Source organism: Pygocentrus nattereri, chromosome 26 (genome assembly GCF_015220715.1).
Source record: "Pygocentrus nattereri isolate fPygNat1 chromosome 26, fPygNat1.pri, whole genome shotgun sequence".
Classification (NCBI taxonomy): Eukaryota; Metazoa; Chordata; class Actinopteri; order Characiformes; family Serrasalmidae; genus Pygocentrus; species Pygocentrus nattereri.
The window spans coordinates 9,629,870-9,774,048 of record NC_051236.1 but is presented as its reverse complement, the minus strand read 5'-3'; the positions used below and the strand labels follow the sequence as shown (position 1 = coordinate 9,774,048).

The 144,179-nt window shown below is 39.6% G+C and overlaps 5 protein-coding genes across 6 annotated transcripts; 3 read left to right on the top strand and 2 right to left on the bottom strand.

Annotated features, from left to right (window-relative positions):
• Window positions 1–30,698: 30,698 nt before the first annotated feature.
• On the top strand, window positions 30,699–61,832 carry eya2 (EYA transcriptional coactivator and phosphatase 2). 2 transcript variants are annotated; one of them, XM_017705260.2, is made up of 16 exons: window positions 30,699–31,077; window positions 44,700–44,774; window positions 44,894–44,928; window positions 45,078–45,198; window positions 46,636–46,752; window positions 48,219–48,295; window positions 48,441–48,621; window positions 49,772–49,911; window positions 51,355–51,438; window positions 54,311–54,400; window positions 57,046–57,104; window positions 58,356–58,516; window positions 58,892–59,006; window positions 59,376–59,497; window positions 59,594–59,694; window positions 60,349–61,832. In XM_017705260.2, exons 4-16 carry the CDS (start codon window positions 45,093–45,095, stop codon window positions 60,427–60,429), a joined length of 1,434 nt encoding a protein of 477 aa, XP_017560749.1. In that variant the 5' UTR covers window positions 30,699–31,077; window positions 44,700–44,774; window positions 44,894–44,928; window positions 45,078–45,092; the 3' UTR covers window positions 60,430–61,832. The 2 variants fall into 2 exon arrangements, with proteins under 2 accessions (XP_017560749.1, XP_017560748.1); XM_017705259.2 differs by having other exon boundaries at window positions 45,073–45,198.
• Window positions 61,833–85,629: 23,797 nt separating this feature from the next.
• LOC108431845 (1,25-dihydroxyvitamin D(3) 24-hydroxylase, mitochondrial) lies at window positions 85,630–91,498 on the top strand. Its single transcript, XM_017705261.2, has 12 exons — window positions 85,630–85,948; window positions 86,510–86,700; window positions 86,795–86,888; window positions 86,973–87,066; window positions 87,179–87,270; window positions 88,166–88,277; window positions 88,850–88,995; window positions 89,302–89,468; window positions 90,133–90,211; window positions 90,442–90,639; window positions 90,759–90,870; window positions 90,984–91,498. Exons 1-11 carry the CDS (start codon window positions 85,685–85,687, stop codon window positions 90,867–90,869), a joined length of 1,548 nt encoding a protein of 515 aa, XP_017560750.1. The 5' UTR covers window positions 85,630–85,684; the 3' UTR covers window position 90,870; window positions 90,984–91,498.
• A 5,449-nt stretch (window positions 91,499–96,947) lies between these two features.
• On the top strand, window positions 96,948–101,711 carry LOC108431807 (docking protein 5). The gene is made up of 7 exons (XM_017705176.2): window positions 96,948–97,186; window positions 97,462–97,569; window positions 98,589–98,703; window positions 98,808–98,924; window positions 100,282–100,471; window positions 100,612–100,739; window positions 101,221–101,711. Exons 1-7 carry the CDS (start codon window positions 97,121–97,123, stop codon window positions 101,259–101,261), a joined length of 765 nt encoding a protein of 254 aa, XP_017560665.1. The 5' UTR covers window positions 96,948–97,120; the 3' UTR covers window positions 101,262–101,711.
• A 6,257-nt stretch (window positions 101,712–107,968) lies between these two features.
• On the bottom strand, window positions 107,969–114,521 carry LOC119262490 (probable N-acetyltransferase CML1). Its single transcript, XM_037534754.1, has 4 exons — window positions 114,497–114,521; window positions 114,030–114,191; window positions 109,539–109,630; window positions 107,969–108,528 (listed from the first exon to the last, which is right to left on the bottom strand). The coding sequence occupies exons 1-4, from the start codon at window positions 114,519–114,521 to the stop codon at window positions 107,971–107,973; spliced, it is 837 nt and encodes a 278-aa protein (XP_037390651.1). The 3' UTR covers window positions 107,969–107,970.
• Window positions 114,522–120,427: 5,906 nt separating this feature from the next.
• Window positions 120,428–122,500, bottom strand: LOC119262530 (probable N-acetyltransferase CML1). Its single transcript, XM_037535142.1, has 2 exons — window positions 122,131–122,500; window positions 120,428–121,369 (listed from the first exon to the last, which is right to left on the bottom strand). Coding segments are annotated over exons 1-2 (696 nt in total). The 5' UTR covers window positions 122,132–122,500; the 3' UTR covers window positions 120,428–120,674.
• Between the last annotated feature and the right edge of the window lie 21,679 nt (window positions 122,501–144,179).

The following is a 144,179-nucleotide window of genomic DNA, read 5'->3' as shown; positions in this document are numbered from 1 at the left end:
GTCACAGTAACAACCAAAGAGTTTGATTCTAAGGCATAAAGCAGGGGTGTCAAACCACTAAGAGGGCCATATTTAAAATAAATCTATGGTCCAGACAGCACCTACGTTTTATTTCATTTTGAATTAACATTTTGCTATAAACCAAACTGGCCATTTATTCAAAATACACAAAAACATCAACAGTAAAATGTAGGCACTTGTAGTTGACCTTAAAATACATGAATGTTTGAAATATTCAAAATATATATGTCCCCAGGAGCTCCATATTTTAAACCTGTCTACTTACTTAAACTAGACCCCTGGCATTCTTTCTTTGGAGCAAGCTCATTAATACTTTGGCTCAGTTTCTGAGCTGCTGAGCTGATGTTAAGTGTTTATATTGGCTGGACTGCAGTTAGTGTGTTTGGTGATATGACTGGTGAGGAAATGTGTAAAACTGTGTAGAACTGAGGTATAATTGCTGTACTATAGACTGTTGTTGGAGTAAGAGAGTCAGAGCACACATTATGTTGCAGTGCATGCTGGGGACTATAGAGCAGGACATTCTGAAACAGGCTTAATTTAATTGAAAAAATGAAATACTCCTGCAGGCCTTTTTGACCCATAGGGCATAAAAAGAGGTTGGAAAACGGTTGTGTGAAAATAACTCATGATTCATTTAGTTACACACAATCATACAAATTTTCTCAGGGGTAAAACATGTAAAAACAGAAAAAATGAAGGCTGTAGAACTAAAGGTGGGTTTAACAAAAGGAAGGGTTCTTTGGCAGTGCCAGAGAAGAGCCACTTATGTTTCCCTTTCAGTTTTATCAATCAGATTCGTGTGTGTGCAAAGCACCTTTTGAAGTGTTGAAAGAACATAATGTAAAAGTCCTGGGAAGAATCCTTAAATTGGTATAGAACCTTTAAATCACTCAGTGTTTCATTATAAATTGTAATAGTTGCTTCACACTCATATGTCCCTGTTTTAAACATGGTTCTGATGATCTGTTATGACACCTTATTTAAGAGCATATCAAAAGAAAATTTCAAATTAATTTAAATAAATGCAATGCCAAAAAAAGTAAAGAACAACGATTGAACCAATTATGGAACAACACTACATCCTAAAAGATCAAAAGAATAAGTGCAAATCTGACAACTGAGTTTATTCCACCACATTATTGCAGCACATTGACTAAAAGCTGCCTCACCATGTTTTGTTGTGGTTCTAGATACTGGTAGCTAGTCAGAAAGTGTGTAGCCAGTGGCTAGAGCAGGACATACCTACATCTAATAGGACAAGATCAAAAGGGTTTGCATATAATGCCAGTTAACCCCTTAAAATCCCAGGCTTATTATATACACCAAGGCTCATTATTCAGTATGTGGACTACAATGCAAACAGGTTGAGCTCTGCTTAGGTTTTAGAAGTGCACACTTAAAAATGATGGTTCTTTAAGGGTTCTTCAGTAAAGAAAGTGGTTCTATATAGAAACATGAACAGTCAAATAACTGCATGATTAAAGCGTTCTGCGGATTGATGGAGAATGGTCCTATATAGAACCTATTTGAGAAGGGTCAAGACTCTAACAACAAAAGAACCTTTTTTGGTGCAATACAGAACCCTTCTATACAGAACTATATACAGGACATTCTCAGAAGAAGGCTTTTACTATGCAAAGAATCCTTTAATCATGTAAAGGGTTCTTTGAGTGTTCATGGTTCAATATAGAACCTTTCTCTTTACTGAAGAATCCTTGAAGAACCATAATTTTTAGGAGTTTAATTAAACTTTGGGACATCAGTGGGCCAATGAAAAGGTTAAACATTTAGCACACCTTGACTTTTCTCACTTCTGAGAAAGAAAAATGCCACCAAAGGTTTCTCTTAGCTGTTTATGTTGCATCTTAATGTTCATCAAAGTGTCTTTATCTTGTTCCTGGGGGAATATAATTTCACTCCACTCTGTACTTCTGGTGTTGGTGAAGCTTTTAAAAGTGCCTTGGGCTGCATAGAAAACCAGCAAATGGATTGTTCGCTAAATCAAGCCTAAACTCTCATTTAAAGCCCAGAAAACCAAACTGAAGCTCTCTTATTTTGAACGTATTTTGAGGTGAACCAGCTCATTGGAAAAGACAATTATACTTGGAACAGCTCAAGGTAAAAGAAGAGAACTGCCAGCGACAAGATTACAACCAGAAGAATCATGAAGCAATTAAGAAGCTTGAAGACCCAAATGGAAGACATGGTATTCTGGACACACACCACCCATATGGTCAGAATCGACTTGACGGTCCTTAATAATAGCTTAATAATAATACTGTCACAGATGTATTATGCAGTATGTTATATAAATGTAATTCCAGAGTTATAGTTAATTGCACAGTTATGTAAGAATTACAATGGCATTCAGTTTACATTCTTTATCAACACGTATGAGTCTGCATGTCCACATTTTTGTGTTTATTTCAATGTCAAGCAATGACAAAACATAACATCAACTGAAACACTTTTGACAAAATTCAAACACCACGCTTTTGTAATCACTAGCAATAACCGCTACTTAAAAGGGTAAAAAATACTTGCTTGCCTTATTAAAAACTATTATTAAAACCTTTTGACAGGCAGTGTATCTGTGTATTTGCCTGGATGTATGAAGGAGAATTATTAATAACTAGGAAAAAGAAGCAATAGAGAAAGAGAGAGTAAAATATAGCCCTCAAACATTGAGGGAAAAAAACACTGAGGTGGTTTGGACAGCAGACGTAACCAGGGGCTTTTCCGTGCCATGGCAGAGAAGCCAGTGCCCAGATTGTGAAGTGTTGCACCTCTGCTTCTGATGGCACTGTGCCTGTATCAACATGGCAGAGATACGCACCCAAATCCAAAGCCATGGATTTGAGCTTACAGCAGAACCATACACCATCAAGCCGTCAAAGTGGAAATGACATGGGCTTTCAGGCCCTGCCATGACTGGGCCTCCTCACCAGAGTCTTTATGGAGGGCCCCAGCAGTTATTATTTCTATTAACAGCCATTTTATTCTCTATCCCTGATGCCAGCGTTCATTTTCACACAGCTGGTTCTGCTCAGACGGTGCATGTTTGCTTAACTTAAGAGGTGCTTTGCAAAATGCCGACTGATATTTTCCCTTCAGCACCCCCTCTCCTCTTCACGTCTCTTTCCTTCTTTCCTCTCCTCTCTCACTCCTTGTCACTTCTCTTTTTTAAAGTACTAACTAAAATTACTACTGAATTACCTTTTAATAACGGCATTTTTTGTAGACCTACAACAGGCTGCGTTGAGTCATTGCCTGTTTTAAACACTGGGGTGAGGACAGCAGTGCATGGAAGTAAATAGCATATGACAAATCAAAGACTAAAGGACAGTATTTCAATTGGGAACGTGTTCTACAAGTGGGATTTGAGTAGTAGTGGTGAATTTTACGCTACTGTTCAGAGGTTTGGAAGCCGTCTTTATATAATACAAGCATACAGTACTGTGCAAATACTTAGGAACCTGAGCAAAGTGTTTAAAACCATTCATCCCAGCGGTTATTGTGTGTTTTTGAAAGTAAAAACATGATATAACATTAGAGTAAATGCAAATAAACATAAATATAGAATCTTTCCAAAAAAGGCTGAGATGTTATGAGCTAGTTAGTTAGAAAAATAGAGGTTTGGTTCATGATTTCTCCTCAAACTCCAGCCATCACATGTGTTAAATTCCAACAGCACCACACTTGATTTAATATAATGAAGGATTAATTAGCCAAATTACTGCATGGTATCTGTAATTAATACAGGGCATCTACAAGGAGGGGTTTGGAAATGGTTAAACAAACACATTAACTAACATAAAGTCACTACTTATTGCGTTAATATTGTTTGAATTTGTTCTAATGTTAGCATTTAAATGAGCAGATGAACCGAACAGATAAGTAAATGTTTATGGCTAATTTAATCAAATCTAATGTATGACATAAAATAAAATAAAATGTAAAATACAAAAACAATATAAAATAATATGAAATTATTCTAATATGGTAGCGTATGCAACTTTGTTTTCCTTTTTTCCAATAATAATTTAAAAATAATAATAATAATAGGAAGCTGAAAAAAGAAAAAATTGGTTTTAGATGTATATATAATCATGATCAGAGCTTTAGATGATTCCCTGATGACAGAGAAAGCTGTATGCTGGTGTAGTGAAATTTATATATTGACAATACATATTAATACTGATGTAGTTTTATTGTGCATTGAATATATAAAATAAAATAACACATTTACATGACCAGTAATTGCAAATATTTACATGTTGTTTTTATACATACAGTTGTATGCAAATGTTTTGACACCCTGGGCAAAATAAAGTAAAAATAAAGTAATCATCCTCTAAACATTTAAATGCATTTTATGTTTGTTTTTTTTTCCAATATGTTCAACTTTCCATTTCCATTGAGTCAAATTCAGGAAGTAATTAGTAACTGGGCATTAAAATGTGCCGAAGTGTGATCTTTATAGAGGATGTGTTCACTTAGGAAATCAACAAAACATGTCATTTGACCTGGGGCGCCCAAACTTCTGCATACGACTGTAACTAATTCCAAATGTAGAATGTTATGTTGACACATTGCACACGCTAACTTTATGTACTCCAACACAGCTCACACTTATATGTGCTTACATTAATATATGAGAGGAAATGCAGTTGTGATGATGAGAGACTTGCAGTGGTTTATTTGCTCTCTCCTACCTCCTGTGCAGCACCAGGCAGAGAGAGAGAGAGAGAGAGAGAGAGAGAGAGAGAGAGGGAGAGAGAGAGAGACAGACAGAGAGACAGACAGAGAGAGAGCGAGAGAGAGAGAGAGAGACAGACAGAGAGAGAGAGGGAGAGAGAGAGAGAATCGATGATGGAGCTCATGTTTCTGGGTCTCAGATGAGATTAGTAATGTCTTTAAGGAGCACACAGGGTGAGAGTGAAGAGCAGGATCAGAGGAGGTGAAGACAGATCAAACCTCTCTCTCCCTCCCTCTCTCTGTTCTGTTCTCTCTCTCTCTCTCTCTCTCTCTCTCTGTCTCACATACACACACGCCCACACACACACACACACACACACACACACACACACACCATTCACACAGACTCATTTCCAGCTCACTTTAGCACTGCTGCCTTTTCAGCCTTGTTTTTTTATCACATTCATTACAGAGAAATCAGAATTCCATTTCTGCCTCAGTAAAGAAGTTCGGTATGAATCTCTCAGTAAGGCGTGCAGGCGAACGGAGCCGGAGCTTCACAGCTTTATTTCTCCCTGCAGCCCTATCAGTCCACTCTGAGTCATTCTCCTCCCCCTCCTCCTCATCCTCCTCTCTACTGTTCTCCCCTCATCTGTTCTCCTCTCTTCTCTGCTCTGCTCCTTTGCCTCGGTCCCCACCTCGTCTCCTCTCCTGTCTGCTGTTCTGTCTTCTTCTCTTCTCCTCTAATCGCCTCTCCTGTTCACTGTTTTGCTTCCCTCTCCTCTTTTTTATTCTTCTCTCAACTGTTCTCCCCTCCTCTCCTTTCTTCTCCTGTCCACTGTTCTCCCCCTTCTGTACTCCTCTCTCCATTCTCCTCTCCTGTATTCTCCTTTGTCTTCCTCTCCTCTTCTGTGCTCTCCATCCCTCTCTTCTCCTCTCCTCTTTTCTACACTATTATCCTCTCCTGTGTTTTCCTCTCCTCTCTTCTGTTCTTCTCCCCATCATCTTTTCTCCTCTCCTCTTCTGTTCTCCTCTTTTCTAGTCTATTATCCTCCCCTTGTTCTCCTCTCCTCTATTGTCCTCTACCCTCTCTTCTATTTTCCTATTTTATGGTTTCTTCTGCTCTTTTCTCATCTGTTCTCCTCCCCTCTTCCTGTACTCTGTGCTCTTTTTCTGTGTTCTTCTTTGTTCTGCTCTCCTCTTCTATGTTCTTCTATCCTCTCTTCTGCCCCCCCTTCCCCCTCTTCTGTTCTGGTCTTCTTTCCTCTCTTCTTCCCCCATCTCACCTTCTCATATATTTTCTTCTCTCTTCCGTTCTGTTCTGTTCTCCTCTTCTCCTCTGCTCTTCTCTGTTCTCCTCTTTTCTGTTCTCCACACTAGAAAAGATTATGCATGGAGTTTTAATGTGTGCATAACTTACACAAGAATAAAATACATTACATCAACATGTTTGCCTTTCAGTTTACTTGCTTTTGTCAGTAATGTTATTAATGTTTAGTATGTGAAGTTAATTAATAATAATAATAATCATAAAAAATGTGTTCATGTTTTCAGTGCATAACCTACAAACCTACTAACAAATGTATCAGAGATCCTGGAGCTGTATTTACAGAGCTTTCTTTTTCTTTTTTAATGTCTTAAGTCCAGTGGAGGAGCTTTAGGGGAGACTGCTGAATGTTAACCTTCAAATGTATGAGTGTTTTGCTGACCGCTTATAGCAACCCAGCGCAAACTGATCTTACAAACGGCCACGAAAAAAAAACAGCGCAAAACAGCCAATAACTGACAATAAAACAATAAAATATGTTAGATATTTTTATGTTTTGTTTGTCACGTATCTGAAAGTGAGCAGAGGGGTAATGAGATCACAGGTTAATATTAAAAGCTGACTGATCAAGCACATCAAAAGTGCCCCTAAAAACACAACGACATAACACAGAGTCTGGATGATTCAGTTAGAGGTTTATACGAAATCAGGCCAATTTTGAGAAATGTGATCATTTCACACCTAGTAAAATGCAAAGTAGGTACGGAATGTTCTTTTATCTTCTCTGGTAATAAACCTGTGGTGGTTTCTCAGTAACTGCCTCTTGCTTTAAAGGAACACTACCTACCTAATCGTTTGAAGTTGTTGACTTTTCTAAATGTTTATGATAAAAATTGCAGAGCTCTGAAGTCAAAGGTTTTTGTAAATAAAGCTGTAAATCTGTAATTAATACTCATTTATATTATTTTCCTTGCTTGTCTGATGGGTATGATACTGCAGATAGAGACTCTATACAAGGTACACTCATCATTTTTGCTCGAAAGGTACAAACAATTAAAAGTACCTTAAATTACTTTTACAGCTATTAAATTCACTTCATCAAGAGAAAGCAGTGAATTTGTATCTCCATAAACGTAAATTTTTAAAAAAGTAAAATAAAATAAAGTCCAGACAGGGTGTGTGGAGTCAATGCAACATTAAAAAAATAGAACCACAATTTATTTGTACAGTTTTGTTCCATAACTAAAGGTACTAAAGAAGAAACCGAGTGACAGTTTAATGTGTTTTTTCCTGAGAGTGTAGATATGGTAAGAAATATCTCTGAGATACTGCAAACTGCTAAATATTTAGGGTCTGTACTTTACAGGGTCTATTTTTTAGTCCTCTACACATTAAACACATGCTCAAATTAGTAACAAACTCTCTAGAAATTATTACATTCATCTATGACATTTAAGTTAGTATCTAGTTGATTGCTTATTTTTTAAATAATGCGTTAGAGATTCAGATTGTTACTTATTTGCTGGATGCTACACACACACACACACACACACACACACACACACACACGCACACACACACACACACACACACATCTCCCCCCACAACAGTTAAACTCCAAATAGGCTTATCAATAACTGGATTCTGTTAATTTAAAGATCTGGACCTTAAGACCATTTTACTTGTCTTATAATTGACTTAGCCACTACAGAAATATGGCCCTGATCACAGAAGAGTGAATTATTGATAAGGTATCGGATTCCTTCTGACTTTGGGGAATTATTAATAATGGATAAAGTCCATCTGGTAGTCTGGTGGTAAGGAATGGATGTTAGATTCCCACTCCAACCCCCAACACACACACACACACACACACACACAACACAGTCTTGTAATACTTTATATTATTGATACTTGGAACAGTTTTTCTTCCTGGTGGTGGGTCCACTGTGCTGTTATCAGTACTCAGTGTGCAATATATGTAAAATATCCCTGTAGTGTAAAGATTTGTTTGCTTTTATATTTATAATGTTTGCATTGTGTGTGTCATTTTTGTGAATAGATTTTATGTGAAGGATTTTAGATTTATATATATATATATATATATATATAGTAATAAGTAACTTCTTATTTTAGATTTTAGCCTTAGTCTTAAAGTCTTATTTTAGACACCTTCTTATTTTACAGCTTTAACAAGATTCTTGGGTCCCCCCCTATAGTCTCTCTCCCTTTGTTTGAGTGTGAAAGCTAACAACCAAGTGAAAGCTAATTTAGCAAGCATAACTGAGCTTTCAACACAGTTCATCTGTCTGCCTGCTGCTTGTCTGCTGGTCATTCTTTTGCTTGTCTGTCCATTCAATTGTCCATTGGACCTTTGATTTGTCTGTCCCTGTAGTTACTAAACAATAAGCTTTAGCATGTAATAAGCCTGAGATTTTAAGGGGTTCATTTATTTATTTGTTTAACTGACTAAATGTTTTTAGTGAGCCTTTGGCACAGTAGTGTCTACAACCACCTATGCACTAGCACTGTTGTGTTTAATTCTGCTTCAGTGGTGTAGCTGGGGGAGTGTTGGAGTAAGGGATGTCAATCAAGCAAGCTCATTAGAATATTAGAACCACACGCAGTTCCAGTTAGATCTCAGATTAGTCAGATTTGCATTTTGAAGCTGTGCATTACCATATTTCCAACTTTTTTAATCCTGTAAATGGCCAGTGCCCACTGGTGGGCCCAAAGTTTTATTACACACTTTTATAACCTAAGAATAGCTCAGCCAGGTTGCACTGAAGTCTGTGTAGTCGTAAGTGAATAATAAGCCTTATTATATAATAAGCCTGGGATTTTAAGGGGGTTAATTCAAGTTTTGTTGGATATTCAAAGCTATACTATTAAAATTGAGAGAAATAAACATGCAAAACAACATCATGTAATGCCTGAAAAAATCATTTCAAATTCAGAGGTGAGTCAGATTTCGAGAGTTTTTTGGACTTCTTCATATATTTACGGCACATGCACATGCTCAAAAAGAAGGGCTGACTTGATGATTAGGTCTCAAACATAAAATCAATGCTATACTCACAAAGTTATGATGACCATATGATTGATAATTCACTAAAATACTCGGAAGACAGGTCCTTCACCAAGTTTTGATTGAGTTCTCCTTGAATACGCACACTTGCAATCTTCAGATTCATCTGCTTGGGGAAGGGGTGCGAAGCACAACACTACAAAATCTTCCTCCATTCGTTGTGTTTAATAACATATTTTCACCAGAGAGGTCTCCTAATTCCCGAACACGTGCAGTGTGGCTTTCATATAACCTTCAATATCAATACTCAAACATGTTTAACATTCCACACTATGTTCCCTGGGACTGTGCATCTAACTCTAAAATCTTGACATCCGACAAAGTGGTCAAACACAGATCTCCACAGTTTGAACCCTAAATAGAAAAACAAGCTGTTCTAGATATAAGGTTTCTTCGAAGACCACTCATAAGAATTTTACTAAAAACCAGCGTGGTGAGAGCGATGCCAGCATTTAGGAAACTTACAGTGAACAAAATAATTTACAGTTTTAAAAACCCTCAAAATGACATATGCTAGCATAAATGAACAAAAAAATCACAATAAGTCAAGCAGCCTTGCTTTGGGGTTACACAGGGTAAGGCAGTAGGCCTCACAGCCTTGTTCTGATTATGTGTGGTTTTAGTAGTGTTCCAGTGTCTGCGTCTCTCCCCCACAGACATGACTATAAACACACACACACACACACACACACACACACACACACACACACACACACACACACAGCCAGTAAACTCTCACTCCCTCAGTACTCAGCTTCAGAGACAAATGCACTGTAAAAGCTCAAAGGAGAGATAATGAAAAGACAGAGAACAGAATGGAGGCATAATGAGACTTGCATTTGCTATGCTTGCTATGCATTTGTCATATATGGCATATATGATATGGCAGACCCTCTTGTTGTACATTACTATTATACCCTTGTTGGAGCTGCATTAGTTTTATCTGGTGTGGTAAGTGTTTACCAGCAAGATCTGTGATTTACTCAGTAAGAATTTGTAATTTGAACAGGTAGGAATTTACACTGTCTGTGATTGTTAAATGCCTTTATTAATAACAATTATGTTCAGTAATTATTCAGTAATAGTTGTAATCCTGTTAGTATTGACCTCATTGTAAATCCACATAACAGAAAACAGCACCTCTTTTTGGAGACCAGAAGACATTTGTTTCAAACTTGGATTTCAAATCAACTTTTTCACTGTCATGCTTTTTCTGCTCCATATTGTCACTGAGTGCTACTCCTGTCATGTTACACTGATGTGTATGTCCAGCTTAGTTTCAATCTTTACAACCTGTGGTTATTTGATGAAATGTTACAGATGCTTTATGTAATGCATATTTGCAAGTAAAATCCAACTACATTACATAAGATAAGATAAGATAAGATAAGATAAGATAAGATAAGATAAGATAATCCTTTATGAGTCCCACAGCGGGGAAATTCACAGTATTACAGCAGCAGCAGAGTAACAGGAGTAAGGCACTCAGTAGTAGAAACAGGAAACAGTATAAACCTTATCAACATTATAAATAATAAAAATTAAAGCTACATAACTGCATAACTACTAAACTAACACAAACCAAGAAGGTAGCATGATTTTCCATATCTTATATCCATATCTATGGCTGCTGGAAGCACAGGGGGGGGAGCAGGCCTTTGACCACTTTACTAATTACTTTTTTTATTCACCATGGTTCAGACCATTCACAAAAAACCTCACTAATTGCATGATTCACTAATTCACTAATTCAATAGATAGTCAAACTAAACGGCAGAAACAGTTAAAATCTCAACCGGCAACTCACGACTCTTTTACTGTCTTGTTGCGGCTCCACAACAAAATTTGAATTTTAGGTTAAAAAAAATCCTCTTTTGTAGTAAAATAAATCTCTGCTGATTGTTCCAACACAGTTTTGACAATGGTCTGAAGTGTTGGAGTTAATGCAGAACTGCTAATTCATTGCTAATTAACCCTGAAGACTGGAGAGCAGACTGCTGGTCACCATAGCAACACAGACAACAGTCTCACTTAGCTAGTAGCTAACAAAAAGGCAAAGAGAAAGATTTAAGATGAACATCGATAATTTGAGGTGACTGGACTTCTTTGCGGCGAGATACTGTCAAACACGAAAAAGTCACAAAGCTGAAGTCAGCTCCCTTTTCAAATAGTCTGGTTCCACATTAAATGGTGCGGCAGTTAGATTCTGGCACCCCAGGTACCATTTAAGGTGGAATGGGACAATTTGAACACAAAGCTGGTGAAAGAGAAACTTCGGCCTTGTAAAAATTTGAACAAAGTTTGTTGGGACATGTTACTACATTATACAGTCATAAGCAAGTTTGAGTCAAAGTCAAAATAAGTGAACCCATCCTCTACAGAGAACTCACTTCTGCACATTTTAATGGACAATTATTGTTTGCTGAATTTAATATGTTGGGGAAAATATAAAACATAAAATGTGTCCTTTACAAGAGTCACAGCTAATTTTATCTTGTATGCAGCAAAGAAATTGAAACTGTGCAATAAGATTTTCTAAAAAAAATGCAATATATAAATATGTTCCCTGTTTCATTGTCATGAATGTTGTTTAGTTAATCAGGCAGTGGTCAAGTTCTGTTTTGCCAGTCAGTTGCAAACTTTTAGTCTAGATTCTTTTCTTTGTTGAACCAGAAAATTTGAGTCTTTATACTGGGATCAAGAATAGAATTGCTGTTGGTCTCTATTACTAAGAACCTTTTTAGATTGTGTCTAATTTTTAGCACGCTGACTGTTAATCTCACTGTGAATCATAGTCACTGTACTGTTTCAGCTGTTCCCATTCAGGCCTTAATGGATTTGGATGTTATCAACCACCAAACATAAATCCCCCATTCACAGATATGTGCACAACATATGGCACTAAAGGCAGGAGCATTCACATACAGTAGTCAGTGAATGCTGATAGTACAACTAAAAGCAATATTTACAAGCAACTGCTGCAAATAATTTGTTCTGTTGGGAAGCCATGCATATGACATCCAGCTGCTGCACATAAGTGAGCTCATAAACTGCCACAAATCACAGGACACAATGACGACAAATTCAACGAAGGGAGAAGTGGAGGACAGGGAGGAATTTTTGGTGAGCAGTAAACTGCAGGTGAGCCAGACAGAGAAGGAGAGAAAGCAAGAGAGAGAGGGAGGGTGGGGGGAAAGTACTGGAGAGTGTACAGGTTCTCATGAGTTTAAAACGTCTCTGTGCGATGGGAGGAGTTTTCACATAGCTTTGAGTGACAGCACAATACCTAAGAAAGAGAGAGAGACGGAGAGAGAGAAAGAGATGGAGAGAGAGGTCGGAGAAATGTAAAGCCTGAAGCCAGTTGGCGAGTAGGAAGGGAAGAGAAAAGGAACACACCGAGAGTTTCTTTATTTTTTTTCTCACACCTTCTCCTCCCTCTCTCGTCACCCGAGGCTACAAAAAGCTCAAGCCCCAATTACCTGCCCTGCCCTCCTCTCTGTTTCCAATAAGAAAAGAAAATTGTATTAGGAATCAGAATCTCTCTCTCTCTCTCTCTCTCTCTCTCTGTCTCACTCTCTCTTTCTTTCATTCGTTCCAAAATCACCCGAGGCACACTTCCTGCTTCTCAGTAAACAGGTGTCCTACCTGCTTTGCCTCACTATCCTGTCTAAGGCCAGCCCCACCCCCAACCAGCAGATCAATATCAACACATTAAGCAAATGACCCCAGCATGTTCTCTCTGCTCTCCCTCTGAATCCCACAACCTAAATCTATAGCAGCATATGTACTTCAGCCTGGATATTGATGAGAACTCACTTAAGGACACACCATTGTCTCAATAGACGTCAATAAAGATAATGTAGTCAGTAGGCCTGGAGCACATCACAGTCCTGCATTGTGTTTAAAGCTGCACTATGTAAGATTTTTTTGCTGAAATTGAAATTGCATTACTTAAAAATAATAGAAACAAACTAAAACAATGACTGTGCTTTGCTGCTAGTCACTTTGTAAAACCTCAAAGAATAATTTAAAAGTCATAAGTGTTGGGTCAGGTTTTGTGAGAGTTCTTGAAAATGTCAGCTGCTCTTTGCATCATGGGAATTCTTCTGCAATGAACAAACAGAAACATATGTGGAATACATAACATGGAGAACTACGGCGCCCCAATGGTGCCATTCTGTGTAAATAAAATTAATGCATAGCCACGACTTAGTAAGGTGTCGGAACAAGATAATTAAGTCATGGCCATGACTTAGTAAAGCGTGAGGTCCCATGCCTTACTAAGTGGCGACCGCGACTTAATTATCTCATTCCCATGGCATACTAAGTGGTGGCCACTCATTATTTTTATTTATAATGGATGTTACTTGCAGGGCTCAATAGAAAACCTATTTTTCCTATATATATATATATATATATATATATATATATATATATATATATATATATATATATATATATATATATATATATGTGTGTGTGTGTAAGTCAATGGAACCAGATTTTTTTCCAAGTCATTTTGGGTCCTTTTTCAGTTCATTCATCATGAAATACACACACACAATGTAAAGGAAAACAGGTATTTTCAAATTATGTAAAAAACTGAAATAATGGAGATAATGATGTTTTGTTCTGAGAGAAGGTATATGAGCATATGTAGCCCATCTTAAATCAATTTGTGATAATTGAATTTTGTGATCTTACAAAAGCCAACACATTTACATAGATACAGCTATTTAGCCTACAAGTACTTTAGCTCCGCCCATTTACTTAGAAGTTAGAAGAAGAAGAATGTTTCTGCCTGGTGTGCTTTTTAAATGATGCAAAATACAACGCAGCCAATCTGAACAGAGCTCATTTACATATAACAGTCTTAAAAAAAATGCCAAAAAATGCCAATAATTAAAGGCAGGGTAACTAAAAAGCCTGTTTAATTCCAAGAAAGAGAGGATGGAAATGGTCACGCAATAATGAATTATTCTTACAAAACTATCATTAGTGATAAAAGAAATTACAAAGAAAATGTAAGATATGGACTCTTTTGGAGAAACAAAGTTTTGTTATGACAGCAATGTTATATAGACAGTGAATAAGGAACATCTGGACCTTATAGTTCAAAAGGTCAGTGTTATTATATATAATTGCCAAAAGTACAGTCTAGACATTTATGTATATGTGTCTACAAGCGTCCCTGTCCCTGTCTTTGTGTCTTTGTCTCTTGACCCCACAAAGGGAGTGCCCTCCACCTCTGGCCTCATATAACAGTGTGGACTTCATTTCCTCAATAAAAGCTGCTTATTTTCATTTTTCTACTCCAGACATAACAGCACACTGTAATATTACAGTAAGGATTTAATCAAAAACCCAACCCAGAAAAACAAGCCTTTTAATTGTTTGTAGCACAAAGCGGTCAGGAGACTTCGGCCTGAGTGACCTCCCGACCGCAGCCTAGAGCTAATGAAACCGAGAGGAGGCCATTGTGTTTTCCAGTGCATGTTTTGAGGACTTGGTGGACAGCACAAAGAAAACAGCAGCATTCTCCACACCGAGCTCACAGCAGCGAGCAAAAAAAGCAGTCGATGTTGTTCTAAGAGAAAGAGAGAGAGCGCAGAGAGAGACTTCGTAAAGGGTTGAGAATCTGAACGGGCTTATTGTTACTGTTCTGGTGTGACCAAGATATTTTTGTCACCTCTGACCCTTGTACTGTGTGACCCCTTAGAAAGAACGAGAGGGAATGTCTCCCTATCTGTGTCCAGGTCTCTCTCTCTTTCTCTCTCGCTCTCTCTCTCTCCCTCAGTGTGTCAAATCTGGTTCATATTGTGACACAGCAGGGTGTCAGAGATCTGGACATGGGTCATCTTCATAAAAACAAGACACAAGTCTTTTAACATCCCATCTGAAGAAGCAGTGGTAACTGTCATCTTCAGAACTGTGCAGAAAAAAAAAATTAGGCACAGAAAAAAGCGAGTAATATAGAAATGTTTGGGTGCCTATGGTCAACTGTTTTGATTTAAGTGAAAATAAGTCCACATGTACTTTGCAAAAATTATAGCATATTAAATATTTTATGTTTTATAACATATACAATATGTTAAACTCTCACAAATAAATAGAATTTGCACACTAAAATGTGCATGGAGGATCTGTTAACTGTCATTTGACTGGGGTGTTCAAACTTTTATGACTGTGTCAAGAGTGATTTGTTACCTATAGACTTGCCCAAGGCAAGTTCTTTCCATAAGATCAGTGCCGAATGGACATTTGAATTGGAATTCATGTCTGTAAGTCACATTTCTATCCTCTTTAGTTGCATATACAGTACTACTGTAATAAAAAAATCTGATTATTCCACCTCAGTGACTATATATTTTTTATTTCTTTGATCAAATAACACTGAGATGTGTAATCCCATGAACACAAGGTCAAAAATCTTAATAATCATTTTATTGATCAGTATATTTTCCATGAGATATATATTCACAGTCATATTCTTTGTAATCCTTTTTATAACAAATAATACTGTAAAGTCACACTTAACAAATGCATAAGAGTTCATAGGTTTGAACTACTATAAGCAAACTTTAAAGAGGGTCCATGGCAGTAAGGGAATGATATAGAATATCTGTTTCCTCTATACAGGAAACACCAAACACTTTGTAAACCACCAATATGCCTGGAGCCACATCAAGCCACAGTGTTTCAAACAGACCACCATCGTAATGGGGAATATTTTTTATTTATTTACATGGATCTTTATCACTGACCATCATTTTATATAAACTTCCCCAAAGCCAAGTTGCATCAGTGAAGGGCTGTCAGTGATTAAAGTAGTTAATTGTGATTAATCTCTTTTTCGTAATGAATCATGATAAATCGCATTTGTCTAATTTGCTCAAATTTTACCTTAAAAAAAGTTTTTTTTCTCCATTTAAAAAGAAGCATATTTCGTTACGAGTAAACAAACTAAGCTTCACACACACACACACACACACATTCTTAGCTGCTTCTCCCTCAGGGTGCAAGGAAAACTAAGCTTCATCAGAATTATATATTACAAACCCAATTACAAAAATATGAAATGCATATAAAAGCAGAAAGCAGTGACTTAAAAACCTACGGACCTCTATTCAAATGAAAGCAGTACATACTTCTTGTTTTATCTAATCAACTTAATTTTTTTATAAATATTTGCTCATTCTGAAATTGATCCCTGCAATATGTTCCAAAAGAGTTGGGACAGAGAAAATATGAAAGATATGAAAGGAGGATCCAGGAATGGCTTGATCATTTATGAGCAATGAGGGGTCAAAACCTCTGCCACAAATGCATAAAAAAAATCAGCTTTTTAAGAACAATATTCCTTAATGACGATTTGCAAGGATTTTAGATAAATCACCCTCTATGGTGCATCACATCATCAAATCAGTAAATCACTGCGCATAAAGGGCAAGGCCAAAAACCACAACTGAATGCATATGCAGCAGATTGTTCTATATAGCACCTTTTTAAAAAGGGTTCTATATTGCACCCAAAAACGTTATTCTATTGTTACAAACTCTTTTCAAAAAGGTTCTATATACAACTATCTACAGCACATTTTTTAAGAGTGTGGGTATCTGTGTTTTATGGATTTTGTATTTTAGTTGCAAGGTTAAAACATTTTATAAAAAATTAATGCACCGCCATACACTACTACAACGCAGTCATTAAAAGCTTATAGTATTGTTTCCATTATTCAGTGTTATGGCTCTAAATTAGCTGAAGAATGCAGACTAACTTGTTTAAGACTCAAAGACTAGGGCTATTGACTTGGCAGTCAACTTGAGACTCACCTGTACTGATTCAAAAATCAAGACTCAACAAGATTTGAGACTTGTTACTTGCAACTTAGTGACTTGTTCCCACCTCTGATTAAATGTATTGATTATCATACATTAACCCTCCAATATATAGAGATGAAAGGGCTCTATAAAAGCAAATCTTCCCTTATAATCTTCCTCAACTCATTCCACACTCAACTAGTCTTTTTGAGTAAGCACCCTCAAAGTACCCTCACTTTTTGGCTGCCATTGTGGTGACCTGTGTATGACCTTCATTTCTAGCACAGGCCATTGTCCAGATCTGTTACAGAACTTTCAAAAGCAGTTGAAAATATGGAGCTTTGGGTTGATCTTGCCTGATGTTTACCAGCACTCCACCTCAGGCAGCCATCAGCAGTCCCTAAAGAACACTTGGGGGATTTCCCCCTTTGTTGCACTGTCATAGCACAGAATGGGGCCTTGTTATTCTAAACAGACATTTTCTTTTCTTACTTTCTGAGAGACTTTGTCTTTCTTGTGTGTACGTCAGACCACGCACATATCAGACAGAATAAAAGTCAGACGGCATGCGTAGCCACGTTCATTTGTGATCTTTCAACATTGCCTATAATGTCATACACATTTGTGGCTTCATCTGTTTTGTTCATGTTTTCCATAAAAGCATGTTTTTTTTTCTCTTTTGCCTGGTGGGGAGGTGGAAGAATCTCTTCCAGCCAGTTCTAAAATCTAGCCTCTCTCCGGTTACAGCAGCATGCTTTTGCTTTTGTTGGCCTGCTGACTGTTGTGTTGGTGGCTCTCTCATGGAGATGCACTAATACCAGGAGCTGCTGCATTGTTTGGCTGAACAATGCTTTACCTCCTCAGGTCATTCAGGCTCCATTTTTCTCAGAGCCCCTCCTAGCTGTAACAGTCAGCTTATGGAGGTGAAGCCCGAGCAGAAAGGCAGCACTATTCACAGCTAGCTCTGTTATTCCACTCACAACATCGCCTTTGCCTGAAGCAGGGTTCAGAACGCTCTGTCTCGCACAGGAGCATCCCAAGGGTGATCCTGAGAGGGTCCAGCAGCACACATACACATCATCACACGCACAACACATTGTCCTGAAAACAATGCTTGCTGATACTGAAGCATCTCTCTCACACGCACGCTCGTTTTTATGCCTGATCATGACAATGGTTATATATGTCTCATGTATATTGACAAAATCAGTTGTTTTATGGTCAAATGACTTTTACAACTTTTGCAGTTGTTCAACAGTTTGAAAACACTGGCTGCCCTTGATATTACATGACCATTTCATAACAAATAGATCTAAAAAAAACTAACAAAAATACTTTAAAATGACTGAAAAATACTTTAAAATAAGGAAAACCTTGGTTCATCCACGTAAAAATGTTTTACCCTTCTCTTATGAAACTACTATTTTGGAGATGTTGTTTTGTTAGGACAATAACTTATTTATGTAGTAATATTCTACAGATAGGAATGTGAAAGTGAATGTGTTGAAATTGCATTAATAATGCACTTTAATGCTATAATTGCTGGCATTTGTAGCGGCATGAATACACTTTCCTGGTTTGACCATTTAAATCCTACATAGTAGTTCAGGCTGAAGCCCAGATGCAGTTCACTGTATGTATGAAGGAACTCTTGATTGCAGCCCCCTCATTCCAATACAGCTTTTAAGTGGCTCTTAAAGTGATATATTTAACATCTTTGTCAGAATAGGAGTTGAAAGCATTGGTTGGAACATCTAGCCACAGTTGTTCTCACTGGTGTTAAAAATTGGAAATCAAGTCCATTTGAACTCTGCATTAAAATTATGAAAATAAAGTTGAATTAGTAAATTACACATTGTCATAAAATTATTTTAGTTCACTGCTTTTTAAATGGAAAAAAACATCTTTATTTTGAAGTTTGGGCAGATAAGAGAAATGTGATTAATTAATTATTCAAAATAATACAGTTATTTGTGATTAAATTTTTTAATGTTCTGACAGCCCTTATAACAATCTATATGTAATAAAAAATGACTAGACTTAGCCCTTAACGCGACCTTAAAGCAGTTTGCATATTGAATGTAAACACTCCCTAGTCCATTCTAAAAACTGTTCACAGTGGTGTTAATAGGAACCAGACATCCATATTTAAAAGCTCGCTGACAGAAAGTAATTAAATTCACTTAGAATGGGACATTGTTTCATGACAGTTTTATGGTCTAAATTTGGTCCATTTTTATAAACACATTCAGAGTACAGCTGTACATGCAGGGTGCTATGATGTGTAACAATCCCCAAAGGAAACAAATTTTTTTCAGATTTATTACTTTTTTACAATCCTCAACAGTGGCTCATTTTTGTCTATTTTTATTTCTCTACATCATTTGAAGTCAGTTGTCCTTTACAATGTGTGAAAATTTTATTATTATGAATGGACCAACTATAATACTGTAAAAAGTCACTTGGTATAAAAACACTTAAATCAACTTACATTAAAAAACTTTTTTTGGACAGCTACAGTGTATTTTGAACAGTAAATAAAATGGCTCTGTTTGTGTTGTAGACATTGTGACCCCTGGATCCTATCACCACCACTGTAAAGAAATCTAAGTGTGTAAGTTTCTCTACAATGAAGCATTTCACATCAGACCACTCAAATGACTCTGTTACATCTGAATGAATAATTTAGGAAGACATTGTGAAATACAGGTGGAGTTTCCCTTTGACTTCCGTAATCAAAAAGAAATGTTTTTGCCATTTCAGTGCAGTACAACTCTGTAAAACACTGTGAGCAAACATCTGCAAGCAGTAAACAGAGAACTGTTTCTTCCATGATCTCAGAGATAAAATGTGATGTGGTTGGTATAGTGTAGTGTAGTGGGTAACACCTCTGCCTTCTACGCTATAGACTGGGGTTCAATCCCTGCTTGGGCAAGACTCCTAACACTACCAGTGTAAAATGATCAAACTGTAAGTTGCTCTGGATAAGAGTGTCAGCCAAATGCCATAAATGTAAATGGTGTGGTGGTGTGAGGAAGTGATGGAGAAGGACATGGTGAATGGCAACAGTTTTGAGAGACACACTGAGGCAAGATGCCCCAGTCGTTGCATTTATGTTAGTTTTAACATAGACTTCTAACAAGTGGTAAATATCTTTAGAACTTTAAAATATAGAACTTTCAGTAGGCCATTCATCAACTATTTAGTTTTTGGTCATATAATTAAGCAATAGAACATGAGAGAGAGTATGTTATTGCAAAATAACATCACGGCTGTAATGTTATAGTAATAACACCAACATTAAGTGTTCTATTATTTTCATACAACAGTTAAATAAGAAAAGTAAGAAATTAATAAATTGGGCCATGAATGCAGCATTTAATGTTTTAATGTTAGCAATTCCTTATGCCAAATTATAATTCCTTAACAAGCAGCTTGCTGCTATGTCAGAGTAACAAGCTCCACTCACTTTGCGACAGTTTGTTCTCCAGCTCCTTACACTAAATTCCGAAACTTTCATCACCAACAGCTTTTTGTTGTTTATTGTGGCAGTTTTATGGCTCAGTCTGATTTGGTCAGACTCTGAAGATCAGCCTACACGTTTGACGCATGGTATTCGCTTCATGTCTGGCTAATTCCAGATTGTTAGGTGTTCTTCTGTCTCAGCTGCCGACTGAAAAGCTGCTCAGTGATGATGACAGTTTGGGAATTTAGTGTATTCTCATCTTCAGAGTCTGACCAAATCAGCTGTTGGTCAGATGTGATCTTAAAAGGATCCATTTTCAGTTTGTGGCAAAGTAAGAAGTAAAAACGTTCAGATGGCTTGAGTGTCTCCTATAGCTGTCAAAGTCATTGCTTAGCAACGGTGTCTCAGTGGAGTGATACAGTATTTGTGAAAAACCCGTGATGTTATGGTGAAATAACAGCACGGTTAGAATGCTTCTCAACCAATCAGCTTGCATGGCCAGCACTAACTGTTGTATAATCATGAATATATCATTATGTATATGCAGACAAAGTCTTGTATCACCAAAACCGTAAAATTTCCAAAGTATAACACTAAAAATGAAGACACAAGTTTAGCTGGTAATAATTAAACAATTCTTACACAGGATCTGGTGATGCTTCACTTTGAATGGTCCTTTACTCTCAGTAACATGTCAAAAACATATGAGGGTTATGGGTTGAGGTTGAGGTTAGGGTTAGGGTTAGGATTAGGGCCAGAATTAGAGTTAGGTTTTGGATAAGATTGGGTAAGGCTAGGTTTTGCAAAATAGAAGTAACAAATTGGCAATAATAATGTAAGTAATATATCAACCAGAAAATCTACAAGATACACTAAATTTCCAAAAGTATTCACTCACCCATCCAAACCATTGAATTCAGGTGTTCCAATCACGTCCATGGCCACAGGTGTATAAAACCAAGCACCTAGGCCTGCAGACTGCTTCTACAAACATTAGTGAAAGAATGGGTCACTCTCAGGAGCTCAGTGAATTCCAGAGTGGTACCATGATAGGATACCAACAAGTCCAGTCAGGAGATTTCCTCACTACTAAATATTCCACAGTCAACTGTCAGTGGTACTATAACAAAGTGGAAGCGATTGGGAATGACAGCAAATCAGTCATGAAGTGGTAGGCCACATAAAATGACAGAGCGGGGTCAGCGGATGCTGAGACGCATAGTGTGCAGAGGTCGCCAACTTTCTGCAGAGTCAATCGCTACAGACCTCCAAACTTCATGTGGCCTTCAGATTAGTTCAAGAAGAGTGCATAGAGAGCTTCATGGAATGGGTTTCCATGGCCGAGCAGCTGCAAACAAGCCTTACATCACCAAGTGGAGATGTGTTCTCTAGAGTGACGAATCATGCTTCTGCATCTGGCAATCCAGTAGACGAGTCTGTGGTTGCCAGGAGAATGGTACTTATCTGACTGCATTGTGCCAAATGTAAAGTTTGGTGGAGGGGGGATTATGGTGTGGGATTGTTTTTAAGGAGTTGGGCATGACCCCTTAGTTCCAGTGAAAGGAACTCTTGCTTCAGCACCAAGAGATTTTGCACAATTTCATGATCACAGTTTTGTGGAAACAGTTTGGGCATGGCCTTTTCCTGTTCCAACATGACTGCACACTAGTGTGCAAAGCAAGGCCCATAAAGACATGGTTGAGCAAGTTTGGTGGTGAAGAACTGGCCTCAACCCAATAAAACACCTTTGGGATGAATTAGAGCGGAGACTGTAAGCCAGGCCTTCTAGTCCAACATCAGTGTCTGACCTCACAAATGCGCTTCTGGAAGAACGGTCAAAAATCCCCATAAACCCACTCCTAAACCTTGCGGAAAGCCTTCCCAGAAGAGTTGAAGCTGTTATAGCTGTAAAGGGTGGGTTGACATCATATTAAACCCTATGGATTAAGAATGGGATGTCACTCATGCTTATATGCATGTGAAGGCAGACGAGCGAATACTTTTGGCAATATAGTGTATTTTCTCCAACGCATTCAGATGCTTCACTACTACTACTTCACTGATATGTTATTGATGTGCTGCTGATAATCTGTTAAGAAATTATTAATAAACTACAAAGGACCACTCCAAATAAAGTGGCATCCAGGGTCAGTTTAACCTCTTAAAAGGTTTGCTACATACTAATGCTTATTATTCAGTAACTACAGGGACTATAACGCAAACTAGCTGAGCTATTCTTATGTTATAGAAGCATGTAATAAAACTTGCGAGTGGGCCCAGGCCATTTAAGGGGTCAATACATTTTCAGGTTCTTTACTTTATATACTCACTTATGCCTGGCCACATCTATCACATGTTCCATACAAGCACAACATTTTAAATATTTAGATTCATACAGAATTCAGTTGATATGTGTGCTCATAAGTTTGTGTTCACTGTTAGAAATAAAGGTTCTGTGCAGGTACATTTTCATTCATCAAGGTACAAACAATGTAAATGTTCCCCTAGCGGTACAACAGTGGTATTAAGGTCCAATTTTGTACACTAAGTAAGTTGAGACGAGACAGGGTGTGTGGAGTTAGTACAACTTAGAAAATATAATTTCAGTGGATTATGGTACCTTGAGGGTACCACCCCAGTGACAAGAAGGGTCCTGTCCCAGTGACAGTTTCATACCCTTATGAAACTCTGAAAGTGTATGCCAAGTATTTTACAATGGCTTCAAACACAGCTCACCCTGTCAGCTTATGATTGACATTTTGTTGGCTCACATCCTTGATTTTAGGCTTGTTGGTTAATGATTAACTGTCGACCAATGATAGACAAAAAATTTGCATCCCCAACACAGTTTTATTTGTTCACACATCTTTGCATGGCACTCACAGGCAAATGCATAGATGTCTGAACAAATAAAACTAAAAAATAAAGACTAACATGCCTCCACATGCAGACTTTGAAAAGCACTCAAAGGGTGCTTGGCGAGAGGGGGGTGGCGAGCACATGCCGAGTCTATAATCAAAGCAAACACACTCCACGCTGTTTGAAACTCCACTGAGCCTCACTGGCCCACAGAGACAGCAGAAACACACGATTGACATGGCTGGTTCTTTAAGGATGAAATAAAAAAAGGGCGTCTGTACATGAGCCCTGGGGTCAGGTGCATTTTTCACTGCCGTGGGAACCAAAAAAAACTGAACGTGTGAACTTCTCTCTCTCACCTCTGGGGTTGGACTAATGAAACTGAGTGAAACTCTCTTTCTCTCTCTCTCTCACTCACTCACTCAGTCGCGTATGAACGTACAAAACACAACACCCTCTCTTGGAGTCCCTATCCATCATAAAGTGCTCAGCCTGCTCGTGGCCCTGCTTTATTACAAATCATCTGGGGCCTATTAATCTCAACAGGCCAGAACAAATGTCAATCAAACACTATCACCATAGCAACTCTAGGGGGTATACAAGAGGGCCAAAAGACCTTCTAGGCTGACAATCATGTAAAGATAAAAGATAAAGATTCTCACACAGCGCAAAATATTTTGTCATTCAACCTAAAAAAAGTACTTCATGTGGAAACAAGCAGTTTAACCGGTTTCATTCAATCATATTAACAACAATAACTTCTACAGTGTCATGAAATACTGTGAGCTAGACACTAGAAAAAGATTTTGAAGGGAAATAGTCATATGTCATTTTCACCTGACAGCTTCCCAACTTATCTTTATGTCTAAAACAAGTTGTTTTTGTTACCATGCCTTTAAAATTGACATATATGTAAATGACACATGCTGGTATTGGTTGTCCTGTATTGTGTCTGGACTGAAACTCTCTGTACAATCGCATGTGAGCAGAAGGGGCCAAACTGCTGTAGGCTGAATAGTGGATAAAAGTAAATGTGTTAGTTTCTGTGATGTCTCGAAAAAACAGTAGTTTAAGAGAGAGGTCATGAAATAATCAGTGATGTTTTGTAATTCATTTGGAGTAATTTATTGATACAATATTTGCCACTTTTCATATATGAGGCATTATGGGTTCCATTTTTATTATTATTACACCTTTATTCACCATGTTATACAGGTTTCTCATAATTATGAATGATCTATAGCTCTATTCATCATTCTAGACTCATTTTAATAGATTCACATTAATTATTTTTTACAGCTTCCTACTAAATAGTTAGAACCTCTGATGTTGTAGAGCAGTAGCACCATGACAGAATCATTTTCTACTTGCTTCAACAAATTTCATACTCATGAATACAGTGACTGCTGGCATGTGTAGGTTATGTGGTGATTTCATGGAGAATGAAAGGGAAAGTCCACAAACAAGCCTTTAGGGTTTCAGGGGTTTAATTGTCATTCTTATCAAGTGAACTGTCTGTGTGTAGCTGTAAGTTATGGCTCCTAAACAGCAGCAACCAGTCAGATGGGACACAGTTCACAAGTTGACGAGACAAGATTGAAGCAGAGTCCATGGGAAAATCCAACAGTGCCGTCTCGTATGCCTGCCTGCAGGTCAAACCTGGACACGCCTGCTTCCGACAGTGCATAGTTGGAAATGTTTAACAACTTATGGGTGTTTATTGATATACTGAAGTATGGGAATGAGGACCTGAACCGACCAATGACTGTGAAGATGACAGCGGTAGAGAATATGCTTCTGAAGCAGGTTGATTTTAGATTAACAGGGATGCATTTTAAAGGGCCCATATCATGGAAAACCAAAATTTCCTCCTTTTTAAATAAATGTTTGATGCAGTGTGTAAACACTTAGCACTTCAAAATGTACTGCTCGCTCTTGAAAAATAAGCTGAAAGCAGACCATTTTGCACTGAATTTTGCCAATATGATTATGCCAATATGGTCAATGCTAAAAACTGTGATGTAAATTTGCACTGACTGCATACAAGTATGAAAACTTCACAAGTCACTTTCCATAGCAGAGCTTTTTAAAGGAGTTGAAAGTGAGGTGCGTAGTAAGGGGTGGCCATGCAGGGTCGGCCTCAACTCCCGAGAAGTCGCTTATATCTGAGGTTTATGGTCTGCAACATCTGTTGTAATTTCTGTCAAATTGAACTTTTATTACCTGATCATTAAAGGCTTGGCGATGGAAAAAACAGATGTCCACAGTGTTCTTACAGCCGCTGCGTTTTTTATGGCGTGGGTGAAAATTGAACCAAAGGGAGCCCCCCGCGTTATAAAATTAAAGGGGAAATCATTTCCACATTCCTGGGACAAGGGGAGCAGTATTGGAGTGCCCAGCGAGGGGTGGAGGAATGAGCGTGTGATGGGTTAAAGGGGAAGGACTGCCCACCGAACTACTGACTAAATCACCGGAGAGAAGGAGAGAGAGAGCTAGGGGGAGTTTATTACTGCAGAAGAATGGCCTGCTGTGAGGGGTTTCAGAGTGTTTATTGGCACTGCCCTGCTTCACTGTTGCTCTGAGTTGTACTTTATTAGCCTCTGCTCAGTCGCAGAGCTGGGTTCTAACTGTACTAGTAACAAATCCTTATCGGTTGAAGATTTAGTGATTAATTAACCACTATTAATTTATTAAACAATGCTTACTGGTCAATACAAATGTTGTTCATGTGTACATCATCAAAATGTTTGAAAAATGCAAATATTGGGCCTAAATGCTAGTGATGGACCAAAGCCATATGCCAAATATGAACAAATGTGAAAGGTTTTTTCAGTCACTAAGATGTAAACAAAGCCATTCAAAGAGGTTAGATGTCAAATGATGCACTGAAGAGAAACTTACTTACTTGGACTTCACAATTAGGAGTCTCATTGCATGTCTACAACACAAATACATATCTATTTCCTATGAAACGCAACTTAAATTTTATTTGAATTGTGCAAAATGACCAGTGAATGTGCATATGTGTTCTGAGAGTTTTATATGATGGGAGAATAAAGGTAAATCTGGAGAAATTATGTTTCATTTAGGTCGTATTTTCCTCACATGTGCCTCTCCACCATGAATAGATTTTGTGAAATATAGTTTAGGGCAAAAACATTGTAATTCCTTGTTAATTGTTTATTAAACAATGTCTCAAATCAAATGGCAATGTCTAATGTGAAAGGCATTAGACAGTATATTCATAATCATTCCATGTAATAACTTTCTGTGAGGGGGATTTTAGAAGCATTAAATGCTTCAGATGTCTGGTTCCTTTCACCACCATTGTGAACTCAGATTCAGTAAGTTTCTCTAGAACTATTTCACATCAAACCCCTCTGAATGACTTTGTTAAGACCCCAACAATTTATCTGAGCAGCAGCATAGAAGAATCAGTGGAATTCCCATTTAAATTCTGTATGCAGATCATAACATAGGCTAAAGTACTCTGATGAATTTATAAGACCACAGAGGGAAGGGGCTGAGGACAGGAGAGGAGAGTGAGACGTCAGCAGAGCCGAGGTCAGCAGTACAGGCACGTTGTACAGCTCTCTTTAGCTCAGAGAATAAATATCCTGCCAGGATTATATATTCACACTACACATCCGTCTTAGTAAAGCGCAGTATAACTAGTGTAGCTGAGTCCATTTGCAACAGGGAAGCAACAAACAAAAATATACTCTCAATAACACAACAATAATACAGTTCTTATCTCTAAAGTAACCATTTTGATTCCATACCTGGTGCACATTTTATAGAATTTTGATCATATTTTAGACCTTGATTGTTTATTTCCAGAGTTATTTTACGTTTGAGCACTTGCTCTTGGCTAAAGATTTGCATGACCCAGAATGGAATTTTCAGGGAGTCGATTCAGACTTTGTCTATGGTGTCAGTGTGAAAGGCTGGTGCATGAGGAAGACAAAGACAATGGCTGCTTTTATTTTCCTCGGCCGCAAATTCTTCCGTAGAACTGGAGCTTGCCCACCCTCTTTGCAAAATGAATCACAAGCAGACGAATTCATGTCTGGGTCGTGTTGCTTAACTGCAGGCACAGGTAAGGTTACAATGTTCTTCCTCGTGTCATTCATGAACTTCATTTGACATTCATATTTTATGGGAAGGGAAAGGTAACGTACAGTTGGTTATTGACCTGTGTACGTGCCATGAGTGCAAGTCCATCTTCATCAGTTTCCAAAAAAATTGTGAAATTTAAAATTGAATGGAAAACAGCAAAATAGAAACAAACATAGAGCCATCTATTACTGTGTTCACATCTATTACCATCTTCCTTCCTTTGGATTACATTCTACTTCTATTTATAGTAACCTACTTGAAAGTAAACATTTAAAGGGCCCATATGATGGAAAACTGAATTCCCCTCACTTTGTAATATGACAACACTGTTAGTTTCAAAAGGTACCAATTACTTCCTGGTCCATATATGGAAACTATGTTCCAAAGATAGCCCATTTTAAATTCAAAGTGTGTGTGATGTCAAAAGAACCATGAATGTCCACCAACAATAGAATGAACGATTTCTATTGATGCAATAGAAGAACGATTTTTGGTTCCCTAAGTCAAACAAGTACCGTTCTCCTGGCAACTGTCAAACCCAGACTCATCCATTAACTGCCAGACGGAAAAGAGTGATTTGTCACTCCAGAGAACACACCTCCACTGTTCTAGAGTCCAGTGGCGGTGCTTTACACCACTGCATTCCACGCTTTGCATTGTGCTTGGTGATGTAAGGCTTGGATGCAGCTGCTCAGCCATGGAAACCCATTCCATGAAGCTCTCTACATTGTTCTTGAGCTAATCTGAAGGCCACATGACGTTTGGAGGTCTGTAGCGATTGACTCTGCAGAAAGTTGGCGACCTCTGCGCACTATGCGCCTCAGCATCTGCTGACCCCGAGCTGTCATTTTACGTGGCCTACCACTTCGTGGCTGAGTTGCTGTCATTCCCAATCACTTCTTCTTCTTCTTTCGGCTGCTCCCTTTAGGGTTCGCCACAGCGGATCATCTGCCTCCATCTTGCCCTATCCATTGCCTCCTCTACTTTCACACCAACCATCTCCATGTCCACCTTCACTACATCATTCCCAATCACTTACATTTTGTAATAATACCACTGACAGTTGACTGTGGAATATTTAGAAGCGAGGAAATCTCATGACTGGACTTGTTGCACAGGTGACATCCTATCACAGTACCATGCTAGAATTCACTGAGCTCCTGAGAGTGACCCATTCTTTCACTAATGATTGTAGAAGCAGTCTGCAGGCCTAGGTGCTTGGTTTTATACACCTGTGGCCATGGAAGTGATTGGAATACCTGAATTCAATGATTTGGATGGGTGAGTGAATACTTTTGGCAATATAGTGTACACAGTTTTTCCTACTATGTAACATTGTTAAAGTTTCACAAAGAAGCAAAGGAAACTACGCTGCAAAAACAGCCCATTTGGAATTCCTTAAGTCTGTGATGTCACAAACAATCCATTTACATATTCCTACCTATCAAGCCTACAGTAGCTTAGCCCCCACCCATTCACACTGAAGTTATAAGGGGTGCTTCAGCTCTGACTGATTTTGGAATGAGGTACAATGAGGTACAGGGCAGCCACTCAGAACAGAGCTCTTTTACATGTATCAGTTTTAAAGGAACAGCAATAAAACAGTCCGTTTAGTTCTAAAGAATCACCATTCATGGTCATGCAAAAATTAATAATGACCATTTTTGGTACTTAAAACAGCACAACCATTATAAGTGAACCTTAAGGGAAAAATAAAATATAGGAAAAATGTTGGATATGGGCTCTTTAAATAATTTTCATCCAATTATTACGGATGCACTGATATGGGAAGCATGGGCTGATATCTAATATTTTCATGTAAATAGCAGCCAGTGCCGATAAATATTTATAAACATTCATAAAATGCAAAAAATTAGACTGAATTAAGACTAGATTACAAGCTTTTGTGTAGCTTGTAATTTGTCTGTGATATTTGCTCCCATCTTTGGTTTATTTGTTTGTTTGCCTTTAAAAAAACTTGTCTCTTCTCTCAGTTAACCTATACACACTGATAACTACGGGACTGTGGCATTGCCTTCTTTAGGTAGCCTACCTCTAACTTTCTCACGGTTGGCCTGCGGAGCTGTGCTCTGGGGGAAGTGAAGAATCCACACCATCTACATGACATAATCCATCCACTCCCTACTTATCCGGCCTTACTATCTGCCTTTGGCAAATTGGGTTAAGAAAACACACACTTGCAGAATAGGAAAAACTGAACACACGACAGTTTAATTGCGGTTGTGAAAACAATACACTGTTGACGACACATCCATGCTTTTCATAGGGCTTATTATAGTCACAACATAAAAACGTCTGAACACACTGTATAAAATATTCATGAGCAATTTAGTGAATTGGCAGCATGATTTTAATAATGATGTCTGGAAGCATTAGCATCTTGAACTGCTGCCCAAAAGAGTAATTAAAAGACAACTAAGACACATAAATCATTTCGCTTTCCAGATTTCTGTATAGTTGAATGTTTAAGATGCAAACAAAGATATTCAATATGATTTGATATGAAATTTTCTGTTCTAAAGAAATTTACCAAATCAGAATTGTTCACAGTGATTGTGATAGGAACCAAACGTCTGAAGAGCTCCCTTGCAAAAAGTTATTACATAAAGTAGCTTTCCCACCCGATGCCTGAGAAATTCTATCACAATAGTTTTAAGATAAAGTTTCAGACTATAACTTCTTTTCGCTCCATCATCTGAAATGTTCTTTAGGGAACCACAAATGGTTCTTCTATGACATCATTTTTATAACTTAGCATCTCATAATTATGACTCACGTTCTCATAATTATGACCTACCTTTTCATAATTATGACTTAGCATCACATAATTATGACTTACCTCCTTGAAATCAGCATGACTTACTATGAGAAAATGTTCTAATTATTACGAGATAATAAACCATTCTCATTATTATGAGATAGCAAGCCATAATAATCATATGCTACGTCACAATTTTGAGCTACTAAGTCATAAACAAGGAAAACTTTCGCATTATTATGACTTACTAAATAAAGGGCTATATTTAATTTGGCCCGTTGCTGAAACGGGCTTCTATGCAAATTAGACAAATCAATTTGCATAAAAAGAACAGCAGCCGATCTATCACAGCTAAACTCATTAGCTAGGAACACAAACACGGCTACTTAAACATGCATGAAATAGCCTTTGTTTGGGAGCGAGCTTAACTTAGCGTCACGCTGACTCTTAGACAAAGCTTACAAACACACAGACCTGAGCGTCTCACGGCTCACTCCGCCTCCGGGGAGAGAGAGAGAGAGAGAGAGAGAGAGAGAGAGAGAGAGCAGGCGCTCGCATTGTGTTCTCAGGCTCTCGCAGCGAGGAGGAGGAGGAGGGACCACCGACAGGCTCGTTCATTTATTCAGCGTTTCTGCTCAACAGCTCTCAGAGGCGCGCACACACACACACTCACGCTGGGAGGAGGGACGGACAGACCTCACTCATCCCTCTAATCAGCCTGACCACACACTCGCCTCCACCTCCGACGCGAAGTTCGCGCTCGGCTTTGTTTTGGTAGCGCAGCGTTAACGCTCACGTTAGCTATGTTTCGGCAGCACCGCGAGTCTCCGCAGCACTAACGGTCGCCCACTTTCCTGTCAGCGAGCGGAGGTTTTATTTCAGAACTGACCGACTTGCAGCTGGAATGGAGAGACTATTTTGAAGAGCAGTTTCTTCGCATATTTCACGCCAAATATGGTGAGTCCTGTCGGTCTTGTCCAGTCGTGTTGTTCTCTTGTTTGTTGAAAGGGCGATAGTGAGTTGCTAGGCTAATTCCTGGTGGATGTATTAACGTATCCTTTGCTGTCAGTCTGTCGGTAGTAACGTTGACCGTTAGTGGAGCTGACTCAAACTCAAACCGCTGCTTATTACGGAATATTTCACATTAATGACGTTTAAATTTCATGTAGTGTACACGTTTTTTTTACCGTTTTAATTGTGCGAATTAGCGCTACCGAGCCTCAAAGCACAAAACTACTTGTCTATACTTAGCTAGCGCTAACCGTTTACGACTTTAGCTAGCTTCATTTTAAATTTCGTTCATTCTTTGCCTTTCAACCAACTTATGGATAAATAGCTTTAGGTCCAACTAACGTTCACCTTTAATATGTATTTTTAGTCTAGTTCATTATCTTGAGTTTATCTAAATGGTTAAAAAAATACATTCATCCGTCTCATTTTACGTGATTGACGTCTTAGTGAAATAAATTGAGGATTAAGGATTTAAGATTCGCTGATCAGGATTATCTGTTGCAGTGGCTCATTAAAAACTGATACGATCTGTTTTTGTTGAAATGTAAGGAAGGCATTTATGATGAAGCATGGAAATAAATAAAAAAAAATGTTTAAAATGTTCCAGAAAATCTAACCTATGGTGTTTACCTTCTTTAAAAATATATAATAATTTCAAAAGCATTTAGTTATAAGTGGAATGAGCGTTATTATACATTTTTATATGTATTATCTTATTACTTTAATACACTAATACATAATTAATAGCTGTATTTTCTGTTGTGCTGTTGCGTCTCTTCCGTCTCATTTGGTATTTGTTATTCCTAGAAAAAACATTATTTAAAATTTCAGTTTAAGTACATTCACGTTATTTAATATCACCAGAATATATGTCAAACTTTTTTTTTAATCTATCAAAACAAAGAGGAATGAGGTATTTTTATATTTTACATTGTTATGATTCTTTTTCATAATATTCTCTCTAAAATCAAACTAATGGGAATATGTGAATACATGTGGATACGTGTTTCTTGCCGTCATTCATTCCTTTGCAGTGTTCAGTGTTTATGCTGTTGGAAGTAGTTTTTCTTGAGCTTAAATTCAGGCAGAAGATTACACTGAAATCACTGAGGCGATGTTTGAAGCCAGGAAGCTAATAAGGTAATTTTAGGGTGCCTTGCTAAGCATTTTTCAAAGAGGACCATTCATACTCCTCAAGGTCTTCTCACAACCCCCATTTAAATGCATTTCACCCTCCTCTGGCCGGCACTCAAATCACTTCTGCACAATTACGCAGAGCTCTCCTTCCTCGATCCATATCCAGAACACCACATTTAAACAGACTTGACCGAACAGAGAGCTTCAGAAACTATAAAACAAAGGCCGGCCTTTTTTCCTTTTTTCTTACGAGACATAAAACAGAAAGGTTCTTCTAGGTTTCCTGCTTTCGTTCTTGGTTATATGGCTGCTTTCACCGCTCCAGCTTCACAAGCCTATCATGCATGAAAACGTCATTCCAAGTAGGACGTGTTTCATCAATGACATAATTGTTTATTTTTTGTAGGAACAATCATGATGAGAGTGCAGTATAATAATCTGAAAACTAACATAATACGGCAAGTAATGTTACATTTTTCCAGCATTTAAAAAATAAAACTGCATTTAAATATTATAAGGACCTATTTTTGTCATATATTTGCACCAATACCTCTTGAGTGCCACTTTGTAAAATTTAATGCTACAAAACATGGCGCGAAACTCAAACCCTCCATCACCGTTTTGATTTTAATCACGCATTTGTAGCTTTGGGAAAATGGAGGAAGGACCCGCTCCCCCAATGGCCATGTGCTTGGGTGTTTCTCTCATTTTGCGGCGTTTCGGGCCTCCTCTCGAAACCTTCTTCCCTTCATGGTTTTTATTACTGCCGCTAATAAATTGTGAATAAGCTGCACAAGTTCTGGATGGGGAATCAGCGAGTGTGGAGAATGCTCCATCCTGAGTGGCCCCAGCGCCCCCCTCTTATGAAAACACAAATTAATTCCTAAAGTCCTCTGTAGCCAAAGGTTCCTGGAATGATAAATATTTTCATAGGAAGCACGGCTCTTCCTGACTTTATCGGCGTCCGTTTCATTATTGGGCGGCCCGCTTTAACCCCTCGCTTTCGGGGTGAGGCTGAAGGCCTTGAACTCCAAGCTTTGCTTTGAATAGTCAACCGATCCTCTGCTTCCAGCCCCCAGATGGAAGATAACCTTAGTAGTAATAAGCAAAATATTTAGCCGGTGCCCAGTGAGGTGTACTGGAAGTCTAGTGAGAATTGGTCAAGCGAATTTGATATGTTGCGAAAGCCGTTTTTTCGAGTTATCTCCATGCCACATCGCCAGAAAGTTATAACTGTTACTTTTCTTTTTCGTGCTTCTGAATTCCCACCCCTTTCACAATTAGTAAATGCCGAATGAAGCTAAAACTGTGAAGAAAATCACATAGTTGTACAGTACATACTGAATGCATTGACTGGAGAGAAAGATAAATCAGATCTATAAACTTTTTAGCTCGTAAACCTTTTTATAAACAAATGCAGATGTCTGTTATTTTGTCCAAATTTGTCCACTTAAAAGGGAGCAGCACAGTCGCTTCCTCTCTGCGAAGGAAGGAGAAAGACTGCAGTAAAAACCCAACTACAGCGAGGTGAACTTTATTTAAACCCCTCTCTTTGATCAGAACCCCTCTCTTTGATGTCAGTCTACTGTCCTAAAGCTATACCTGTCTTTGAATCAAATTATACTTCCTATTCTTCTGTTGAGCTGGCACGTGATCAGGTATCATCTGAATTATTTTCTGATAAACCAAAGGGTTTTTGCCCTTGTTCTGTAGGGTCTTGAACACTGATTTCATTGTTTTCGCTTGATAGCAGATCATCGACTTGTTCTTTTAAAGCATAAACCTGCAGAGGATGTGGATTCACGCAATCTAGCCCACCCGTCCTCTTTCTCTGTGCTATTATGTTCCCTCAGAATCTGCTTGGGGGGTCTTATTCAGCAAGTTAGAAACAAGCACAAAGCTAAAGCTTATTCTGTAATTCTAATCTAACCATCTTCCTGTGGTCCTCATTGCAGTACTTCAGTGAAACTGCAGTGTGAAACTGCTACGTACAGTGGATGTGTAAACGTTAAGCTTCTTTATCACAGTGTAATGAGGCATATTCTTTTGTTGAGCTTACTATGTGGCACCAACCCCGGTACCCTTTTTAACATCCTAATTTTTTTCCGCAGTTCCCTTCTGATCTGTAGTTTTGGCAGAAATGGGAACTGCGTTTTCACGTACCTGATAATGAGATTGTGATTTATTTTTTCACTCAGCCTCTTTTTCGCTATTCTTCAGTTCAGTTGCGAAGGTGATGACTGAAAAGCTTGGTTCTTATACAATCTAAACAAATTAGTTTGCCTGAGTAAGCCCCCCCGCCAAACACCCCACTTTCCTGGCTTCTCAGCAAGTGTACACACAGGCATCTCCCTGAGGGCAAAATAAGCAGGCCATTTTTCAACGGCTCTTGTCTGATAAAGTAATAAATCACTCAGTCACTGTCTTTGGCAGATTAGAGTGCAAGCCAAGGTTCACCAGCAAGTGTGTCAGGAAAGTTGCTTGTCTTGTCTTGGGGCCAAGAGTTAAATTTTGCTCACATAAGAAACTGCTTTTGTGATTTACAGCTTTTTCTTGCCTCCAGCATTTTGCATAGCATATATTGCAGAAAAAGGTGCTGCACATTTGACTGCAAAAGCAAAAGCTGTTTCATAGGTTGAGCACTGCAGTCCTTCGGGTCGTGTGTTGTGGTAGTGTAGATTCAGGTCTTAGTTTGGAGTGAAGGATTGCTGGCCAATCCTAACAAGATAATGGCAGCATGTCTTCCAGATAAGTATTGTATACTAAGGTTTTCATTTGTAACAGCATATTTGTTCTTCTCAAAGTAACACAGTGTACGATGCAGGGTGAAATTTGACTTGAAATAAACATTTGAGCTAAGAATGTGAATGTCTTTGGTATTGTGTAAAGATAGACGACATAACAAAACCTCATCATGGTACTTGTTACAATGTAGTTTACACAGTCACTACACAGAGGTTGTTGTTTTAACAAGTCTTTTAAAAATTTTAAAAAGTTTTTCCTCATTTCCTAGAAGTGCTGACAATGCTCACAGTAACTATTTAAAATGTATGAATTTATATACCACCTGTATATTTTTTCATAATGTACATTGTGTGACGTTGACTTTACACACACAAGAAATTTCAGCCCTATGTTGTGATTAATACCACCTTTATTAGAGAAATGTTCTGTTATACATCAGCTGTTGTCCTTTTCTAAAACTTGTTATATACAAAATTGTAAAAAAATAAATGTACAGCTTTTTGAAATGAATCTCTACATTCATAAATAAAACAGTAAAAAAGTAAATAAAATAGTTGATTGGAAAAATATAGGCTTTGAAAAGCATCTTGTGACATATTCTGAAATGCTCATAGCAATAAAATATTGTCACATTGCCTGTCCTCTAGTAGCACACATATCCTTGTGTAATTGATTGTATCTCTGGCTCTCTGGCTCTCTGGCTCTTTGGCTCGGAGTGCACCAGATGTGTTACCTGGGAATAGGACCACCGGCTGACCGAGCAGGTCACCCCCACCCCTCCGCTCACATAAGATGACTTCTGGGAGGTCTTCCAGCTGTCCCCATCTTCTGACCCACGTCTCAGGGCAGTGCTCTGAGGAACAGCGGTCCGCCAGGGGGTGGGTGGGGGGATCCGAGCAGAGGGCCAGAGGCTGATGGGACACTAAGAGGGTTGAATGCGGAGGGGTCGATTACAGGCACAGGCTGAGTTAGGCCTGAGATGTGAGTAGAGGGGGTGCTTGTCCTCCAAAGCTGGCATGAAAGCAGGGCTTTCTGCTTTCGGAAGCCGTCATGTGGAAAAGGGAGCCCACCATGGCAGCCGGCTAGTGTTACACACTCACACGCACACGATGGCCAGGGGAGGTGGCAGCCAAGGCTGTGCGTTTTTTAATAACAGGAGCCAATAAATTTACAGGCTGTTCAGAAGAGGAAAGTGATAGCTTGTTGTGGGTCTGAAATGTGGGATGGGTCTTTTATTTATGTGCACGTGTGTATCAGCGATACTACAGAAAAGAATATATATATATAGTTACAGAAGCAAGTATAAGCATCAGCCCTCTCTCTCTTTCGCTATATATATATATATATATATATATATATATATATATATATATATTCTTTTCGGTAGTATTGCTGATTACTATATTTTACCTATGTTGCTTTTACTTGCTTCTGTGACTGGAAAGACTGAAAAATAGAAGGAATGCAGTAATATAGAGTTTCTTGGCCGATAACAATAACCAATAATTAATACCTCGTTGTGGTTGTTACCATTAATTGTGCTTTTAGCATTAAAAAAAATTACATTATTTTATGTAAATATCAGTGGTAGGCAAATGTAGTGTTAGGAGTCTTGTCCAAGGATTTGTGTTGGTATAGCAACACTGTCCAGTGCCTGGATAAGGAATCAGACTTCCTGTCCTCCATCATATCCACTATGCTGTCCATTTGAGCGAGTTGAAAATAATGGAAATGCCCACTGCTAATGGCTATATGTGCACCTGCTCTTTTAAAAACAGAAGTACCAAAAAGTGTTTTTTATGCTATGTCATAGAACATCCACTTTTGGTTTTCCAAAGAACCTGTCATGGGTGGTTCTCACTCTGTGAGCTTGAGGAACCTGGTTTTTAAAGGTGAAAAACCCCTTAAAAACCCTTACAACGGCATGGAACCTTTCCGTTTGGTCAAGGTTCTTTAAGCCTTACACAAATCTTTTTTTGGCAAGATTTTAAGACAGGTGTTTTTTCTATAGCATCACATAAAGAAACCTTTATAGCGCCATTTTCATAATAATCAGTTGGAATTATTGCCTGTAATTTCGATATCTGATCATAATCATTACCTTTCATTCTTCGCAGAAAAATGCATTGCATGCTTATTTGTTGTGCAACTCTAGAGAACAATAACAGTTTCATCAGTAATCCATCAAAATAAAACCCTTAAACGAGAAAGGAGAAATATCTTCATTGTGGAACTCGTTCTAAGCAGGTCATCCGTGCAGTAGTAAGGTTTGTATGTATGTCTTCATTGTCACAGTGAGCGAGAGTTCCCATGCTCCACTGTGCTCTAGTGTTAATGAAATCCCCCGGCGGTGAGGTAAGCGTGGTGTATAAGTCATCTCAGGAGGCCATTACTGGGCCGTTATCGCCTCCCACATCTGCTCCCATTAGCCGCCTAAAGAGCGGACGTGTGCGGCATGGTCTCTTTATTTATGGGAGTCCGGGTTCAAAGGCTGCAGACGAGCAAAAGCCCAGAGGCGCTGTGCAGCCAGGCAGCCTGTGCATGCATGTGTGTGTGCGTATGTCTTTGCCTGCTCTGTGTATATTAGGTTCCAGAGCATAACAAAGAGGAACTGAAATTTAACTGATATTTATCAGTCACTTATAAACCAAAACCAAATACTTAGACCAGAAAACACAGTGATCTAGCGAGCGACCTAGCTTTTCTCTGAATTGTTTAAAATATTTCACATAAAGAGAACAAGAAGGCCTCACAATTGATGATAAATGACAGTCACATATTGATTACAAAGGCCACATATCCATGTTTAGATAAAAACAATGGGTAAAATAAAGGTGAACTGCCTGTTAGGAAGCATTATTTAGCAGTGAGGATAAGGCGATTCCACAGGTTACTTGCAGCTTAGTTAGACCCTTACAGTACATAGTAATTTGTAAGAAAAGAAAGATAGCATTGAGTAAATTTTGAAATGAAATGCTAAATCATGCAAAGAGGAAACTGTAAGATGGAAGCACATTCACTGTAAAATGTTTCCCCACACAGTTTTGACAAAGCAGTCTGTACTTACCATAAACACAAAGACAGCAAGTCTGGCATATGGAAGGAACACAAATGTGTTTTCATCTTTACATGTTTTGGATGTCCACCTGAACTGTATGCAAACATGAAATGAAATATGAAACATTAATGTAGGAAAATTCTTATTGAATAACAAACACAGATCAGCATACTGACAACTGATGTTTATTGACTACAATGCATTGCAGTGACAGAAGAAAATGTAATAAAATAGGTTGAATTTAATTGCTTTACATTAGAATAAATGTTTTTATCAGTTTTAGAAAAATGTTTTCTTTACCTTTAAGAACAAATGACTAGGCCTGTGACGATTATGAAATTTTATGAATCATTTAATTGCCATATAAAAAGTAACAACAATTTTATTGTCTTTTTCACTGTGTGCCACTAATAGGGTACAATCCTAAAGTGGCTACATTGGCTGATTAGCTGTCCTGCTTTCTAGCTATCAACATGTAGTAGCTTCCAATTGACGACAGACACACCTCGACCTAAAGTAAACAAACATTACTCACTGCTGCCCTCAAAACATGTTATTTCACCACTTGCGATGTAACTCATTAAATGTATTTTCTGCTTTCTTTAATCTACAACTATTTACCTCAACCCATATGTGAAACATGTGATTGTGAAAGCTAGCGGCTGCAAAAAGTAATTGCAGTCAGCTTAAATAATGTTGAGGCCATTATGTAATAGTAGTGACAGGCCTATGAATGACAGTGGCTCTCTGATAAGGGTTAAATGAAAACATATTTCATTATACTGTATGAGCTGTATGGGCTATTAATACCAGATGGCTATTCTGACTCTAGTCCAGTTGTATGGGAGTGGGAGTGGCATTGTTTGCCTAGGGTCACCATGTCCTCGTCTATAACCCTGTAAGAAATGTGACAGACCTCTACTAACCCAGGGCCAGAGGAGAGTGCCATATGTGCTTTTTTTTCGTAAATGTTCAGATTGAGGTTTAAATAGAGAGAGAAATGGTTTTAGACCAGCACATAAGGATGGCTCTATTGAGCACCATATGGAGAAGTCACGGGTGCTGATTCACCTCAGAGCTATCCAGCCTGCCCTTTTAACCTGCCTCATATTTCTCCTGTCAGCACAGCTCTCTTTCAGAGTAATTGTCATAGTGACATCTTGTTTTGCTCAAGTCTTATTTCAGTCCAAGTATCTAAGATGTTGGAAAACCAAGGAAAGCATGCATATTTTTAATGTAAAAAAGTGGATGACTGAATATGAGGAAAACAGGTGTCAACATAGAAAAAAAATCAGACAGCACTGGTATTTATTTCTTTAAATGTGTGTTTAGTGATCTTATGACTGTTATTATGCTAGTTTTGCTATGTAATTAAATTATACTAGTGCTACCTGATTTTTTTACCATGTCTGTCATTGTTTTTTTTTTTTAAATTCTGCTCTTTTTTTCATAAGGTGGGTAGCCTGATCATTATCCACCACATATCCAGGGACAAGACATTTATCTTATTAATATTTAACTGAGGCTAATTCATTTTAAACTGGGGTTCTGAACATGACAGGCCACAGTGATGTATGATGCGAGGCTGTGTGTGGAAGGTGATACCCGTGAAAAAAGGCTGCTCCAGCAGAACAGGGCTAAGGCCAGGTGAAGCTCTTTGGACTGGCCTTGCCCCATACAGGGTTTGTTTTAGCTCATTTTACCAGCGTCCAGAGCGGGTAGCCTGATCTTTCCCATGCCCCGTCACTCTGGGACGGGCGCGTACCAGGAAACATGCTGCGCATGGTGGGAATTCTGAGAGGAAGTAAGGATTCCACTGAGTGTCCCTCACTCCTTTTTCCCATCCACGCTGACTCTCATTCCCTTTTTTAAATGCTTTTGGCTGTCTCGAAGCCTTCCTCTGCTCTCTCTCGTCCTCTCTCTGGTGAGTCAGCAGGTGTTGTATTGTTGTAAAAGGGTCAGAGTGTGAACCCCCTGCATCCTCGACCCGGAGAAGAGCAGATCTTCTGTGTTGATAACCCAGCTGTTTGGAGCAGTATCCTTTTGTGTGGATAACACCAGAGAAAACAGGCTAACTTATAAAGTAGGAAAGAGCAATATGGCAAAAATATTATCTCATAATACTTCAGGACATTTTCATTATGCACAATATACAATACTTAGATTTTTTCTGAAATGTAATAAATTGGAACAGACAAAACAGAACCTATATTGCCACATATATTAAATACCATAATAATAATAATACATCTACTATACTGATTTTTATTCAGTGTTTTAGAAATGCACAAAATCCAATTAAACTTGTGTATTTGTGCTCACTTTGTAATGAAACATGCAGTTGGTCAGTGTTCTTTAATCACTACACGGTATGAAAAGTATTTTGTAATTTAATTTATCACAATAATGATAAAATATCATTGTTTTTCACACCTTTACTATGATGTCAAGACCAGCGAAAAGATTCTGACTTTGTAAAGTGTTTTTTACAAAAGCTCTGAAAAAGTAAAATATTTATTTTTGGTTACTGAGGTAAGGTGTAGATTAGAGGTTTGGCTTAACATACAAATAGTCTTAGGCACCCAAGCCCCTTGTTTAAAAGTATTTTTCTTAGCAGTGTGTTTTTGTGTTATATTGTGTTTTAAAAAATGCAATATAACATTTGAATAAACACAAGTAAACAAATGTCGTCTGAGCTGGTCAGAAAAACACAAGTTAGGTTCCTGACTTCTCCCTGATGACCTTAGCCATCAGATTTTTTCATCAGCAACACACATCATTTAATCTAATGAAAGACTGATTATCCAAACTAGGTATTTGATAATAACTACACTTAATACTGGGCTGCCACAAGAAGAGGTTTGGAATTGGTAAACACTGATCTACATAAAATCACTACTTGCTGTATTAATGTTATTTGTATTTATGCTACTTGTATAATGCTGCTTTTCTGAGCAAATAAACCCCAGAGATGGTCTAAAATGACTAAATAAAGTCTTGTTACATTTCACTTACATTAAAGGTTAAGAATATTTTATATATACATTATACATTTGTATATATAGAATATACATTTATTCTGACAACGTACAAAGACCTTAGACCAACTGTGAAAAATGATGTGTAAAGCTGTTTACAAATAAATAATACATTGTGATTTGATATGTGTTTGTTAGCTTAACCATTTCCAAAGTTCTCCTTGAGGAAGTCCAGTATTTACAGTTCCAGTACCTAGTTTATCTAAATAAGGTTAGGTTCTGCTGGTAATTGAACAAATCCATGCATTGGCTACAATGCCGTGAGAAGTCAGGAACAAAAGCTGTGTTCTTTGAACCAACATGTCAGTGAACGTTTTGAAAATAGGTAAATATTATGTTTGAGTGTATGCATGTTTATTTGTATTTATGCTTATGTTATGTAACGCCTTCATTTGCAAAAACACACTTACTGCCAAGTTCTGAATTTTCTTCAGTAATTCATGTGTAAATATCCTTACTTGTATATCTAAAATGGATGCCCAGCTTTTTTAAAATTTATTTTTATTTTTTAGTTATCATCCAAAATCTGGCTTGGCACCAGTACTTCATGTGGTTGAATCAAAAGAGCTGGTGACAGAATTTGCGTTGATATATATTTGTAATAATTCTAGTGTTAAAAAGTATATCGACAAGCAAAACATATTTATTTCCCAGATAAACGATTCAAATCGCTTGAAACCATTTCTGTGTGTATTACATTCAGTATATTAGGCACTGGAACACACACTGTATCATTTTGCCAGTTTCTGTGAAGACTTATGCGTGTAATCCTTTCTTCACGGATGGCACCACTCAACCCCACTCCCCCCATACTGTGTGGAACATTAATGGTTGTATTATGTCTGCTTTGCCCACAGTCATTGAAGCAGTCACTCTACTGTTTTTTAGAGGTGAAGGTTACTGTACAGTAGTAAATCTGTGATTTACTAAGAAAACAGATCAAATTAAGATGAGTCACACTTGCGTGCTATTAAAATTTGGGTGAAAGGCCTCAGCATCCACTCTTGCCAAAACATATTATTTAGCTCATTTGCAAAATGTCTGTCAGAACAGGCTGCATATTAAGGAAAAAAATAGTATCTGGCATCTCATAACTCATGTCACTTCAGTTATAATGCAGATTTAACTAGTTCACCTGCATGTTCAGTCAAAATAAACAAAGAGTGTGTTCAAGAAAAAGCAAATCAGCAGACCTCCTCTCTTCTAAGACTTCAACCCCTCCACCCCCACCTCTTCCCTTTTTTCATTACCCTTTCAGCTGCTGTGCTTTGGAGAGCAGTCACTCTCTCTGATGCTTTGGCCCTGCTGTTGCTGACATTGCTCATGGCTAGAGCCTCTGTCTGTGGCACTTGGCTGTCAGATCAGGGGCCACAGTGACCTGACCTGGCCAGATTGATTAGCCCTGAGGAAGGGGTGTTTGAGTGGGAGTGAGTGAGAGGAACAGTCTTCTGCTTGTGTTCAAGTCAAAGCTCAAACTCAACTACTTCTGTTGTACGTTCATACTTGATAGTGCTACTGTCCTTTGAGATTTGTCTTTAGTTTGGTGGACCAGGCTTTGGCTACTCTAGCAAGCCTGAAAGAGTTTATATACTTTTTTATATTAGATGTATTTCCATTTTAGAAAGCAAGCTTTTGTTAGTGTTTTAGCTTATGTAAGGTTAAGTCATTTTGCCTAAGGGATTTAATAGTTTGTATTCTTATCTGTTCGTGTAACTGTTTGCTTAAATGGTTTGCTTTGCCAATAAATGTTTGTCATGAAACGTTAACACAATATTAAGGACAAATCAAAGCAGTACGAGTGTTGGAGCCAATAAGATGTACTTTAATAAATCTCAAACAATATCCACTTCTGAAAATGAAGGTTCATAATTGAAACACAACCACCCCCATGTTGTATGCAACTGCAGATGGGAGTTTCAGAGCTTTAGACCTGTAAATGCTTGTGTATACAGTTCTAGGTAAAAACCTTAATTGGTATAGAACCATTACATGAGGTATATTTTTTTCAACTTTAAAAAGGTTCTTCACTCTGCATATCTCAGTTATAGACAACGGTTATTTAGAGAACCATCTGTTGGAAGATTCTTTAAGCAACCGAAATTGGTTCTACAACATCGCTCAAAAGCTTTTAGGCACCAAAATTAAAACTACAGAAATGATTCGAACTTGCAACCGTGACAATGAAAATAGTTTGAAGACTAAAGAAAGGTCATAGGTAAAGGTAGGAGAAGTAGCACGTCTAAAACATGAAAACAGGTCTAATAGCACTAAAACCCCCTCCTGCCCCCACCATATTATTTTCCACTAACAGTTTGCATTGTCACAGGGCGTACAATGCTCCCACTTGCAGTTGCACACAACATGGGGGTAGTTGTGTTTCAGGTATAAGAACAGCAGTGTAGTGACTTGTTCCTGTCCGTCATTATTCATCTAGCTGCTGGCTTGTCACAGTACCTGTGGTTTTCTGCCAAATTATGCCAGGTTAGAAAAGCAGGTCAACACATTGTTCTCTTCCAGGAACATAATCTCACCAAGCAGGTTTATGCAAACAACCATTGTTGTCTGTGTGACAGAATTCTATTTATGTAAACCTCAGGTGCCTTGAGCAATGCTGCCTGTTGCCATTTTTGTTACTGTAATTCCTTATAGCAGGTAAATATGGTCATGAACTTTTTGTTTGCTCTAAACAGGATCTGGGGTTCAGCGCTTTCCAAAGTGAGTGTGTGCAGACATGGATAGAAAAAGTTGAAATGCCCTGATTATCTGAGAATAATGCCATGGCTGTGATAGTTGACTTTAACTGAAGTAGTAATAAAGGAAATATCTATAAATGAAATGAAGTAAGAGTAAATAAGTTGCCTGTTGAAAAGCTGCTCAGTAATTGCTTTGAGTTATTTTAAGTTTCTATTTGTTTTACAGAAAGAAGTTTCCATACTTACGGTTTCACTAGATTTATTGGCTGTCTAAGCTTACCACTGGCATATCTTGAGTGTTTCTGCACGTTAGCTAAATTAACTAGAGGCAATATGACAGTGTTTATCATTTTATTGATACATTATAGCACAATATACTATTCTGAGTATATTGTGGATATTGTCTGTGCTTACGAACACCAACTGCATGTTTAATTACAAATAGAGTATATTTAGTCCTGTTCAGTTTATATCATGCAGTGCAATGTGCAATATGCTGGGTAAAAATCCTTGTACTCATTGTATCTGATAGTTTACTGGTTCTTCTTTCTCATTTCCAAATGATCAAACCTCAGAAAAGTTAAATACCATGATTAATATCTTGTATTGTGAAAATGTCTTGAAGCGTATTTTTTTGCATTATTACCCACCCTGGTTAGCTAGCAGATACTCAAAATGTATAAGTGAAAGCTTTAGGTTTAATGACAAAGTAAAAAGAGCTACTCCTCAGTAGCTAAGATTAGTTGACCTGCCAGTTAATTGAGTTGTGAACAGCACAGAAATGAACTGGAGTAAAAGTGGAATTTACTGTGGTAAAACTACCATGGAAAATGTACTGTAATGTGTGTAGTACTGCATGGGCTGCCTTTTCACTGATGGCCTGTATTGTTTCCTCAGGAAAGCTGATGGCAAGAAGCTGAGAGCAGGAGAGAGGAAGAGAGAAAAAAAACAACAAGCTGTCTTCAGTGCCAGGTTAGATTTATCGTTACACGTGGCGTCTGTCATTTTTTCGTTCCGATACATTTGCTCTTTATTATCAACGAATGTTCCAGAAGTTATTTTTCATCTTTCCTCTCGTACGTTATTCCTAGGGGTGCTACATAACAGATTCAACATATTACAGCATGTGAGTATTTCATACTTTTGCTTTTATGTTTCTGAACGAACAGAATTCATATGTAGGTCAAATTGAAAATGAATTTAGTAGGATCAAAATAGAATTGACATGAGTCTCTAACATTATCCCTCATACATTTTCTATATTTTCTAGTGCAGCTGTGCCAAGTACGAATGATGGCTGCTTACGGACAGACACAGTACAGCCCTGCTATCCAGCCAGCGGGCCCCTATACACCATACACACATCACACCCAGAGCTACAGCATGCCTTCCTACAGTGAGTATTAATTAATTAATTGCCTAATGTCTACTGTTCTTTCTCAGATACAGGGTATTACCTATTAGTTGTTCAGAAACCTTTTTGTGAATGGCAAAGTTTTTCACCTGGATTTGACTTTCAGAGACGTTTGTGGCCTTTCATGGGTTATTTAAAGAATATTTACTAATAGTAATCTAGTTATCCCAAACACTAATTAAATCAATTAATTGAAATTAATCAATTGACTTGAAATCAGTGGCCCCACAAGAAAACAATGTACAGTACACACTAGCTACTATACTGAAATACATTTTAGCAGTGAAGCAGTATAATACATTACAATAGAAATTATTATATTATTATTACTTTTCATTTATTTGTTTTTTAATAAAACACTGTTTCTTACTCTTGGGCTCAGCTCAGTATCAACAAGCTATTGGAAGATCCATTTTTGCCTCTTTACTTTCAAGTATTATGGCACTTTTGTGGACGTTTTTGCTCTGAATCCTTATTAATGTTTGACCCTTTGGCATATTAAATGGGAATTCTACCAATTTTCCAAAATTTCTACATAATACAATAGTTAACACATAAGCAAGTATTTCACGTCATTGTAGCAAAATGTACTGATTCTGATTTCTTTACAGTGATGGTGATAGGAACCAGATATAAATAGTCATAGACAATTAAAGTAATTTTCTTTACTGTATAAAACAACCAACAAACTTTTGAGTTTTTATATGTAATTCTGATGATGGTAAAAAAAAGTTGTCAATCTGAAAAATAAGTTTTTTTGGGGGATTTTGCCTTATAACACATACATGTACCTCTACTAAAGTTTTTTTAGGCCAAAACTATCTAATTTATAAAAACTATTGTGTAACAATGTGTCAGGCATCATATTCATAACCATTCCATGTAGTAGTTTTCTGTGGGACATTAAATGCTTCAGATGTCTGGTCATCAATGCTGTGAATAATTCCGGCTCAGCACAGTTCTTTATAACCGAGCATTTCATATCGAACCACTGTGAATAACCTCATATAGTTTTTACCATCTAATTATCCAAAATTTTTGAATGGTGAAATACCCTTGGCATGTCAGTGGTACGTGTTCTGTACCACGGTGAGGATCAATTTGATAAACTTGTGTTTTGTTTTCAAACATAACTGATTAGGAAGTTTCATTTTATCAATAGGGGCTGTTTAGGAAACTATACGCTCCTTTGGAAGATTGATGATAGCGTGTCCTTGGCTTTACAGGAACGGATCGCCCAAACATGCTAAAATAGCTAATAATGAAAGGAGGGTGGAAGGCATCAACTATGATTGTTGGCAGCCATTCACTTTCATTTCTTGTTAGCTGAGTTAGCTATTTTGACTTAACTGTAGCTTGAGGTACATGATGCCTCTTTGTATGGGAAAGATGAGAGATTTTCCTTCTTTTTTTGTCTAGACATTAAAACAGAAGATGGCTTGAGTCATTCACCTGGACAGAGCAGTCTGCTTGGCTATACGTCCAATTTCAGCAGCACGCCACCCAGCCAGGCCCTTTACAGTTACTCCACACATGGTCAGTCTTACAATCAACATGCTTTCTTTTGCTTGTCTGATCTTTACATGGTGCCCCAGCATACTTAACGAGGCCTTTAGCCACTCTCTCCACATATACACACACTCGTATAAGCAAAAATACAGTCATGTGTGCACACACAGACACACACACACCCACACTGTAGTTCTTGGCAGTAATAAAAGCTGTTTGGTAGGTGGTTTGCGAGGTCCGAGCCCACCCCCCTACCTCCACCACTGCACATACATTTCCAGGTGCTGGCTATGGCCCATCCTGGCTACTCTCTCTCTCTCACTCTCTTACTCTTTTTCTGTCTCTCTCACTCCCCCCTACCACCACACCTGTTCCCCATTAGCTGCGGTCTGGGGCCCTGGCGTCAGCCGTCTCTCTCTCCTCTCTCATGGGGTCAAGCCCTTCTGCAGCTCCCCACACAACATGCGGCCCATTGGTGGAGCATGTTTGTGTGGGTGTGAGTGGCATAGGCTTTAGCATCACCCCAACACCCCAAAAACCTCAATGCCCCCAAACCCTCCGCCCAGCCAGTCCACAGGCGCCCACCGCTAGCCTCAGCCCAGCAAGTTTTATAGCTGCCATTACACCGTGAAATTGACCTCTCTCTGCCAAGGTCAGAGTTGATGGGTTATTAGGGATGTTTCCATTCTTTAAGAGCTGCTCAAAGTGGTCAGTCTGAAGATGAGGACTCAGGGTCCTTTAAATAGTAATTTTTTTTTAATTATTCAGGTACTGAATATGATTTATTACACAAAGCCTTACTGTAATTTCTAGGGAGTCCTCATTTACTGTAATAAACTGTACTCTGATGTAAAAAATGGCTTTCTAATAGGTCTGGGGAAATGTGGTTGTTATGCCTAAAGTTCTATCTCGCTAGTTTTTGCGTGATTTATAGGAAAATTTCAACAGGAGACCTGCTGTAGCGTAAAATAAATAACCCGTCTCTGCATGTCAAAGGTCCTTGCATTTCACTGCTGTGGAGAAAATCAGAAACATGGCCCAAACTCTCCCCTTCCTCTCTTCTTTCCCCTTTTGAAGCCCTTTTGTTTGCTTCCTCTGAGATTTCTCTGAGCTTTGGCACAGTCATTCATCTAGGGCAGGTCTGACAGAAAGAGAGAGCAAGGGGTAGACAAAGGGAAGGACGGAGCCTGGAGCATAGCATTCCCTCTCCATGTCTGATAGCAGGGATTGATTCTCTTTCTTGTCTACACCACACTTTCCCACCTGTATTTTTTTTTTCAGCCATAAATCAGCCACATTTCCTCCAGACAGTCAGTGATATACACATCTTTATTTTGCTAACAGCCATTCTGAAACTGCCTTTGGTTGCACTTCTGGTGCGTCGCCTTGTTTGTGTTGGAGATGTGTCTCGCAGGGAATGTGTAAGAGTGAGCCTTATGCCACAGTCAGCTATGAGTGTTCGTTTAAAGGCTGGCTATGTGCTCCTTTTCCAGGCGGCAGTATTTCGTCTGGAATTTTCCAGGGAACCAATGCCATCACAGGCTCCACACCATTCAGTCCCACACAGCAGGTGAGTGGGTCAAATAAGGAAGCACACAGCATGCAGCGTCATACAGCATCTTACTGTCACCTGTGAATTAGACCATGTAATTCTTATTTGAAAAAAACGTGGCAATATTAGTAAATATTTTATAAATATTCATTGTTCCCATTAGGATTTCTCAGCGTATTCCAGCTACGGCCAAAGCCAGTACTCGCCATACTATAACACAAACTACAACAACCCCTACCTCACAAGCAGTAATATCAGTCCATCAGCCATCACCTCAGCAATACCCTATCAGCATCCTGAACACGCTCCTGTAACAACCAGTCACAGCCCGGAGTCCCACCCAGGTAAATTTTTTTTATCTAAAAATATAAAATTTTTAAGATAAAAATTTTATCTTAATACATAAAAGCTTTAGTTGTACACATTCACTCACACAATAATACAAATTGATAATGCACCAAAATCAAAAGTCTTGGCCAAAACCACAATTTAGGACACGGTTGGCTGAAAACCTGTAATGGATGTTTTTTGGCCATGGTATCCCCTCTTGAACCATGCTTTGATTAATTACAAATCACTTGTCCATTGTAAAACAGATCCCTGCCAACATTTTCACTGTTTATCTGCTGCTGCTCAAACTGTGCTGACTAGTATCAGAAAGCAAGAAAACAAACAACGATTTTAATCACTATTTCTACTGTGAATTAGTATTCAAGTCATTTATTGTTATTGTTGAAAGTGTTAGATTTGGACACTTTGTTGTAGATCTGTTCAGTTATAAAAAGTGCCACTTTCAAACATTTCTGGTGATTGAAATTTTGTTGTATTAAAAGTGCAAGTTCATTTATTCTGTGTATATGAACAAACACAATAAATGCAAAATAATAAAAACATTTAGCTTTTTTTTTTGGAAAATCTAGCCCTTGATGGGTGCCTGATCATAAAAGAAAGCAAATATAAAAAATGTATTCCATTGTAAGACGATGCGATCAGGCTGTACGCTGCTATCAATAAGACACATACTGGTGTGGTTGAGCATTGTTGCTAGCACAGCACATAACCAGCTCTGCGAGTGGTTTTGGTGGAGTTTATACAGACTCTTGAGTTCTAGCCACACCCTTGTTTCAAAAAGCCCCATTTAAAATCCCCTGCGAGAGCATGGCATAACTGGAACTACGGGAGTTTGCTTGTAGTCCTTTCTGAACTACGAACAATGAGTTACCTTGTATTTACAATGAAGCTACAGCAGTTAGGAAGTATGTGGCTAAGTTAAATAATGATAGTCATATTTATATGCAAATGGTGAAAAAGCACAGCTGACAAAATCATACAACTTCAGGAAAGGCACTGTAATTTTGTCAGAAATATTTTGTATGGACCGCAAAGAAATAACACCTAAGATTCAACAACCATGTTGACTGTTAACAATTTAATTATATTGTGTTCAAAAATAGGCCCTGAGGATAATACTGTATGTTTTTGTATGTGAAACAGTGGAGTATCATGCTCCCCCTAGCCCCCCAACCCCAGGAAAGGAGCAGGAAGGAGCTCCAGCCAGAAGGGGGTCGGATGGAAAGCTACGGGGGAGGAAAAGGGCCAATGACCCTGCACCTCCACTGGACTCAGACATTGAGGTACATACTGTTATTGGTCTCTTTTATACCAGTGAGAGCACAGTTGCTGATTAAAACATGCCTAGGCTACAATGCAAAAGTTTGGAATTACTCGTCACATTAATACTTGATATTATTTTATTTAATATTTTATTAAATTTTTATTGAAATACTTTAACCTAGACACCAGAAGATATATTAAGATGTTTTATAATATCTTCATAATGGTAACTTTACAGGAGAAGGAGACAGCATTATTTATTTTAATGTAAATTAACGTGACGAGATTTTATTCTCAGTAATTTTGGAGCATTTCTTTTGTTTTGATCATGACATTTTCACACAATATACTGTCCTCAAATTATGTGGAATTTTTTTTTAAATGTGACGCTCATAGTTAATTCCTTAATAGGTTATATGCACTTTTAAAATACAATTAATTCTGTCCTTTTCAGTTGTCTCAGTCATTTATAGTGCTGTTCATCATTCCTAACACATTTAATATTTAATTTTATTTCAGCTTTCTACACATTATTTGAGTTATAGCATCATAATTATTTTTTATACATGTACCCTGCAAAAAAATTGTTTTATATTCATGAAAGCAGTGATTCCAAACATTTGAATGGTTTTGTGTCTGTTCAACTAACATGCACAAAGCCCTGCTAGTCTAGTTGTGATCCATTATTGATTCTGTTCCGGATGCTAATACACGTGTCACTAGGTCACACACTTGAAAATGGTGACCTGACACAGAGCCTCTACTTGGGTACCAAACCTCAATAATCTTTGTTTTCGGACACCTTTTGATTTCATTGGCCCTCTTTTCTTTCTTTGTTTTATTTATTTCTGCATCCCTACACAGTCAAGGGCTTTTCGTTGATTTATTTAGCTTTTTGTACATTTTAAAGGACTACCCATTGATTTATTTCAGTTATTTAGCATTCTGTTTACATTGACGGGCTGTGTGTTGATTTATTTTTCATGTATTTAGCCTTTTGCACATAATCAAGGCCTATTCATTCATCTATTTTTTACATCTGTGGTGGATTGTCCTGAGTAGTGGATTGTCCTGATTGCTTCTGAGGCCCCACCGAGGCTCTTGGCAGTCAGAAGCCCCTGGGCACTGGCCCTGCTGGCCCAGTCAATAATCCATCCCCAGCCATGTAGTCCAAGACTAAGCATAATTTGTGTCTGGGAAAACGTTCCTAAGGCCACAACTCTAAAGGGCTTTCATCAGTTTGAAAGAAACAGTGGTGAGCTGACTGTGTGGTTCTCAAGGAATAAAACTTGTTTCATGTCTGCCTGTGTGGATTAAATAAAGCCTTGACTCATCATATTTTTGCTATCTACAAAACAAGAAGATGAAATGTGTTGTTTTGGTGTAATCACACATGGGTAGACAGCAGATGATTTTGCTCTCTTGCTAATGTTGTGGGTTTCTGTGTGTGTGTTTGCCCGCAGAGAGTGTTTATTTGGGACCTGGACGAAACCATCATCATTTTCCACTCACTCCTCACTGGATCTTTTTCCACACGCTTCAGCAAGGTACAAACCTGTTCTCTTACTTTAGCTCTGAGTAATGGAATGTCCCCTCCAACCCTCTTTCAGTTATCTGACACTAATTAGTTGTTTTGTTGTACTGCACAGTAGTACGCATTGTACTAAAGATTTAATTATGTGTGAGTAATGCTTCAACAGTTATTCATTTCTGTCATAGCATAATCTCATAACTCCATTTTTTTTTTCTTTTTAACACAATTTAAAAACACTAGCTGGTGGGTGCATTGTGTGAACATGAGATAAAAAGACCTTGTACCATTAACATGCAGTGGGGTTCAAAATTCTGAAAGCACTAGGGAACTTGCTTCTATTCTGCAATTTTTCTGATTTTGTAGTGTTTTTCATTACACATTGAATTATCAGCATAAGAATTTGATTAAAAGTAGAATCTTTGAAATATTTACATGAATTTAGATTTTTTTATTTTAATTTATATTGATAACTGTGCAAAAAAACATGGTCAATGTGACAAATTTGCATAGCGACCTAAAAATAGAGCAGTCTTGAATACTTCTTAATTTTGTCAGAATTTTTCTTTTTTTTAAATTCTTAACACACATTTCACCTGTCATATAAAGTTACCATTTCAGAGATATGAGCTTTTTTTTTTTTTTTTTAACAAAACAACACATTGTAGGTACAATTTTGTGTAACTGTCACGCTTGGCTCCTCCCACTCCCCCATGTGCTTTTTGTTCACCTTTTGACATTCCATGTGTGTTTGTTTTGGTTCAGTCCTCCCCCTTGTTTTCTTGACTCCACCCCTGTTTCATACCACCTGTTTCCCACCTGTCCCTTGTCTTGCCTCTGATATATTTAAGCCCTGTGTTTGATCGTGCTGATTATTTGATGTTTGATGTGTTTGCTTTGCTTGCTCGGTTCAATATTTGGATTTCTGTGTTCTTTGTCATGTCTGTCCCTCCTGCTCTCCGCATTGGCCATTTGAACCCGGACGGTATTGACCATAACCCTGGATTTGCCCTTAATAAAAGTTGCTTATCTCAGCACATGCGTCCACCTCCTCACTCCCCGTTAGATAAAGACCAACCAAAACTAGGGGCAAACACAGGGCTTAAATATATCAGAGGCAAGACGAGGGATAGGTGGGAAACAGGTGGTACGAATCAGGTGGAATCAAGAAAACAAGGGGGCAGGACTGAACCAAAACAAACGCACATGGAATGTTAAAAGGTAAACACAAAGCACATGGGGAGTGGGAGGAGCCAAGCGTGACAGTAACCTTAACTATTAGTGTTATGTGAATGTGATGTTGCATGCTGAGGCCTTACAAACAGAATTTAAGTGTCCACTGTAATAATTGCTGTAGACGAATGGATACTGCACTCCATTTTACAATCTGATTTGACTCATGCCATTTGATTGACAGATCTTAAACTTTTACATATTGCTGAAGCAGCTGAAAAGGGAACTGTAATTTATTTATTTTTTCCCCTTGTGGTCCATTGTGTGTTTTGAGCTCCCATGATCCCTAGAATATTGGACACAAAAGGTTGGTTCATCCATTTTAGGAGCTACCGTGACTAATGTGGCTAATTTCAGCTCCAAGAATCATGCTCCGCAGTTGCACCATCTTTCCAACATATACCTTCACAAAGAATGTACCAAAAATATTGGTCAAAAGAAAATAGCTGTAATTGAAAACCTACAGCCTGAACTATATTTGAACAGGTTTGATACGTCTAATGACAAAGTTGCTTACTGCCAAGTGCAGCTCTGTGTTTGTTTAAGCTCAGATTTTATTTCTGGATCTCATTTTTAATATGCAGTTCATTTCTAGTCTATGATGCCTCTAACTTCGTCCCATGACAATTCAAGGTCCTAAAGGCCATCACCGTAAACAACTGTTTGGCCCGCACTTGGCCTCAGGCAAGGCCAGAGCTGCAGAGCTGAAAACCAATCTGAGTGTTGAAAGACGCTCATTTTTAATGTGTTTTTGAAGCTGAGGTGAACTGTAGAGCACGACAGGATTTTACTCTCTCATTAGAGCCCTTCTGGCATCTCATTCATCATCAAGCACCACGTATAGTCTTTTATCGTGTGAATTTTTGCCGCAGGCCAGCTCTTTTCTTTTTATTCCTGCCTCAAGCTAAAAAAAAGTATACCTTGGTTGTTAACATCAAGCTCAGTTGGGCCTTTTTCTTTTTTTTTTTTCTTTGTTAAAATCCCCTGTGAAATCTTTTTCAGCTATAATTATGAATCAGGGCATCTTTATTCTTTATTAAATAGTAGCTGCTTGTTATGAAGTAAGGCAATTTTGGCGGTAGATTGTGGGTAATTATTCTAATTAAAGAAAGAACTACCTCCTCCACACCCCCAACCCAACCTGAATCCCTCCACCCACACCCACACACTCGAACCTTGCATGGGTGGAGAGGAAGGGATGGATCCTGCCTCTTTAAGCTAATCTGACACTTACCTCTGGCTGACACCTGCAGCTTGATTAACTGCCAAACGTAAAGCTCCAGCTAGCTACCTGCCCTGGCCTGGTACCAAGCTCCATAATTACTCAGCTAGTGTCAGCATGCACCCTGACCCATACTGTGAAATTTATGTTAGCAGCTGTATGTACAGAGGTAGGGGGCCTATGTGAATGTGCGTGATAGAGAGAGGGAGAAAGAACGAAATTAAGGGACTTTAGTGACAAATTGATACTTCTGAATGATTGACGTGAATGCAGTCAGGCTGGTGGAAAGACAAAAAATAGCTCTGCCCTAAACATGTTGCAGCACACGCACAAAACAAAATTATTAACTGTCATTTGTCTTCACAAATAAATTACTTATGACAAGCAAGGCTGTAGTATTACAATATAATATGTCTCCTTCGTCATGTTCCAGGATTCTGCCAAAGCTGTGTCTTTGGGGCTGTGGATGGAGGAGATGATCTTCAACTTGGCAGACTCACGACTCTTCTTCAATGACCTGGAGGTGAGCAAAGCACAAACACTTTATTTTTTCAGTTGTAGCAAAATAGTAGTGTTCTTAAAGGGAAAATCCACCATTTTTTCAGAATTTCTGCATAAATAAATTGTTAATAGTCATTCAGAGTGATTTAATGAGAAATGTGCCATTCTTGCAGACTTACAATTGTTGGTGATAGTTTTACCAGTCTTTAAACTCTCCACAATGCAGCATTTAACATCAAACCACTCTGAATGACTTTTTACATCTCAGTGATTAAATGATGCAGAAATTGTGAACTCAGTGAAATTCATCTTTAATTTTACGCCAGTGTAATAATGTTGTCCAAATTAATTTGTATTGATCATTTTGACATGAACTGTGGATACTGTACAAAAGGACAAATTCTGAAAAGTTGTGTAAAAATGTAAAACTGAAAAAATGTGATGGTATTTTGTAGTAAGAGCAGAAAAAGTGAGATGGAAGATATATTACAATCATGAAATTCTGTTGTCTTGCTACACATTAAGTGATGCAGTACTGACTGTATAAATGTTGTGATTCTATATTTACATATTAAAGTGAAGCTTAAGCATTGTGGGGTTGATCTTGCTTTTTACTCTCTTTTTTATCTTTTTATTCTACTGCCTTGGTCTGACAAAGAGGGGGATTAAATTTGGGAGGGGGTGCAGAACTTTGAAGTGTTAATTACGGGTGTGTGGCCATCTCTGAGAGCTGAAAGGAAAATTTGTCCTGGGGAGGAGCAGCGGCTCAAAGTGGAGTGGGGGTGGGGTAGAGAGCACACAATTATTTCTTCAACAGGTTTTAATGACACCTCTGCCTCCCGGTTTTTCTTTCTTTGTTTTTTTTTTTTTTTTTGGTTTGTTCCTGTAATCGTCCTTGTTTTTTCACTATTCAAACTTCTTGACTGAGTTATCTAATCTCCACTGACCCTTGTCAGCCTGGGAATGGAGAGATGCCACAGGCGAAATTGCTGTTAGATTATTATTTTATTTTGTATCGTATCTGTTGGTTATTTTGATGATTCATGGAGTAATCGGAGTTCTTAAAAGAGGCCAAACCTGTAAAAGTGATTTCTGTCTCGCTTTTTCTGCTCTTACCACAAAATAGCCTTTTATTTTGTTACAAATCATACCTAGCCTTTTAAAAATACTTTACTAAAAAAGATAAACGAAAGAGCCTTTACAAAGCATCAGTAAAGGCACCAAATTATGGAAAACTGACTTGTCCTTGCTTTTCGATGTAGTATGTAAACAGTGATTATATTTCAAAACATTTTGTTCACTCCCCAGTCCATACAGTCCATACATGAAAACCAAGCCACAAAAACAGCTCATTTTGAATAATTTTTTAATTGTCAAAAAAAGCATTTACACCAATTCAACCACCCACTATTCATTTATTTAATTTTCAGTCAAAACAGACCAGGAAGAAAAAGAGAACATACATTTAGCATAAACTTGCAGATAAATTACATAAAAATACACCTCCAAGACCTTAGAACGTAGGTAGGATTTTCTGCCTTTCACAATCCAAGGGATCTCAAACATGTGCAATGATGTTTAAGTCTGGACTCTGCGGTGGCCCGGTCCATTTTTCTTAGCATCATCAACAGTTTTTACTTATTTTCTTATGTAAGTGGATTGTGTTATATCTAACCTCCTCAGAAGTACCTCCTGGAATATGGACATGTGAATAACTTATACTTAATAGCTGTTTTGCCTAGAAATTAAATAAATGAAGAGTGGTCTCTAACATTTGAGTAGTTTGTAAAGTGTATAAAAGCAACTACATTTGAGAAAAGTATAGAAAAGCAAGAAAAATGGAAGATATCGGCCCTTTAAAGGATTATGAAAGTGTATTACAAAAAAGCACAATTCTTCTGTCCACATCTGGCATTATTGTTGTGACTGCATGACCGGTGAGCTTAGCAAATAGGGTCTTATGCTGCAAGTTTGAGGAGTGTGAGAGGTCTGCTGAGATATGAGCACATTATGAGGTAGCGTCGGGCCCTCAGACCCAACTGAAATATGAGAGCAGCTGCAGAGAGAGAAAGAGTTCTGTGTAGAGAGAAAGAAGGATGAAGAGGGGAAAAGATGGGAAAACCAGAAATGAAGTCTAGTTTGAAACGTTGAGAAAAGGTTCTTCTGTTTGCTAAATACTGTAATATTGTAACCTATACTGTCTAAACATGGAGTGACTGGCTCTTGTAAGGCTGTATATTTGTAATATTGTTCACGTGGAAGTTCTGCTATATGATGTCACTAGTATCATTAGTCATTTACACCAAATTTTCTCTTGGAATACAACACAGCAGTTACTGCATGTTGGCAGTGTTGTGCGCAAAGCTGGTCAAAAGTACAGCCAATCTGCTTTCGTTATTAAAACAGGTTTAGGTGGTGTGTTGCCATCCTCTTCAGGAAGTTTTTATTTCTTTCTTTTTTCTCAAGTATTACAGGCGCCTGAATGTCTTGGGTCTTAGCAGCTGATTTCCGCCTTTCAGTTGTCTTTTTTTTTTTTTTTATTCCTCCCTCACTCTATCGTTCCCTGAGGCTCAGTAGAAGGTGAACCTGCCTGTACACAGTACATCACTCTGCCGGGCTGAAACACATCTAGCTCTCTAACATATCTGCTTTCCTTTAATTTCACAGGAATGTGACCAAGTTCATATCGATGATGTGGCCTCAGATGACAATGGGCAGGACTTGAGGTATGGTAGGAGTTCCCCTCATAACGCTGGTATAGTCTCACAGGGAGACTGCTGTGGCGTGTATAAGGGATTCCAATAAAGTGAATTATATGCCTCATAAAATGGCGTTCTCTTTTTACCCCGCTGCATACCATTGCCGTATTTGGAATTAATACCTATTGTTTTAGCAGTCTTGTTTTGCTGATGATTAAGATCTGTATTAACCCTTTGTCAACAAAAAAGCAGCAGTTTCTGCAGCTTAAGCTACACTCCTCCATTAATGTGACGTGCTGCCATGTTTTCTATCACTTAAAGATGCACATAAAACATAAACATAAAAGATGCACAAAGCTTCCTTTAATCTTGGATACTCTGAGCGAGCATGCAAGCGTATTCATTTTCAACTTGATCACATTCTTTACACATCTAATAAATGCAAAGACAGTATTGAGAAGTCTTATCATTAAAGGAGATGAGTAGACAAAAATAGACATTCACGTTTTTTTTTCAAGAGCAAAAAAATGAAATCCGAAACTGACAGACTATGATCCTGCTTAACATTTTTAATCAAATTCTGCACTGCATGGATTGAATTAAAAATCGGGCTGACCAATCAGACCTCTGTTGTAATGGCTGAAGGCCAAGCAATAGTGCATAACGATGGAGCTCATGTTCCTTGTGGCAGAGCACAAATGCCTATACAACAAGCCATACAAGGTATCAGTCTTGGTTTGATGATTCCACTATGTTAAAAATCGCAATTGCATTTTCTTTTGAAAAAAATGGATCTCAGTGTGAACTCAATGAGTACTTTTTGGGCAGAATTTAATGGATTAAAGGAGACAAAGATGTTCCCGAATATACTGGCAGCAAGATATTAGTTTTGATAATCAGATTTCTTTGTACAGTGTTAACAAAAAGTTGTGCATTAAATCCACAATAGTTTTTGAAGCCATTTTGTAGGTTTAAATTCTTTTTAGAGGCATTAAGGCTTTCTAGCAATCACTATATTCTCTATATAATCACTACATCTTAAGCCAGTATGAGGGATTTTTGCAGTTAGATCATGTAACTCTTTCCTCAGACAGATGTTCTCCAAGGAAAATATTATGACTCTTAAGAATTATGCCAGTGTTATGAAACAACTCTTTGCTCGTCTGAACAATAAATCAAGTAGTAGTATCATGACTTTATTGCTGTAAAATAACAGTGCACTTCTGATAAGGCTCTAGCTCACTAGCCTTTCACGTATGCATTCGCTTGTCTGTGCAGCACTTACAACTTCGGAACAGATGGCTTCCAGAGTCCAGCAGGTGGAGGTGCTCTGTGCCTAGGCTCAGGGGTTCATGGTGGTGTTGACTGGATGAGGAAACTTGCCTTTCGCTACAGACGAGTAAAAGAGATTTACAACACTTTCAAGAACAACGTAGGAGGTGTGTGAACTGCATTAAACATTAAATGCAGGAAAATTAATTTAAAAACTAATTATTATTAACAAGTGTTTGCATTCAGGTGGACTATAGAAATTAGTAATTTTTTTATGTGAACACTGACATTGCCCTATGATATTGCTTACTGTGAATAAAATAAACGTTTATTTTTGGTTGCCTGTCTAGTCACTGAAAGTAAGATTAATGTTACAATCATTTACAAACATTATTTACATGGTGCATTGATTAAAGTCCTGTAGTTAGTTGTTTAAGTGCAAGTTACTTCATAAGCTCATGACTCGAAAATACACTAAGACCATCTGAAGGCACAATTAGAGGGGCTTTCTAAACTTGGCTTACATGTGCTTTGATTGGCAGGTTTGTTGGGCAGTCCAAAACGAGAGGAGTGGCTCCAGCTGAGGAGGGAAATGGAGGTGCTAACAGACCTATGGCTCACACATGCTCTAAAGGCTCTAGCTCTCATTAACTCCAGGTGAGAAATACTCATAGTAAACACAGAGGATGTAATGAATGAGCGACTATTTTCAAGAATGTGAAAGGCACCATGAAAGAAACTTCATGCCATTTTAACAAAGCTCTTTATTTGTTAAACATCATTAATTCACTGGCACTTTAAACATGACTAATAAGCTATTAGCCACAATTAGACTACTGGTCATTCATCATATTATTCAGGTCAAATGAAGCCGTTATTATTCTGAATAAAACTGATGTGGAAAAAGGAGTGGTGTGGATTACTGTCATATCCCTGTTCATCAGTCCCTAGTTTCTCACCTAATGCTACAAGTTTGCATTGGTAGAAACTAATAGTTGAACTAATGTAAGCTCTTGCCTTCTTCAGACCAAACTGTGTGAATGTGATGGTCACCACCACTCAGCTTATCCCAGCTCTGTCCAAAGTGCTACTTTATGGTCTTGGAGGAGCATTTCCAATTGAGAACATTTACAGTGCCACCAAAACTGGTACGTACCTCGTAGTTAGACTTGCAGTGAAGACCAGATTTGACCAATTCAGACTCAAATGGTAACCAGAGGGTTTGTTGTGTATGACTGTGGTAGGTAAGGAAAGCTGTTTCGAGCGAGTAGCTCAGAGGTTCGGCAGGCGAGCAGTGTACGTGGTCATTGGAGATGGAGTGGAGGAGGAGACTGTGGCAAAGAAGGTGAGACTGAGGAAGACTGATTTAATGATCGCACTAATGTTTATGAACAGCCATTCAAAAATGTGAAATTACTCACCACATTTCAGTTATTTTACTGTATGTACACAATAATGATAACTTATTCAGCATGTGTTTAAATATTACCAACCATGCACCACAATTTTAGATGTTTAATTCTATGAACAAGACATTAATTGATGAGTTATATACAGCATTTAACTCTTTACATTTTTAGTTATCTGGTTTGAAAAATATGATGACTTATGGATATTAACTTTTATATAACTTAGTTTTGATTATACAGCTTTCTCTGACATTTTAAAATCTTCCACTGCTCTGTTTATCATTCTGGACATGTCTAAAATGTCATTTTTATTTACTGCTGCCAAGTGTCCTGCAAATTATTTTTAATTGAAACCCATGAAGATGCACAGCAGTCCACAGTGTTATTTTGCACAGTACTGTGAACTATTTAGGGAGTTTGTTTTAAGAGCTTAATGTGGAATTTTATTAAATCTGTTTAGTTGTGTCATGTGGTAGACAAAGTGGGAAATGGAGTATTTTAGAATCTTTCATTTAAGTGCACGGAAGTCATTTAGAGTTCATCAATGTTTGTACTATTACATCAACATTAACACCCCTAATTTCTTGCAGAAAAACATGCCTTTCTGGAGGGTAACATGTAGGGCAGACCTGGAGGCGCTGAGTCATGCACTAGAGCTGGACTACCTCTAGAGGGCAGAATCTACCCTACATCACTTCACCTTGTTGCCTATGGCTGTTCATTAGAAGCAGGCGGTCAACAGTAATCACATGGCCAAGCCAGGAACTGCAGGACCAATCAGCAGGGAGCTGCAAACTTACTGGAAATGTGCTTGTTTCAACTCACTCCAAGAAAAGTGTTTTTTTGTTTTTTTTTCTGTTTGTTGTTGTTGTTTTTTTTGTTTGTTTTTTGTTTTCATCTGTGACAAGCCTCAATTTTACACAATGGAGCATTGCACTGAAGAAAGTGGCCCATCAAAGACCAGAGTGCTTTGAAAGACTGAAGAGTTTCAGTTGACAAAAGAGACAAAGTGCATTACAGACAAATTTGTATGCATCATTTGTGATGAGGAAAACATTTAGAATCAGATTTGGGGGTTTATAGTATGCAAATATTTATGCTTGTCTTCTTTTCTTCTACAAATTGACCAAGAGCTGCATTGTTTACTATAGACGAGACCTAGCTCAGAGAGTAGGCTTACCCAAATGTTTGTGAGGAAAAATGGTCTTTTTCTATAAGTTCTGTTAAAAGTAGCGTATCAGACTTTTTAAACTGTGAAATTCAGTGATAGCCTTTAGACAAACAAAGCACAATTGAGGGAATTAGCTTTATGATTAAAAATCAGTTGAGAAATGCATAGATCTAACAATTTTAGTCTCTGTTAGTGTTTTTTAATGGATTGTTTCTGTCAGTTATTGAATTAGTTGATTAATGATCCAAATTTTGATCCATTCTTTCAGCTGAACCTGAAAAGCTTTAAGGTTTATGGAAATGTGTGCTATACCACTTCAAGATGTTCTATTAAATAAGGAACACATGCTGAGTAAAAAGTACTGTAAACTTTTTAATAACACACCAAAGTTCTTACAAGCCAGTGCAAGAGAACTTGTGTTATGACTAACCCTGAAAATAGCCAAAGTATTGAAGCTAAATCCATTGCTAGAGGTGACAATCATCTACGTAACTTATGAATTTTTCTTTCTTGTCTTTTTTCGGTGAGGTGATTTCTTCAGCACTAGAAAATATCTCCTACATTTCTCTCCGATACGTGCCTGGGCCACAATGATCTGTATTATTTGTTACTGGATGTACATTTGATTTCTTGTTTCTTTGTATTAGCTTTACTGAAATTTATATATGTGTATCAATCTTGTATGAAAACTGTATGGTTGTCTTTTGGCTTGCATGTACCTATTACACTGCCTGTCCACCTAGCTATAATTTGTATATAAGGTTTTATTGTTGATCTGTTTCTATGGGCTATTATGTTAGCAAAATAAAGATAAATTAATTGCATCTCATGTAATATTTCTTTCTTTTTCATTGTTGATGTTTTGTGGGTGCATATGATAGAAGAATAAAGATAAAACATGTTCATTTCTTGTAATCTAATCTTGTACTCCAGACAGCGAGTAAATACAACTTTTTGAGATATTTTAAGATTATGTATGGTTCTAGCAGCCTGGCATTAAAGAATTGTTCAAATTTCTCTAATTAACTTTTAAGATATGAAGAAAATCTCGAAAGTTTTTAAATGAAATGGTTCCAAATAAATTTATGTGTCTGTTTGTCTTCCCTGCGATGGACTGGTGACCTGTCCAGTCAGCGACTGCTAGGACTGTCTCCAGCCCTGCCCCATGACCCAGAAGGATAAGCGTCTTAGAAAATGTGTGTGTGGCTCCAGAAACGCTGCCTCATGTCTGAGACTTTTATAATAGTATTGAAATAAAGTTTTGGCCTAAAGATGCCTTATGACGCATTTTTGAATTAAGTTTTGAATCTGCTGTTGTTTTCATTTCCTACCTCTTCATCATAACCCCAAGAATTAGCATGTAGAAGTGCAGAATAATCAGGCTCAGAGCTTTTCATGCATTTTTATTTCAGGGATGACTAATTGCACGGATTACGGCTTTCACCATTCCAGCCATTCAGGCCTTTGACACTGAATTAGAATCTGCCCTCCAGTTTTGGAGAAAGGAATGCAGAGTTCACGTTCAAAAGAAGATGTACAGCTGTGTGTCAAAGTTTTTCTGGCATTTATGATAAAAACAGTCAAACGGAAGCCGTGCTGTGAACAATGAATGTCTGAAATCAGGCCTACTAAACACCATCAGTTAAAAAGTATACAGCAGCATCCCATTCAGTTTCCACAATGAACTCACTTCACTCACACACACACCAGACAAAACAGAAAATATGATTTAATTGTGGGGACAAATTCATTTCAACTGGGAAGAAGCAAGAAGCAAAAAATGGACTCTATAACTGCTAAAAAGAATTGTAGGAGAGTCGTTGAGAAACACTGGCTGGATGGGCTAAAATGTTGAGCGTAGGAGGAATTTCAAGACCTACAGCAATAAAGTGGAAGAGTCATGAATCAGGTGAAAACATGACTGAATGAATGGATGAAGTTTACATATTCTATGATACTAAGGTAGCAGGAATCATAGACGAGGTGTAAATAAAGGGACACTCCAGTCAAAATAAAAAAATAAATAAATTAGCCACTGCTACATCTGTTGTAAACATGCCCACGTTCCTCTTACAGCAAGTGAGATTAGCTGCTGCCTGTTTCAATACTGGTTTTAACAAACCCTCATCCGCTTGGCCTCCTCATTTCCCTTTTTGGGGAATCCCCAACGCTGTTCCAGTACTTTATTAGCTCGAGTGAAGCTTGAGGAGCCCTCAAAGGGGTAAAGAACTGAGGGAACACAAGAGCTGACCAGAAATCACTGCACTCTGATGCCTTTCCCTTTTCAAATGCAAAAAAAATAGCTGTTTATAAGTCGTAGAGATAAAATACTTTTAAATGCTTCGTATTCACATTTCAAAACTATAACATTTGATTTGCTTGACTTTCAATTACAGACTTCTCCAACTTTTACATACGACTGCTGATACAACTTCATCCCTGTAATCATGCTGTTTTGCATGAAAATGGTCACACGGCTAACGTCAAAAAGGCCCTACACTGGCTTCAGCCAGACAAAGCGATTATTTACACATTTAATTTATGTTATGATTAGTGATAGATTGTAGTGACTGTATATGGTTGTATAAGACAATCCTAACCCTGACCTTAACCCTGGCCCTAATCCTTATCCTAACCTTAACCTCAACCCAAAATCTAATCCTAACCATCATATGTTTTTGATATGTTAATGAGAGTCTGTTGAGTGTTTGTTTCATCTAAAAGAACCAGAATAGTGTCGCCTTCATATCCACTCAAACGGCCTGTCACTATACTAATTTGTATTTGTGCAAGTTCTGCCTCCTAGCACCAAACTACTACTTCACACCATCAAAAAAAAACTTGTTAAAACATGTACTTTCATTTTCATATACTTAATAATAAGATTTTGACATGGTGTCCATGTGTTCACTTAAGTACAGTTTCTCTACACTTTTTCCAACCCTATGGACAACTGGTAGGATATTATGGTGAAGACCCTGACGGAGAAGACAATGGATGGATGGATGAATGGATGCTAAGCTAAGTTCATGCTTTTGTGTGGTGATCAGAGCTTTCCAGAGTTCTGTAAATGATCAATGGCTCCCTCTGGTGGATCATTAAAAAGATCATTCAAATATGTCACAAGTATCTCCAAAATTACTTTACAGGAGAGGACAAAATGTTCTTTACTTTCCATGTAAGTTAATTAAAAAGTTTTCATTTGAAGCATTTCTAGTGGTGCAATCACTATGAAATCTTTACATAATGTAAAGGACAGCTGCTGAGCTCAAACAATGCAGAAAAGTAAAAATCTCAAAAGATTGAGATACGTGCTTTTCATTGGACAGCGACGATATATAGTGTAGTGTTCCTTAGTCCCCCTTTCCCAAAACACCTGATGCAACTTTTGAATTAATTAATAAGCCCTTCCTTGTTGTGTTAGGGCTGGAAAAACACTAACACAAGCAGGGCATTGGTACTCCAGGACCAGGACTGAGAACCACTGATATAGCATGTTGGGTTCTGTACATTGATCTCATCTACATTAGTTCAACACAGTTTTTTGAATGTTTCAAATCTGCTGTTTGTGTTCCATGGTGACACAAATTGGTTGGGAGCTCTGTCTAGACATGGTTTTACAATTAAGTCTCCCTTGTAGGTAGATGTTTGTGGGGATAAATGGCAAATCAGACGAACCACCGTTCCACCCACCAAAGATCAGAGTCATCAGGTGTATAATGCTTATTTAATCAGGTTGTGTTGACACATGACACTGGCTCCAAAAGAAAAACTTGGACCTTCTACCAGAACTCAGCGCCCTTCACGACCCACCACAGCGTGGCTTTGATTAACGCGCATACTCCCTTCATGCCCTTGAGTAAATCTGTTCTACAAAGCAAATGTCAATGACTCAAGCTCAAGTTCAGTGAGGTTGTCCCATACACTCAGAACATATAATTACAGAGCATTATCCACAGCTCTTTAACAACAGGAAATCACAGAGGCTTGAAAACAAAACAACAACACAGCTCGCCCCATATTACTTATCATATAAGAATGTATTTCTCTGGAGCTGATTTGATTAGTGCAATTGGACTGTCATTTATGTGACTGACCTAATTTATTGTATAGTCCTCAAATGTGATGACAGTGTAGTCCTTTCTGTGCAGAGATAATGCCATTTACAATCTTTTAAGGGCTTTTCTGCTCTGCTGACTCACTGAAGTTTATGCTTTACAGTAATGATAAGTAACTGAAGAAAAAGTAGGTTTGACAATTAAATCTGTGCTTATTAATTGACATACCAAAAAGTTCTCGATTCAGTTTTGAAATTTAGAAAATTGCAAAAAAATGCAATTTCCACCTGTTTTGGGGATTCCTGTATTATTTATCACGCCGAGCCTAAAAACGTTGTATTTAGTCTGATATCTGAGTTATGGGGGAAAATATTTGATTGTATAAATTCTAATTATCCCTATCGATTTCCATTCTGGCCTGCAGAAAAAAGGCTCCAAATTTGGATGCAACAGGAAAATGTAGCTGCATAAAAAAGTTTGGACAGCCTGCAAATTACATTTTGTTTTTGAAAATAGGTTATCACATCCATCAGGAGCAGATTTAAATATGGCATCTTTCTGCACTAAAATAGTGCACAATTTATATGTATTCACTGTATATGTATTATTCTTATATAATACTTATTTGCTGCTAATCTGCACTGTAAATATTTTGTCATCCAACCTAAAAATATAAATATGGAAACAAGTGTTTTTATTCAAATTGAATACATTTGCTTAGGGGAAGTTTCAGACTTCAAGAAAGTGGATGTTACTGAAGAATATTACAAAATAAAAATATTGAAAATATTTTGGACACAATGGGAAAATATAGCTGTATTACAACATTTGGACACCCTGGTCAAATTAATAGATTTTATTTAAGTGAAAATAACTGAACACATCCACAGGTATCAAATTCTAATTTGTCGTTTTTTTGGCCTAAAAAATTGGTGCACAATTTCTATGTGTTTATTGTATATTTATTATATTTACATAATACTTATTTGCTGGGTTAATGCACAGGGGTAAAATGTGCAATTGAAAACGTGTAATAACTTTTGCACTGACCACATTTTCCAAATGTTGCATTTTAGGTTTGTGTAAAAAATTGATCATTTTATCAAACACAATTTTGTTTATCTATTTATTTCAAATATTTACTGTTCACATTTGCCAGTCTGAGTGTTTGATTTATGGCGTCAGTCTGAGGGTTTGGACATGTGGTGGACGTGTATACCTGTGGAACAGGACCCTCAGTAACTCTCCACCTGTGGGCTTCATGTAGGTGGAGTGCAGTGAGGGCAGTGGAGTGAGTGAACTCCGCACTATTACATGTGGATGGTGAGTTGGTGGCTGATGTGCTGTGTCATTGCTGCTGAACAAGGCCGTGCCCCCTTCCCCTGCTTTCATAGGTGCTGTTTCTGCATTCCATGGTGACCTCTCTGTGAAAAGCCTCCTCAAGGTCTCGACTTAGCTGGACTCTGGAACGCACTAGACTTTGTAGCCATAAACTTGTTATGCCGAATACTGGATGACAAATAGCTGGAGAGTCAACAAGGACAGGATGTGTGCAAGCGCGTGTGTGTGTGTGTGTGCGCGCAAGTGTGTTCCATCTTGTGATTCCGGATCTGGGAGGTTTTTAAAAAGTATATTTAAAAATATGTATGAATTTCTTCAATGTGAATTTTTATCAAGTGGAATTGATGCACTGTGAGTGTATTCCATTGGGATGTGTTCATAGTTTTTGACAGGCCTCTGCATGTTGAGTTGTAAGTAACTATTGTAAAAGCTTCCTGTCTGTTCTAGATTACTCTGCATGCTATGTGGAGTAATGGACATTATTGCTGCTGATCTACACCGTAAATATTTTGTCATCTAACCCAAAGAAATGAACTATGTGGAAACAAGTGTTTTTTATTTAAGTAAAATACATTTTGGGAAGTTTCAGACTTCAAGAAAGTGGATAATATTAAAGAACATTACAAAACACCAATATTGCAATCAATATACATCAAAACTTTGAATAAAGGCTGATACGGTACTGTGTAAAAATCAGAGACCACTTTTAATTTGTTTAATTGACAGTTAAAATGGCCATTAAGTACAGATTATTCATTTTTCCAAAGATTCCACTTTGCATAAGGAAGGAGAAAGCCAAATGGGGAAAAGATGAAAAGATACAGAGAAAATCTGACTCCTAACAACTGTTTAAGACCTGATAGACCACCAAAGCTGGATCAGGCAAAGAGCACTTAAAGCTTTCATCTCTGGGAGAGAGGAGGAAATCAAGTCCCCAGAGTCCAGACCTCAACATCACTGGATGTTTTTGAGATGTCTTGAATTGTGAGAAGCAGAGAATGCAACCAAGTTCTACAACTGAACTTGAGTTGTGGAAGATCATTGCTGTAGATCTCTTTAAAAATCTGACAGCAAGTCCCCTGAAAAACATGGACACTGTAATAAAGGTAAGGACATGCTAAATATATACTAAACACTGAATAATATGATATACTTTCTGTTTAATGTGTTTTCAGATTTTTTCTGATGCTGAAAATTGAATAACTTGCACTTAATGGCTGTTTTGACTGTACACTAAAGAAACGAAGGATGGTCTCTGATTTTTACACACTACTGCACATTTAAATTTGTATGAAAATGACTTCGATACAATTTTACAATTTTAAATGATTATCCTTTTGACACCAGATGAGCGACTGGGTTCATAATTAAATTCACCCTGTCTGATTTTAACTACATACACAAGTTTTATAATATATTTTTAGAAGCAAAACATTCTTGAACTGGAAAAAACAGCATTCAGTTTTATGGAATCAAAAATTATTGCAATCAACCAGGTTTCAAGATGAGCTACAACTAGGGATGCACAGATCAGACATGTACATGATTATTTCCAAATCCAAATTCTTTACAACCAAATGGTCAAATACAATCTCATACCATGTGAGTTAATGGAACAGATCACCTTACTAACATTCCGGGACGCACAAAAGAAAAATCAGGTGTCTAATTATTTATTAGGAAATCAAATAAAGTAGAACATAGAGAATGAGTGTTAACTGTCACGCTTGGCTCCTCCCACTCCTCCATGTGCTCCTGTTGTGTTTATATCCCAGTCGTGTCCATGTGTTTTTGTTTTGGTTTTCAGTCCTGCCCTCTTGTTTCATGACTCCACCCCTGATTGTCTCCACCTGTGTTTCCACCTGTCCCTCGTTTACCCTCATGTATTTAAGCCCTGTGTTAAGCCCTGGTCTTTGTTTAATGTTTGATTTGTTGGATATGTTTGATGTGTTGGATGTTTTGCCTGTTCTGTTCGTTCTGTTCGAAGTGTTTTGTTAAGTATTTGGATTTCTGTGTTCTTTGTCATGTCTGTCCCTCCTGTTTTTCGTATTGGCTACCTGAACCTGGACTGTCTTGACCCTGATTTTGGATTTGCCCATAATAAATCTTGCTTGTTTCCATACACGCGTCCGCCTCAACATTGCTCCACGTTACATTAACTGGCTATTTAGCACGATAAGGCAAAAATAAAGATAATGACCTTACTTAACTCGCTTTGTTTACAGCATTAAATTGGCCACAAATAAAATAATAGATTAGCCAGTAGCCTATTGCTTGTTTGGATCATCCCAGATACAAAAAACTTCCCACAGACTTGTACCTACTTGTGCTTTCCTGTTCTTTTGAACAGGTTTATGGTTTACTAGCATTTAGATAAGGAGTCCAAGAGACACAGCTACCAGTGAGAATGAATGAGGGTTTGTGTTACTGTCACGATACAAATGAAATGCAAAGCTCTTAACCTATAGAGAACCAGAAGGGGAAGGGGCAGTGTTCCTCCACTCTACATCTTGGTGGAGGTCATACAGTGCATGTTTTCAGCCTTTTATGATTCAGTGTGGCAGTACAAGGGTGGGATGCTGGAGTTCAGAGCTCATAACACAGCCACCCTCCTGAACCCTGCTTTTGGCTCTGGCCCAAAAACCTCCCAGTGGTCCCCACTCGTAGCCTCCTAGCACACAGAGAACTGGGCCTCCCTCCTCATAAACACACACGCAGTCACTATCTCTCATCTCCTGCCAGGACAAAAGATGAACTCAGGGATCTCTCAATGGTGCAATGAGTGACCCATCAAGAGAAGTGAACTAAAATAGGCCCAGGACCATCACCACTTATGCTTCCAGTGACCAACGAGCTGCCAAATGTGTTTCTATTTTTTGATATATGATAAATTCACAGGCAAATGACCTGATGTCAACAGGCTCTCTACTCTAGCCTCCCTGCATTGCTCCGCTGTCCGACTGCACCGGTGGCTGTAGCACACTATCATGTCCTAATGTTCAACCACGCTGACCTTTCCCTTCATCTCCTAGCCAAACACAACCTTGGCAGAGCCACTGGTACCAAATCCATTGGCTGAAATGTTGGCTTTTATAGAGCAATGACAGCACGGAGTTACTTCAGCCCACAGAGTCTACAAATGCTTCTCCTTGCAAACCAATGTTGATGGATGCAGTCCAGCAGAAGAAACATTGCCAGGCATTTGTTTGCCGATTGGTACTTTGAGACCAGCTCTGCAGATCACAGAGATCTCGTTACCTGTTTGTACCTGTTTGTAGAGACACTTGTTTTGCCCAGCTCTCTGTGTTTTCTCTGCCAACGTAGGTCTCATGTTGTGCGCGCGTTCAACGTGTGTATTTACGAGCACATTGTGCAACCTCAAATTCTTCCGCTCAATAAAAGCCCACAGGGAAACTGGAGCCTGGGGTGCTGTTTTTTTCCTCTGTGCTCCAGCAACATATACTTTTTACTACTATTGGGTGAAAGGTTTGTTATGGTTTTCCCTCTGCCACATTTCAATGCATTTCCCTGGAATGTTCCTAAGCTGCGTTCTACATTACGAGAAGCCTAATAAACATCAGTGGTAGTTGTCAACACAGATCTCAGGCTTTTGTACACTAATGGGTAACTGTGCAACAGTTGTTCTCAATGGGACAACTGGTTTGTAAGCAGGCACGCAGCTGTCTACTATAAAGTGGTAAACAACCTTCGTGGCTCTCAGCACGCATCGTTCGAGCCCTAAGTTAGGCGCCACTATCTCTTAATAAAGTCATCCTAAAGAAAGAGGAGCAGGTGGGGAAAGAAAGAGAGAAAGAGGGGCCCACTTCTCTCATGTGGGGCCATGTTGGTGTATTATGTGGGGAGGTGTAATCACACTGGTGCTAAGCTCAGTGCATGCAGTCATAAATCATGCGCCCATTCCATAGGGGACTGTAATCCTGAGTATGGGCTCAAATGAACAAATATATACCATATACTAATGACAGTCTTCTTATTTTTAAACACCTTCCGATGCTCACTCTTGACCAATCAGTTTAGGTAGCAGTTTTGCACCTTAGAAGGAAAGTGTGGTTTTCGTCAAATAAACATGTCTTTGAGTCAATCTTTAACAATACATAGTGAAGTACACTGTCATTTCATTACATACAAAGGCAGACATATCTAACATTAGATAACAACAGGATTTTCAGAGCAGTCATATGACGCACCCCATAAAAGTTTATGAACATTTCATAATAATAACACAGAGCCACTTCTGAATAGCTTTGAGGACTAGAGTGGGAGTCCTGCCCAAGCACTTGTAAGCACGCTGGACTGTGTGGCATGGCTTTTCTAAAATTTTAATGACCCTGGTGGACAACATGTAATGGTAATATATTCTTCATCTGACAGGTGCTGAAATGTAACCGCTCTGCGATGTGTGGTTGTGACGGTGTCGATTGCACAATCCCTCTTGGGGAAGCCCAATGGGTTGGTAGTGTTTTCAACACCTGGATATGAGCTAGTTAAATCTAGTAGTGGTCAACACTGCAATTCAGATTCAATACAGATTATGCAATAATTATACATGCCTTGTTTTTTATTTTCTTGACATCAATACTCAGCCCACAATTTTACCATCTGATGTGGGATTTGTTTTTGTTTCGCAGTGTCATCTGTCATTTCCTACTCACCAGTCTGGAAGGATCTGATTAATTATGAATTATGCCATCCCGGGAAAAAGACCTGGCACTTGTATAGGAAGCGAACAATTCACAAATATATGTAGGAGCTCCACTATGTAAAGCCTGGTATGTAAACACGAGAAAATTAAAATCAATTCTAAAGTGACCCTTATGTCTAGTCTTTGTAAGAGGATGAGCAGCTGCATTTGGACAAATTCGAGCTGAGATGTAACTCCTCAACTGAGGCATGTAAATAAGGCATTACAATAGTCCAAACAAGATAATCGAAATGTATATATGATCCTCTCTGTGTCTTCAAAGCTTAACTTCTGGTGTGAGGAGATCAAGAGCTACATGCAAATCCATGGGAATATGATCAGAGAACCTCTGTTTTCTCTTCAGTTAATTTAAGGTAATGTTGCAAGACATCTCCCCCGAATCAGTTGCGGTCATTCACAGAGTGGTGAACTTCCTCCCTATCTTTACTCCTGAAAGACCCAGCCTCTTTGACATGCTCTTTTTACACCCAAAAATATTACTGACCTGTTGCTAATCAACCTCATTAGTTGTGATATGTTCCACTAGGCTTTTTTTTTTTTTTTTTTTTAGCATCGCACAACTTTCCCAGTCTTTTGTTGTCTCTGCCCCAACTTTTTGAAACGTTGCTGGCATCAAATTCATCCATCCATCCATCCATTTTCTAAGCCGCTTCTCCCTCAGGGTCACGGGGGGATGCTGGAGCCTATCCCAGCGGTCATCGGGCCGAAGGCGGGATACACCCTGGACAGGTCACCAGTACATTGCAGGGCGGCATCAAATTCAAAGTAGGCATATATTTTTCAAAAAACAATAATATCTCAAACAATAATAAAAAAGGTTTCAACATGTAATATATCATTTTGTTATATCATCAATTAAACTTTTTGCAAATGGGGTTGTGACTGTTTATACATTTATGCTTGTGTTTAGTGTTTTTGCGCCAATCACATCCTCCCTTAACCTTCGGTACTCAGGGTAACACATAGGTAACTTGATCTGACCAAATGTTTTGCAGCTCTTACCTTTTGCATACCAGAGCACCTAATTGCTCTCCATACTGGTCAGCAATCACAGTCATGGCAGAAAATGGACAAATAGACCGGTGCTACTTTAGATACTTAGAAAGGACTGTCCATTATTACCACACTTGTTCAATCTGTACATTTGAATCTATAATAAGAAAAGCAAAAAAGGAAGAGGATGATCAATCATTCAAGATCAATAGTAGACACATCAATAACTCATAGCGAAAAGTCAGGAATACTTGAAGTTCCCTATGACAAAAGTTAAAGAACATCGGTCTTCAGCTGAAAATGAATATGAACGATATAACAATGCAAAAAAGCTGACCATACCACTAATGGTGAAGATGTAGAAGTGGTGGACAATAAGTAGTAATAAATGTACATATTTCATTTAACTTCTTATTTAAACAACAATGTAATGATGTGTTTTTACAGCCAAAGATCTGAACTGTCCAGACTGTTCTGATGTTCTTTTCTGGTGTGAAATCTTGATAATAAAAGCAGGGCAGGAAAAAATTTGATGCCTTTGAGCCTTAATGTTGGTGAAGAACAACAAAGAGAACTGACAAACTGATCCTTTGTGAATTGAAGCTTCATCTCTCACTCAAAGCCCAGATAACCAAACATATTTTGAATGAATTAGTCTAAACATATAGCACCATAACTTGATACCCTTGATAACAAAAACAAAAATAAAAATAAAACAACAATAATAATCAATGTCAGATTTTCTTTACATAGTATGAAAATTTCATGATGTGTGGGCCAAAAGAAATGTCCCAACATTAATTGAAATAAAATTATATAGCACTGATGAAAATGAAAATGTAATTATGTTTTTTTCCATCACCTGAAAAGCTATAAATATAAAGATGTTTTGTTCTGACAGTGATGACACAATTCTGAATTTTTGCCTATATTTTATAGTCACATGCAAAAGGACACCCTTACAGTGAACACACTTCTGCACAATTTGATACACAATTCTGATTATTTGCTGAATTAAAAATATTGGGGGGAAAAATAAAGCATAAAGTGTGGCATGTGCCAAAGTTATATTATATTATATTCATTATTTTATTTTTCCAGGAGGTTAAATTTAGTAAATAAATAGACATTGCGCAATAAAATCTTAAGAAAAATGTCATATTTAAGTTTGCTCTCAGTAGAGGAAAATCAAAAGAGTAAAATTAAAATATTATTACTGTTCAGGATAATAATAATAATAATAATAATAATAATAATAATAATAATAATAATAATAATAATAATATATAAGTAAATAAGTAAATAAATAAAGAAGTATCTCCATTTTTTTGTTATTTTTCATTTATTGAAGAAAGCCAGCTCCCCTTTAAATTATGTGAAAATGTTCATGATGAATGGACCAATGGAAATCCTCTAAAATTGAAACCAAATCTCTTTGCTTACACTACACTTACACTAAAAGTAAAGGACATTTTTGCCTTTTCCCATAAAATCGGCAGTCGTGAAGGATGGGTTTTTCTTTGGACAGTGACAGTATGTAATTTGACTGGGATCAAACTTTTCCAGACAGTTTTATTATAAAAACTAACTGCACATGTTATCTTTTCCCTTTGAAATGAATTAGCACAGTGAGGCTTGCCTCGATCAGAACATACTGTTTGGGGCCGCTAGCCTGTTGACCACAGGTTGCATGTTTACTTAACAATAACACGATAAGATAAGAATGGGTAAGGGGGTACGTCTGCTTGTTTCCACAAGTAAATAGGGTGTTGTAAATATGGCTTCTGCATTGTGAGCCTTGTGCCATATCTAGGGTCAAGAGCATCAACAAATTTGCCACAAGTAGTAGCCCGCATGGGGTCATGGGGGCCGGTGAGCTCTGCAATCAGACAGCTGAGGTCTTGTTGGAGCTGTTATTTGAGATACGAATATGAAAGGACAGTAACTACAGGTTACCAACCTTCTGAATTTTTGACACATTTATTTATATGCAGAATGGGTCGCTTGGTGGCGAACATAATGATTTCAAATTTCTGGGCTGACGAGAAAGCATTTCCTATGTTGAAACTTGAGATGTGTCTCTGAGCGAGGGCGCAAAGTCAAGAGAAGAAGAAGAGGAGCTGATTTGGCAGGTTATTGATTGCACCCGTTGATCTATTGATTTGTCTCATTTAAACCACTTACCAAACTATGTGGAAAAGGTTTATGGGTTCATCCCCTTTTCCTTCCTCCAAGTGCTTACAATTAACAGGAATACTTTCATAAATTTAACATATGACTACTTTACTCCATTTGAAAATACCAGATACCATTTATACTGTGTTACCATTTCATGACAAATGGACCAACCAGGACCATGTTACACTACAATAATATTTCTTTTCAATACCATTCATTTTTAAAAGCATTGTGCTAGTCTGATCCTTCATATTATCTGTAGTAATGCATGCTGAAGCCCAGCTAGTAGAATTTGTGATCGTAGCCCTTTCATTCAAAACAGCATTTAAATGGCTTTTAAAATGATAGGATGGTCATTCCTGAGTGGTGCAACTGACTAAGCATTGGCCCTATCATCAGGAGATTCCCAGCCAGGAGTCCAAGAGAGCACAACCGGCCTCGCTGTCCTTGGGTGGTTAGGATGGCCCCTCCTTCTCCCCCCATCATTCAATGCGATGCTAGTCAGTGCAGGTGTCTGTTAGCTGATGTAACAGATCTGGAAGTTGGCGCTTTCCTTCGAGCGCAATCAGAAGTTGATAGTATCGTGTGATTGGGGGAGTTGATAGTATCGTGTGAATGGGGGAGTTGATAGTATCGTGTGAATGGGGGAGTTGATAGTATCTTGTGATTGGGGGAGTTGATAGTATTGTGTGATTGGGGGAGTTGATAGTATCGTGTGATTGGGGGAGTCGATAGTATCGTGTGATTGGGGGAGTCGATAGTATCGCGTGATTGGGGGAGTCGATAGTATCGCGTGATTGGGGGAGTCGATAGTATCGTGTGAATGGGGGAGTCGATAGTATCGTGTGAATGGGGGAGTCGATAGTATCGTATGAAAGGGGGAGTTGATAGTATCGTGTGAAAAGGGGAGTTGATAGTATCGAGTGACTTGGGGAGTTGATAGTATTGTGTGACTGGGAGAGTTGATAGTATCGTATGAAAGGGGGAGTTGATAGTATCGTGTGAAAAGGGGAGTTGATAGTATCGTGTGAAAAGGGGAGTTGATAGTATTGTGTGATTGGGGGAGTTGATAGTATCGAGTGACTTGGGGAGTTGATAGTATTGTGTGACTGGGAGAGTTGATAGTATCGTGTGAAAGGGGGAGTTGATAGTATCGTGTGAAAAGGGGAGTTGATAGTATCGTGTGAAAAGGGGAGTTGATAGTATCGAGTGACTGGGGGAGTCCTAATCAGCGGGTAGAATTGGAAACAACTAAATTGGGGAGACAATTTGGTAAAAAAAAAAAAAAAAAAAGATAGGATGAACATTTGTTTAGTGGTAAAGTAGGACTCTTAAACTTGATCCTTCTTTTCATTTATACATATTTCAGTGACAAAAACCTACAATGAATTCATTATTTGAAACTAAAGTGTTAAATTAGTGTAGTTCTGCGTTTGTGATATCATTTCTCTGTTTCCAAGCCAAAAAAGGGCAATAATAATCAATATTTAAAAGAAAAAAACTGTGAAAATTAATATTAAGTGAAATCACATGGCATACCTCATGCCTGGGGTCAAAAGAAGTAGCTTTGCATGGGGTCATGGGGCTGTTGTCGGAAGAAAACCTCATATCTGCATTTTAGCAGTTTTTTAGTGTTTGACATAATTTGAAAATGCCTGTTGCCCTTTAGATTGTGTGTAAATTTAATGAAGAATGGACTGAAGGAAACAGCCCAAAATTGCTTGGAAAAGAGTTCCAGTGACTTAATAAAATACTTTTTTTTTCTTCTTCTGTAAAGTTACCATTTTGCAAGTCATCATGTTTTCTTCCAACAACAGCAATATATTGAAGTAACCCTACACTGAAGAAAATCATTTTATTGTGAGCCATTTTCCACTGTCACACTTTACCAGTAACAACCACTTAGGTCATTTAATGGGGCTTATGGGGGAATACCTTTTTTGTTGTGTTTATTTTTTTTTATATGTCAACAATAGTAATTAAAATTATCAGTAGTAATTACTGTTTACCACATCAGAACCAGATCCAGCAGTGTTTGGATCTTTAGAATTAAATAACTTTCTTGGTTTCTCAAACACAACAAGGACAGGTGAAAAGTTTTGGTTTGAGAATTTCTTCCACAGACGTCCAGATTTCAGTCATAAACATCATTTTTCTGTATATTACAAGCATAATGAATCATTATGATATGTTCATTAAAGTGTCTCTGTCCAGTTCTTTTTAAGGAAAAAAAATAAAATGTGCAATTTTGGTTTTGGTCAGCAGACCTTCTAAAAAGGGTGAGAAGCAAACTAACAAAAGGAACAGTAAAGTGAAAGCATCCACTGCAAGAATTCATGAGCTGGATGAGAACGAGAGGCTGCAATCACAGAGGGGTTGGACCCACTGACTGTATACATGATACATGATATATACATTTATTGGTTGGAACAGGGTTTTTAGGGTCATATTTGAAGGAGCAGTTCATTGAAAAATTAAATCCAAATGTTGTCATCACTGTCAGAACAAAACATCTTTCTATTTATAGCTTTTCAGGCGATGGAAAAAAACATAATTACATTTTCATTTATTTAAATCCAAATTAAGTCCAAAATATTGCTTCTTTAATTTGGAACTGGAGTTGTTGCTACTGTTGCTATCAAACACTAAGACTCAGTAGTTACCCAAATAGTTTCTGTAAATACATCCCTAAAACTTCTTTTAACCAGCATCCAGGCTTTTATTAAGGTCGTATTGACTTGTAGGTGTGATTCAGAGCACAATATGACTTACTGTGAATAATGAAAGCAAACAAAACTTCATCACTATGGGCAGCCACTGCAGACAAAACCTGGGATTTTATTCACAAAACACGACAGATCTTAGATCAGATTCCTCCTTTTATTTGGTGGTTACTGTTGCAAATGTCCACAGCATTCAGCTACATGGTAAAGTTTTGTTGTATTTAATAGTGCACTGTAAGTCATACAGTGTCCTAAACCACATCAACAAGTCAACTGGAAACAGTTTGAGTGGGTTGAAACAAGTGTTGGTGATGTATTTTAGCAGAAATAATTAGTTTTACCATTGGGATTACTAGTGAGTTCTGTTGTTTGTTAGCAATGTTAGCCTTGTAGCTCCAGTTCTAAACAAAAGGAGTAGATTCCAAACATGTAGGTAGGTAGAAAGATGTGTAAATGAGTTTTTTAGGCAACCCAGTAAATAAGGTGAATAATGAACTACACTATTGACCACAGTCCTGATTAACTACACCACGTAATGTGATTTGATATTTTATTCATTTGACAACCCTTTATAGGACACACTGACCTAAGATGCAATAATGTAGGCCAGTAATCTAGGCTGAAGCTAAAAACAACTGTGACAACAGTTGTGACAACTCAGAATGGCTTTAAACTATTGATATCACTTTCACAACCATGAGCAAGCGGAAGCCTATAATTCATTCGTTCATGCTCTAGCAGATAGTGGTTAGATATTTAGACCATGTAGTGAGTAGCTGGTGCTTGTGTGTGATAAGTTAAATAGAGAAAAGGTAGACTCTGACAGTAGGTCTCTTATGCAGGGGGACGTCACCCCCCCCCCCCCCAACCCCTTCTGCCACTGCTTATAAAGGAGGTCAGTAGGTTCACAGAGGTTTCCTGAACTGAGCTGTTTTTCATGTTGTGCAAGAAATACAACCCAAAGAAGAACACATTTCTTTTAAAATTTTTAAAATTGTTGCTCATGCTCACATATCTTCCCTGTCAAAAAAAGTTTTCATTTTTTAACATAATGTGAGAGAATCTGCCTTTTAGATTGTGTGAAAATGTTACGATGAACACACCAATAGAAATGATCTAAAATTGCTCAAAATAAAATCTCTTCACATTAACTTGCATTGAAAGTAAAGAACATTTCTGCCTTCTCCTGTAAAGCTGCCATTTTCGAGATACTTGTTTTCCTTCGGACAGTGGTGATATATGTGTGTGTGTCTTTACGTTGGAGGATGCAAGTTCATTATTTTGTCCATGTCATAGGCAAATGTATGTTGACACCTTGATGCCGTTTGTAATGTGACTCTTAGACAAGTAAACTCAGATAGACACATGACTTCTTACAGTATGTATGTCTGGTCTATAAATGATCGTTTTGGTGTACCATCACCACTCTATGAAAAGCACTTTTTCTAACCGAGTTGCAAAAATGACTCCCTTTCTTTGTTCTTCGCTGGCGGTCCATTTGCTCTTTACGCTGAACATTTCATTTGAAATGGACCATCAATTATTTTGAAAAGCAAAGCCATGTTTCAAGCCACATTAACACCTTAATTAAAGAACTTTCAATGATGTTTTTCTTTCTCCTACAAAGTGCAAAGCGGATATGTTTCCTAAGGACAGCGAAAATGTTAATTCTCTGTCATGATTACAACAAGTTGTTAAAAGATTGCGTTCCTGCAGGCCAATTAATCAATGGTCACAGATAATGCTGGTAAACATCTTTCATCAGGAAACCCTTGTCTGATGTATGTGGAGTGTGTGTGGGTGTGTGTGTCAGAGCGCACATACATGTGTGTCAGCTTGTTACTGAACTCACTGACCTTGTGTCAATCAGGGGCAGCAAGCTGTCAACTGTGGTTCAGTGATCTGGTGCATGCACTCATTCACTTTTGCTCTGTCCCAGGGTAAGGCTCTCTTAAACCTGCCTCCATATTTATTCTTTTAATATTTATTTAATTTATTTGGTCGCTTATGTAACATAGACCAATATAATTATTTCATAAAATAATGAATAATTCATGTAAATTGACACCAATGTAAAAGAATAAAAAGACTGTCTAAATACTGTAAAATATCATCCTCAATACATGTGTTTTGAAAAAGGTTAAATGCATGTTAAAGATCCAAATCTATTGATTAATCTATGATTAATAGACATTTGCATTTATTTGGTTAAATACTGAGAGTCACAATAACTTGTTGAACTAGTTAAAGGCTGAATTACAGAAAATAGCAGTTGAAATGACTAAGTGTACAGATTTTTACCGTCATTGAGAAAACACACTTACCGTTAATTAACAGTTTTGTCTTGCACTCCTGATGCTGGATGTTTTATAGTTTTTTTGGACAGATTTTTTTCCCTACACAGTCACTGGGCAGGTTGATGGTAATATGTCTTAAGTAAATAATGCTTCTCACACAAATAAATAAATACAGTCACTAGTGCTCGATTACACAACACATTAAACTAAACTGGTAAAAGACAAGCAAACGCAACGCACAGAACAAAGTAAGCAACAAGTTTCCAAATGTACAAATGTAATGTTTAAATATTAAGTCAGCAGATGTGAGTATCCAGCTGTTTTGTAAATAGATCAGTGGTTGTCAGACTTCTTCAGTCAGAGGGGTGGTAATTATAAGCATTTGAAAGAAAATGCAAGTTGACCAAAGGCACTTTTCCTTAATGCGATTGTAGAGTCACCTCTTGTAACGGCCCTTGTTGACCTATTTATGACTTTACAAGCAAACAATACAAGTAAGTAGGATGAGAGTTTAGCCACAGGTCTTCTTCCAATTCCTCAACCATCTGAGAGGGTAAGTTACAACAGTGATCTTATGGTGTGGACAAGGGTTGTCTCACGTAACAGAAAAATATTGAAAAAAATCTCTTCTTTCATATCGTAAGTATGAGTATAATATTGCTAAGCAGTCTGTTGTTTTGCAAAAAAACAGCCAACATGAATCCACTGAAGACTGTTTAAAATGCATGTGCAAAAGATTGAATTGCATCATGTTTTGCATTGATTGTGCAAGTGCCTGTCTCCACTGTCATGTTTTTGACTTTGTTTTCTTTTTTCTCTTTGTTTTGAAGAAAGATTTTGTGTTGCACAATTTAAAATCCTCAAATCTTGGTTATAAAACGGCTAAACCAAAGCATAACACATGAAAGGGCCTTGTCCATAACAACCGGAATGTTCCATGTGCTAAGGCTGCCAAATGACCAAATATAGCCAACGAAGTACTTGGGTGGCTTTTGGTTTTGTCTATCGTCCAAACAGCTTGGTTTTTGGCAAAGTGATGTTTTTTTCTGTGCAACTCCTAAAGCTGTTCTAGGATTTTTCTTGATAAAAAAAGTACTTAAACTCCAATGTTTATCTTCACATAGAAATATACTGGACATCTAAAATCGAAATGATTATACGTTAGTTCTCAACAAAACTGTACTGTTATTATAGCTCCAACAATGAATCACCATGCTGTAAGCCACATTATAAAATAATGATTTACACTCATTCCAGTGACTAATGCACCTCTCTAATATATGATCACATTACTCCTGTTACATGTCACTTCTTGTAAGTCACTAAATACTGTAAATGTTGCCATGTATTCAATTTAGGATTAGGTTTTGGGTTGAGGTTAAGGTTAGGGTTAGGATTAGAGCCAGGGTGAGGGTTAGGATTAGGTTTTGGGTTGAGGTTAAGGTTAGGGTTAGGTTTAGAGCCAGGTTAGGTTTTGCATAATAGAAGTACCATATTAACAGTACATCTACTTAATGTATCAACAGAACATCAGAACAAGAACAAGATATTTACTTCAGTGTATTCAGATGCTGTGCTACAGCTGTTACTGATATGCTGTTGATGTGTTACTGATAATCTGTTAAGAGTTTATTAATCATCTACAATGGACCTCTCCAAATAAAATATTAAAATTTCAATAGAATACAGAACGATTATTTTCCCTAGCTAAAAATACTGAGACATAACTTTGAGGGTACTACCCTAGTGCCTAGAGGGGCATCATCCCAGAGACAGTTTAGTACCTTTTTTTGAGAATGTAGTTTGGCAGACACCAACATGAACTCTGCAAAGCAGAATCACTTTACATTCTGTCACCCATTTCATTATGTTAACACTGAGTTATTGGGTAAAGCAACTTCTATTCGCACTTATTCATCCATCCATCTATCCATTTTCTAAGCTGCTTCTCCCTCGGGGTCACGGGAGGTGCTGGAGCCTATCCCAGCGGTTATCAGGCGGAAGGCAGGCATCTTTTAGACAAAGATAATCCAAGTAAACACAAAACACTGTTTTAAATGATGATTTCATTTATTGAAGGAAAAATGCTGTTTAGCCCCTTTAATTCCCCCCTTAGCTACTAAATTAAGCAGCTAACCAAATTTAATTGACTATTGGGTACAATGGTACTAGCCATACCGAGGTATGTTTGCTGTCAGACCTGCTGAATCTAAACATCATTTAAATATAACTGTCTGTATACATGAAGTTGGCTAAAGGATCTCAAAAAGCAGGACATGATGTTATGCTTTAAGGAGATCCAAATACAGATGTGATACAAAGTCATTGAAGGGTTACAAAAACATTGCTGAGGCCGTGGAATGCCAGCAAACCGCAGTGAGAGCCAGTATCCACAAATGGAGAAAACGTGGAACGGTGGTGAATTTTCCCAGCAGTGGCCGGCCTACCAAAATTTCACCAAGAGTGCATAAATGACTCATCCAGGAGGTCAAAAAAGAACCCAGTCAAGCATCTATAGAACTACAGGCCTCACTTGCCTCAGTTAAGGTCTGCGTTCATGATTCCACAATAAAAAAGACACTGGGCAAAAATGGCATCCTTGGGAGGGTTGTAAACCACTGCTGACCAAAAAGAACACAAAGGTCCACAACACTGCCACAAGTTGTTTTAGGCTGAATCTGAAACGGCTCACTTCTCACTGCATAGTGCAATGCGTGGGTCTTAAAAACAGCTACTATATCTAAACAGAACACAGTGTGTCTCACAAACAACATTGGATTCAGCCATCTGTGCATCATTCATACTGGACATAACGTGCAATATTACATAATATCACATAATGCACTATAGAGGGAGCAGCCACTTGAGATTCAGCTTTAGGACTTTCCGAGGTGATCTTATAGATTGCCCATTAATAAGCTGCTTTTGTTACAGTTTTCAGCACTTTACCTGCTTGTTTTATGTTAAAGAATGTTAAACATTGCACTTAAAAAATCTTGTATCCATTACATGGCTTTGGTTAACTCTGAAATGTAACATGAAATGAGTTGTTGGCTTTTGTCAAAAAACTTGAAAAAATGAAGTGACCTGCAGTTTATTGAGTTATTTTTACTTGATCAAACAATCGAACAACAGTTTGATTGATATCACCTAGAATGCATTATAATAAAAGAAAATTTATGTAAATTCTGAAAATGAGTTAGTAACACTACTTTCAATTGCACCAATTTACATAGTGCAGCGTTAGGCATACGGCTGTAGTCAGTTTCTGTCAGCAAATCAGCAAATTCAGAAGGGTTTGCCATTTGTAGCCAATGGTCTTGTCTCTGGCTCCTAGCGGTCACTGGCATACACAATATAGACAAACACCTGAGGCAACAGCTTGCCAGGGACAGCATTTTCAAATGGCATTCTACATACACGCTCCTGAAATCATGCAGTGTGCCTGTGCACCTGCTGTCCTGCTCCATGAAATGGCACTGCTTATTGGCTGTCACAGAGCAATGCAAACCAATAAGATGCACCACATCATTAGGTCATGCACACAGAACTAGGTCCAGTTCTGCAAAAGCATCTTAGTGTTAAAGTCACCTCAGCTGGCAGAGAGAGTGTTCACTTGAGAATCATCTTTAGGCTAAGATGCTTTTGGGAAAGTCATCCCCTTCAAGTGCAGTAGGTGGCTCAATAATGATCACTGGCTAAGTATGTTAAAGAGCAAGCCCTTGAAGGTTGGTCACCCTATTTTGCTTTGGGGGGAGTACATTGTGGATGGAAGAAAATTAGGCAAAGATTACAGAAGAAGCTGTTCACCTGTGAGTGTCATTGCTTTGTGTTCTGTCAGCAAATGACAAAAGCATTCAAGTGTTCAACATTTAGAACCTGCACATAGTACACAAACTGAAATGAACTGCTCAAGGAGGGCATTCACACACTGCCAACTGTTGTGTCCTAAACACCTTCGTCAATTAGATCCTGTAATAGCACATTTTGAGAGACACGTTCATTATTATTTCCCCCAAAAGAATAAAAGCAATACTGTAAATTCCAAAGAAAACAACTGAAAAAACAGGAGTTTCCAAACCTGTTTAGAAGTTTTTAGCATTTTAAAAGGTTTAGAAAATCCTTAAAAGCTACAGAGAAAGTGGGAAGAACTGTACGAGACCTAGTAGACCACCAATTGCCATCGGATCAATAGCTCATCAAGCTTTCATGTTTAAGAGAGAGGAGAAAATCCAGCTGCTTCCAGTCTGAGAAACTCTACAGGTGTTTTTGTCCATCTTTTCACTGGGAGAAGACAACTCAGTGCTACGGGTCTGAAAGGAGGTCTAGCTGTCAAGAAGCCTCACTGAGAAAAGAATGTTTGTAAATCAAGCAGGGAAGATGCTGGTCCTCTCAGAACAATGGACAGACCAATGGACAGGTGCACTTTGCTACAAGCTATCTAAATCAAAAGAAAAAAGAAAAGAAAAGAATATATTATAGCATATTTACAGAGGAATCAATATACAAGCTGCAATGCAGCTGTATGTGTAGGTGGACACGCCTGTGGCATGAGCGTGTTGATGGCTGGAATGCTGCAGTATAAAGTGACGTGCAGTCTGTAAGGAGTGATCATATAGCAATAGTCAGTAGCAGATGCCATCAGTCAGGTAGTCTAGCACTTCACAGTCTATATAATTCTATGCAAAGTGAAATGTGCAAACATATGCTATACCATACCACAGTGTGCAATGCTATACTGTGATATAATGTATACTGTTCTACACTACACCATGTATATTATTCCTCCTATACTATACTGCACGGTCACAATTGTCAGAAGGAAACCTTGTATCTCCATTTTTGATGTTTTTCAGTTTTTTACATATTTTGAAGAATCTATTACCCTTTACATTGTGTGTAAATTTCATGATAAATGGACTAAAAGAACTGATCCAAAAAGGTCTGGTTCCATTGGCTTACATTAAAAGTAAAGCAAGTTTTTGTTTTCCTTCTCCTGTAAAGTTACCATTTTGGAAATATGAAGTTTTCCTCTGACAGCAGCAATATATACTCACCGGCCACTTTATTAGATACACCTGTTCAATTGGTTGTTTACACAAACAGCTAATCAACCAATCACATGGCCACAACTCAATGAATTTAGGCATGTAGAGATGGTCAGGAGAACTTGTTAAAATGCAGACTGAGCATCAGAATAGGGAAGAAAGGGGATTTAAGAGACTTTGAATGTGGCATGGTTGGTGCCAGACGGGCTGGTCTGAGCATCTACTGGGATTTTCACGCACAACCATCTCTAGGATTTACAGAGAATGGTCCAAAAAATAGAAACTATCCAGTGAGCAGCAGTTGTGTGGACAAAAATGGCTTGTTGATGTGAGAGGTCAGAGGAGAATGGGCAGACTGGTTCCAGATGATAGAAAGGCAACAGGAACTCAAATAACCAAACAAAATCTCTGAGGAATGTTTCCAACACCTTGTTGAAAGTCTGCCACGAAGAATTAAGGCAGTTCTGAAGGCAAAGGGGGGTCCAACTTTTTACTAGCAAGGTGTACTATACTATAATATACTATACTTTGATGTGAACAATGCGTGAGCTGGATCAGTCTAACTAATGTTGCCTATCATATAGGGAGTTGAAAGTAAGACGAATGTCAGGTTTATTTGATCTTTGTTGAGGGGGGGGATCTCGTGCGGGGCATGAAACAAAGTTTTTGCGTTCAAGAGTTCAAATGACCCATCTGCAAACAGCGCTCCGAGTTCAGTGTTTTTATGCTTAATACTGTGTTTAGCAACAAGCCTCGGTGCGCTCACATTAAACCTGCACTGCACACTGGCGTGTCACTCGATACAGCTGCTTCTTCAATGAAAGTGAAGCGCGCGTAAAAATTAACCGTCCACCGTAACGCAGTGATCTGATCTCTCATCAGTGAAACTGTCTATATAGAAACACTCTCTGTCTCTCCCTCTCTCTCTCTCTCTCTCTCTCTCTCTCACACACACACACACGCATACACACTCGCACACAAAGACAGGTGACCGCCAGGCGCGGGGCGCGCAGAGAGTATTTGGCAAATATTTGTCCAAAGCGCTGAAGCGTGGCCGCGGTGTTTGCGCCGTGAGGAGTTGAGCTTGTACTAATCGGAGCGCGTCGCTTTCTGAAGAGGGTGGGGGGGTTGGGGGCTCGGGAGAGGAGGGGTTATGAGGGTTGGCGGGGGGTAGCGAGGGCACTTCCTTCGTGCGCTCGGGGTCATACGATCCTTCTAGCATCGCGTAATGGATCTATACGCGCGTGGTGGGCTCGACCCCTACATCCTGTGAGCCCGGCCCTGATTGGCCCCCGCGTGCGGCTGTGATAAACACGGGCGCGCGTATATATATCGTCGCGGGATGTCGACCCAAAAACACAAACCGGCCAGAGTGAGTGGACGCTCAGCTGACCATGAGAGCACACATCCGCGCAGCACCCCGCATCGCCGGCCTGTTGAAGCAGCAGGAGCTCGCAGGAGGGCTGCAGCACAGCAAACCCACGTCTTCAGCCTGCGTGCTCGACGCCAAGGATGCTGCAGCTCCTCCTGCTGCTGCTGCTGCTCGAGGTTGCCCCCACAGCCTCAGCTCCATCCCGGGACCCACCAACTGGCCACTGCTGGGGAGCCTGGTTGATCTCCTGCGCAGAGGAGGCTTGAAGAGGCAGCACGAGGCACTGGTACTGTATCATGAGTACAATTAGTACTGCTACTACTGATAAATAATAATAATAATAATAATAATAATAATAATAGTGCTATGATTATTGTGTTGTTATTATTATTCTCATCATTACAGTAGTTAATAGTATTATTATTATTATTATTATTATCAATAACAATAATACTATTAAACACCATTACCATTGTAACATTGTAATGATGAGAATAATAATAACAACACAATTAATAATCAAAACACTAATAATAATAATAATAATAATAATAATATTATTATACACATTAAAATCTCCAGTGTTGCACCAAGAATGCCAATACAATTGCAGCTTAAAGAGTTCATTCAACACTTTAAGAGTGAACTCGTTAAGCTAGTGAGAGTTATTAAGTTAATAAGAGTTAATGTATCACTACAAGGCTGAATGCAGCTCTATATATTAGTTCCACGGTTCAATTAAAACCGTTAGATTCTAGTGAATTGCGCCCTTAATATTTTGGTGCGTAAAAGCAGAATAAACGCGCTCGCTCTCAGCAGTTTCCCCCGGCCCTGTGTTCTCCTGCAGATTGACTACCATAAGAAGTTCGGTAAGATCTTCCGGATGAAGCTGGGCTCCTTTGAGTCCGTCCACATCGGCGCGCCCTGCTTGCTGGAGGCGCTCTACAGGAAGGAGAGCAGCTATCCTCAAAGGCTGGAGATCAAACCATGGAAAGCCTACAGGGACCTGCGAGACGAGGCTTACGGGCTCCTCCTCCTGTAAATATGCCCCGATCCCTCATTCGCGTTTCATACTGAAAAAACCCCTCTGTTTTGGCGCTTTGTGCTGATGTGCGTGTGACTCGCTCTGCAGGGAGGGGAAGGACTGGCAGCGCGTGCGGAGCGCGTTCCAGCAGAAGCTCATGAAACCGAGCGAGGTGGTGAAACTGGACGGGAAAATTAACGAAGTGGGTGAAGTCTGACTTTCACTCTTTTAGCTGTAACCCTCCTCAGAAACCGCTCTCACGCTGTTTTTGTTTGTCCCTGTGAAGGTTTTGGCCGATTTTATTGACAGAATCGGAAAGGTTAATGTCAACGGGAAGATCGACGACCTGTATTTTGAGCTGAATAAGTGGTCCTTTGAAAGTAAGTTTCTTTCTCCTTTATATTTGGGTGGGTCGTTTAATTTACCCGCATTTTTACCACAATACATTATTAATATTAATTGGCATTAATTGCATTTGAACCTCTCTTACAGCCATCTGTTTTGTGCTCTATGACAAACGATTTGGCCTTTTACAAGAAACCGTGGATGAAGAGGCGATGGACTTCATCACTGCGATAAAAACGGTACGTGCAGGGCAGCCAGTCTGTTCCTTTGGGCCATAAATCTCTGTTCTTCTGTTCATCTGCCGCAGTTCGATTGTCAGTTTTTCATGACGCAACCTGACGGCTCGCAACACCAGGCTTAGCTTTAACAGCGCTTAAAGCTGCTCGGAAACTTTCTCCAACATGTTTGGGAACTGAACCACCCCGCCCCTCTAGATAAAGGGAGCGTCCTAAACATGATCACTGTTCGTAAATGAGCGTGAGTTCATGTTAATTATGTATTTGCATATGTGACGCCCACAACACGCCACATAAGGCAATAGTTTCCCGCCCCTGCTCTGTCATTCATAAAAACCGTGTCCTGTAGTGAAAAGCAGGAACACCAAGTGACTACTGGAATGAACGTTTGAGGTGGTGATAATGAGAGCACCAGGGTCTCCTGCAGGTTTAAAGTAATGTTTATTGCATGAACACATTTTGAATTATAACTTGAAATTTGAAGAAATGTGTTCACATGCAGTTCTAACAGCTTTATAACATTTCACAGACTGCTTGTCTAAAAATACTTTTGTTGCTGTTGAGACAAAACTTTCATTTTTTTGACATACATTGAAAAAGGTGCAACTTTAAAGTCGCAATTTATGTTGTGTGAATATTTCATGATTAACAGACCAACAGAAATGGTCCAAAAGTACTTGTAAAAAATATTCCTCCATTTACTTCCATTAACAATTAAGACGGTTTTTCCTTCTCTTGTAAAGTTACCTTTTTGGAGACGTGAGGTTTTGTTCCGACAGCAGCAAAATGTGTGAAATCCTCAAAAATGATTAGTACGAAACTGGTGCATCAGAGCAAAGTAAAGCCCCATATATCAGTAATACACAAGACCATAATACACAATATTATAACCCTACAGATGATGAGCACGTTTGGCATGATGATGGTGACACCAGTGGAGCTGCACAAGAGTCTGAATACCAGGACATGGCAGGAACACACGGCTGCGTGGGACCGTATTTTTAGCACAGGTATGAAAATGCGCCTTCGTCAGATGACGTGTGACCCACAAATCGCTCCCAGCACATTCCCAGTCAGGTGATGAGAGATGAACCTACTGCCCCCCACAACCCTTTTCCTCCTCCTCCTCCACCTCCTCCTTCACAGTGCATGCTCTGCTTCTCTCTCAGAGGGAGGGAGGGAGGGAGGGGGAGAGAGGGAGAGAGTTGTAGTAAACTGGATGACCTAAGCACACAGAGAATGCAGCCAAATATTTGCTAGTAGCAGGAACAGAGTAAGGGGAGGGGGAGCGGAGGAATGTTGATGCAAGGCTGTGTACCCATAGTTGTTCTCTTGCTGCTGGTGCTGGTTAGCCAGCTGACTGGCAATCACCTGTCATGCACTCTTGCAACACTTTTAAAAGCACTAGCAGCATGTACGGAGCTACACTGTTACACAGCCAAGCACACTAAATGATACACTGACACAGAAACATTACCAGTAAATGTTCTCAGAGTAGGATAATAGATGAGATCTGTGCACACTGGAAGCAAGTTCCTCTGGTCAGTTTGTGAAACAGTCGTCTTTTCTGCTCTTTTCTCAGCCAAACTCTATATTGACAAGAAACTGAAGAGGCACTCAAGCGGACAATCCGAAGATTTCCTCTGCGACATTTACCATAACAGCCCCCTCACCAAGAAGGAGCTTTACGCAGCAACGACCGAGCTCCAGGTTGGGGGTGTGGAGACAGTAAGTATGACCACACATTCAAAAACATGAGCCAACCGTGACCGCGTGGTCACCCTTAGCTTGTTTTGCAGCTCCACAACAATGAACTAAAGACCTCATGCGACCCAACTCTGGTACACTGCTTTAAAGATTAGCTCATTCAAGCAGTTAAGTCGGCAGCATGAGGTACATGGCATACAGCACCCTAAGAACAATGTCGCCTCCCTGTCTAGCCATTTATGAAATGTGACAACCGTTGAGTCATGAAGCCTTTGGTGACCAGTGGTCCAGAATGACAAAGCAAATCCTCTTTCTTTCCTCATTCAGACTGCTAACAGCACACTGTGGGTTATTTTCAACCTCTCCCGGAACCCCCAAGCTCAGGACAAGCTGCTGAAGGAGATCAGAGAAGTGGTGCCCTCTGGAGAGACACCATGTGCCGAGCACATCAAGAGCATGCCCTATCTCAAGGCTTGTCTGAAGGAATCCATGAGGTAGGACGTCAACAGCATTGTCAGTAAAGAGACTCACCAGTAGAGTTGAGATAAACAAGGCTCCTTGGCTGAATCAATTGACAGGAAAATCAATGTGAAGTTGGCCTAGCAAGCCAACTTGATACATAGTGGAAAGACATGAATTTGGAAACTATGTAATCAATCTAGTAGCTTAGTTTACATCCAGCTCAGTTCTACTTAGCTCAGAAGTAGCATTTGGTCAGCTGAACTGAACCATTCTGTGTTTATGTGCCATGGCTATTCATTTTCCCATAGCCTAAACATGTCATAAGTTATTTGCTTATAGCACGCCACCATACAAATGTTTCATACCCAGACACAGAGTTACTCTCTCAGCGATGTATCTTAGAAGATTAGGTCAGCTTCAAGAGGCTAGGTCCCGAGACTCACACTGCTAGCATAAACTCATCATGCTACATTAAAGATTAAACAGTCATGTCATGAGACACAAAGAAATATTCTCAGACATTAAGCAAGGATAATACTGCAGCACAGCCCTGCGAATGTTTACAGTATTTTTGTGGGATTATCATGCCTTGACTAATGCGAACTCATGTACACCGTAACAAATGTGGCTCATACTTCTCGGCTTATGCGCTCACACACAGGAGACTTAGTGTTTTTTCTTCTCTCATGTATATAGAGTCTCACCCTCCGTGCCCTTCACAAGCCGGACTTTGGACAAAGACACTGTGCTGGGAGATTACACCTTGCCTAAAGGAGTGAGTATTTCTTAAACACTGCCCCCTGTAGACAGAGTTCGATAGTTACAAGTACTCAATGTGCAAAATATGACGTACTACTTTTAACAAATCTTCAGCAAATGTTTTAAACACCTTTGAATTTGTAATGTAAAGATTAATTCTGCACAATATACACATTTGTAAATAGCTATAGATAAAAGCTTTAAGGTTTGCAGTTCATCAAATTTCCCTCTGTGTTTATTTTGCAGACGGTGTTGATGATTAACAGCCAGGCACTGGGTTCTAATGAGGAGTACTTTGACAATGGGAAGCAGTTCAGGCCGGAACGTTGGCTCCAGGACAAATCCTCTATCAACCCATTTGCCTATGTACCCTTTGGCATTGGTAAAAGGATGTGCATCGGCCGGCGTCTGGCTGAGCTACAGATCCAGCTCGCTCTATGCTGGGTAAGACAACACTCTAGCATTCATCTACATCTTGATTGGAATCAAATGCAAAGACAGTTTAACTGACTAATTACTTTGGTGCTTACATTTGCTTTTGGTGTTCATGTGCTTTATCACAGTTAATTCGTGATTACAAGATTGTGGCAACAGATCAAGAACCGGTGGATGCAATACATTCGGGAACACTTGTGCCCAGTCGAGAACTTCCCGTGGCTTTTGTCCGCCGATGAGGTAAGAACAGTACTTTACAGCTGTGAGATTCAAGATCTTAACATCACTAAAAAAAATGTACATGAAAAACTTTTACAGTTCGTTCAATGTTTTCATTTGTTTTCGTTTTTTAGTTTTCGGGATTTGTGCATCAGCCTCACAGGGAAACAGATAACTCCACAGTCTTGGCCCAAAGCATCAAGAGGGCTTCATGTTGCTGCTATTTTGTCCGAATGTATGAATGTGATTTTAGAAATACCTCAGACCATGAATCTTTAGTTTACAGTATAACTACTATAGCTATAAATGTGTGTGTGTGTGTGTGTGTGTGTGTGTGTGTGTGTGTGTGTGTGTGTGTGTGTGTGTGTGTATATAAATAATGATCACTATCTATTTATAATTATGTATTTCGCTGACCAAGCTGACATACTACACCTACGTATTATATAAAAGTTTTATTTTTAGCCTGAAATTTAAAACATTTTTTTTACTGATATAGACTTTCAATGTATTACAGCCTTATAGGATGTATATAAAACTGTAAACTATGAAAATAATATAAACAAATAATGACAGGATTGTTGTACATATGTATAATATACACTACAGAAACTAACACTATTTATATATAATAAAAAAATTAATGTTTTGTTTGGTATATGTATACATATCTGTACAAAATGAAAACAATAATAAAAAATATATATATAGCTCATGTGAAAGAATGCAACTCAGTCATGTTTCTGATTTATTATTCAATAAACTGTTTTATTTGTTAAGGCATTAATACGTTTAACATACAGAGTTGACCATTTTCCCCTAAATACGCACACACACACACACACACACACACACACACACACACACACACACACACACACACACATCCCTATCCTATCCTAGCTTATCCCAGAGCTCATTGGGTGGAAGGCAGGGTGCACCCTGGACACGAGTCCATGACAGGGCTTACCTTAAACAAAATTAAACAAATTATACTGTTATAAATGAAGGTTCTATTAGGTACATTTTTCTTTTATCAAGGTGCAAATAATGTAAATGTTCCCTCAAAAGTACAGCAGTGGTTTAAAGGTCAAATTATGAACCTTAAATAAGTTTTCCAGATGAAAAGTACATATCTGTTCCTTTTAATAACCAAATGTCTTAAAACAGAGCAATAAAATAAAAAGCCTGGAGACGAGATGGGGTGTGTGGAGTCAGTACAACTTAGAAAATATCATTTCAGTGGATTATGGTTCAGTTGTGTTCCCTGACTAAAGGTACGGAGATGGACCCTTGAGGGTACCACCCCAGTGACAAGAGGGGCACTGCCCCAGTGACAGTTTGTTACCTTTATTTCTGAGAGTGTACGCCTGTGGTAGATCAGCAAAAAGGCCAAAAATTGCTTTTCCGTTTATTAGATTGATCTTACATCATAATTAAGGGAGAAATCTAACCTTTTTAGAGACAAACATGCTTTTAAATTAATCATTTTTAAATGCATGAATACTGTTGAGCTGGGAGAACATAAAGGGATCTGACCGAGATTTTTTCATTCACTTTTCAATGTTTCAGAAATATTTTTTCATAGCTTACAGATCTGTGATCATTCCTCCTTTTAGTGGGGTTTAGGACTGAAATGACCACTGCAAAGTCTCAGTGGTCAGAGAACCATTTGTATATGGATTTTGTATGAAGATGTTGCCTTGCTGGAAGATCTAAACAAAAGCCAGTCTTACAGGTCTACAGGCAGAGGCAGCCAGATTTACTTGAAAATCTCTTGGTATTTGATGAAGACCATATATATCTCAACAAGATAGCCAAAGCCTTTGGAAGAAAACTAGCACAACAAAATCACAGATCCACCACCATACTTCTTTGTAGAAATTACGTTCTTTTCTCCATTTCTGCTCTCTCTTTTACATCAAACACAACTCTGGTGTTTTTCACCAAAAGCTTTGTTTGTGTCTCTTTCCCCTGGTTGCAATCAAAGATCCACAGACGTTTGGCAGACTCTTGGCTGTATGTTTGTGGTTTGGCACCAGCAGAGACTTTCTGGACAGCCTTCCAAACATAAAGGCACAGAGGTGGTGTTTAGTTAGAGAGATCTTGTGACCTCATATTGCAAACTCCTGCGATTGCCCAACTATGATAGATGAAGAGAGTTTTCCTCTTTAATCTCTAAACATAAAACATACCTGCAGGTTAATTCACAGATCAGCTTGTGGGGTATAACGTCCCCCAGCACTTGGCTGTGGAAAAATGGAACTGTGTTATTTTGGAGCTTGTGTTATTTTGGAGCTTTGTGATGGAGCTTCATCCAATACCTCTGGGATAAATAGGAGTGGTGAGGTGGAGTCCAGAACTAATCATCATGAGTACCTGACCTCTCTAATGCGCTAGTGACTATAATGAAATCCTCACAGCAATGTTCCAATATGTAGTGTAAAGTCTTCCCAGTGAAGGGAAACATATCAATATATCTCCTTGATTTGAGAAGAAAAGGTAGATGAGCAGACGTCCAGGTGTCTACCTTTGAAATATATACATACATATTTGCAACATATAAGGTTAATATCAAGCATTAGACAACTTGGATTTATGTTCCGTAATGCATTTTTATTGCCTGCTGTTTAGTTGTTAAAAATGTCACTATTAGTTAAACTGGAACTGTGTCCACACTTCAGAATGCATATAAATAAATAATATAAATATAAATCTACCAGAACAAAACTGAGAAATAAAAATGTTTAGACATCTAGCTCTCTCCTTGCACAATGACGTGCAAAAGTCGGAGACTTCATTTATTTAATTTAAACTCAAAAGGTGAAAGGTTTAAATGCGGTTTATTTGAAGGTGACAGGTTTGGTGTCTACCAGATCTCCCATGGTTGTTAGGAGTCCCAGTTTTTCTGTATCTTTTGATCATTTTTTTAATTCTAGTTTTGAAAACTCTTGCTCCTGAAAATGAATACATTTTACTTAGTGGCTCAATATATTTTTTGATTGTTGTCTTTTATTTTAGTATAATGTTTTTCACTAATCAATGTAACTAAATTATTAATGACTCAGTTATTGTTTTTAAATGTATATCTTACATGTCAATATTATTTAAACTGGAAATCCTATTGTCAGTATTGGCAGAACAGAACCACACAACGCAAATGTATATGTTGGACAAAATGTAGGTTTCTCTCTTGTGTTTCTGCTCTATAATCAATTAATCAATCAACCAACCTTCATTTCCACCTGGAAGTACATTTAGGGTGACCCTTATTTACAATGTAGCTGAGCAAATTACAAGGGATTGAAAAAGTTGAAATTAAATGTAACAAATAAAACAAATGAAAAAAGAAATTTTTTTGCTATAACTGTTGTTAATAATAATAATACTAATAGTACTAATAATAATAATAAACATGTTTAATAAAAAATAGAAAAACAGGCAACAAAATATAAAATGAAAATACATTAAGATTAAATAAAGTAACCATCTTAGATAGTAGGCAATAAAAAAGCTAACATTTTAGAAAAACATGGAAATATTTTAGACTAGGACAGTAAAAGTGTTTAAAAAGCCCCTAAATTACGGTAATGATAAGGTGTTTTTCTTCAAACTCAAGCCAATAGGTCAGGGACATTTTGTGTGTGTGTGTGGGTGTGTGTGTGTGTGCTCAGATGTGTGCCCACGGGAGGGCTGGTCAGCTGATATTGAACTGACACAGATTCAATGTCATCATGTTCCGGAATTTCACAACTAATGAACCTGATGCTTTGATAGAAAATACACAAAAACACTGCCAAGTGATATAACATCAGCTACTGTAACTTTGACCCTCGTTTCTCAACGTCCCTTTGCTTTGGCCCGCTACCAGTGTCATTCACCTCAGAGACATGTGCGTATTCTAAGTCAAAACAATCTGCAATGAGTCAACAGTGGAGTGCAATAAAGTGAGAACTCAAACTGCCACATGCTGTGTTTGATACCTGGTTTGGATTTGAACAGCTTTAGGATTGAAAACATAGACGGTTTATTAGATTAAACAACAAACAGATTTAGGTTCAATCTGCAGGCATTTTCAAATGTTTGAACACCCCATTCAAATGACGTTTTGTTGATTTAAGTGAATATAAGTGAATACATTCTGTACAGGGAAGAAACCTAAGCATGGCATTTCCTGCAAACTGTAGCGCACAATTTATTTATTTGTTTTGGTTGATTTTAATATTTGATAGAAAATAAAACATAAAATGTGCCATAACTTTTGCCCAGGTCACATTCCGTGTTTTCTTTTCTGAATATGTTAAATTCAGCAAATAAACAGTAATTGTGAATGAAATGTACAGACATGTGTTCACTGTAGGGGATGTGTTTACTTATTTGACCAGGGGTGGCCAAACTTTTGCATAAGATTGTGTATATTAATATATCACTTGAAGCCACCGCTAGAGAGCAGGTGTTGTAGTCAGTAGTGGTCATACATCCAGCAGATGGAGACATTTTCTCAGGAAAGACCTTTAAAAAAAAAGACCTTCCTCAAAAAATATATAGAGAGAAATATCGTATAGGCATAAAACACCTGAAATAGCAAAAAAAAATTTAAGAAACGGGGAAAAGCTTTATTTTGGAGCAACACTTTTGTGGCAAATGATCACAGAACTGCACATTTGCCCTTATAAAGGCTTAAAATGTGTCATTAACCAAAGGAAAGGTGCTCCATTAAAATCACTGGGGTTATTTAAATATTTTTTAGGGTATTTTAAGTCATTTTTCACAAAGTGATCTTATTTTTAACAACCATTAAAAATATTTCACGATTTAATGTCATGTTTGAAAACAATTTCAAGAAGCCGGAAGCTGATACTGAGTCTTAGTCACAGTAAACATCAACATCAGGCAGTGAGTAGCATTGCTTTGACACCACTAATATTATTTTAGGGGCACAGTTACTGGCTGGCACCGTGGTGCAGTGAGTAGCGCTGTTGCCTCACAGCAAGAAGGGCCTGGGTTCGAGTCCCTGGTCAGGTGACCAGGGTCCTTTCTGTGTGGAGTTTGCATGTTCTCCCAGTGTCTGAGTGGGTTTCCTCCCACAGTTCAAAGACATGCAGTCAGGCCAATTGGACATGGTAAATTGCCCCTATGTGTGAATGTGTATGTCCCTGAACACACTTAAACATGCCATTTTTCTGTTAATTTCATATAGAATTTCTATTTATTTGAGAAGTTTAAAATTTATATATGTAAATGAGCTCTGTTCTGATTGGCTGCCTTGTACTTTTACATATGACTATGTGCTAACCCCAGAGGTCATGCTTCTATGTACATGAGCATGAGTTTTCCTTTCTCCTTCTCTATTTCTAACATCATGAAATCATCACTTTCTTGTAAGTCCTTATTTTGATGAAAAAAAAAACTTTATATAAAAAAATCCCTGCTAATAAACTTGCAAATAGTAATCCAGATTTATTCCTTGCTGCCTTTTTAATATTTTAAATATTCACAATGCTAATACTGTTTAATACTGTTGCCAAAGCATCTTTAATTGAACAGGCAGCAACAGACAACCATTGCTCAGCACTAACTGACACTCCATGGAAGCAGGCAGGTCACTTCAAATCACACACTTTCACCTGACAGTAGGCACTAATACTGCACCAACGACCCCACAGCCCAGCACAGACTAGCACAAATAACATGGACACATCATTAAGTTAATAAAGCTAACATATTTACAGTATATGTCTCTCCTACTGCGAGCGCAATGGCTCCCGAGAGCCTGCACACATAGCTGTTCCGCATGGTCTCTGCATGCCTCCCACAAGCCAACTACAGTATTTCACTTTGTTTAATTACATTCCTAGAAATTGGAGCTCAAAAACAAGGAAGCAAAATTGAGGAAACCCACAGATTTGGAGACCTGGTTGAAATTTGCCAGCGTACATTGAAAATGAAGTGAAGGAAATGATCATAGCTGTTTTTGTTCTTTACTTTGCCCTGTAAACATTTTGAAAGGAGACCAACTTCCCAGAACAGATCCTTCTATTGTCCCAATATTAGTCATCCACTCCCTGACTCCTCCCTAAAAGCACTCCTAGAGCACCAGCCAGGTTCAGGTTGTCATACAACTAAGTAGAGCAGGAACACTGTCTTGTAAAATGAAAAACAGGTAGAGAAATCAAGGGACACATTGCCTAAGCTCAACAGCTCCTCAGAAATCAAGGGACACATTGCCTAAGCTCAACAGCTCCTCTGCTTTGAAAACAGAAAGTTCAGGATGTCTTCAGGTTTTAATGACATAATCAAACAAGGACGTGTAACGATTCGCAGTCAGCACTTTAGGGTAAGCCTGAGTTTCTTGGTCACATCTTTGGCTGAAATACCAAGGCATATTCCTTTTGGACAAGTACTTATGAAGTGTAATAGGTGTTAGTCTGTATAATATTTGCAGAGTGTACTGATGAAGTTAACGATTAAACAATAAAGGTATTCATCCAATCATAGTATATTTATAAAGCGGTTATTCAACAAGGAGATTTCATCATATATCGGCTTAACATCATAAATCTGGATGTGGATGTGAAGAAAGAGACTAATACACTGTAATCATGTTTTTAGATCTATCAGAAATGCTGGCTGGTGATGAAGAGGGCTTCTAGTGAGGGACCCTTTTGGCTGGAAAAATACTCAAAACAGCGATCCACCAATACTAAAAGCCCCCAAAAGGCAAGTTATTTAATCATGACCATAGAAGAGAATGCACAAACGGGATGTTTTTCATTATTTCTGCATGGTTAAATGGTTAAGATGTAAATAATGTCATTAAGAGTGAGTTGATGTGAAATGCTCCATTCTAGAGAGACTTACTGAGTGAAAATGTTGTTCACAGACGTGGTGATAGGAATCAAATGTTTGGAGCATCTACTGTCAGAAAACTAATTATTCAAAGGTACATATTGAAATGCCTATGAATAAGCTGTCTGATGCTTGAGACGTTGTTTGACAACACTTTTGTGATAAGGGTTTGGCCTAAAACAGGGGTGTTAACCACTAAATAAACATTTAACCACTAAAATAAAAAATAAAATAAAATTGTAGGTAGTTTTTTTTTAAGCTACCTAATTGCCTATTTGCTTGAACTAGACACCAGGCGTCTTTTCTTCTTAGGTAACCACTGGCCTATAAATTAATGTTGAGTGAAGGGGGTCAGAATGCATACTATGTTACAGTACATGCTGGGGACTGTAGTGCATCTGAGGGTGAAACGGGCTACTGAGAATAGAAAATTAAAATAATTTCACGGGCTGAATAGGACTGTGTGCTATTTAGGCCTGACACATGGGGCCTAACACATTACATTCATGATGGAGAGGTACATACAGGATGTAGGGAAGCAAAAACAGTTCCCAAAGGAAACTTTTGTACCACTATTTTACCATCAACATTACAAACAAAAGCTCAGAAGGCACATGTAAGTTCATTAAACGTCAAGAAAATGTCTGTTAGTAACTTTGTGACCCCGTGTTCCTATTATCACCACTGTAAAGACAATTAAGTCAGTGTGTTACTCTACAGGGCACCATTTTACAACCACTCTGAATTACTTACTTCAGGTTAATAATTAATCATAAGTGCACAGACATTTGAAACACCTCTTGAATTCCCCTCTCAGTGCACATATACTCTTTCCACTGAATGTGTGGATCCTACAGACTTTCGGTTAAAGAATTGAATATTCTCTTCAGGTGATGGGTCTGACCAATGTAAAGAATGTCAGTAGATCTCCAAGACAGCAAAAGAAGCATGCAGTGATGCTTGAGTTCAGGGAAGAGTCCTCTCTGACTTTTGCTTGTAAGTCAGGTGAGTGAACTGCTAAGATATCTATAATTATGAAAAGAAAAAGGATTCTGTAGCTCATAAATCGGAATCCATATAAGTGCAACATACACATTTGTTCTTCACAGAGGCAGAAGCTGATGAATGGTACAACGTGCTACACATATACTGCATTCAAGAAAAGAAGAAGAAACTTGATTTTGGTGAACCAGACTTGCTCTGTCATATAAGGAATGAAGCATGCGGTGTGTCTCCTTGAATTTATTATTGCTCACTTTCACATATATCATCCCTAATTGAACAAAATCTCCAAAATGGTAACTATACAGGAGATGGAAAGAAACCTTTCACTAATAACGCAGCAGTTATTTATTCCAAGTAATTTTTTGACCATTTCTATTGGTCCATCCATCGTGAAATGTTTACACAACATAAAGGCCAGCTGCCACTCTCAAATTATGTAAAAAAAAAAAACAGGAGTTTCATAACTAAAATGTATAAAATGAATAAAACACAATTTGGGTTTGTAATGTAAAAGTTTGCACAAGAAAAATAAATAAATAAAATCATCCAAAAAATAAGGGGGGGGGTGCTGGTTACTATATGTTTTTTCACTAAAGGGGCTTAAAAATATCTAAAGAATGACTTGACAATTGGTCAATTTTCACAGGAGGTTTATTCACTATGTCAAGTAGGACAATTTCCTGTGAAGTGGGCCTCATTAAAAGTTTGGTCCTGGTTATGGCCCTGCCCATCATACTTTAAGTGAGAGTTTGGCAAAAAATCTAAATATTCCTTTTTTTTCTTTTATTCCAGTGATGCCCAATCTTATCTGCAATGGGCAGGCGTGGCTGCAGCATACATGATGAATTGTAAAGACTGAGACCAACTGATTAAGCAAGAGAAAGCAGGCGTGCTCCAGCTTGTTTGGAATGAAAAGCTGCAGCCACACCTGCGCTTTGCAGATATGAGTGGACACATTTGCTTTATTTAATCAGACAAAGCATATTCGGTGTATGAAATTTGCTTCCTTTGCAGAGGAGCTATGAGGCTAAAGTAGTTAAAATGCATATTCCCCAACAGCATGTCTAAATCAAAGTCAGATATGCAGCCGAATGCTATGAAAAAGAAATAAGAACGTAAACACTGAATTTCAGTTTTGACATGTAGTCTGCATTTCATGAAGAAAAGCCAAAGACAAAGTGAAGCTTAGATTTTCTTTTCTCTATGACGGTGGAGCAGAACCAAAGACAAGAACAAGCACATGGCAGAAAGCACATGGCTACATCACAGGGCAAGAAACAGACACTGGAACAAGGAGAAACTGTGACACATTTACATTTTATTGTTTTAGTTTATTTTGTGGCTGGATTTGCTTCCCGTGTAGAGCATGCCTCATTCTATTCGGTTCTAAAAAAAAAGGTGATTGGACACTGATCATGTCTTGGCTGAAAATTATATTAACAGATTAAGGGGGAAAATTACTTTAAGGAGCTAGTAAGGTAGACTGGGCTGGTTCAGTAGTCCTGTAGCAATCTACAGAATACTTGCATACTTATGGTAATAAGATACATGCATGTTGTCTCTTGTTTCATACGCCAGTGCAGTACCATGTATTCCTGCTGCCATCTGACCGCTTCACAGCCCAGGGAGAGTGTACACTCCAAATCACGCACAAGGCCATTCACTTGTACAATGCCCAGGACCCCAGGCAGAGAATTGCATCATGGCCTCTAAAGGTACTGCGACGATATGGACGAGACTGCACCTGCTTTACCTTTGAAGCTGGCACGTAGGTACCAAGAACAAATGATTAAAAATGTCCTGTCATTAAGCTGAACATTCACAAAGTTTTGCACTATTTTATCTGTGGCTGGATGATGTATTTGTACATTTGAGCCTTTTGACATTTCCTACATATCGTTTCTGCAGAATGTGTGACACAGGAGAGGGCTTGTTCAGGTTTCTCACTGCGGAGGGAGAGGCCATCTATCACAGGGTCCATACTGCAGTACTGGCTATCATGGAATCCCATTGTAGCCGTCTGGTCAAAACGCAGAATGACTGACCACTGCACTGCAGTGCCTTTTTGCAACATTGCCTAAAGTATATGTGTTACCAGAGGTGTGAGTAAGGAATTACATTTACTCTCGTTTCTGTAATTGAGTAGTTTTCCCTGTAATGGTACTTTTTGAGTAGAATCATAGCGTAGTACTTTTACTCTTCCTTGAGTTCATTGGTAATGAAATACTTTTACTTCGCTGCTTTAAATTTTCATAACGTTGCAGAGTGAAAATAAATGATGTGTATCAGCTCAGAAACCGATAAGAACGAAACGCTTCAATTTAAAAGATTCACCAATCAAAAAACAGCAGCTGCGGCAGGAAAAACACAGATGTCCAGTTTAGTGGAGAAGGACAGAAGAGTATTTAACCAGCTCACACGAGGAACAGACCGTGTCCAAACGGTCATCTGTGTTCATTTAACATGAACTAAAGAAAACGGCGTTATTATCAGGGGCCGAACGTGAAGCCGGCTGAGATCCGCTCTCACAGCTCCACTCCAGCCTGAGGCAGCGTTAGCCGAGCTAGCTGGTCCGAGCTAAACAGGTACCGTGTTTACCGGATTCTTCCGTCTTTTAAAGTGATTCAGTTTATTACACTGGAAATCTGCTGCGTGTATTTTACTGCAGAGTTTGTCCGCAGCCTTAGTTAACAGGTGTCGCCCACAGTTTACCGTTTATACAGCCTAGTTTAGCTGCTGTTGTGGAGATAAATGGTCGCGAACGGCTGTGATACAAGAAATCTAGACTAATGCAGGACCTTCATCAAGTCTGGACAATGATTGTCACGTTGTCGTTCACTGGCCTGATCTGACCCCCCCTTCTTGAATTGACTTCACAAAAATAAGATTTATTGCAAATTTTATTTACTGTAACTTTTTTTAACCAATGCTAGAAACACCTACAGCATCTTACACTGACAGAAAATGTACAAGATCATTGTTAAGTGTGTGTGTCGTTATTTTCACAATAAAGCTTTTTCACATGACAAAATGAGGTTGTATTGAGTGGTATCGCCCCCTAGTGTCTCCTTAATAATGGTGCAGCATTAGACACTTAATGTCCATCAATATACACTCTTGTATATATATATACACACACACACACAAGAGTATGTGTATATACACACACAATATATTCTCTACTTATCAGTATTGCTTTGTAGTTGTATAATTACAGATGTTTCTCTGTCTAATTTGTGATCATTCCTTTTTTCATGCTCAGTCTACAGTCTGTAATTGTAGATCTGCATCTATATAAGCCATATCCACACCGATGAGTGCACCTATATGATAAGCAGACATGATAAAATGGAAAATGAGTGCCAGGTAAGTGTAATTAATCATATAGCCAGTAATTGAATTGTCATATGCATATTAGATGCATCTACATTGTTTTTAATAGTCACACTCAACCTTTTCTGTCAGACCTTACACCACTGCTGAGCAAGTATTATTAAAACGTATTATGAAAACACTGCCCACTCACTGTACACAATCCACTGACCACTGCAGACCTTCGTTAGTGATCAGTTGCTGGCTACAGGATGTTGTTGGCTTGTGGTTGGTGGGCTATTCTCACCAACTCAAACAAAAAATTCCCTAATACAGAGTCCAGTGGCAGTCCTATGAATGAGTCTGATATGGATAAATTACTAAGTTATATATATTATATATAATTATATAATTACATTAATAAGGTTTTAAAGTAGAACAGGTCGCTGTTGATCACCTTTTCTCACTCTCCTGAGCTGTTGTGTACTTTTAGATAATAATAAGTAGTGAAAAATACTGATATCTTATACATGAAATAAATCAGCAAAACAGTTGAAAAGCAATTTCAAATATACACAAACATTTACAAAAAAGCTTGCAATAAAGAGACATTTCCATCTTTAGGTGTAACTCATTTTGTCCAACCTTTCAAAGCTGAAAGCTGAACTCTGACATTCATTAAAGCAATAATAGGTTGAGGGCATAAGGTCATCTGTATTGTTTGCTTGTTTTAGGCAGAAATAACATGAAATATATACAATTATACACTGCCATTTCATCAATAGTCATCAGTAACAATTCTGCTGTGTCCTTTAATATACAAGCCTGAAACTGTTACTGTATTTCCACAATTGAACACTCTGCAATGAGCGCTTGGTATCTTCATTGGCACTGACCCCAGCTAAAAGCTTTCTGTAGCTGTTGACTAATCCTGTGCAGGAATTCGGAGATACTGTGGCCCAAACCTTTAGTCCATTAACTGTTTCGGTTGAGATTTAGTTTTGAGATGTCAAGTATTAACAGCCTGTTCATCTTTTGTGAAAAAGTTTACATTTTTTAACTTCAAACCTGTAATTAATATAGACTGAACGATCAGTTGTGAAAACAGAGAACATAGGTTTATTATTTTAAACTAAAAGGATCCCAAAAAAACAGAAGAATAGAGCCTAACAAACTCAAATGCCTATGCTATTAGATGAGTAATGTACTGAGATGATTCCCTCAGGTGTTTTTGTAGGTTTAAATGTCAGATTTGTGAACAAGTGCAGAAGACACCTGCGCATCTCCAGCTTATTTGAGTGTCCTCACACTGCTTAGTAAATATACTTTAAAAAGACAAAGTATAAAATCACTCGTTTCATGTTTTGCCTCATTCAACAATATGACAATTCACTCAAACAAATGTTTTTTCTTAAATTTGTTCTTAAGAAAAGGTCCTAAGAAAAAGTGTCAGATTCATGATGTGTTCATAAACCACAGAACCCTTCTCACCTTTGTGAGTGAACCTAGACTCTGTTCTTTCCTAAGAACAAAGCCCAAATAAGAAAACATCCGTGAATGTCAGAATCCTTGTGAAAACTGCGTGAGTGGGTTTTAAGAAGAAAGTTCTTAAGAATGGTTGGTAATTGAGACGCTGTTTCAGAACAAAATAATCTAATAAATCGGTCTTAGTTTAATCTAATTTTAAAATAATCTAACAAGTCGAGGGTTAATTTCCCAAATGCTTTACTGCACTAGTTCAATCCTTTAATTGAAACTTCAGACCTAAATTCTATTAGCTGATATGCTTTTAAAATTGTAATTCAAACACTTGCTTTATTTCATGTGTCGGGTAATTTACCACAGCATAACTAAAATTCAGCATGATGTAACATGTGGGAGCGATGACACACATAGTGAAGAGAGATTTATTAGGGGCAAATATAATCAGGGTCCAGACAATCCAGGGTCAAAAGAGCCAACACAGAGAGATGGAGGGACAGACATAAAAAGGAATACGGACCAAATACAAACACAGAGACTAGGAAACATACCTGGATACCAACAAAGAGGGAGTTACAGTAGTCAATACGGGACATAATGAAGGCGTGAACCTGAGATATTATAAGTTGCACTTATTTTATTGTAATGCACTCTGTATTGTAGTTTATTGTGTTGTATCTTGTTATTGTATTGCATTGAATGGCACAGAGTTCTGCGTTCAACTCTGTTTCTTTTTCTCTTGGTGTCTGCAGTGACATTTTGTTTCTAGCAGTATCTGAGCCCAGGACTGTCTTTTTCTCTAAGCTATTGGTAACTAGCAAAAAGATACTTTCTCTAGATTGACAAAGTACTTCTTGTAAGTCGCTCTGGATAAGAGCGTCTGCTAAATGCTGTAAATGTAATGTAAATGAGATAACTGAATATCATCAGCATAGCAATGGATGTTTAAGCCATGGCTATGAATGATCAGCCCAAGGGGTGAAATGTAAATAAAGAAAAGTAGGGGTCCAAGAACTGAGCCCTGTGGGACACCACATCTAACAGGAGAGGAGGACTTCTGTGGGCCTAGTGTAATAAACTGGTGTCTGTCTGTAAGATATGACCTGAACCACTGTAAGGCTGTGTCAGTGATGCAATAAAGAAAAGACAAGAACTGAGAACATCATGATTAACAGTATCAAACATTGCACTTAAGTCGAGGAGAAGGAGAATATTGAGAGAACCACCATCAGACTGGAGAAGATCATCAACAACTCACAGAAGAGCTGTCTCAGTGCTGTGGTGAGTACGGAAACCAGACTGAAATGGCTCAAAAAGGACATTATCACTGGGAAATGTCTGGAGCTGGGAAGCAACCACTTCACAGCTGAGAATGGAAGGTGTGAGATGAGCCTGTAATAAAGAAAAGTCGGGTCCAATTCAGGTTTCTTAAGTATAGGAGTAACTGCAGCAGTTTTAAGGGTAGTAGGAACAGAACCAGAAGAGAGACGTGAATATCACTGTAGCAATTGGAGTGTTCATTACAGATGAACAGGCCTGGAGTAGAGGGTGGGAGCAGGGTCAAGCTGACAGGAGGAAGCGTTAGTGATGAGTTCAGAGACAGAAGGACTCAACAGGTGTGAAACAAGTTAGCTTTGTGTTCAAAGTAGGAAAATCTGTAAAGGAGAATGACAGAAGTAGAAGAAAAGAGGCTATAGATCCGATTCATTTTCTTGTCAAAAAAATGTAGAAAAGACTGACATTGCTCAGCTGAATGGGGACACGCTGTTTGTTAACAGTTTGAAAGAGAGTTTTTGGCCTAGACTTAGCATTATTTATGATGGAGGAGTAGTAGTTGGAACAGGCAGTATTAAGGGCATCCCTATATTTGTGGGTGTGTTGACTAAAGTAGAGGGTGGACAGTAAGGCCAGTTTCTTTATAAAGGCACTCAAGACACCGACCAATGGCCTTCAGTACCCTTAGTTCAGGGGTGAACCAAGGACAGGAGTGAGTGGCAGGGAGAAGTCTATTCTTAAAAGGGGCAAAATCATTAAGCAATCCAGAGATAGTGTCATAAAGAGAAACCATGCTCTCAGGGGATGATAGGTTATGTAGGTCAGACAGGGCTGAAGACTGAAGAGAAGTAGCAAAGATTGAGATGGACACACCTAATATCACGATACAGAGATTTTCTCGGAGGGGGGAGGAGTAGAAATATGAAAAATACATTCAATGAGCTTATGGTCAGAGAACAGAAACTGAACCAGAGACAGAGATCATTCAAACCAGTAGAACACAGCAAATCAAGAGCATGACCATGAGTGTGAGTTGGAAAATCAACATGCTGCATCAAGTTAAATCACTCTACAACTGAAATGAACTCAGATGTAAAAGAGCATTCAGTATCAACTTGGAAATTGAAGTCACCAAGCACATTTGTGAGGAGTTAATTGTGAGGAGTTAATTGAGTTCAGACAAGAAGTTTGCAGCAGGTCTGGGAGGGCGATAAACTAACAGGAACAGTAGAGGTGAGGAGGAAACAACCTTCAAAAGCAATATATTCAAAGGTTGTAGTACTGAATAGGGAAAGTTCTTTGACCATTAAACAGTGTGGATTTTTACATCTTTACTAGCATACTTTTGAGCATTAATGTTTGTAGTAGCAAACTTTTAAGCATTAATATCAGAAGGCATTAACTCGCGCTTAGCATTAAAGAGTTATGACATTCACATGGCAGGGCAGGCTACGACAGGCAGTATGTGACAAACATGCAGAGATGTACGCAACAGGAAACTGGCCAAGGCCACAAACCGAAGTAGGTGTGCGCTTAACCGTTAAAACGTGAGGTTTTGTTAGAACATGAGGTTTTTGCATCCATATATGGTAAACTATATGTCCATTGCACCCACTAAACAGGAACATGTACACATTTAGGTTTAGCTTATACGCACACACACATTCAGCTTCAGGGTATAAAAGGAGTCAGAACACATTGGGAGGTCAGAGCTTACTTGGGAGATACATGATGCATGTTCTCTGTTTGTAACCTCTCCAGAATTCTGTAATAAAACTTTTGTTTCACTTCAGTCTGATCTACTTGTCCCAATTTCTTTTGCATCAACGAACACGCAGGACTGGTTTCGTCCACAACAGGAATGATGAACCACAGCCAGACCACCTCCTCACCCTTTCAGTCAGGGTTTTGATAGATAACTGGGGGTGTCAGCATGTTTAAATGTAAGTAGTCACCAGGTTGTTGCCAGGTTTCCAAAGGAAAAAAAAAAAAAAATTTTTCTGGGTGATGAGGTCATTGATTAACGAGGCTTTATTGGTTATGGATCGAATGGATAAAATGAGTGAGGTTAAAGCAGCGACGGCTGGGAAGAGAAGGTTCAACCAGTTTTGAAAGTGGACAAAGATGGCCATGATTTACTCCACAGATGGCTTTAGTGTCTCACTGGTGAGTATATACTATATGTGTCCATATAGTCAGGCTCTGTGCATCAGAGCCATAACTAAATGGGGGTCCTCTTCTTGAACGGTGGATGTAACATAGACATCGAGCAAGTCCAAGGGTCCGGCAGAGATTATATGACGCAGAATCCAAACGCGCATGACAGTCAAGGTGGAAGAGGAAGAGGGCTCATGCAGGTAAGAAGCAGGTGTGTCATAGGCATTATCACAAAGAAGGATTCAGCTTGCGAGTAGAAAACAGAGAGAGAATAGAAAGGGTCCATCGATACTGGAGAGTAACTGCCAAAAGTCCTGCAAATAGGAAAGAAATACAACCACAAGAAAAACAAAACACCGGCCAGCAGCAGCCAAACACGCACAGCATTCAATACAAACAAAGACCAGCGAGAGACTTGGGAAAACACAGGGCTAAAATACAGCGACAGGTAACGAGACACAGATGGTTAACAAGAGGGTAACAGGTGAAAACAATCAAGGGCAGGGTCTGGAAACAAGGGGGCAGGACCGGGAAAGAAGCAAAACAAAAACACATGGACCAGACCAAAACAAAAGCACATGGACAGGACTGGGAGGAGCCAATCATGACACATAACCCATATTCATATCAATCATAATTTCTGTGATGCAGTATCCCCCCAAAACTGAAAAAAGAGAAAACCACACACTGAAAAAGTAAAATGGACTGTAAAATTTAATAAGAAAAATGTTTGTCAGGATTACAGGGACATGAAAAAGGAAACATAAATAAAAGAACTGATAATTACAGAGAAAATTATCTCAACAGATTAACACACACATACGCACATAATTTCACACGAGTTATGCATTGTCCAACCTTTCTGTTATCATTACAAGCTTGTCACTGTAACAATAGAAGAACCCTTTTTGGTGCTATACAGAACACTTTTCAAAAAGGTTCTACACATCTATCTTCTGCACATTCTCCATCAATCTGAAGAACCCTTTCACATGCAAAGAACCTTTTAATCATGCAAAGGACTTTGCGTCAAGAGATCATCTACATCCCATCAAATGCCTGTAGGATTTTCTCCATCCTCAGAATTGAAACTCCAACCAGCCGGAGGCCCCACCAAGGAGCCTGCTTATGAGTTCGCACAGGTTTAAAGCCCATCTTATAGTAAAGAGCCACAGCTGCTGACTGTTTAGAAGTAGTCTGAAGCACAATCTTCGAGAACCCTCGCTCTTTACAAAAGTTTATGACCGTCTGACCGAGTCGCCAGCCGAGGCCAGTGCGGCGAGATGTGGACGATACACTCATTCGGAAAAGTTCTCCATACTTTTGCCCGCTGTCTGGAAGTTCTTTGCCCTCCACAGCCACTATACCTATGATCTGAGGTCGGCTGTTGATTTTAGCCTCAGCGACCCAGAAGCAGTTATCTGGCCTGCTGAGGTAGAAGCCTGCAATGTCCCGCATGTCTGTGTTCAGCTTTAATCGGACATAACCAGCATAGTACTCATAGCAGCAGTAGTACAGCAGACCTATCCACAAACCTCCAGCCAGAAGGGCCAGGACAACTGATCCTCCACCCAGTAGGGGTGCTGGAGCCTGTCCCAGCTTATACAGAGAACACACTTCTGCAAATTTTACAGCACGTTGTGGCGTATTTTATACTTAATGTTATATTGGGCAGTAAATACAAAATAAAACTAACAATTAAGTTCCACAAAACCAGAAATTGTGCACTAAGATTTGTAGATGTGTTGACTTATTTTCACTTAGAAACCAGTAAAACAGTAGAGCAGCGCTGTTGAAACTTACTGTACAGTTATGATGTGAACATTATGAACATGTATGCGTGACTTGGAGGATATGACAAAGTCACACAGTTGGCCTAAGAAGCATAAGGTCTGATTTCCATATTAAAGAAACCACCTAAGCCCGTTTGACTGCATGATCTCAACATGCTGAACATGATCAACAGGGCCTCCGTATGGGAGGGGAAGTTGGAACGATTTTAAGGACCTGTAACTGAAAACATTATTATTAAACAAAAAATGACTGGAGCATTAGGTAATTTTTTTCAAGAATAAGTTATAGCTTATCATCATTAATATAATATTTCATTCATAATTCATTTATAACACTAATGGTTTCTTTTACTTTTCTTGTTTTATTTAACGTAAAGAGAATTTTTCATTCAGTAATTTCACCATTAAAATGATACTGAAACTGTAAAAGATGGTCTTTAGCACATTTCTTATAGAGGGAATCAGTCTAGCATCTCCACCATAACCCTCTGACAACAGTCCAGCGTGTTTGAGTATTAAACTTACTTTTTTACGCTTTGCTGTCTTCCTCGTGATCAGCGTGGTCAGTCTTCTCCAGCAGCTCTGGCGCGTCCTTGTTAAAGTTGAAGTACCACCAAGTCACCAGCGGAACTTCAGCAGCTCATAGTGCAAAAGGTGCCAAAGAACCAAAACGCAGCTTTTACACCAGACTGCTTTCCTCCCTTTGTTTCAGTGATAAACCACCTGTAAACCTATAAACTCCCTCCATCTCAGTTAGTAAATGTAACCCACACCAAAGCGCTTCGTCCGTTCACTCTCATCAGTCTCAGAACTGACCTGTGTGTTCAGAACCTGCAGAGCTGCAGCTTCTCTCGCTTCTCTGTTCCCCTCCAGCTCAGCTCGTCTGCGCTCATACCCGATACCGCCGCCTACAGGCCAAACCCAGCAGCGTTCTATACACAATTACCAGAACGTCAAAGTGAAATAAATGATCCAGCACAAGCTCCTCCGAAACACAGCACAGAAAAGTGCTGTCAAATTTTAGGGTCGTTCTCCGTTTGCAGTGGGAATTCATATAATGATAGAAAGAGTAAACATGAAAAAGTTAAAACCATCCATCCATCCATCCATCATCTTCCGCTTCTCCGTGGTTCGGGTCGCGGGGGCAGCATCCTGAGCAATGAAGCCCAGACCTCCCTTTCCCCAGCCACTTCCACTAGCTCCCTGGGAGGGATTCCGAGGCGCTCCCAGGCCAGCTGGGCGATATAGTCACGCCAGCGTGTCCTGGGTCTTCCCCGGGGTCTCCTCCCCGGTGGACTTGCCTGTGACACCTCCCAAGGGAGGCGTCCAGGAGGCATCCTAACAAGATGCCCAAACCACCTCAACTGGCTCCTCTCGACGTGAAGAAGCAGCGGCTCTACTCCGAGTCCCTCTCGGATGACCGAACTTCTCACCCTATCTCTAAGGGAGAGTCCAGCCACCCTGCGGAGGAAACTCATTTCAGCCGCTTGTATTCGCGATCTCGTTCTTTCGGTCATTACCCAAAGCTCATGACCATAGGTGAAGGTGGGAACATAGATCGACCAGTAAATCGAGAGCCTTGCCTTATGGCTCAGCTCTTTCTTTACCACAACAGACCGGTAAAGAGCCCGCATCACTGCTGACCCAGCACCAATCCGCCTGTCAATCTCCCGCTCCCTTGTACCATCACTCGTGAACAAGACCCCGAGATACTTAAACTCCTCCACTTGAGGAAAGAGCTCATCCCTGACCCAGAGAGGGCTCTCCACCCTTTCCCGCGTGAGAACCATGGCCTCGGATTTGGAGGTACTGATCCTCATCCCGGCCGCTTCACACTCGGCTGCAAACCGATCCAGTGAAAGCTGAAGTTCACGGCCTGATGTCCCCAATAGGACCACATCATCTGCGAACAGCAGCGATGTGACCCTGAGGTCACCAAACCGGACACCCTCCATCCCCTGACTGCGCCTAGAAATTCTATCCATAAAAATTATGAATAGAATCGGTGACAAAGGGCAGCCCTGACGGAGTCCAACTCTCACTGGGAAAAAGTCTGACTTACTGCCGGTCATGCGAACCAAGCTCCTGCTTTGTTTGTACAGGGCCTGAATGGCTCGTAGCAAAGAGCCATGTACCCCGTACTCCCGAAGCACCTCCCACAGAATACCCCGGAGGAACACAGTCGAATGCCTTCTCCAAATCCACAAAGCACATGTGGACTGGTTGGGCAAACTCCCATGAACCCTCGAGAATCCTGGAGAGGGTAAAGAGTTGGTCCAGTGTTCCACGACCAGGGCGGAACCCGCACTGCTCCTCCTGAATCCGAGGTTCGACTATAAGCCGGACTCTCTTCTCCAGTACCCTTGCATAGACCTTACCAGGGAGGCTGAGGAGTGTGATTCCCCTGTAGTTGGAACACACCCTCCGGTCCCCCTTTTTAAAAAGAGGCACCACCACCCCAGTCTGCCAATCAAGTGGCACCACCCCCGATGTCCACGCAATGTTGAAAAGGCGTGTCAGCCAAGACAGCCCCACAACATCCAGAGCCTTGAGGAACTCGGGACGGATCTCATCCACCCCTGCAGCCCTGCCGCCAAGGAGCTTTTTAACTACCTTAGCGACTTCGGCCTCAGTAATGGACAAGCCTATTCCCGTGTCCCCAGACTCTGCCTCCTCACTGGAGAACGTGTCGGTGGGATTGAGAAGGTCCTCAAAGTATTCCTTCCACCGCCCAATGACGTCTTCAGTCGAAGTCAGCAGCACACCATCTCCACTATATACAGTGCTAGTGGCACACTGCTTTCCCCTTCTGAGTCGCCTGACGGTTTGCCAGAATCTTTTCGGAGCCGACTTAAAGTCACTTTCCAAGGCCTCACCGAACTCTTCCCACACCCGGGTTTTTGCCTTGGCAACGACTGAAGCCGCAGATCGCTTGGCCTGTCGATACCTGCCAGCTGCCTCTGGTGTCCTACAGGCCAACCATGTCCGGTAGGACTCCTTCAGCTTGACGGCATCTCTCACCTGGGGTGTCCACCACCGGGTTCGAGGATTACCGCCCCGACAGGCACCAACTACCTTGCGACCACAGCTACAGTCAGCCGCTTCAACAATGGAGGAGCGGAACATGGCCCATTCTGAGTCAATGTCCCCCACCTCCCCCGATATCTGGTCAAAGTTCTGACGGAGGTGTGAGTTGAAGATCAATCTGACAGGTTCTTCTGCCAGACGTTCCCAGCAAACCCTCACTGTACGTTTGGGTTTGCCTGGTCTGACTGGCATCTTCCCCCACCACCTGATCCAACTCACTACCAGGTGGTGATCAGTTGACAGCTCAGCTCCTCTCTTTACCCGAGTGTCCAATACACATGGCCGCAAGTCCGCTGACACGACTACAAAGTCAATCATTGAACTGCGGCCTAGGGTGTCCTGGTGCCATGTGCACTTATGGACATCCTTGGGTTCAAACATGGTGTTCGTGATGGACAAACTGTGGTTTGCACAGAAGTCCAAAAACTGAACACCACTCGGGTTCAGATCAGAGAGGCCATTCCTCCCAATCACACCCCTCCAGGTCTTACTGTCATTGCCCACGTGAGCGTTGAAGTCCCCCAGTAGGACAATCGAGTCTCCAGGAGGAGCACTTTCAAGCACCCCTTCCAAGGACTCTATGAAGGCTGGGTATTCTGAACTGCTGTTCGGTGCATAAGCACAGACAACAGTCAGGACCCGTTCCCCAACCCGAAGGCGTAGGGAAGCTACCCTCTCGTCCACCGGGGAAAACCCCAACATACAGGCGCCGAGTCGAGGGGCTATGAGAAAGCCCACACCTGCCCGCCGCCTCTCACCATGGGCAACTCCAGAAAAGAAAAAAGTCCAGCCCCTCTCAAGGAGATTGGACCCAGAGCCCAAGCTGTGTGTTGAGGTGAGCCCGACTATATCTAGCCGGTATCTCTCGACCTCGCGCACCAACTCAGGCTCCTTCCCCGCCAGTGAGGTAACGTTCCAAGTTCCAAAAGCCAGTTTCAGCAACCGAGGATCAGAACGCCAAGGCCCACACCTTCGGACACTGCCCGATCCACAATGCACCGCACCCCTACTACTGCCCCTCCCATCGGTGGTGGGTCGATGGGAGGGGGGACTCATGTAGCTCCTTCGGGCTGGGCCCGGCCGGGCACCATGAGTGAATGCCCGGCCACCAGACGCTCGCTGGCGAGCCCCTCCCCCAGGCCTGGCTCCAGGGTGGGGCCCCGGTAACCCTGATCCGGGCAGGGTACACGAGTCCTGCTTTGTTGTCCTCATAGGGGTGGTTATGGATCACACTTTGTCTGGCCTGTCACCTAGGACCAGTTTGCCATGGGAGACCCTACCAGGAGCTTTTGCTCCAGACAACATAGCTCCTAGGGTCCTTCAAGCACACAAACCTCTCCACCACGATAAGGTGGTGATCCATGGAGAGGAAAGTTAAAACCTTTTAAAAAATATTGTTTTATGTTAAAATGTTTTTTTTTTTTCCTATATGTTGACTTTTGTTTTTGTCTTCTATCACCATATTGAATTTTTTTTATTTGCTATCCAGGAAAAACAGTGAACCTCCACTTGTCATCCTAATTTTTATATACAATGTTGATAATCGCAAAATAGTGGTAACTCAGAAAATGGAATATTTGTGTATATTTGGGCACTGTGTTCCCTGCATGAACCTACATTTAAAAAGACATTTTATACAAAAAACCTTCTCTCAAAACTATCGTAGTATGAAGTCTCTGGTATTAGGCAGCATATTCATTATCACTTCATATAACACTTTCCTGTGATGTAGCTTTTAGAGTCCTATCACCACCACATTTCACACCAAACCACTCTGAATGACTTCGGAAAAGTCCTAAAGCATCAGTTACAAAGCTCTGCCAAATAATCTGTGGAATTCCCCTTTAAGATGCATCATATGATCATTTACTAACACTCATTTGACAATAATTACTTATTAGTGTCTTCAGAGCATCATGAGTCTTTGTCTAGATGCCTAGGCAATGGTCTGTTTTTTTTGTTACTTGGTCTGTTTACTGTCCAATATTAAAGAATAACTTCACCTTTCATGTCTCTGCCTACTGTTCTTTTTGGAAAACTACCACAAAAGAAGATTTGTGCATATGATGTAATGAAGCTCTACGTGCCCCACTGGTGCATAAATTGCTAACTAAGGCAGAAGGAACTGTAGGACCAATGATCTCATTTATTTCTCCTGCCTCCAATAATCCTCATCACACATTTTCTCTCTCTCTCACTCTGTCTCTGTCTCTCTCTCACTTTCTCTCAGGTGATACTGGTGGGTAAACTGTAGATGTGCTGCTGATGTCCTCATGTGCATGTACCGCCCTTGGCCAAAGCTCTCCATCTCCTCAATGGTCAACGTCGACTTCTCTTTGATCTGCTCATAGCTCTTATGGTAGTAGATGCAAGCGGTTAAAGCTGGAATATGAATATAAAACTATCATTATACTCATAAAGGACTTGGCCTTTCCTCAGTGCCACCTGAAGTCACCAGTTTAAGATGTTTCTCAAATATTTCACAACAGTCCTGCTCCTGTCTCAGTGTTTGTGATGCTTCAGAAATGCCTCATCATCAGCCTCAGTTTGTACACGTCTTCATCATGACTACCGAATCTGCACAGCTACTTTGCTCTGCAAACTGATGGCCGGTTTTAGTAATTGGTACAGTGTTCCCCTCTAAACTAAGCAGTTTGTTTTGCAAGTAGATGGAAGGTTTAGATTACCTGGAGGTGGTGCTCCTCTGCCCATGGGTGGACAATGTCCAACCCCTGCCTGGAGGATTCTGCGTGGGGGGGGGGTGCTGTTTTGGCTGTTGCTACAGCTGGTGTGTCTCTACCCTGAGGTCTTATTACCTGAGAGAGACTGCCAAAAAATAAATAAACAGAAAAATCTATGCAGGGGTACAGGAGGAGAGAATCCAACTGATAGTTGAATCTCAGCTACAAGAGGAACAATGCGGGTTTCGCTCAGGTTGTGGAACACTGGACCAGCCTTTTATCCTCACCAGGATCCTGGAGGGTGCGTGGGAGTTCGCCCAGCCAGTCTACATGTATTTTGTGGGTTTGGAGAAGGCATTCAATCGTGTCCCTCGGGGGATCCTGTGGGGAGTGCTCCGGGAGAACGGGGTTGGGGCTCATTGTTACAGGCCAATCAGTCCCTGTACAAACGGAGCAGGAGCTTGGTTCATATAGCCAGCAGTAAGTCGGATTGGTTTCCAGTCAGGGTTGGACTCCGCCAGGGCTGTTCATTGTCACCAATTCTGTTCATAAATTTTATGGACAGAATTTCTCAGAACAGCCAAGTGGCAGAGGGTGTCCAGTATGGCGGCCTCAGGATTTCACGTCTGCTTTTTGCGGATGATGTGGTCCTGTTGGCGTCATCAGGCCAGGACCTCCAGCTCTCTCTGGACCAGTTTGCAGCCGAGTGTGAAGCGGCTGGGATGAAAATCAGCACCTCTAAATCTGAGACCATGGTCCTCAGTGAGAAAAAGGTGGAATGCTCTGTCCAGGTCGGGAGTGAATCCTTGCCCCAAGTGGCGGAGTTTAAATATCTTGGAATTTTGTTCACGAGTGAGGAAGAATGGAGCAAGAGGTTGACAGGCGGATTGGTGCGGCGTCTGCAGTAATGCGCATCCTATACCGGTCCCAGTGAAGAGAGAGCTGAGCCAGAAGGCGAAGCTGTCAATTTACTGGTCAATCTACGTTCCGACTCTCACATATGGTCACGAGCTTTGGGTAGTGACTGAAAGAACGAGATCGCAGATACAAGCGGCCAAAATGAGCTTTCTCCGCAGGGTCGCCGGGCTCTCGGGTGAGAAGAGGGTGAGAAGATCAGCGATTCGGGAGAGGCTCGGAGTAGAGCTGCTGCTCCTCCATGTTGAGAGAAGCCAGTTGAAGTGGTTCGGGCATCTGGTAAGGATGGCCTCTGGACGCCTCCCTAGGGAGGTGTTCCAGACATGTCTGACGGGGAGGAGACCCCCCCGGGGAAAACCCAGGACACGTTGGAGGGATTATATCTCTCGACTGTCTTGGGAACGCCTTAGTATCCTTCCGGAAGAGCTGGAGGAGGTGGCGGGGGAGAGGGAGGCCTGGGCCTCTTTGCTAAGGCTGCTGTCCCCGTGACCCGGACTCGGATAAGCAGTTGAGGATGGATGGATCAATCAGAGCAGTAATTGAAAGAAAATTATGTTAGTGTTTTCCAGTCTGTATGAAGGTGTACCTTCATTTAAACCATCCATATGCAACAGTGATGATATCTATAAACATTTGTTCAAACAACAAACACTTGATAAAACAAATTTAAACCTATACCTGTACAGAAATACCATCTGCATTATTGGTATTCTGAAACATGACAAGCGGATTCAGACACTTGCACATATGAAACAAAGAAGAGGCTTTACTGAGAGAATCACTGTGCAAAGTCGTTGTCAAAAAAAGGGCAGGGTTCAGTTCCAAAAGGCATAGAAAATACAAATGAACATACATCAGACAGTGCATCAAGTCCAAAAAGGGAACGGCAATGGCGTGGTCAAAGATACAGGCAAAGGGTCAAAAATCAGTGGTCAGAAGTAATGGCAAACAAATCCTGAGGGCAGAGCAAAAGGCAAAGTCGAAAAAAAATCAATAGATTGCAAAACAGATACAATACCTCACAACTATTTCCTGCTAAAGCCTGGGCTTATAAACTAAACTAACTATGTCATATAACAAGTAACACAGGTGCCTCACATCAGTAATTCCAGAGATCTAGAGTGCTGACAAGAGCGCTGAGTCAGGTGAAGAGTCATCTTTCAGAGGATCTTGGGAGGATCTTGGGAGATCCTTGGGAGGATCTTGGGAGATTGATTCCGTCTTAGTGTTGTCGCTTACAGGAAGCCCGGAAGTCACATTATCTCCCAGAGGAGTCTGAGATCCAACGTGGAACTTGGTGGATACGTGACAGTGAAGTATTTGTCTTAAAGCCCCAGGGAGCCTAAATATATTTATTCTTTCTAAGTAGCGTAATCATTCTTTTGTGGGGACACAATATACATGTGGTCAAGTCAAGCAGTCTTCATTGTCATTCCTCAATATAACCTGTATAAATTGGAATGAAATGTGGTTCTTCAGGGTTTTCCAGACCCCATGGGGTAACATACAGACATACATGACAGTGTGAAACCAAAGAATTCCTTGCTTGTGAAGAATAATGTCTGGAGGCCATAATGCCTACTACTGTAGTTTCAAAACTAACAATTAAACTACCTTTCTTATGATTGAATTACCACAAAAGCCACATAGTTTCATAAGAAGTGCTTGTATGGGCAATTTTATTTGCCTTAGATTAAGGAGTTCATCTTTGGAACAACAGGTTTCAATGCACCCCCCCCTTTACACTGAGATGTAAACAAACAGTGGTTTGGCATGAAGGTCTTCACTGTAGAGGAACATAATCTGATTTATTTACAGCGGTGGTGATAGAAACCAGGGATATGCAAATACAGCCATTTTATTTACCGTGCAAAACCACAAAGAGTGAACCTACATGTGTCTTCTGAGATTTTAAATCTAGTGTTGAAGGGGGGCTACTGTGTCTCACAACACCCTGTAAGTACATGTCTACCGTGAACATTTTGGGGCAAAATTATTATAAAACAATATTTCAGGCTTCTGGCAGCCTACTTATAATTATTAAGTGTAATAAACGTGCTGTGAAGGAGCTTTCAGGGGCATTTAACTCATCAGACGTCTGGTTCCTATCACCACCACTGCAAACAATTCTGACTCAGTAAGTTTCTCTACAGTGGAGCATTTCACACCAAACGACTCTCAATGACTTTGTTTACATCTAAACCATTACATTGTGCAGAATATTTGAAAAACTGGTAGAATTCACTCTTAAAACATGCTTGCGCAATTCCAGTTCTGTGAAGGACAATCCGAGTTTTTCAGTGGTAAAATGTACAGAAATGTCCTAATTTTAAAGACTTTAAACCTAAAGTCTATCATGTAACATACTGGTATCCAGTGTAGGGATTTAAGGATAGGAGTGATGTGCTCCCTTCTTTTACTCCTAGTGAGAACTCTGGCAGCTGCGTTTTGAATCAGCTGAAGCTGTTTGATTGTCTTTTTTGGGAGTCCAGTTAGGAGCCCATTACAGTAATCAATCCTACTAGAAACAAAGGCGTGGATGAGTTTCTCCAGGTCTGCTTTAGCCAGAAAATCTCTGATTTTGTTGACGTTTTTGAGGTGATAGAAAGCTGATTTGGTGACAGCTTTGACATGACTGTTAAAAGTGAGATCAGAGTCCATTTGTACACCAAGGTTCCGTACCAGTTCTTTAGATTTTAGGCCTCTCGAATCTAGATGGGCAGCTAGTCTGTGTCTTTCATTGCTATTCCCAAATAAAATAATCTGTTTTATCTTTATTCAACTGCAGAAAGTTGTGTTTCATCCATTTGTTTATGTGCTCAAGGCATTTGCACAGTGAGTTTAGGGGACCATAGTCTGGGCAGAGAGCCATGTAGATCTGAGTGTCATCTGCATAGCTGTGGTAAGATATCCCATAAGTATGCATGATTTCACCTAGAGGAATCATATAGAAATTAAATAAGAGTGGCCCAAGAATTGGACCCTGGGGTACACCACAGGTCACTGGCACAGTCTCAGAAACATTACCTTCCATTTCCACAAAGAGGTTCCTTCCTTGAAGGTATGAACTGAACCATTTTAGGACAGTTCCTGAGAGTCCAACCCAGTTCTCAAGTCTATCTATGAGAATTTTGTGGTCAATGGTGTCAAAGGCAGCGCTGAGATCGAGCAGTAGTAGAACAGACATGTTTCCTGAGTCTGTATTTAGGCGAATGTCATTGATAACCTTAATTAGTGCAGTCTCAGTACTATGATTAGGTCGGAAGCCTGACTGAAATTTGTCTAGACAGCTATTTGTGGACAGAAAGTGCATAATTTGCTCGAAGACAATTTTTTCTATTATTTTTCCAATGAATGGTAGATTAGAAATTAGTCTATAATTATTTAACAGGCTTGTATCTAGAGTTTTCTTTTTCAAGAGAGGCTTCACAACTGCAGTTTTTAATGCACTCGGAAATACACCTGACATGAGTGAGGAATTTACTATTTGAAGAATGTTCACTAATATTGAGGAAAAGACATTCTTAAAAAACTTGGTTGGTAATGTATCAAGACTGCAAGTGGATGATTTGAGATGACTCACTGTATCAATTAAACCTTCTTCATTAATAACACTAAACTGGGACATGTTGAACATGCTTTTGCGTGGTTTTGGAGAGAAAAACGTCTCGTTGGTAGATGTAGGCGTACAGATAGCTTGTCTGATGGTGTGGATTCTGGTATTAAAAAATTTTGCAAACTCATTACATTTCTCAGTTGAAACTAGCTCAGGGGCCATATATGTAGGTGGGTTTGTTAGTCTGTCAACCATAGTGAAAAGCACTTTGCTATTGTTAACGTTATTGTTAATAATGCTAGAGAAGAAGGATTGTCTAGCTTTGCACATTATTCTATTGTAATTACGCAGCCTATCTTTGAAAATCTCTTTATGTATGTGAAGGTTGGTTTTACGCCATCTGCGCTCAGCCTTTCTGCATTCTCTCTTTTGGTGCTGAACTGCAGGATCATTTCTCCATGGAGCTTTCTGCTTGCATTGCATGGTTTTAACTCTAACTGGTGCAATCTGATCCAAAACACTGGCAGTTTTTGAGTTGAAACTTTCCAGCAGAGTATCAACAGAACCAAATGGTTGGCATTTATCTGTCTTTTCTTAAATCTAACTTGCCTGGCACTGCTGTGGATTGAAGTCCACATTTAAAAAAATACACAGTAGTGATCAGACAATGCAACATCCTTAATAGAGGCTGAAATGTTAAGACCCTTTGAGATAACCACATCCAAAGTGTGACCATGGCAATGTGTGCTTCCAGTCACATGCTGAGAAAGTTCAAAAGATTCAAGTACATCATAGAGTTCTTTGGCGTAATTATCCTTGGGATTATCAATATGAATGTTAAAATCACCAACAATAACAAAATGATCAAATTCAGTAGAAATAAAAGATAACATATCTGTGAAGTCATCAGTAAAATTAGCATTGTACATTGGAGGTCTGTAGACAGTTACTAGTAATATTCTTTGTGCCCCTTTTAAAATCGCACCTAAATATTCAAAAGATGTGAAATCACCAAGTGGTAACTGCTTGCATTGGAAAGTATCATTAAACAGCATTAAGGCAATAAGTTGGAGGTCATCTGTTTTGTTTGTTTGTTATTTGTCTTTTAATATAAAGGCCTGAAACTGTGACTGTATTTCCACAATAGAACATGGCAGTGAGCGTTTGGTATCTTCTTCATTACCACTGACCTCAGCTAAAAGCTTTCTGTAGCTATAAAATAATATAATACAATATAACAATTAAATTGTTTTGATTTATGCCAATATATTACACAAGGAATTCAAGGTTAAAACTTAATTAATTCAAGAGCAAGCAAGACTTCAAAAGGTATACACTTAAAAAAGATGGTTCTTCAAGGGTTGTTTAGTAAAGAAATGGTTCTATAAAGAACCATGAACAAAGGACCATTTGAATGATTAAAAGGTTCTTTGCTTCAGTAAAGAGTTCTTCAGATTGATGGATAATGTGTTGAATATGGTTCTAGCATTACAGCACCTTTTGAAAAGGGTGCTATATAAGAGCAAAAAAGGGTTCTGTTATCATTACAAGCTTGTCACTGTACCAATAGAAGAACTCTTTTGGTGCTATACAGAACACTTTTCAAAACGTTTCTATACATCTATCTTCTGCACATTCTCCATAAATCTGAAGAACCCTTTCACATGCAAAGAACCTTTTAATTATGCAAAGGACTTTGAGTCAAGAGATCATCTACATCCCATCAAATGCCTGTAGGATTTTCTCCATCCTCAGAATTGAAACTCCAACCAGCCGGAGGCCCCACCAAGGAGCCTGCTTATGAGTTCGCACAGGTTTAAAGCCCATCTTATAGTAAAGAGCCACAGCTGCTGACTGTTTAGAAGTAGTCTGAAGCACAATCTTCGAGAACCCTCGCTCTTTACAAAAGTTTATGACCGTCTGACCGAGTCGCCAGCCGAGGCCAGTGCGGCGAGATGTGGACGATACACTCATTCGGAAAAGTTCTCCATACTTTTGCCCGCTGTCTGGAAGTTCTTTGCCCTCCACAGCCACTATACCCATGATCTGAGGTCGGCTGTTGATTTTAGCCTCAGCGACCCAGAAGTAGTTATCTGGCCTGCTGAGGTAGAAGCCTGCAATGTCCCGCATGTCTGTGTTCAGCTTTGATCGGGCATAACCAGCATAGTGCTCATAGCAGCAGTAGTACAGCAGACCTATCCACAAACCTCCAGCCAGCAGGGCCAGGACAACTGATCCTCCACCCAGTATATAGCCCACAGTGAAAAAGCACAGGGTCACAGTGATGTGGAGTGGCTGAGTAATGGCGTGAGTGAAGGACGGGATGATGTGCTCCTGCATTCCATCTCGAAACAAAGCTCTCACAGCCTCATGGTCTGAGGGCTGGAATTTCCTAATCACTATATACACTGGAACACAGAGAGAGAGAGAGAGAGAGAGAGAGAGAGAGAGAGAGAGAGAGAGAGAGCGAGAGCGAGAGAGGGGGGGGGGGCACACTGAAGATCAACATGTACTTAAAATGCATTGGATCATTAATAAAGTCACTACAAAATCAAACCGTCAGTAACTTTTAATGTAACATCAAGAAATGTTACTTTATGTACGTATGGACGTATAGGGAATTATTACTTTCCATTTTCTAACATTTAATGCAGAAAAAAAAACACAGGGCCCTCTGTTCATACTTCATATGTTTACTCTCAAAGCCACATAATATATTAGTAGTAGCATTTAGTAGTTACTGGAAAGTTAGTTTAAAGGTTAATACCTGATTAACCTGCCTGCAGTTTGACAGTTAAATTAGGCGCGGAGTTCGAGGGGGGTGCTGCAGCCTGTCCCAGCTTATACAGAGAACACACTTCTGCAAATTTTACAGCACGTTGTGGCGTATTTTATACTTAATGTTATATTGGGAAGTAAATAAAAAATAAAACTAACAATTAAGTTCCACAAAACCAGAAATTGTGCACTAAGATTTGTAGATGTGTTGACTTATTTTCACTTAGAAAGCCAGTAAAACAGTAGAGCAGTGCTGTTGAAACTTACTGTACAGTTATGATGTGAACATTATGAACATGTATGCGTGATTTGGAGGATCTGACAAAGTCACACAGTTGGCCTAAGAAGCATTAACCTTTTAAAGTTAAAAGGTTAAACCTATTAAACTTACTTTTTTACGCTTTGCTGTCTTCCTCGTGGTCAGCGTGGTCAGTCTTTTCCAGCAGCTCTGGCGCGTCCTTGTTAAAGTTGAAATACCACCAAGTCACCAGCGGAACTTCAGCAGCTCATAGTGCAAAAGGTGCCAAAAGAACCAAAACGCAGCTTTTACACCAGACTGCTTTCCTCCCTTTGTTTCAGTGATAAACCACCTGTAAACCTATAAACTCCCTCCATCTCAGTTAGTAAATGTAACCCACACCAAAGCGCTTCGTCCGTTCACTCTCATCAGTCTCAGAACTGACCTGTGTGTTCAGAACCTGCAGAGCTGCAGCTTCTCTCGCTTCTCTGTTCCCCTCCAGCTCAGCTCGTCTGCGCTCATACCCGATACCGCCGCCTACAGGCCAAACCCAGCAGCGTTCTATACACAATTACCAGAACGTCAAAGTGAAATAAATGATCCAGCACAAGCTCCTCCGAAACACAGCACAGAAAAGTGCTGTCAAATTTTAGGGTCGTTCTCCGTTTGCAGTGGGAATTCATATAATGATAGAAAGAGTAAACATGAAAAAGTTAAAACCTTTTAAAAATATTGTTTTATGTTAAAATGTTTTTTTTTCCTATATGTTGACTTTTGTTTTTGTCTTCTATCACCATATTGAATTTTTTTTATTTGCTATCCAGGAAAAACAGTGAACCTCCACGTGTCATCCTAATTTTTATATACAATGTTGATAATCGCAAAATAGTGGTAACTCAGAAAATGGAATATTTGTGTATATTTGGGCACTGTGTTCCCTGCATGAACCTAAATTTAAAAAGACATTTTATACAAAAAACCTTCTCTCAAAACTATCGTAGTATGAAGTCTCTGGTATTAGGCAGCATATTCATTATCACTTCATACAACACTTTCCTGTGATGTAGCTTTTAGAGTCCTATCACCACCACATTTCACACCAAACCACTCTGAATGACTTCGGAAAAGTCCTAAAGCATCAGTTACAAAGCTCTGCCAAATAATCTGTGGAATTCCCCTTTAAGATGCATCATATGATCATTTACTAACACTCATTTGACAATAATTACTTATTAGTGTCTTCAGAGCATCATGAGTCTTTGTCTAGATGCCTAGGCAATGGTCTGTTTTTTTTGTTACTTGGTCTGTTTACTGTCCAATATTAAAGAATGACTTCACCTTTCATGTCTCTGCCTACTGTTCTTTTTGGAAAACTACCACAAAAGAAGATTTGTGCATATGATGTAATGAAGCTCTACGTGCCCCACTGGTGCATAAATTGCTAACTAAGGCAGCAGGAACTGTAGGAACAATGATCTCATTTATTTCTCCTGCCTCCAATAATCCTCATCACACATTTTCTCTCTCACTCTGTCTCTGTCCCTCTCTCACTTTCACTCAGGTGATACTGGTGGGTAAACTGTAGATGTGCTGCTGATGTCCTCATGTGCATGTACCGCCCTTGGCCAAAGCTCTCCATCTCCTCAATGGTCAACGTCGACTTCTCTTTGATCTGCTCATAGCTCTTATGGTAGTAGATGCAAGCGGTTAAAGCTGGAATATGAATATAAAACTATCATTATACTCATAAAGGACTTGGCCTTTCCTCAATGCCACCTGAAGTCACCAGTTTAAGATGTTTCTCAAATATTTCACAACAGTCCTAAACTGCTCCTGTCTCAGTGTTTGTGATGCTTCAGAAATGCCTCATCATCAGCCTCAGTTTGTACACGTCTTCATCATGACTACAGAATCTGCACAGCTACTTTGCTCTGCAAACTGATGGCCGGTTTTAGTACTTGGTACAGTGTTCCCCTCTAAAGTAAGCAGTTTGTGTTGCAAGTAGATGGAAGGTTTAGATTACCTGGAGGTGGTGCTCCTCTGCCCATGGGTGGACAATGTCCAACCCCTGCCTGGAGGATTCTGCGTGGGGGCCCTAGTGATGCTGTTTTGGCTGTTGCTACAGCTGGTGTGTCTCTACCCTGAGGTCTTATTACCTGAGAGAGACTGCCAAAAAATAAATAAACAGAAAAATCTATGCAGGGGTACTGGAGGAGAGAATCCAACTGATAGTTGAATCTCAGCTACAAGAGGAACAATGCGGGTTTCGCTTAGGTTGTGGAACACTGGACCAGCTTTTTATCCTCACCAGGATCCTGGAGGGTGCGTGGGAATTCGCCCAACCAGTCTACATGTGTTTTGTGGGTTTGGAGAAGGCATTCAATCGTGTCCCTCGGGGGATCCTGTGGGGAGTGCTCCGGGAGTACGGGGTTGGGGCTCATTGTTACGGGCCAATCAGTCCCTGTACAAACGGAGCAGGAGCTTGGTTCATATAGCCAGCAGTAAGTCGGACTGGTTTCCAGTCAGGGTTGGACTCCGCCAGGGCTGTTCATTGTCACCAATTCTGTTCATAACTTTTATGGACAGAATTTCTCAGAACAGCCAAGTGGCAGAGGGTGTCCACTATGGCGGCCTCAGGATTTCACGTCTGCTTTTTCGGACGATGTGGTCCTGTTGGCGTCATCAGGCCAGGACCTCCAGCTCTCTCTGGACCAGTTTGCAGCCGAGTGTGAAGTGGCTAGGATGAAAATCAGCACCTCTAAATCTGAGACCATGGTCCTCAGTGAGAAAAAGGTGGAATGCTCTGTCCAGGTCGGGAGTGAATGCGTGCCCCAAGTGGCGGAGTTTAAATATCTTGGGATTTTGTTCACGAGTGAAGGAAGGATGGAGCAAGAGGTTGACAGGCGGATTGGTGCGGCGTCTGCAGTAATGCTGAGAGCTGAGCCAGAAGGCGAAGCTGTCAATTTACTGGTCAATCTACATTCCGACTCTCACCTATGGTCACGAGCTTTGGGTAGTGACTGAAAGAACGAGATCGCAGATACAAGCGGCCAAAATGAGCTTTCTCCGCAGGGTCGCCGGGCTCTCCCTTAGAGGTGAGAAGAGGGTGAGAAGATCAGCGATTCGGGAGAGGCTTGGAGTAGAGCTGCTGCTCCTCCATGTTGAGAGAAGCCAGTTGAAGTGGTTCGGGCATCTGGTAAGGATGGCCTCTGGATGCCTCCCGAGGGAGGTGTTCCAGACATGTCTGACGGGGAGGAGACCCCCCCGGGGAAAACCCAGGACACGTTGGAGGGATTATATCTCTCGACTGTCTTGGGAACTCTATCCTTCCGGAAGAGCTGGAGGAGGTGGCGGGGGAGAGGGAGGCCTGGGCCTCTTTGCTAAGGCTGCTGTCCCCATGACCCGGACTCGGATAAGCAGTTGAGGATGGATGGATCAATCAGAGCAGTAATTGAAAGAAAATTATGTTAGTGTTTTCCAGTCTGTATGAAGGTGTACCTTCATTTAAACCATCCATATGCAACAGTGATGATATCTATAAAAATTTGTTCAAACAACAAACACTTGATAAAACAAATTTAAACCTATACCTGTACAGAAATACCATCTGCATTATTGGTATTCTGAAACATGACAAGCGGATTCAGACACTTGCACATATGAAACAAAGAAGAGGCTTTACTGAGAGAATCACTGTGCAAAGTCGTTGTCACAAAACAGGCAGGTTTCAGTTCCAAAAGACATAGAAAATACAAATGAACATACATCAGACAGTGCATCAAGTCCAAAAAGGGAAAGGCAATGGCGTGGTCAAAGATACAGGCAAAGGGTCAAAAATCAGTGGTCAGAAGTAATGGCAAACAAATCCTGAGGGCAGAGCAAAAGGCAAAGTCGAAAAAAAATCAATAGATTGCAAAACAGATACAATACCTCACAACTATTTCCTGCTAAAGCCTGGGCTTATAAACTAAACTAACTATGTCATATAACAAGTAACACAGGTGCCTCACATCAGAAATTCCAGAGATCTAGAGTGCTGACAAGAGCGCCGAGTCAGGTGAAGAGTCATCTTTCAGAGGATCTTGGGAGGATCTTGGGAGATCCTTGGGAGGATCTTGGGAGATTGATTCCGTCTTAGTGTTGTCGCTTACAGGAAGCCCGGAAGTCACATTATCTCCCAGAGGAGTCTGAGATCCAACGTGGAACTTGGTGGATACGTGACAGTGAAGTATTTGTGTTAAAGCCCCAGGGAGCCTAAATATATTCATTCTTTCTAAGTAGCGTAATCATTCTCTTGTGGGGACACAATATACATGTGGTCAACTCAAGCAGTCTTCATTTTCATTCCTCAATATAACCTGTATAAATTGGAATGAAATGTGGTTCTTCAGGGTTTTCCAGACCCCATGGGGTAACATACAGAGATACATGACAGTGTGAAACCAAAGAATTTCTTGCTTGTGAAGAATAATGTCTGGAGGCCATAATGCCTACTACTGTAGTTTCAAAACTAACAATTAAACTACCTTTCTTATGATTGAATTACCACAAAAGCCACATAGTTTCATAAGAAGTGCTTGTATGGGCAATTTTATTTGCCTTAGATTAAGGAGTTCATCTTTGGAACAACAGGTTTCAATGCACCACCAACAATATTTCAGGCTTCTGGCAGCCTACTTATAATTATTAAGTATAATAAACGTGCTGTGAAGGAGCTTTCAGGGGCATTAAACTCATCAGATGTCTGGTTCCTATCACCACCACTGCAAACAATTCTGATTCAGTAAGTTTCTCTAGAGTGGAGCGTTTCACACCAAACCACTCTCAATGACTTTGTTTACATCATGTCAAAGGCAGCGCTGAGATCGAGCAGTAGTAGAACAGACATGTTTCCTGAGTCTGTATTTAGGTGAATGTCATTGATAACCTTAATTAGTGCAGTCTCAGTACTATGATTAGGTCGGAAGCCTGACTGAAATTTGTCTAGACAGCTATTTGTGGACAGAAAGTGCATAATTTGCTCGAAGACAATTTTTTCTATTTATTTTTCCAATGAATGGTAGATTAGAAATTGGTCTATAATTATTTAACAGGCTTGTATCTAGAGTTTTCTTTTTCAAGAGAGGCTTCACAACTGCAGTTTTTAATGCACTCAGAAATACACCTGACATGAGTGAGGAATTTACTATTTGAAGAATGTTCACTAATATTGAGGAAAAGACATTCTTAAAAAACTTGGTTGGTAATGTATCAAGACTGCAAGAGGATGATTTGAGATGACTCACTGTATCAATTAAACCTTCTTCATTAATAACACTAAACTGGGACATGTTGAACATGCTTTTGCGTGGTTTTGGAGAGAAAAACGTCTCGTTGGTAGATGTAGGTGTACAGATAGCTTGTCTGATGGTGTGGATTCTGGTATTAAAAAATTTTGCAAACTCATTACATTTCTCAGTTGAAACTAGCTCAGGGGCCATATATGTAGGTGGGTTTGTTAGTCTGTCAACCATAGTGAAAAGCACTTTGCTATTGTTAACGTTATTGTTAATAATGCTAGAGAAGAAGGATTGTCTAGCTTTGCACATTATTCTATTATAATTACGCAGCCTATCTTTGAAAATCTCTTTATGTATGTGAAGGTTGGTTTTACGCCATCTGCGCTCAGCCTTTCTGCATTCTCTCTTTTGGTGCTGAACTGCAGGATCATTTCTCCATGGAGCTTTCTGCTTGCATTGCATGGTTTTAACTCTAACTGGTGCAATCTGATCCAAAACATTGGCAGTTTTTGAGTTGAAACTTTCCAGCAGAGTATCAACAGAACCAAATGGTTGGCATTTATCTGTCTTTTCTTAAATCTAACTTGCCTGGCACTGCTGTGGATTGAAGTCCACATTTAAAAAAAATACACAGTAGTGATCAGACAATGCAACATCCTTAATAGAGGCTGAAATGTTAAGACCCTTTGAGATAACCACATCCAAAGTGTGACCATGGCAATGTGTGCTTCCAGTCACATGCTGAGAAAGTTCAAAAGATTCAAGTACATCATAGAGTTCTTTGGCGTAATTATCCTTGGGATTATCAATATGAATGTTAAAATCACCAACAATAACAAAATGATCAAATTCAGTAGAAATAAAAGATAACATATCTGTGAAGTCATCAGTAAAATTAGCATTGTACCTTGGAGATCTGTAGACAGTTACTAGTAATATTCTTTGTGCCCCTTTTAAAATCGCATCTAAATATTCAAAAGATGTGAAATCACCAAGTGGTAACTGCTTGCATTGGAAAGTATCATTAAACAGCATTAAGGCAATAAGTTGGAGGTCATCTGTTTTGTTTGTTTGTTATTTGTCTTTTAATATAAAGGCCTGAAACTGTGACTGTATTTCCACAATAGAACATGGCAGTGAGCATTTGGTATCTTCTTCATTACCACTGACCTCAGCTAAAAGCTTTCTGTAGCTATAAAATAATATAATACAATATAACAATTAAATTGTTTTGATTTATGCCAATATATTACACAAGGAATTCAAGGTTAAAACAGCCTTTGTACCTTAAGAGTTCTGAAATGGTTGTTCATGACACTTAAAACAGAATTTAAAATAAAAATTACAAATAAAAATGATGGTTAGAAAAAATACAGCTACTCACCACAAAAGGCCCATAATGATTAATTCAATAATGAAATTAACCAAATCGCCAAAAATTAACCAAATCTGAAAAGTCCGCCTCTACTTGCTGAATGGCCTAAAACTATGGGCCGCTAAAATAACCAGGCCAGCGATACCACTTCCCAAAGACTAGAGAATGATTTGCGATAATAACCTCAAATAAACAACAACGTGTTAACCATTGGAGACAAACAAGCAAGATGCAATGAAATGGCTACCTAACATTGCATGGTATGTCCTCATAGCAGCTTAGCTGGAAAAAGTTTCTGATGATTTGCAAGTATACCAGAACATATGCAAAGCTGAAAACAATACGCAGCCCAATGATAAATACCTAAATACAAGTCATAGGAAATACGTTGTGGTCTTAGCATAAACTAAACAATGGCACTATAGCACTTACGAGAGATACCGAGGTGACTAGACTACACAGTAACACAAACTGAAATGACTGACTGAAAATGGTGAACCGCGCACACTTACCTCACCGTTCCTTGTCTTCTTTCCCTCCTTTTCTTCCTCCTCTTCTTTCTCTCATTTGTCGTTGTTATATTTCCCCCTTCCCCCTCGCTCTTCGTCCTCAAAAGCTCACACCTCCGCACGTTCTCGCTTCAGAAACATTGCGGAGCGGGGCAAATGTATCTGGCTTTCAAACTAGCCAATGAAATCTTTCCATTTAGCAATGGTACAAATTGTTTGATTAATTCAGTCCAAAGATACAGGTTGTATGTACAAAGTGGTCAAAAAGGTTCTGTTTATCTAAAATGTTTGGGTTTCAAACGGGAAATCATTATATTTCTGTCCAAGAGACCTAATGTATTTGGGTCCATATAAAATGTAGGTTTACAGTGTGGGGGGTGCTGGAGCCTGTCCCAGCTTATACAGAGAACACACTTCTGCAAATTTTACAGCACGTTGTGGCGTATTTTATACTTAATGTTATATTGGGAAGTAAATAAAAAATAAAACTAACAATTAAGTTCCACAAAACCAGAAATTGTGCACTAAGATTTGTAGATGTGTTGACTTATTTTCACTTAGAAAGCCAGTAAAACAGTAGAGCAGTGCTGTTGAAACTTACTGTACAGTTATGATGTGAACATTATGAACATGTATGCGTGATTTGGAGGATCTGACAAAGTCACACAGTTGGCCTAAGAAGCATAAGGTCTGATTTCCATATTAAAGAAACCACCTAAGCCCGTTTGACTGCATGATCTCAACATGCTCAACATGATCAACAGGGCCTCCCTATGGGAGGGGAAGTTGGAACGATTTTAAGGACCTGTAACTGAAAACATTATTATTAAACAAAAAACAGCTTTGCTGTCTTCCTTGTGATCAGCGTGGTCAGTCTTCTCCAGCAGCTCTGGCGCGTCCTTGTTAAAGTTGAAGTACCACCAAGTCACCAGCGGAACTTCAGCAGCTCATAGTGCAAAAGGTGCCAAAGAACCAAAACGCAGCTTTTACACCAGACTGCTTTCCTCCCTTTGTTTCAGTGATAAACCACCTGTAAACCTATAAACTCCCTCCATCTCAGTTAGTAAATGTAACCCACACCAAAGCGCTTCGTCCGTTCACTCTCATCAGTCTCAGAACTGACCTGTGTGTTCAGAACCTGCAGAGCTGCAGCTTCTCTCGCTTCTCTGTTCCCCTCCAGCTCAGCTCGTCTGCGCTCATACCCGATACCGCCGCCTACAGGCCAAACCCAGCAGCGTTCTATACACAATTACCAGAATGTCAAAGTGAAATAAATGATCCAGCACAAGCTCCTCCGAAACACAGCACAGAAAAATGCTGTCAGATTTTAAGGTCGTTCTCCGTTTGCAGTGGGAATTCATATAATGATCGGAGTAGAGCCGCTGCTCCTCCATGTTGAGAGAAGCCAGTTGAAGTGGTTCGGGCATCTGGTAAGGATGGCCTCTGGACGCCACCCTAGGGAGGTGTTCCAGACATGTCTGACGGGGAGGAGACCCCCCCCCGGGGAAAACCCAGGACATTGGAGGGATTATATCTCTCGACTGTCTTGGGAACTCTATCCTTCCGGAAGAGCTGGAGGAGGTGGTTGGGGAGAGGGAGGCCTGGGCCTCTTTGCTAAGGCTGCTGTCCCCGTGACCCGGACTTGGATAAGCAGTTGAGGATGGATGGATGGATGGATCAATCAGAGCAGTAATTGAAAAAAAATTATGTTAGTGTTTTCCAGTCTGTATGAAGGTGTACCTTCATTTAAACCATCCATATGCAACAGTGATGATATCTATAAACATTTGTTCAAACAACAAACACTTGATAAAACAAATTTAAGTTCCAATTAAATTGGGCTATACGTTTTAGAGCTCACTTTAATTATAATTAACAAAATGTGAGACTTTATCACAGCTGAATTAGATTTTAGCATGACTCAACTGTACACAAATATGCATGGAGAACCTACTAAACAGTTTAATAAATTAGTACATTTTTACACCATAATTAATCAGTATAATCATGTGCTGTTGTGCTGCCATAGTTTTGGTTTAACCAGCATGCTTCTACAAAAATTAAGGGTATTAATAGACAGTTTGGCTACCATTGGTACAGTAAGAGTCTCTACTCTTCTTGGAAGCCAGAAGAGCATTACTGAGGTCATATACTGATGTTGGATGATTAGCTCACAAGCGCCACACAAACTCACCATAAATGCAGCGTATAAATCTAGGGCTCAGAACGCTGTTCCACTGCTCCACAGTCCAATGCTAGTTGGCTTTATATCCCTTTAGTTTACATGTGGCATTGGCATGGTGAACTTAAGCTCACATGTTGCTACTTCTAAATGTCCATAAACTGAGTTTAGGCTTAGGTAATTACCTTAATGCTCTGAAATGTGTATCATACAGATCATATAGACATCATCATGGTTTGTGTATCGTCATCAAAGGAGAGGGTCCTTCACAGTCTCACTGTTAGTGGCAGTACTGGAACTCCATCATATAGGTGTATTCAGGCAGAAATGAAGGGAAAAGATGGGGTGTAAGGATTTTATCTTGAACTTACAAGGTGATGGTGGTTATGCCAGTCAGTCCAGCAGAGTCAAAGCACTACTGGACTGACCGGTGAATAATAAATGATATCATGAGGTGGCTGCCAGCAAACTCAGCAAGACCACTGTCACAAAAATACAGCAAAAGAAACATTTGTAAATTTTTCAAGTGGAAAAAAGGAGGAGCAGACTGCATATGCAAACACAGTGAACAGCAGCTAAATGCATTTAATACCAAACTCAAATGAGACCTTTTGGTCACATATAGCAATAATAAATGTTTATAATTGAAAGCATGAACAGATTTTCCAGATTATTATTAAGCAACATTGTCTTCCTTTCAATTTCCTTTATTATTATCCTTTAAAAGTTCAAATTAAAAGTATAACCCTGTGATAATATAATTGACTTCACATTTACGGCATTTGGCAGACGCTCTTATCCAGAGCGACTTATAATTTGATGATTTTACACAGGTAGGCGAAGGCAGTGTTAGGAGTCTTGCCCACTGACTCTGATTGGTATAGTGTGCTTACCCAGATGGGGATAGAACCCCAGTCTACAGCCTAGAACACAGAGGTGTTACCCACTACACTGTACCAATCACCGTACATGTGACAACGGAGATGAAGAAATAAGACCATTCAGAACACATTCACATACTCCACTCTAATGAAAGATTGTAGAGTTTCAGATTTTATTCATACTCACAGTAGAACTAAGACTGGCAGATCTGTCGGCAGTCCAAGCGCAAATAACACCACCTACAAACATGTAAAGACAGAGACTGAAGAGATGAGAAAAGTCATTTACACTCATAAAGTACAATCTCAGCTCAACTAGATTATTATCTAACCTTATGCTCCAGCAAAGCCAGCAAAAAGAATCCATCTCCTCATCCAGCCTGCTAATAAAACAGAGAAAGACACAGCAATCATTTACCTGGGAGTGTGTGTGTGTGTGTGTGTGTGTGTGTATAAATATATATATATATATATATATATATATATATATATATATATATATATATATATATATATATATATATACAGAATAAAGGTCTTAGCTAAAAGTCTAATAAAATGAGACACTTTATCTGCATATATTTGTACAGAAAACTAACATTACTAAATGTAATAAACACCAATAAACAGTCCCAATTTACAGCTACCATCCAATATCTACTTTATCTAATCAGTATTACATTAAATTAAATCAGGTGTACTGCTGATGAAATAAAATAAATCTATGTTGTATTTATTCTAATGAGAAAGCGCAAGAGGGTGAGTGGCAGAGTATTAGGGAGAGACAAAGTGAGAGACAGAAAGAGATATTGTGCCTTACCATATATACCTTATATAGGAGCCTAAATGTAGCCTAGAGCATTAGAATGTGATTATTGAAAATAATGCAATATTTAAGTTTATTATTAATTACAGTTAATTTTATTTAAATTGTTTGAAAGTTGATATGTTATCATTTACAAGTTAAGGTACCTCAGCAACATATTGTTCTTGAGGAGTTGATGGTCTCCATTCTTGGCCCGATTCTGTGAGCCCTCTCTACTGTGAATTTTGTACTTGAGGGTGCCAACCCTAAAAGCTCTGGTATCCAGCTCTCTAGAAAGCCACATGCATCAGAGCCTTCTGCTCCCTCAGGTAAACCAACAAGCCTTAAGTTGGATCTTCTCGCTCTTGCTTCCAAGTCCAATACTTTTTCCTCCAGGCTTCTGTTTTTACCTTGCAGTGATTGCACTTTACTCTGCAGTGTGGTGACATTATCTTCGGTTGCTGAAATCCTCTGCCTGTGTGACCCGTTCTGTGCAGTCCGTAACATCTTTCCTCACGTTTTCGATGGCCGCTAGAATGTTATCAAACCTGATGGAAAACTCCGACTTCATCTTGTCGATAGCTGCCAGTATAGTTTCAGAAGTTGCTTGCGAGCCATCTGTAACCGCAGGGTTATCCGGCCCTGGTGCTGTGTCTTCGGCTGCCTTGCTAGCGTTAGCCGTATGCTCGGTCTCCATAGCTTCGACGCTAGCCGCAGAGTTAGGCTTATTGGTCGGCATTGCAAAGTTCAACAACTTCGGTTGAAGAGTTTGTTTGCGGCTTAGGCTTGCTTTTTTTGTGTCGTTGGCATTACCTTCTGTTTTCTGATCAGTTGAGATAAACAACCGACGCAAAAAAACACGTTTTTAGAAAGGATTTAGTTGACGAGGTAGCAGAGCAGATTAACACATGTCCTCTCAGCAAGCCGCCATAACCGGAAACCACCTCAGCAACATATAAAAAATAATTTATGTATGTTGTTTAAGGACCTCTCCATGGATCACCACCTTATCGTGGTGGAGAGGTTTGTGTGCTTGAAGGACCCTAGGAGCTATGTTGTCTGGAGCAAAAGCTCCTGGTAGGGTCTCCCATGGCAAACTGGTCCTAGGTGACAGGCCAGACAAAGTGTGATCCATAACCACCCCTATGAGGACAACAAAACCGGACTTGTGTACCCTGCCCGGATCAGGGTTACCGGGGCCCCACCCTGGAGCCAGGCCTGGGGGAGGGGCTCGCCAGCGAGCGTCTGGTGGCCGGGCATTCACTCATGGTGCCCGGCCGGGCCCAGCCCAAAGGAGCTACATGAGTCCCCCCTCCCATCGACCCACCACCGATGGGAGGGGCAGTAGTAGGGGTGCGGTGCATTGTGGATCGGGCAGTGTCCGAAGGCGTGGGCCTTGGCGTTCTGATCCTCGGTTGCTGAAACTGGCTTTTGGAACTTGGAACGTTACCTCACTGGCGGGGAAGGAGCCTGAGTTGGTGCGCGAGGTTGAGAGATACCGGCTAGATATAGTCGGGCTCACCTCAACACACAGCTTGGGCTCTGGGTCCAATCTTCTTGAGAGGGGCTGGACTTTTTTCTTTTCTGGAGTTGCCCATGGTGAGAGGCGGCGAGCAGGTGTGGGCTTTCTCATAGCCCCTCGACTCGGTGCCTGTATGTTGGGGTTTTCCCCGGTGGACGAGAGGGTAGCTTCCCTACGCCTTCGGGTTGGGGAACGGGTCCTGACTGTTGTCTGTGCTTATGCACCGAACAGCAGTTCAGCATACCCAGCCTTCATAGAGTCCTTGGGAGGGGTGCTTGAAAGTGCTCCTCCTGGAGATTCGATTGTCCTACTGGGGGACTTCAACGCTCACGTGGGCAACAACAGTAAGACCTGGAGGGGTGTGATTGGGAGGAATGGCCTCTCTGATCTGAACCCGAGTGGTGTTCAGTTTTTGGACTTCTGTGCAAACCACAGTTTGTCCATAACGAACACCATGTTTGAACACAAGGATGTCCATAAGTGCACATGGCACCAGGACACCCTAGGCCGCAGTTCAATGATTGACTTTGTAGTCGTGTCAGCGGACTTGCGGCCATGTGTATTGGACACTCGGGTAAAGAGAGGAGCTGAGCTGTCAACTGATCACCACCTGGTGGTGAGTTGGATCAGGTGGTGTGGGAAGATGCCAGTCAGACCAGGCAAACCCAAACGTATAGTGAGGGTTTGCTGGGAACGTCTGGCAGAAGAACCTGTCAGATTGATCTTCAACTCACACCTCCGTCAGAACTTTGACCAGATATCGGGGGAGGTGGGGGACATTGACTCAGAATGGGCCATGTTTCGCTCCTCCATTGTTGAAGCAGCTGACTGTAGCTGTGGTCGCAAGGTAGTTGGTGCCTGTCGGGGCGGTAATCCTCAAACCCGGTGGTGGACACCCCAGGTGAGAGATGCTGTCAAGCTGAAGAAGGAGTCCTACCGGACATGGTTGGCCTGTAGGACACCAGAGGCAGCTGTCAGGTATCGACAGGCCAAGCGATCTGCGGCTTCAGTCGTTGCCAAGGCAAAAACCCGGGTGTGGGAAGAGTTCGGTGAGGCCTTGGAAAGTGACTTTAAGTCGGCTCCAAAAAGATTCTGGCAAACCGTCAGGCGACTCAGAAGGGGAAAGCAGTGTGCCACTAGCACTGTATATAGTGGAGATGGTGTGCTGCTGACTTCGACTGAAGACGTCATTGGGCGGTGGAAGGAATACTTTGAGGACCTTCTCAATCCCACCAACACGTTCTCCAGTGAGGAGGCAGAGTCTGGGGACACGGGAATAGGCTTGTCCATTACTGAGGCCGAAGTCGCTAAGGTAGTTAAAAAGCTCCTTGGCGGCAGGGCTGCAGGGGTGGATGAGATCCGTCCCGAGTTCCTCAAGGCTCTGGATGTTGTGGGGCTGTCTTGGCTGACACGCCTTTTCAACATTGCGTGGACATCGGGGGTGGTGCCACTGGATTGGCAGACTGGGGTGGTGGTGCCTCTTTTTAAAAAAGGGGACCGGAGGGTGTGTTCCAACTACAGGGGAATCACACTCCTCAGCCTCCCGGGTAAGGTCTATGCAGGGGTACTGGAGAAGAGAGTCCGGCTTATAGTCGAACCTCGGATTCAGGAGGAGCAGTGCGGTTTCCGTCCTGGTCGTGGAACACTGGACCAACTCTTTACCCTCTCCAGGATTCTGGAGGGTTCATGGGAGTTTGCCCAACCAGTCCACATGTGCTTTGTGGATTTGGAGAAGGCATTCGACTGTGTTCCCCGGGGTATTCTGTGGGAGGTGCTTAGGGAGTACGGGGTACATGGCTCTTTGCTACGAGCCATTCAGGCCCTGTACAAACAAAGCAGGAGTTTGGTTCGCATGGCCGGCAGTAAGTCAGACTTTTTCCCAGTGAGAGTTGGACTCCATCAGGGCTGCCCTTTGTCACCGATTCTATTCATAATTTTTATGGATGGAATTTCTAGGCGCAGTCAGGGGATGGAGGGTGTCCGGTTTGGTGACCTGGTGGAGAGCCCTCTCTGGGTCGGGGATGAGCTCTTGCCTCAAGTGGAGGAGTTTAAGTATCTCGGGGTCATGTTCACGAGTGATGGTACAAGGGAGCGGGAGATTGACAGGCGGATTGGTGCTGGGTCAGCAGTGATGCGGGCTCTTTACCGGTCTGTTGTGGTAAAGAAAGAGCTGAGCCATAAGGCAAGGCTCTCGATTTACTGGTCGATCTACGTTCCCACCCTCACCTATGGTCATGAGCTTTGGGTAATGACCGAAAGAACGAGATCGCGAATACAAGTGGCTGAAATGAGTTTCCTCCGCAGGGTGGCTGGACTCTCCCTTAGAGATAGGGTGAGAAGTTCGGTCATCCGGGAGGGACTCGGAGTAGAGCCGCTGCTTCTTCACGTCGAGAGGAGCCAGTTGAGGTGGTTTGGGCATCTTGTTAGGATGCCTCCTGGACGCCTCCCTTGGGAGGTGTCACAGGCAAGTCCACCGGGGAGGAGACCCCGGGGAAGACCCAGGACACGCTGGCATGACTATATCGCCCAACTGGCCTCGGAATCCCTCCCAGGGAGCTAGTGGAAGTGGCTGGGGAAAGGGAGGTCTGGGCTTCATTGCTCAGGATGCTGCCCCCGCGACCCGAACCCCGGAGAAGCGGAAGATGATGGATGGATGGATGTTTAAGGATAGACATATAGAACAGAATGGTCGCCTCTTGATAGCTCTGCGCTGTGGGAGGGGCTAAGAGTTCAGGAGAGTAACAGAAGGGGGAGGGTAAACAATGGTCTGTTCGCGCTGGAGAAGAAAAGATGGAGTGGTAAAGCCAAACAGTTTTTTGACCTCACTTTAGTTCTCCTTGTTGGTTAACTTTGGAACAAATTTTTGGAAAGGAATCTGTTTCAACCTATCTTTCAAGCAGTAAACTGTTCAACTTTCAACCAAGTGGTTCTGTGGAATTTTTGTTGTATTCTTCCCTATTTTTTTTTTTTTTTGGTGGACGTAAACCAAAGGGAGAGTGGTAGAGCGTCAAGCTAAGGCTCATTACTACATGGAAGCTATATCTATAGTCAAATACCTGGCTGTACACGGATAAAAGGACTTGGAAATTGCTTGAATCAAGATTTGAAGGAAGGAAACTGGAGGTGGAAAAGATAGCAAGTTGTAAGTCATTTTCTTTGCTTTGCTATTGCAAGCTAATTGAAGCTAATTCTGGAGTACTCTGTAATCTTTACTACTTAAGTGGAAATTTGCACTAGCCATGGATGAACAAGCAGAAAGTGGAAAACGTGTAGTAAACATGACAGAGAAGGATGTAGAACAGCACAAGTATAGACAAGTTCAGGCACGCAAAGGCAAGCTGTCCCAAATTACTAGTATGGTGAAGCAAATTGAGCAATTAATGGAAGATGATGCAAGTGCTGACATTGTTAAAAACAAAATGCGAATTGACTTTCATCGTTTGCACCAAGAATTCTTGGAATTAAATTCTGGTTTGCAGCAATACATGACAAAGGATGAATTTTTGGATGATCAAAGAGATTGGTTCGACTCCAAAAATAAATCATTAAATTACTTCTTCTGGAAATGTGAGACGAAACAAGTCGATGTGTATCCCAAACAATAGATCAGTTGCTGAGAAACGAGTGCTGAACTTGAGGAAAAGATTCACTAGAGATGTCAAGCTTCATAGTGAATATGCTGCGTTTATGGATAAAATCTTCAAGAAAGGCTACACAGTGAGGCTCAAAGGTGCTGATAGTGAGCCTACTGAGGGACAAACCTGGCATCTGCCTCATCATGGAGTCAGGCATCTGCCTCATCATGGAGTCAGGCATCCTGTCAAGCAAAAACTGCGTGTTGTCTTTGATTGCAGAGCAATCTTTCAAGGAACATCGCTTAACCAACAGCTCCTGCAGGGACCAGATTTATCAAATTCTCTTGTAGGAGTCCTCTTGAGGTTCCGGCAGGAGCTCGACACAGACGCATGTCTCAACGCAATAAGAAGATTTGTGGCTCGAAGAGGACAAGTCAAAGAGATGTACTCTGATAATGGAACAAACTTCCGGTCTGCTGACATTGAATTGAAGAAATCAAAGAATGGAACACCAATAAGATCACAAAACACCTGCAACGGAAGGACATACAATGGCACTTCAATCCTCCAGCAGGTTCTCACCATGGAGGAAGCTGGGAGCGGCTGATCCGCTCAGTGAGAAAGGTTCTGAACATCACGGCTAGAGAACAACTTTTGACTGATGAAGGTCTTCATACCTTGCTGTGTGAAGCTGAAGCCATCATAAACAGTAGACCTATCACAAAGGCATCACCAGATCTCAACGATTTAGAAACCTTGACGCCCAATCACTTGCTGTTACTCAAGAAGAAGCCCGAGTTGCCTCCAGAAGTATTCAACAAAGATGACAATTATGCTAATCGCAGATGGAAACAGATCCAGTACCTCACAAATGTCTTTTGGAAGCGCTGGTGTAAAGAATACCTTACACAGCTTCAAGAACGCCAAAGGTGGTCCACACCTGCAAGAAACTTCTGTGTCGGTGATGTGGTGTTGATAGTGGATGACACATCACCCAGGAATTCATGGCCACTTGGAAGAAATGTGGAAACTTTCCCAGACAAAAAAGGCTTTGTTCGACAAGTCAGCATCAAGACCAAGACCAACGAGCTGCGCCGCCCGGTAACAAACTTATGTCTTCTTCAGGAATCGTACAACGATTAAAAGTAGTTATCAGGCCCAATTTAATAGCAGTTAGGCTCCTTCTTTATTTAAGTGAAATGTTGATAATTGTTTTAAAACATTGAAAACAATTAGGGGCCAGTAATATAGGAGCCTAAATGTAGCCTAGAGCATTAGAATGTGATTATTGAAAATAATGCAATATTTAAGTTTATTTTTTAAATATTTTTTTAATATTTACAGTTAATTTTATTTGAATGGTTTGAAAGTTGATATGTTATCATTTACAAGTTAAGGTACCTCAGCAACATATAAAAAATAATTTATGTATGTTGTTTAAGGATAGACATATAAAACAGAATGGTCACCTCTTGATAGCTCTGCGCTGTGGGAGGGGCTAAAAGTTCAGGAGAGTAACAGAAGGGGGAGGGTAAACAATGGTCTGTTTGCGCTGGAGAAGAAAAGATGGAGTGGTAAAGCCAAACAGTTTTTTGACCTCACTTTAGCTCTCCTTGTTGGTTAACTTTGGAAAGAATTTTTGGAAAGGAATCTGTTTCAACCTGTCTTTCAAGCAGTAAACTGTTCAACTTTCAACCAAGTGGTTCTGTGGAATTTTTGTTGTATTCTTCCCTATTTTTATTTTTTTTTGGTGGATGTAAACCAAAGGGAGAGTGGTAGAGCGTCAAGCTAAGGCTCATTACTACATGGAAGCTATACCTTACATACCTCATTTTACCCTATTTCACCCTTACTTTATCTAAGCAAATGCAACTTACTTTATCTGACATTACATAAAAAAAACACTACAGGAATACTTTTTCAACATCTGCCATATCTGTAGCATTCAGCTAATTACAACAAACAATACTGTAAATTTGTAAATTAAGCTGTGGAATAGTCTAATTCGCTCTAAAGATGGATTAGTTTTACTCATAGTTATTACTATTGCAGATAGAGGGTGGAGTTTTCTCAGGCTCCTGTCTGATCACCATGGATACCAGAAAACTTATTAAAAAATAAAAGTAACCAAAACTGCTGATTTTTTTGTGTTGCTACAGCTTTCAGAATTGGGAAAAAATGCTAAGACATTCTCTCATGTCTGTCTCTTTCTAGAATCTGTATTGTTAGAGTGCAGCAGGTTCAAATCCACATTATATAATTACATATTTCAAAATATCTATTGACACAATTTAGCAGCTGCCTAATGTGGAAGTGTCCAGTCTTATTCACCAGGGGCTCATTTGGCTGTAGACTTTCATTCTAAGAAAACAGGAGCAAACCTGATTCTAACTGGTTAACATGTTGGTCTCAGTCTTCAAATAAGTGATCAAGTGTACTCAAGCTTTTTTGAAATGGACACTGGCAGCAACATCAACCATGGATAAGACTGGACAACTGGACTAATGGTTACTATTAAAGTGAAGTGAATGTGAATTCTTAGTTAACATATAACAGAAGAAAAGTTTTTAAAATCTTGTGCGTTGTAAGTATAGATGTGGCTGATAGAGAACTTTAAAATATTGACGTTTTAGATGGCCTGCAGTCTCTCTATGAGCAGCTGGATGAGGCGCTGCAGGCACTCCCATTCAACAGTGGCTAGAGACTCAGGAAGCAGGTACAAATACACCTCTCCAGCAAAAATGTCATCTAGAAGAAGCATCATTTCATGCTGAGAGAGAAAGAGAACAAAGCTGCTGTAAAACAAGGATAACAAAATGGCATAAAGAGGGAAAAAAAAACCAATTCACAACACTTTGCTTTGAAAAGTTAAAAGAGAGTTCTAAAGCAGGTCAGTTGTGATGTAACTGGTCTATACATTACCTGGAGAAGGAGCAGGTACTGCTCAGCCCTGGGCCTCCACTCTGCACTGGCATGAGTGAAGGAGTACAGCATGGCCATCAAGAGCTCAAGGAACCCTCCTGGAGTCTGGGACAGTGACAGAAAAAAAGAAAATATATGTACACTCATCTAAGAACAGCTTTAGTCCTTTATTTCCTACTAAACATGACTACATGGATATAAAGGCTTAATCCTACATCTTCACTCTGAAATGTTTCCTAAAGTACAGGCCTCTAGCACAAATTTAAACTTGATTCTCTTACTGGGGAAATGAGTTCTTGCTCCTCCAAACACTCCAAGCACCACCAACTCAAACATCACATCCATGAAGCTGAAGTGAATCTGAAAGGATGAGAAACATTAGCATCCTAGTCCAACACACTGTGGTAAAAACATAGCCATGTTTTAGACTAAAGCTGAGTATAAACTCACTCCAGTCTGCGCTAATGGCCTCGTGATAGGCCGCATTCTGAGCTACAGCCACCAGCTGGTCATATAGAATAGAATAAAGAACCATTTGTCACTGTGTTTGCACACCGTGAAATTAGACCTCTGCATTTAACCCATCTGTGCAGTGAAACACCCACATACATGCACGCTAGTGAACACACACACTAGGGGCAGTAAGCACACTTGCCCAAAGCAGTGGGCAGCCCTATCCACAGCACCCAGGGAGCAAACGGGGTTAGGTGCCTTGCTCAAGGGTGCTTCCGTCATGGAGCATCAGCCGAGGGGATCAAACCGGCAACCTTGCAGTCACAGGGCCGGTTCCCTAACCTCCAGCACACGATTGCCACTATGTCTGGAAGGCTCTCAGGTTCTGCAGAAGAAAGAAGTTCAATCATTATTCATGAGATTACTGAGATCTATTTGACTGTTTTCAGTTCATTAAACACGTCACATGTTTAAAGCTGTCACTAGCATGTATTACCCTGTCATACAGAGTGACCAGTTCTCCAAGAATCGTCCTGCCTGCTGCAGTGATGGAACTACAGACCTGAGGGTCACTCAGAATGATCTACAAAATGAAGTGAAGAAATGGATATCATCAGAAGAATAAATACAAGACAAGCATTGCAGTACATTCAGAGGAAAGCTGAAGATGCGCATGATGGTGCAGTAGTTGTTGTGAATGAATTTTCTATATTTAATTATGCAGACCATTAACAAATAATTTGATTTTAAAAATCAGGCCAAAAGTGATCAAAGCTGCAATGTTACTTAATGCAGGCACTCGATAAACCTCAGCAGGAGCAGCATCTCCAGCCTTACACAGCATGTATTCATGCTTATTGCAGCCGCATAACGACAATAGAAGATGTATTGAAGCTTAAAAACAAATGTGTCTTTCATTTTACGCCAGAAGCACTCTGGTTAGCAGGAGCTGAACTTGTATGACCTCTGGGTGTTTGAATGTAATACAGTTGAGGCTTTTATTTGTCACATGATAAGTAGTCACTCCAAATGACAAGAAGACTTCATATAATTAAAGATCTATTTAAAGAGACCAATAAACAGTACATTCTAAACAAAAAAAACTGATTTAAACCAGATTTTATCCAAATTTTAAAGAATGTTTCAAAGAAATATTTTATAAACTTTTTTGTTTTTACTAAAAATCTTATCACAAATAAAGTGCAGCACATTCACAGCTTTCCTTAGAACAAACATTTCATCTAACTTCGCAAAGGAATGAATTCATTTTGAGTTTGACATTATTTTGATCAGTACCAGGTATTGTGTGTTGTTCATTATCACGTAATCGTACCTCATAACAAATAGTTTTAGGTGAAGCACACATTCGAGGCCTTGTTGTGAACAAGCATTTCATTTCAAACTGGACAGTGGTCATGCTGATAATTGGGGTTTGAAATGTCCATATGAAAGTGGGGTGTCTGTTTCTGTGTCTTTGTTTTAAAACGTTTTCTCTCCATTTTTTAAAGTTTTTTTTTTTAGGTTTTTAAGTTTTTTAAGTTGCTTGCATTGTTAAATTTACATACACAATGGCAGACTAACAAGCTTAAGTGCCTATGATAATAGATGGTGGATCTACTGAGAAGATTCACTCACAGAGGTGTTTATTACAGTTTTACACATCAGATTTGTGAACGCAGAAGAGGCCTGCAGATCTCCAGCTGTAAGCCTAGGGGTCACTTATTTGAAGACTCCACAGTGTGTACTGGCACTACTTAAGTATAATTTAAAAAGTCAAAGTACAAAGTTCTCATGTTTCATGTTTTGGGGCAGGAAATGCATTAATGTACAGAACAATGGGCTTCACTCAATAATAAGACCAAGTTTACCAATTTACTAAGACAAATACAAGTTTGTTCTTGAATTTGCTCCTGAGAAGAGCCCTAAGAAAAATTCAGATTCATGATGTGTTCATAAATTACAGAACTGTTCTCACCTTTGTGAGTGAACCTAGACTCTGTTCTTTCCTAAGAACAAAGCCCAAATAAGAAAGCATCAGTGAATGTCAGAATCCTTGTGAAAACTGAGTGAGTGGGTTTTAAGAAGAAAGTTATTAAGAATGGTTGGTAATTGAGACTCATTGTTTCATAACAAAATAACCTAATAAGTCGGTCTCTACCACAAGGGTTAATTTCCCAAATGCTTTAGTTCACTAGTTCATTCCTTTAAATGAGATAAGAGGAGAAATGAAACTTCAGACCTAAATTTTATTTGCTGATATGCTTTTAAAATTGTAAGTCAAACACACTTGCTTTGTTTCGTGCGTCGGGTAATTTACCACAGCATAACTAATATTCAGCATAACCCATATTCATGTCAATATCATTTCTGTGATGCAGTATAACTCCCAGAACTAAAAAAAAGACCACATACTGAAATAGATCATACGATTTAATAAGAAAAATGTTTGTCAGAATTGCAGGAACATGAAAAAGGAAACCTTATTAAAAGGACAGATAAAAAACAGAGAAAATGATCAAGAGATTAACACACTCATACATAATCTGAGGTTAACCTCACGCCAAAGCGCAAAGAAAATCAGGAGACTGGCAGTCTAACAGTCTTTTAACTGTTTCAATTGAAATTTACTTTTGAGATTTCATGCATGAACAGCCTTTACTAATACAAAACTAGCAACACTTACATTTTCTTGTATAAGT

What these genes read in the sequence shown, in the direction of transcription:
- LOC108431807 (XM_017705176.2), top strand. Translation starts at nt 97,121, where the DNA reads ATGTCTTCAGGTTTTAATGACATAATCAAACAAGGACGTGTAACGATT. An exon ending in TTCGCAGTCAGCACTTTAGG is followed by an intron (nt 97,187 to 97,461) that starts GTAAGCCTGAGT and finishes TCATGTTTTTAG; the next exon opens with ATCTATCAGAAATGCTGGCT. An exon ending in TTTACCTTTGAAGCTGGCAC is followed by an intron (nt 100,472 to 100,611) that starts GTAGGTACCAAG and finishes TCGTTTCTGCAG; the next exon opens with AATGTGTGACACAGGAGAGG.
- LOC108431845 (XM_017705261.2), top strand. Translation starts at nt 85,685, where the DNA reads ATGAGAGCACACATCCGCGCAGCACCCCGCATCGCCGGCCTGTTGAAG. An exon ending in AGGTTGGGGGTGTGGAGACA is followed by an intron (nt 88,996 to 89,301) that starts GTAAGTATGACC and finishes TTCCTCATTCAG; the next exon opens with ACTGCTAACAGCACACTGTG. An exon ending in TGTCTGAAGGAATCCATGAG is followed by an intron (nt 89,469 to 90,132) that starts GTAGGACGTCAA and finishes TCATGTATATAG; the next exon opens with AGTCTCACCCTCCGTGCCCT.
- eya2 (XM_017705260.2), top strand. Translation starts at nt 45,093, where the DNA reads ATGATGGCTGCTTACGGACAGACACAGTACAGCCCTGCTATCCAGCCA. An exon ending in CTACAGCATGCCTTCCTACA is followed by an intron (nt 45,199 to 46,635) that starts GTGAGTATTAAT and finishes TTTTTTGTCTAG; the next exon opens with ACATTAAAACAGAAGATGGC. An exon ending in GACAATGGGCAGGACTTGAG is followed by an intron (nt 57,105 to 58,355) that starts GTATGGTAGGAG and finishes TTGTCTGTGCAG; the next exon opens with CACTTACAACTTCGGAACAG.
- LOC119262490 (XM_037534754.1), bottom strand. Translation starts at nt 114,521, where the DNA reads ATGGGCAGAGGAGCACCACCTCCAG. An exon ending in CCAGTATCACCTGAGAGAAA is followed by an intron (nt 109,631 to 114,029) that starts GTGAGAGAGAGA and finishes TTTGGCCTGTAG; the next exon opens with GCGGCGGTATCGGGTATGAG. An exon ending in TGCAGGTTCTGAACACACAG is followed by an intron (nt 108,529 to 109,538) that starts GTCAGTTCTGAG and finishes TCTCTGTATAAG; the next exon opens with CTGGGACAGGCTCCAGCACC.